The sequence below is a fragment of the Clarias gariepinus genome, chromosome 21, assembly GCF_024256425.1.
Source record: "Clarias gariepinus isolate MV-2021 ecotype Netherlands chromosome 21, CGAR_prim_01v2, whole genome shotgun sequence".
NCBI lineage: Eukaryota > Metazoa > Chordata > Actinopteri > Siluriformes > Clariidae > Clarias > Clarias gariepinus.
In genome coordinates this window covers 6,231,613-6,375,791 of record NC_071120.1, presented here as the reverse complement: position 1 = coordinate 6,375,791, position 144,179 = coordinate 6,231,613, and the positions used below count along the sequence as shown (strand labels likewise).

Here is a 144,179-nt window from a genome sequence, read left to right as displayed (position 1 = left end):
GTGTGTGTGTGAGAGAGAGAGAGAGAGAGAGAGAGAGAAAAGAGATTTCTCTTCTCTGAAAAAATCGTGTGTGTATTAAAGATTTACAGCTAGTGAATTTACAGCTAAAGATTTTCTAAAGGATGACAATTTCCACGATTTAAAAACCCATTTGTGGTTGCATTTAATGTTGTGGAAAATCCATGAGACAATACACAATTAGTTAAGAGCTTCTGACCAATCAGAATCCAGCGGCAGTGTGGCGCACTCACTGGCTGCAGCTCATTAGTGAACGAAGCTTATGAGGAAGGCTGGTCCACAACGATGATTAGGATCAGAAATCGGAAAGGTTTGTTGTGTTTGGCTTGGCTTCCATGGCGACCACACACAATTGTGCTACAGCAGCCATCAATTCTTCCTTGTGATCAGAGTAGACATACGCAAGACTTCCTGAAAGACTTCCTGTCAGAACGATGTTCTTTTACCCGTTCATGTCGACATCGAGACACGGGGCTGTAGATTGCCTCGGGGGGATTTGCACGCTGTTGAACATGAGCAGGGTCCGAAAAACAACGGGATTGTGTAAATGTTTCACTTTGAATACCGTTACAATAATACTGAATGTTGGTTGTTAAGTTTGAGTTGCACTCTATTTAATGGTTTGATTTTGATCCCAAATTGGAGACTCAATATATAATGGCAGCATTTTTAGTCAGGTTGTGTTGTCTCGATCTGAACATGACCCACAAGAGAATAAACAATTCTGCCTCCTGGGTTTCTGGTTTTTCTTCTTGAATCCCTATTTTTATTTTGTATAAAAATACTAGGAGTGTTCAAGTCAACCCGTGACTGTCATTTCATCATCAGAATAATGAAGGCGTGAAAGCGTTTGACATTTACAGAAGACTTCAAGCGCAGTAAGTTGATGAGAAACAGATGAGACACATCTCACTCAGCCTACTCTTATGTCAAGTAATGGACTTACTTGTTGGAGTTAAGAAAATATGCAAAATCTCCTAGCTAAACTGGAACCATAGCTTCTATACAATAAAGAACACAACAGCTTGTGGCAAATTTGATAAATGTTTTTTTGTGCGTCTTAATGCAATTAATTACATAACAAGCCACCAGCATGTTTGTTATATTATGTTAGTGAAAACATTTTAGATTCATCAATTACATTGCAAGAAAGCAAAAAAAAAAGACTTGACATCACACTACACTGTGGGTTAAATATTTAATTGTCCATGTCCATTTAGCTCTTTGTCCATCAAATTATTCATGCATGTTTGTTAAAAAAATGTTTAAGTCAAAGCAGAAAACAGTAAATAAAACCTGAAACAGGACGAAGCTACAGTAGAAGAATTCAGTCGATTCCTTTCATCCATCATTCTACATTAGAGCAAGTTTCTTAACCTTATTGTCCCTTCATCTGGCAATCGTGTGAGTCACTCAGGGGTAGTGTGTAATCTCTGTGACCTGATAATGAGCATTGGCGGAGATACAGTTGCAGACACACAGTCTGTGACGGTCTAGCTGTGCTGATTTCGGATGCATGTGCTCAGCTCCATCCAGGAGGTCTAACCTCGTTTCATGTGCTGCACTCGCCACAGTTTCCCTATCCACTTTATGACTCCTTCAGTCTAGCCCATGCTAAAAGCAGCTGATTCAATTTCAGACTCGCATTTTATTAAGTTTAGCTAACGAGGGCCGTTCAGGGCTATTTCAGTACACACTGGGTGGAGAGTTTAGGGTGGGAAATTTCTCCAACCGAGCACACTGGACATGTTTTAAAGCCTGGAAAAAGTCAGAAATGCAAGAATTCGACACCACCAATGTTAAAAGGGATGCTTCCACCGCCAACATGTCTAGTCTTCCTTATTATTAATTGGTATGCCAGAAATAGCTGTAAAACATGCTTTAGACAGAAAACAAGCCTTGCTGTGACCGTGATGCTGTTTGGAGCAATTCTAAAATCAAATAATTTTTTGGCTAAAATAACAATTCCATATAAATCCTACAATTGTAGTTTCTAGTGAACTCAGGCCAGTGAGAGCGTTGGACATACAGACAACGAAACATGATGCCTACACTGCCTAGTGAGGGAGGCAGGACAATACAAATGAACTGTCAGCACTTTCTTGATTTTTTTTTTATATATTTACCATTTATCTTGAATATTCAAATTTAAAATTTGATTATTTCAATATTTACATTCCCTTAAAACAGATACTGTAGCAGGAAAAAAGTTGATAACTAACAATGATTGGGGACTAACTGGTGGTGTGGTGTGGTGTGGTGTATCTCAAACTCAACTGACATATGTGTTACTCAGTTTTAATTATGGATTAAATATACTTTTAAAAATGACTGAAGGTACACAGACTGAGACTTAGACTATATGCAGCTTTGAAGATAAAATAAGGGTAGTAAAGGTACTGAAGGTGTACCACTTTGGGTGAAGCTAAAGTGTATTAAACTTTAAGAGCTAATAAATTAATAAGAAAATAATAGTGTTGATTTTACATTCTCTGAAATTCCTTATTTATTTATTTTTTTATTTGTTTGTTTATTTATTTGTGTAGTTGTGTAAATGAACTATGGGCACTATAATTCTCTATGAATGGAACACACTACTGTGTATTCATTCCAGCCTAGAGTTTGTCTCTCAGTGTGTTAGAGCAGCGCTGAAAGATCTTCCCTCAGCACTCAGGTAGAACTGAATCACCATTGATGGTGTGAACACACTCGAGAACGTTAATGCTGATGTTAATGCTGCAAACATCCTGATGCAAATCTCCAGGCGTGAGAGCGCGTGAGGAGTCCATTAACAGCGCGTGCGCTCGAGTTTGATACGAGCATCTACTTTACCTTAATCTCATCCGGTTGTGGCCTTCCCGCTCGCGCGCGCGTGCGTGTATGCATGCGAGCATGTGTGCGTGTGCGTGAGAGGGATGGGCGGGAGAGAGAGAGAGAGAGAGAGGCGCGTTCTGCGGTTCACTTAACTCGGGTCTTCTTCCCCTCAGCCTGTCTCTCACTCCGCCCGCGCGCGCGCTGCACCTGAGTCTCGCGCACTCACCTGTTGTCCCGCCTGCACAACTTCTCTTAAACTTCCGGAGCTTTTCAGAGTTCTTTTTTCCTCCACTTTCTTCTCTTTTTCCCCAGAGACATGCTTCATCACGAGTTGGCGGTGAGCGCGAGCCACGGTCCCGGTCCGGTTCCGGTGATCCTGAAGACGGAGTCGCGCGACAGCTGGGGTAAAAAGGGCGACTTTCTGCTCTCGGTCATCGGCTTTGCTGTGGATCTGGGCAACGTCTGGAGATTCCCCTACATCTGCTACCAGAACGGCGGTGGTAAAGAGTTTCATTTTTTTTTCCCATTTTATCCTTTTGTTTATTAAACTGAACTCTGCTGAATATTTTCATTTTCATTCAGAGATAGAAAGAGAAAAGAGACTAAGACAAGATTATCATTGTTATTATTTATATATATATTTTCCTAAGTAACCAAAAGAAAACTTAAAAAAAAAAAAAAAAACTTAAAATACAGTTAATAACAAAATTCTTAAATAGTTGTAGTTTTCTCCTGGTTCATAAACTTAAAGTAACCAAATAAAACAATCAACAATCTGTGCTCTCTCTCTCTCTCTCTCTCTCTCTCTCTCTCTCTAAATGAAAAAGGAATTAATCAGCACTATTCAGCGTCAATAATTAAATTATACAATAAGTTAAGTGAAAGTATAAATATTAATATTAATTATGAATCCGATCATTAACATTATTACCAGGCTTCAGTCTGGGCTGTTACAGTGGTTTCTTTTCTTTATTTATGGAAATAGTTAAGAAAGAAAGAACGAAAAAAGATAGAAAGAAAGAAAGAAGGAAGGGCGTCATTGCCCCTGTCCATGGTTCTGAATGTAGGGCAAAATGTTTCCGGGCAAAAACGATCTGAATGTAGTTTTATATTTTTATCAGTTACAATATTGCCTGCATGTATGAAAAAAATCCTGTTAAAATAATAATGATATTAATAGAAATAATAAAGAAATTAGAATAAGAATTTTAGAAATCTCTTTAAAATAACCTGTAAATTAAACATTGAATATGAAATGAAGCGATTAATTTTTATTCATAACATTAAAGTCAATTAAAATGAAATAAAGCAATACTCAAATTACAAATAAATACTTTTTACATTTGGATAATAATAATAATAATAATAATAATAATAATTATTATTATTATTATTATTATTATTATTATTATTATCCAAATTATATATAATTGTAAAGTAAATCAAAATCATTCATATCATGGTGCAGCAAAGATAATGTTGAGCTCCATCTTTCTCACCTTCTGGAAAAGAAAGAGAGAGGATATTTGATACTGTATTTGATAGAAAACATTTCGTTTGCATGAGGTCATGATGATGTGGTTCTCAACCATGTTAGCAACCTCTCAATCCTCATAGACTCAAAACCAACCAAGTATGCATTCTCTGGGAAAGAGTTTTAACTAATAGACTTTATGGTATACTTTAATCTACAATCTCCTGTGACAGGACCACCAATTTCCCTCTCAGCATTAGAAAGCATTGAATGGATCCAAAAGATTAGAAACAGATGAAACACTGACCCTTGCGTCGATGCCTTTCTTGGTCAAAGCAGTGGCAACCTAAGTGTGGCAACATCTTCTATCATTTTGTGTGGCACATTTCTAGCACTTTCTTTGGGATGGCTCTGGGTATAGCCTCTGAAACACCTCTCAGAATTGGACCAGAGATTTTCGATACGCTGTAAACAATAATGTCTTCCAGCTAGCATAGATTATAGCATTGGTAAAGCCACAGAATGCAACATTGATGCTGTTGATGCTGATGCATTTTGGGGTATTGGATCTGCCTTTTCAGATCTATACTGTAAACATGTATTAACATCAACCTGTCTTTTGTTCACTCTTATCCACATCTACCACTTCAGAAGTGCCCTCAGGGGTTATTACATCATATTTATCTCCAAGATCATTGTTAACTGATTGCCATCAGGACCTTGGAATCACTGAAAGATTGCTTGAAAGATTGAAAGATTGCAGATGTCTAGTGGTTTGACAGGATATCGATATCGGCAGTTCCTTGTGTTTGCTTGCAGGTGAGGAGCTTGGGTCCCAGCTCCACCTGTGAATTAGCCACAGCTGATAAAGCTGGCACAGGTTCAGTCTAATAGCAAACTGATGTATTAAGCTTGATGGTGCATGGACCCCAGCTTGTGCTAGGAGTCTCAAGCATGTAATGTGAGACTAATCTTTTTTCTACAGCTGCAAATTTTTGACCATTTTTTTAAAATAATGTAGTAACCCTCTGAACCTTCAGCTAAATTATTTTAGGAAAGGAAATAAACCCATGTCAACCTTGGGGAATTTGCAAATCTCAGTCACCACAACAGAGAACTGAAGATCCCATTTGCACATGTCCTTCAAATTTAAATAAAAAATGTCAAGCATTACCAAGACCCTAGCTTGTGCTTCCGTTGCTGTGAGTTGAATATTGCAGAAGTTCTACCAGTATTTTAAGGGTACAATAGGTGCTGGTCAGTCCCAGACCAGCATGACATTGGTTTAATCTTGGTAATCTCTGGAGGTATAATCTTGGTAAGACCTCCTTGACACCCATGACCCTGTTAATATTATGGAAGAGTGCACTGAATAAGCAAGTAAATGCTTGAATAAGAGCTCCTCTCTACCATGACTATGCATGTTAATTAGTCCACTGCCTGACCTCAATGTTAAAATAAACAATAGTACAGTTTTAACATATTACAGTAATAATGTATGGTCTGTGAATGGTCCACCAGGCATAATGTACACCCTGCATTTTTTTTTTTTTTGTCTTATTTTAGGAGCATTTCTCATCCCGTACACCCTCATGGCTATATTTGGAGGTGTACCACTCTTCTACATGGAGCTGGCTCTGGGACAGTTCCACCGCACAGGTGCCATCTCTCTATGGAAACACATTTGCCCAATTTTTAAAGGTAATGCATACTTCCATTTTCTACACCTGAACCTAAGTCAGGCTGGCAGACCAAATGCTTTTCCTTGGGTTTTCTCAGGTATTGGTTTTGCCATCTGCATCATCGCACTATACGTCTCGTTCTACTACAACACCATCATCGCGTGGGCATTGTTCTACTTCTACTCCTCGTTCAGTAGCACTCTGCCGTGGACGAACTGTGACAATGCATGGAACACAGAAAACTGCACCGACTACTTTGGCAAGGACAATGTGACATGGACTAACTACTCACGCTCACCGGCCGAGGAGTTTTATACGTAAGTGCATGTAAGTGACAAAGAATGAGATGACACGCAAGATTCTGAGTCAGCTGAAGCTTTTATTTCTGTTCTTTATTAATCAGAAGATTCAAATTCAATAAGACAAACACTAGCAACAAGGGAATTATTCCTAGTGGAGCACATGATGCCCAGAGTTAATAAAAAATAATTTTATACAGATGTCTAATACAGTTACTTGTAATTCCAACAACAAATATACAGTAGGTCTGTACTGTATATTTCTGCTAAATGAAGACTTTATTAAGAAGAGAACCAGGTTGATAAGAACACATACGTAGGTTGAATTTGAGTTGCTGTTTCCATCTTGAAGTTGATTATTTCTCTGTATAAACATGCCCTAAATTATTTTATTTCTATAATAAGACAATTATTAAATTGTTTTATTTATTAAAGGATGACACTAAATGTGTTGTTGTGAAAGAGCCTGTTACATTGTAGCAGTCAGGTATAAACCGAGAGGTATAATGGAGGAGTGCAGAAAGGTATAGATGTTGGAAGTGAGTGCTGGTTCTGTGTGAGAGCAGGAGGAACGTGTTGGAGCTACACGAGGCAGATGGTTTGGAGGACGTCGGAGTGATCCGCTGGCAGCTGATGCTCTGCCTGTTCCTCATCTTCACTATCGTCTATTTCAGCCTGTGGAAAGGAGTCAAAACGTCAGGCAAAGTAAACGCACATCAGATTTACATCTGCACCATATAGTAATTAATTTATGAATTAGAAATATGCCACAGCTCTCCCTCTCTCTCTCTTTCTCTCTCTCTCTCTCTCCCTCACTCGTTCTCTCTCAGGTGGTTTGGATCACAGCCACTCTTCCCTACGTGGTGTTGTTTATTTTGTTGATTCGAGGTGCAACATTACCTGGAGCCTGGAGGGGTGTCGTCTTCTACCTGCAGCCTAAATGGGAGAAACTTAAAGATACAAGTGTGAGTCTCTCACTCTCTATCTATCTATCTATCTATCTATCTATCTATCTATCTATCTATCTATCTATCTATCTATCTTTTTCTCACTTGGATATGAAGACAGTAAGTTTGTGACCAATTAGAAACACTATAAAACCTTTACTGTTGAAGTCAGCTCAGTACGATGAATTTACAGATAAGGTCACAGTCTGATTTTAAAGACTACTGTTTGTTTTCAGCTGCAGGGAATGCAGATGAGGTGTGTGAATAAAGCACGCCGCTAATCAGATGCGTAATTGGTTTTCCTTTATAAAAGACTCTCATAGATTCATCACACACTGAGACACATATACTTTTTTCAGATGATCCATTGTCAGTTTTTCAATGTGATTTTTGTAATATATATTTTATTTTAAAGCACAAGACAAAAGGGAGTATTATTTAATTTATTTGAGTATTACAGATGCAACCATGAAGGTAAAACAAACCTGGACTTTTGTTTGTGCAAAATAACAAAGCACATTTATGGGAACAAAAATATCTTTATCTCTCCATATAATCTCCTGTTACACTGATGCGCTGTAAACTGCAATCGATTTTATGTAAAAAAAAAAAAAAAAAAAAAAACTTGAACACCACCTGTAAAAAAAATAAATAAATAAAAGCATGGCATCCTAAATATAAACCAAAAAATAATGAAATTATTTGTTGAATGTACCTTACACCGCAGGTAAGAAAGTTAGAAAGCTCAGGTCAAAGCACAGGGTCAGCCAGGATACAGTGCCCGCTGGAGCAAATAGGGCCTTGTTCAGGGGATCAACAGAACCCCCGACCTTCTAAACAGGAGCCCGGTAACCCACAGCTTTAACTGATTGAGTCAATAATTTGTATTTCCCAAGAGTTAGTTTTAGCTGAGGAATCTGATTGGACAAGAACCATTAGACTGATGATGCTGATAATGGGCAGTAACAGCACTGGGTCTTTTAACTAACAATCATTAATTGCACTAACTGTCGGTCACAGCATGGGTGAAAGTAGGTCTGTACGGACTGCAGTACTGAGGAGAGAACAGCTGCCTGCCAAAACCCACATTCACAACCAGTTACAGAAACACTTTCAGCAAGAACACACATCTGATAACGTTATGTAATCTTAAACAACTCCTTAATAATTGCTTCCTAATCGTTCCAAATGGCCTCTTTTTTTTTAAACCAAGGTACAAAGCTAAGTAGCTTTTTAAAAAAGACTGAATTTAAAACTGCTGACTTTTGAGTGTGCAGTTGTTGATGTTGACAGCATTGCATTGGACCTCCAAAGTGCTACACACTTTGCTTGTAGCACTATAAGAAGTGTATGATGTTCTCCCATAAGAATCATCCTCAGAATTCAGAAAAACCAAAGAACACAAAAATGACAATACTCAATTGTAGAAACACAAAACCATATGAGTGTGTGTGTGTGTGTGTGTGTGTGTGTGTGTGTGTGTGTGTGTGTGTGTTGCAGGTTTGGGTGGACGCAGCGGCTCAGATCTTCTTCTCCCTTGGACCAGGGTTTGGTGTTCTGCTCGCTTTATCCAGCTACAACCCGTTCAACAACAACTGCTACAGGTACAGAGAACTTCCTCACTCCTTTTTACAAATTTAAAACTACATCTTAATCGCATAATCTTCTCTTCATCTTGTTAATTTCCTGGATATTTCTTTGGACACACACATTTATAAAAACAAATTTTTTCCTTCTTCACTTAAGTGAAATGAGATGAAGATGATGATGGAACATCAAACTGAATAGCTCTGTAGTGTGTGTGCGTGTGTGTGTGTGTGTGTGTGTGCGTGTGTGTGTGTGTGTGCTTATTGGGTCTGGTGTTAATTGGGACTGGAGTAGGAAAAGAACGGGGTGGAGCAGAAAGAGGAGACACGTCCCAATCGTTGGCGTCTAAAAGAACTGAGACATGGTTTCTAATTAGAGCTGATTAACTTAGCAGGGTTGTACAGAATGTATAGAGTGCAGCACACCAGAGTGTATACTGGTGTAATGGTAATGATGTTAGGGTTTACCACCACACCGCCGCTGCACAACTGAAAGATGTTATATCATCTGTGTCTTTCTTTCTCGGCAGAGACGCCATCGTGACGAGTTTGGTAAACTGCTTCACCAGCTTCATGTCTGGTTTTGTGATTTTTACTGTTCTGGGCTACATGGCCGAGCAGAGACACGTTACTGTGGAAGATGTAGCCAGAAACAAGGGTAAGAACACACTCATCTCATCAGGACTCATACTTTTCTATCATTTTTGTCTATTTTTCATCAACAATTTTTTTTTTGCTTAAAACACAACACAAAGACAACACACACTCTACATTAAGAAAACAAAGATAATCATGTTCTACATATGCATCACATAAATCAGAAAAAGTTAATTGTACCTTCTTTTTGACCCATTATAGGCCCGAGTCTTCTGTTCATCACTTACCCAGAAGCCATTGCCAACATGATGGGCTCTACATTTTTCTCCATCATCTTCTTTGCGATGATAATCACGCTGGGTTTGGACAGCACGGTGTGTTTATAGACACACACAAATATATATTATATATTTTAATATTTCAGTACATTATTTGAATATGTAATCTGTGTGTTTGTTCAGTTTGGAGGTCTGGAAGCCATCATTACTGCTATTATGGATGAGTACCCAGAGTTTCTGTCCCAAAGGAGAGAGGTGTTCGTGCTGGGCCTGGTGACCGTCTGCTTTTTGGGTTCTCTGGGCACACTTACTAAAGTGAGTTCCTGACAGTGCTTTTGCTCTTAATATGCAAGTATTCAAGTCCAAACCAGGGTGAAATTGATAGACTGTGCAGTCTTAATTAATTCTGGGTATTTTCCTTGTCTTTTTTGTCGATGCTCAGGAGTTCAGAGAGATTTCTTAGGGTGCTTTTACAAATGCAATGCTGGGTCTGCTTGATTTGAAACCTAGGGCCAGGGGTAGCTCAGTGGTTAGGGCATTGGACTATGGTTCGGAAGATCCCAGGTTCAAACCCCACAACCACCAAGTTGCCACTGTTGGGCCCTTGAGCAAGGCCCTTAACCCTTAACTGTGTAATGAGATAAAAAAAAAATGTAAGTCGCTCTGGATAAGAGCGTCTGCCAAATGCCTAAATGTAAATGTAGTGTGTTCATCCCCACGTAAATTCCTAATTTATCCAACATGCAGAGCATCATCTTCACTAAGATAGTGATTTGACTTTGAATTGTCTCACCTGTAGGAAATTTTAGTGTGAAAGTGATTTTTTCACTTTTGACTCAGCTGCAAGATGTGAGCATAAAATGCCCATAAGAAAGAAGTATGAAATTTCCATAAGAAATTAATTTGGCCCCTAATTTACTCACCTGCAAGAAATTTGAATTGACTAACTTGCAGGAAGTGAACTCTAGAGAATGTGATTTGACTCTTAACTGACTCACTTGCAGGAAGTAAACTTTAAAGATAAAGTGATTTGTTTATGAAGCGACTCATCTGCATGGATTAAATTCAAGAGACTAAGGGGTTTGGTGGTGTGCTGGCATAGTGGTTGCACCTCAGGTTTGATTCCTGTGTTGGATGTGTGTACATGGCGTTTGCATGTTCTCCCCGTGCTTGGTGGGTTTATTCCAGGTTCTCTGGACATGCAGATTAGGGTAATTGGTGGTCTAAAATTGCCCGTAGTGTATGAATGTGCGTTGGAATGTTGACTGGAAGTCCTATAACGGTTGTAAAAAAAAACAGGGAATAAATACTCGCATGGTCACAATTGGCCTCCACAGTCCCTGGTTGGACAATAGAGGTTCCTAAATGGATGGATGGATGGATGGATGGATGGATGGCTGGATGGACGGAGCAAGGGGTTTAAAGTTTAATAAATTGAAAGAACCTCCACAATGAATGTGATTCGTCTGTAAATTGACTGACCTGTAGAAAGTGAATCACCAGAGAGTGAATTAAACATACCTGGGTCAGGTGATCGGTGAAGAGTGTCACTGGGAAAAGGCTAACTTATAATCACTGAAAAGGCACACGGTTAATGATTAGAGTAGCAGTAAAGAAGAATAAGAGTGTTGCTTTACAGTTGAATGAATCAAGAATCCTTACATACTGTGTGGTGTAGACAGTTACTCTTAGATGATGGCAATCCAGGCTGAGATTTAGATTTGGAGTTCTCTAAAGCCATGTTTGGAGTTAGAGTTGTGGTCTCTAATTTGGAGTTGGGAATCAATGCAAGTGTGTTCCTCACTCTGGCTTCATGTTCTCCATGCTTGAGTAAGTTTAGTGATTTCTCTGCACATTTTGTACACATTTATTACTATGACATTTTTTATATTTTGTTTGATTTACTTATGTACAGTATGAAATCAAATCAAACCAAACAGTAAATGATTCAAAAGAATGAATTCCATTTTGATTCAGATGCAAATGAGCAGAACACATAAGTATGAAAGCCCGGTATAAGACACTGTCTGTGTGTGTGTGTGTGTGTGTGTGAGACGTGTACATCAGGTTCTACATTGCTCCAAAAGTGAGTGAACCTGAGTACATTTTCTTTATTCAGGTCTATTCAAGACAGGTTAAAAATGTCTAGTCAAGATGAATCATCCAGAAGAAGTTTATCCACAAATCTGAGGAACTGTTTACTGTGAAACTGAGTGAACTGAGCTTTAAGAAATACTGAGGAAGAAGTCAATTTCCAATTTCAAGCTTAGATTTGTATTTATTTATTTTTGTTACAGGGTGGTGCGTATGTAGTAAAACTACTTGAAGAGTATGGAGTCGGATCCTCCATCATAGCTATCGTGTTTTTGGAAGCTACCGCAGTCTCATGGTTTTATGGTAAGTAAACATCTTGCTGTGTGAAGTACGAGTTTGAAACAGATGAAAAGCTTCCACAGGTTAAGCATCTTTCAGCAACATACTTTTTCTTTCAGTAATATTAATTATTGCTTTATTTATTATTTTTGTAACATTGTTATCTAGTGTATAATATTGATGGTATCACTGTCTAATAATGCTATTTACAAGTAATGCGAAGGTGAGGATCAGGTTTAGGTTTCCATATAGTATCATACACTATTATCACACAAAGTTTTTGGATGAACCTTACAAAAAAAATTACATGATAAATGAGTTAAATTTTTTCCTACTTCCTTTCAGGCATCAACAGATTCAGCAATGATGTCAAAGCCATGCTAGGATTCATGCCCGGTCTCTTTTGGAGGTTTTGTTGGGTAGCCATCAGCCCGGCTTTTCTAGCGGTAAATACCGTTTCCTATCTTATACATACATATATACAGTATAATACATACAGTACATTCTGATTATATACTATAACATGATATTGATGTAATGACTTAATTTTTTGCTTCCACAGTATGCCACTTAGAAATCCATCACCAGTTGCTGACCTTTTTTTTTGCATGCCTTTAAAGTAAATAACGAGAACGCTTGAGAGCTTTCTAGACATTTAACTCTTACAGAAGGTCAAGCGTTTCCAGCTTACTTCTATCTCATTTAGAGATGCAGAAGTTGTTTCATTCCCTCTGGCTCCTGAAAGACACTTTAATCCCATTTCTGACCGCCGCCTCACTTTTGAAACTTCTTCATCCCAAATGTCAATCCCATTCACCTCGCTAACATGATCAGGCACGCGAGAGCTGACATTCACCTTCTTATTCCTTTTTTATTTATCCCTGAGTGTGATAAACGGCCGTCTCCATCTCAGCCTCAGGTGCTTAGAGATTATTTGAAGAGCTGAACATTTGTCACTGTTGTCACGAAAATGGCAATGTACAGTAAAGGCATCTTCTGCAGCAGCTTTCCTTGCTTGAGATGAAATACACCGGGTTTATTTGAATATACATGAAGGATTTTTATTACATAATTGATTAAAGCCAGTAAATACACTGATGGATGATGGACTGATGGATTAGCGTTCATGTCTTGATTTATACTAGTGTCAAGTTTTAAAAATGAAGGCCACAAAGAACAAGCAAAGACCTGAAAATCTCTTCTTTACTAAAACCCTGACTCATTGTGAGAGTCCTTTCATTGCATTTACAAATATTTGAAAACCTCTGTAACACCAGCACCAGATATTCTTTACTTCGATTGAGAAATCTGTTACTACGATTTAAATTCACAAATGTACAAATTTAAACGTAATCAAAATTTTTAAATAGCATCAAACTCAAATTCTGCTCCATGACTTCGATCCTGATTTGTGTGCAAAACCTTAAGCTTATAAAATTGCAATGTACATTTAAAAGAATATAAAATTCTTCAACTTCATTGAAGAAATGTTGTCGGAAAAAAATCAACGTGATCATAAATCACTTAAACACTTAAAGCTGCATTGTGAAGAATCAATAGTAGAAATCAGAGCTATGTTTAATAATGAAAGTAAGAGCATTTCCGCATCAATGGAGCTTTTCTTCCCTGATAGCATGGCAAAATTCCAGGACTCAAATTGTGAAATATTACTATGTGTGAGTTTATTTGTACGTTTTCATAGTGCGCAGCATGGTGGTGTAGGGGTTAGCTTTGTCACCTTGCACCTTTAGGGTTTGGGTTCAATTTCTCTCTCTGTGTACATGGAGTTTGCATATTCTCCTATGCTTGGTGGGTTTCCTCCCACAGTCCAAAGACCTGCAGATTATGCTAATTGGCATTCCCGAATTGCCCATAGTGTGTGAATGAGTGTGTGTATGTGTGTGTGCCCTGCGATGGATTGGCACCCTGTCCAGGGTGTACCCTGCCTCGTGCCCTAAGTCTTCTGGGATAGGCTCCACGCCCCCGCGACCCTGAATACAGGATACAGTGGTATAGACAGTGAGAGAGAGTTTTCATGAAGACTCAGAACGTAGTATGAGATTTCACTAAGGGAAAGTAAGTTGCAATGGAATAAAAATTACTCAATGGTTTAGTAAATATGAATAAACACAAAATATTAGAATTACTTTAACACTAAAATTTCTGGATTGTAGCTGATTAACACAGTTTAAATTTAATCAGTGAAGTAAAGTTTACATAAAATGATTAAAGACTTGAGCAGCCATAAGACTTTAACCTCCTACCTAATATTGAGTAGGTCCCTCCTTTTGCCACCACTAAAGCAACGCACTGTCTGGTGCACCTTTCTATCACAACCCATTCAGCAGTTTGACGTACAGTAACTGTTCTACTGGGTCACACTACACGGGCCAGCCTTCACTCCCCACATGCATTAGTCAGCATTGGCTGCCCAAGACCTTGTCATTGGTTCACCACCTTTGGAGTGGAGTTTGCAGGTTCTCCCAGGCCTTGATGGTTTCCTCTAGTTTCTTCAGTTTCCTCCCACAATCCAAAGACATTCAATTTAGACTAATTGGCGTCCCAAAATTACCTATAGTTTGTGAATGGGCGGGTGAATGTTGACTGGAAGTCCTACCACAGTCATTCATAAATGGGAATAAATACAATGGTCACATGGACATGACTACAGAGGTTCCTGGATGGATGAATGGAGTGTTCATAATGGTTATAATGTTATGGCTGATCAGTGTACTTTCTTTACATTTCTCAACAAGGTTCTAGCATTCGTGACTGATATAAAAGCTGGAAAAACGTGTTGGTATTGAGCGAAAGCAGAAAGGATACAATATCAGGCATCCATTTGCAACACAAATGTAATATTCAGATAGGATTTATTTAGAAAAAAATGGATTAATGTCATTTCTGAGTGTATTTTCTTGTTCAGTATATCATCATCAGCTCTCTGCTGAATCCGGGCTCGCTGGTGATGTTTGACTACAAGTTCCCTGACTGGAGCATCACGGTGGGTTACATCATCGGATTCTCGTCTTTCATGTGGATCCCTATCTACATGGTGTATAAGCTGGTGTGGACGCCTGGATCTCTCAAACAGGTGAGGACAGGGGACATATGTTTATACCTCGGTGCTGCTCTGATCAGGATTCTGATTCACCAGAAGGCATTGATTCAATCACAGCTTGTTCTTTTCATAGGTGCTTTTAAAAATGAAAATTGTGCTGTGAGCTCTGAGCGCTTGTTGTTGTTTCTGGTTTCAGCGTCTAGCTGTGTGCCTGCGGCCCGAACGGACACTGCCGGACATTCACGCGGACACACTGGGTTTGAGTCCGATACCCTAAATTCAGCCTGAAACTAAACAGAATCACACACACACACACTGGAACTAACACATACTGGCTTGATTAAAGAAGCAATAAGTAGCATCTTTTAGCTTATTTTCCAATTGCAATAAAATATAGTTTTCCTTTGAGTTATAGTAAATGACACAATTATGCAGCATTATTCTCCTTAACAGTTAGATATGACTATTAACTCATCAGAGTGTACCGTTATCACAACATTCATAGAAAGGCAGTGAATTAAATTCTTGGATTAGCATCTTTGAAACATAAATAAATAAGAAGTGTCTGATGCTACTTTGAAATTTGCCCAAATTTAAAGGCTTCCTGGATGATGCTGAAACACGAAAATTTTAATTAATGTTAAAGTTGAATGTTGATGTTCATACAGTAGTGTGTTAAAATTCTGGAATCTGACTGGTCAAAACTTGTGTATTTTTTAAATCATTAATATGGTAACATTACAGCAGGACATTTGACATAATCTGTTATTAATAATAAATAAAAACTTTTTTTTAACAATTGTTATTTAACAACGGGAGTGTGTAACTGTTGACCTGGTAAAGTTTTCGTGTTTATTTATGATTCATAGAAGGAGTCTCCAGTGTCAAAGCTGTAACTTTACGTTGCCCAGCATCATCAGGACAGAAGAGTTTATGCTTTATGGTTTCTTGGTAGCATGACGTACTAAGTTACCATAGCTAGTGAGGAAAAGAGAGACTGGTAAGGAAACGGCAGTTTATAACTGGTATATGTGAAAATATATATTTGAAAATGTGTGTTTTAGTTTCACAGTCGTTAACACACTTTTTTGACCAACCGCTTACCAGAGCACCATCATGAACATGACATGGGAAAAAAAAATGCTACTTATTGCTCCTTCTTGTTTTATAATTCATGAAGCTAAACTAAACTCACATAAAACATAACTAAAATTGGGTTAGTGTTTTAAAGTGCAGAAAATAAAATAAAAAAAAACATGTAGAACATGATCCATGAAAAAAACATGCACTGATTACAGATTGATGTTTCATATTCTTTATTAAATATTTACTAATTTTTATCTTTCTATCATCGAGGCAGGATGTGATGTCGCAAATTTTGAAAATGTTCATGCAAGTGATATGATGTTTACCTCGGGTTGAGTGCCAGAACATCTGGATCATGCTAGTCAATGTAAAAAAAAAAATTGAATCATATGGTATCAGTCATGTGACTCTAAGAAAGTTTGAACAATGAAAATAATAATAAGACTGTTGTTGAAGACTGTTTCAAATTATTTAATTTCTCTGCATTACAGTACAGTTTTTAAGACGGTTTCGTCGACTTCATATCAACACCTGCTGTATACGTTTCTTACACTCGCTCATCTTCATAAACCTTATTATCCTGAGGTATTTAGTCTCGACAACAAGGTTGCAGTTTTTACTTTTACCCCATGGCAGCAGACAATAAGCTGCTCGTGTCACTTACTGTAGTAGTTTGTGGGTGTGACACTGTGGGTGTGGCCTGTCCAGCAAAGCAAGTTCTTCAGTTCAAGCTCAGTTTTCTCATTAAGTCTCTACATCTATTTGATGAGAGGATGTATTGTTGTAGACCTGTTTTTTTTTTCCTAAATTAAAATCATTTACAGGTAGAAATTAAGATATGAGTGAGAAAATTAAGTAACGTCAGACTACAAGCATCATTGGATTGGTCCATGGAATCATCCAAGCCAGCTAATGTATATTTTAAAGGTGTGGCTATGAACCAAAATAAAATATTTATATACAGTATGGCTGTATTTATATACTCAAGACTCATCTCAGTGAATCATGTGGGAAATTCAAGTTCTAAATATTTAAAATCATTTGGGAATTAGTTAAAAAGTCTATCAAAAAATTTTTTAAATCAAGTTCCACAAACATTACTCCTACTGTGTCCCCAGCATGATACCGGACCACTTGTCTGAACATTTCATACTCCAAGTAAGACAGCAATGAGAAAGTACACACACTTAAAATCTCACAGAGCTGGCTTTGTCTTTCCTCATCTATCATCTTAAGTACCCTGGGCTCTTAATGGCATATCCATATCACTAAGTCTGTGAACCTGGTGTGTTTTCATGAATCATTCCAACTGTAATTAAATCAGTCCTCTCAGTACTTAGGTTCATGTGGACACAGCGGTTTAATGTAACTGACATCATTGTCTCAGTCATTTCAAAATAGACACTGAGGTTTCCTGAGAAATAGATCTTGAGGAATTTGTAGCCTTGATATATAAACTCGTGGCTACTCCGAAAACCTTCATGAGAAGTCATGTACACATGGAGTGGTCAGCTAGTGTACATACAACACAAACCTGTACACAGCTTCATCTGTCATTCCATTGTTGTTCTAAAGAACAGGCATGACAAACCACATCTGTGTAAATGATAGATATTCATGAGCTGTGAATCCTCCTCCAAAAGATCATCTAGTTTTTGAACCTGAGAAATGAATGTGAATTCGACAAGGACGTATTAAAATTGGGAAGGCAGTGTAAATCCCATAGGCAAGTTTTGCAATGTGTAATTCATATGTTTTGGTTTTATTTTTTAGAAAAAAAATTTGATTTCTAATTGCTGTGAGTGAGAAATGCGTTCCTTGTGATCATGTGTGCGTTATTGTAAATTGTTGCAGAGGGTCCTGCTTGTGTAAATGTCTGAATTAACAATAAAGGTCTATAATAAAAATAATTCGATCTCATGATTGTCTTGTGGGAGTGGTATTTTTGTTATGTAACACGTTACGCGAGGAAATGAGAGAGCAGCTCATGTTTTCCTGTTTTCTAATGAGACCTGCTCTGTTTATGCCGCTTTTTAATTAACAGCTTGATTTGCATTGTGAAACACAAGCACGATCAGAGGACGGCATTGTGGCGAACGTTTAAATGAGATGTTTTATTAAAGGCCACACTAATTCGAATCTGGGCAGCTCTGAAACGGAGGTATGAGGGTCCAGGGAAAATGAAAGAGAAGATGCTAATTCCATATTCAAGCACTTTTGCAAATGGATCAAAGGCCTGAGCGGTGTTGGTGGCTCTCAGAGCGGAGGAGAAAAAAAGACAAAAGAATAAGAGCTCAATGCACTTCCTATTAATGAACACAACAATTAGGTGGGTGAAGCGAAAAAGCAGCCATGGAATAGATGGCTTTAAAACTTTCTGAAAATTTGGGGCTGCTGTGAAATAAATTGCCAGACTCCTTGTCTATACAATAGTCTTAAACTTTCCATTTAATTCCAATGAAACTTGTCATGAGATTTAGTATTGATACCAGTATAAGCACTTCATAATAAATAAAATAACATTTATTAAGTGTGACAAAAATACAGAAATCTCGCACAGAAGAGAACTGTATTGCAAACTGCTACACGTATTTATTAAGATACCTATTAGGGGTGCCAACATTTTGCGGAGAAAAACAAGAGTGGTCAGTCAGCTCAGGATGTAAGAACGTAAACTGTCTGCTCAGACCCGAGGAGTTTCCTAAAGCTCATATCTTACTCATTATCGTTTACTTTTAAGATATCAAGTCATACCCACATAATTTATTCAATATTCATTTCCTTTGTCGATTAATGTTATTTTAGCATGCTACATGATAGCGTTTAAGATGAACGGGAGTACTACTTGGACATTGATGGATTGTGTGCGATAGTTTTGGATTGGGTTCACGCTTTCCATTAGCAATTTAATGGAACCATGAAGAACATTAGTTCAGACAGGATATACATACATTACCAAGGGTTATTTATACTGGCCATTTGTTAGAAGGCTATCTGACAATATGTTATCTTCCCATTCATAAACGTAATCATTATGTATAGCTATACCCAATAGGGAACATTTGGAATCAACATTATCTAACATAATATTTGTCAACTGTCATATTTGTTGCATAACTTTGGGTTTGTCATCCAATAAATAAAGCAAGAAAATTGTGTCTTTGCTTTGTTAGGGACAGATTATTTATGTGTGATTACTCTTACTGCAAGTCCCAAATTTTTGTTTGGGTCTTTTTGAACAAACGCACAGACAAATTGTAACAAAAGTATTTCAGTCGAGAGTGAGTTAGCTATATGAAAAGTATATACATGTTTAGCATCTTAAAATCATTTTACTTAGGATTCCAGTGGATCCAGTTTCATAACTTTACATTACTTCATAAGAAGTAATTAATATTGACTTCAGAGATCGCACAGAGTTTATTTCACACCTGATTGAACTATCTTAATAACCCTATGTAACAAAATCTTGCCATGAGAAAATCTTGGAGTGAGATCCTGAAATTAGGGCTATTTGGTCTGTGCATTCACGCAGATGACACCCATACTGTGCATGCTCAGCAATTTTACTTAACACTAACCATGCACCTTACTGTGCATGGTTCAGGTTCTGTTTGTTTTTTAGCTTCACAGTGTTAAAGTGGGCGGCATGGTGGTGTGGTGGTTAGCACTGTTGCCTTGAACATCCAGGGTCTGGGTTCGATTCCTGGTCAGGCTTGATTTCCGTCTCTGTGTGCATGGAGTTTGCATGTTCTCCCTGTGCTTGGTGGGTTTCCTCCGGATACTCCGGTTTCCCCCTACCTGTAGGTTATGTTGATTGGCGTTCCCAAATTGCCCATAGTGTGTGTGAGCGTGTTTGCCCTGCGATCGATTGCCACTCTGTCCAGGTGTACCCTGCCTCGTGCCCTTAGCCTCCTGGGATAAGCTCCAGGTCCCCGCGACCCTAAATACAGGATAATATACAATACAGCGGTATAGAAGATGAGTGAGAGTAAGGGAGTGTTAAAGTGTATAAAAAGTGTTTATTTCAGCTGGTACTGTACAATTCACATTTTAAATATTTGCCTAAGCAAATTCTGGGCCATAAACACATGATTTCAATGAGGCCTTTTCTTGCTTGATCCATTTTTCATTTAAGAATTACAAGAACGCTCCAGTCAGTGGGGACTTGGGAAGTCAGTCCCACTCCACCCCTCTATGATGCCTCGGAGGGAAGTTAATTAATTACACCATTGACAGAAAATTTTAATATTTGTATTAGGTTTAATCACTGTATCACTATTTATATTTAGAAGAACACTCAGAGGTAATACACATGATTAAGAGAGAACAAAACGCACACAATATGTGAAATGCAGCAGTCACGCAAGAGCTTTATAAGAGAGAGAGAGAAAGAGAGAGAGAGAGAGAGAGAGAGAGAGAGAGAGAAAGAGAGAAAAAGAAAATCAAAGATTCACGGGGTGTTTTTTTTTTTTGGTATGACAAATTCGGACATTTGTATTGCCAGAGCTCAGAAGTCACAAAATAAAACCACTAAAAAAAATCTAAAAAAAAAAAAAAAAAAGTAGAGTCAAAGAAGAATCATTATTCATACAAAAAAAGAGAAGAAGAAAAGAAAAAGTAAAGAATAAAGATACATAAAGCATAAGCATTGTGCTGCATGTATAAATATGAATCTCTCCGTCTTACTCTCACTTTTACATGCATGATTTTCTCTTAATCAGGTTTGTTAGCCTGAGTGTTTGTATGAATATAAAAAATGCTTCATTATTGAATATTTTAATGCCACTGTAAATATTCACATGCAGTTACCTTTTTGGATAATACCATGGCATTGCCCTCACACACTCTTTAATGCTTCAGCTGTGTGTAACTTTGCTGATGTCTGTAAAATTTAATGTCTCTTACTCACTCACTCATTCACTCAACGTCTTCTGCTTTATCTCTTTATCCCATATACAGGGTCGTGCGGGGCCTGGAGCCTCTGCCTGAAGAATTAGGGCATAAGATGGGGTGCCATCGCAGGGCACACACCTACACACACATACACACACCACGGGCAATTAAGGAACACCAATTAGCATAATATGTGGGAGGAAACCAGAGTACCCAGGGGGAACCCACCAAGCACGGGGAGAACATGCGAACTCCATGTACACAGACCCCGAGGCAGGAATTGAGCCCGGACCCTGGAGGTGCTAATAGTGCTAAACATAACACCAGCATGCTGCCACATTCGATTGCGTTTGTTTGCTGCCTGCACAATGCTGTAAATGTGTGTTAATTTCAACCTGATTACATGAACAGCAAGAAAAAACTGGCAATGCATTGTTCTGGTGCCTCCAGTAACATGGCACTTTTGAATGTGAGCGAGTGTCAAAATATATTTAAATTAAAAGCCATTTATAGCTTACTCAGCACAAAAATCTCAGTAATTTTATACTTGTCTTTTCAATTTTATTTGTTTTAAATATGTAAGCATGAGAAATTAGATGTGTAGCATGTGGGTGTGAAAAAATAAGTGATTGTGTGAGTGTCATGATCAGTGTATAAGAGATGGCAGCTTTTCATTAATTTTATAATAAATAAGATCAAACACTAGTAACATAACTGTTTAAAAAATTCCCAGCCTTGTTTTTAGCTTATTTGTGAATGCTTTCATAAATTGTACAAATTCCCAGCATGCTCACTCACTCACTCATCTTCTATACCGCTTTATACTGTATTAGGGTCACAGGGACCTGGAGCCTATCCCAGAAGGCTTAGGGCACGAGGTGGGGTACACCCTGGACAGGGTGCCAATCTATCACAGGGCACACACACATACTCACACACTATGGGCAAATTGGGAACGCCAATTAGCCTAACCTGTATATCTTTGGACTGTGGGAGGAAACCGGAGTACTCGGAGGAAACCCACCAAGCACGAGGAGAACATGCAAACTCCATGCACACAGAGACATGCTCACATAATTAATTAATTAATTAATTAGCTGAAATGGATTACAGTTTTTTGGGAGACTGCTTGTAAGTCTGAACAAAGTCAGTCTTATACACTTTTGACACAAATATGGTATACAACGTAAAGCATAAAACAACAAATCGCACAGGTGCAACCTACATAGTGTTTACTGCCCAGTCTCATTGAGGATTTTGCGAAAGAAGGATTATTTCCTATCGGAACAGCTTTACAGGACAGCCATTTTCTATCATCGTGCTCCCGGACTGAAACCGGTGAGGCCAACTAATTTCTCCCGCACCCCCACCCGCACAAACATACAATATACCAGACTTTTGACATTTTAAACATTTACTTACAGGCTGAAAATATTGTATATAATTGTAAATATTGGTATCTGCTGCACTGCATTGTCTATTTTTTGTACAATACACATGAGATACTTCCACGATTTGTTCGCATCTACGAATGTTCGTAGATCAGCAGTCTGTTCATAACTTGAATGTTGGTAGGTCCGGGCCTTACTGTACGCTAATATAATTTGTTGATTCAGAGATCAGAGATTTTTATTTATGACTCATTCGTTCTTAGTGATTTGATATTTCTACATTTTATTGTTTTTATCCTGAACTGTACTTAACTTAGCTTTAATTCCGTACACCTGGTCATATCTGAACAATATGCCAACTTTCCTTAGATACCTGAATTGACTAAAACGACACAAACCCAACAGGCTTTAGGACCTTGGATTCGTCTAAAATGCATACTACTGTACTAAACAGTATGTAAAGAGAGAGCTGGATAACTCCTATTCTAACACACTGTTTAGTACAGCAGTGTGTGTGTGTGTGTGTGAGAGAGAGAGAGAAAGGACCTAGCCATACAGATTGAACCTGTCTTAGACTACAATGATGCCTGGACTCCGGGTTTATTCGCTTGTCTTTTTCATATTAATCCTCGCTGGTGAGGCGAAGGCGAACGAAAGGCCGTATGCGGTGCTACAGAATCAAAATCTCGGTACGACGCCTTTAATGTTTTAAAGGTGAAGGTGTTTTAAAGGGAAGGTTATGACATGATGTAGGTGGCTAGTGGTCACTGCAAGGGACTGTTACATTTATCCCTCTTTTTGTTCACAGTGTTGCTCGTTAGTGTCCTGTCTGCTCTCCTGGTGGCTGTGATAGTCATGGCAGTGTGTGTGTACAAGCCGCTGAGAGCGCGGTGACTCAGGTAATTCACATTATTTACTCTTACAGTCGGTAACATGCTCACTGATGCGCCGCTGCTGAAACGCGCATGCGCAAGAGATTTAGGGCGAGTCCATTATGGGGGCCTTACAGATTCCACATTTTGTTATGTTACAACCACAAACGAAAGTGTATTTATTGGGATTTTATAGACAACACAAAGTGGAACATAATTGTGAAGCTTACAAAAAAATATATGTGAAAAGTGTGGGGCATTTGTATTCAGCTGTTCTGTGAAGCCCTCAGAGGTTTGTTAGAGATGGCGTGATGAAGCTCTGAAGCCTTCCAGCCAATTGGTTCACGAAAGGGTCCAATTCTCAATGCCTCGAAGCATGGTCACAGTACGTCCCATCACTAGTTAGAGAACGTTAGTAAACAAACTGCATCATGAAGCCCGAGGTAAAGTTGTGGAGAAGTTCAATGCAGGGTCAGGTTATCCCAAGCTTTGGCATCTCACAGTTTTGTTCGATCCTACCAAAACATGGCCGTCCTGCTCAAACCCCCAAAAGTTTGTGAGAAGAAGAACGAGGCTAGTTAAGCCCGTTATTAGACATTGTCAGCACACAAACTGTGTAAAAATGAGTGTTGTGTCTAATACATTAAGAAAATATTTTTAATGTTGAAAAGGTTTTACATTTTATATTAAACATAATTTTAGGTCCATTATTGTTAGGAAATCCTTTCATAATGTGGTTCCAATGAATTTCAAAGCCATAAGCAGAGTATTAGAGATTAGACGTCAGACATTAGAGATTCACCACCGTTTTCAACATGTAGAGGCCTTTTGTCCATCAAATATATTCGATTTGACTGTAATTCTTTTACTTCCTGTAAGGAACTTGTTTGATTCTGTTTTCCAAATTTACTTTTAAAGTTCTTAAAAAATAATCCTAAATATCGTTTGATAAAATCTTTATATATCTTAAATAATGAATCTTAAATGTCTAATCTCAATTTTCTATCCTATTTTTAATACTGAAGGAAAAAAACTGACTCTTCATGAATATAGCCGTAAATGCTGGCATGGCATTAAAAAAGAAAGATGAAAAGGTTTTCGATTCTTAGCTCCAGTAATAAAAATTTAAATATCATTGAGGGTCCCAATGAATAAAGTCATGTTGTGTATAATTATTATTATTATTATTATTATTATACTGTTTTATAGTAATTTGTGATCTCAATGTATATATCATTATATAAGAATTAATATGATTTTCACATTCAAAGCTGAAACTAATAACTGGTCTCTCTTTCTGTTTCAGTTGGTTCCTTTTAGTAATTTTTGATTTTATGTAGTTTATATTAAGTTCTGGAGAGTTCCTGTTATTTTTCTATGTTTAAGATGAAGTCTAAGTTAATTTTAAGTTAAGTTTTAGTTTATTCTAAAAGCCCTGATGGTGAGCAGATGATGAAGAAAGAAGACCTGTGAAGGACGACTCGGTTCTTCAGTATTGCATTCAGGAGCTGACATTACTCTTTTGAAAAATAGCTTTAACGTATAATCATGTGTAGTTTTAAGACGTAGACTTTTAGTTTTTTGTGAAATTAAATCAGGGAAACTATTTATGCATTCTCATGTGAAATCCTGTTTTAGTCGTTTCCCTTCTCTAACCCACTTGACCCAACTTTATCCATGTTTCTCCTGCTTTACATGTTGAACGTGTTTAAAAGTGTAAATTAGTTATACATGTAGCTTAAGTGATATGATCTGGAATTGCTTCATTTGGGCATTTCTTGGCATTTCAACAGCATTATGTGGCAATAAACTAAAGTCAGCTGATGACCTTAAGGTACTGAATAACCAGGTTCTCACATCTCGCATGGAGGTTTTTTTCCTTCCCTGTGAGTGAGTGGTTCTGGGAGCATGAAGAATCATTTTCACACATGATGGCAGGTTAAAAACGTTATTGTTTTATATATGATTTGTTTTATAAATTGGTATTCCACAACATTAAATGTAATTATCAATGAATAAACAGGTTGGTAAACCAATATCAGTGTTAAAGTACGGTTTCACAGTAACATTATAAGCCACGATAGAAGGTTAGAGAAGAATCTAATCTCTAATCTAATCTCATGATGAGAGTTTAGACGATGTGTAGCGCAGGAAAACTCTGACATTTTAGCATCACAGATGGACTGCAGAAATCTTATCGTATTATGATGAACCTTGATGTCATTACGATGTTTAATGTATATGGAGTCGAACATGAGCCTGTGTTCCGAGTCAGGGAAAAGGCGGAGGAGCTCCGTGCGTCTGATCACGTTTGTCTGAACTGCTGCTGTATTCTTTACATGTGCACTTTTTATTTTATATATTTATTTTCAGGCAGATTTTCTGTAAGATTTTATTTCTTTTTTTATTTGTGAAATAAAGCTCATGAAAAACTGAAAATGCAAGATCTACGTTTATGTGCTCTTCAAACAGGATGATATTTCTGTGGGTTGCATGAGTATTCACCCCCATTTAAACTTTTCCACATTTTGCCTTGCTACATCCAATAAGTAACTTCATTAGATTACACTGCTGTGAAAAAGTATTACGCAAAGATAATCCATTTATTAATGGGAAAAAGCTGTCCAAACCCGCCTGGGCCTATGTGAAACTGGTACAGTAGGAACTGTTGGTATGATGGTATTTTTATGAAATGCTGCGTTAGATTTACGCCAGATGTAATGGGATGCACACCTTTCCAAAAGTTTATCAGTCCACAGAATATTTGCTCAAAAATTCTTAAGGATAATCAAGATATTTTTGACAAATGTGAGATGAGTCTTTGTGTTCTTTTTGGTCAGCAGTGGCTTTCACCTAGGAACCCCCCTCCCCGTCTCTTTTTTATTTGTGAATCATGAACACTGGCCTTAACTGATGCAAGTGAGGTCTTCAATTATTTAGATGTTGTTCTGGGTTTCTTTATAAGCTCTTGGGTGATTCGTTGTGCTCTTGAAGTGATCTTGGCCGACCACTCGTGGGAAGGTTCAACACTGTACGAGTTGTATAGTAGCTAACTCGTCTCACTGAAATGGCTTTGGAACACTTTCCAAGCTGATACATGTCAATTATTTAGTTTCTATTCTTGAATTTCTTTAGATTGCAGCATGATGTGTTGCTTCCTGAGATCTTTGAACTTTGCCAGACAGGTTCTATTTAAGTGATTTCTTGATTCAACACATCTGGCATTAATCAGATCAATCATTAATTTAACTCAGCTTTCCACAAAATATAGCTAATCACAGCTCATTCATGATTAAGTCAGGGTGAATTTATTTTTTCATAATGGGCCAGGTAGATTTGGACAAGTTAACCTTATCCACCTTAACCTTACTGAATGAAATCATTATTTAAAAACTGCATTTTGTATTCACTCGTGTTATATTTGTGTAATATTCAAATGTGTTTGATGATCTCAATCATTTAAGTGTGACAAATATGCGAAATAATATTAACAAATCAGGAGGCGGCAAATACATTTTCACAGTACTGTATATAGCATCAATAGGTATACTTTTGGAAGTACAAATGAAAGCTTGATTCTAATTTTGATTGCATAAGTATTTACCCCTTTTTATTTTAATTCTGGTGCAGCCAGACACCATCAGAAATCACACGGTAAACATGTAATTAAAGGGTCACATGACCTTGAAGGACATAATCCTTCACACCTGCTCCTGGAAGAACTTATACATTTCGGATAAGTCTTGTGTAGCATGCGTTCTGTGTAACCACCTGACTGAGAAGAAATCAGCCCTAATCTCACTGCTCTGCTGTGCTCGGCTTCAAGCTTTCAAGACATTTACCAAAAAAACAAAAAATCTAATGTGGACGCAGAAATAAGCTCTTACACTCTTCATCTTTGGCCTCCCAGTGGTCAAGACTAAACCAAACCTCTTCCTTCTCAATCTCATAAGTTTCCCAATCAGTACTGACATAATGTAGCACATGTACGGTGCATGACGCATAATTGATCTAATTGAATCTGCATTTCTATTCTTGCCCCGTTCCCTTCTACATCCATCTTTCTCCTGCAGTCTGATCGGATTAGGGTGCGCAGCTCGAACCCCTGCGATCGCACACGCAGCTATGTTTAGAAGGTCATCAGCATCCAGGTTCTGCTTGGTAATAAGGTATCTGGTATTCATGTTAATCTGAGTTTATGAATGATCTTGCAAGAACATGAGCATCAGGATTGCTTGTGTGTTAGAATATCGCCATCTGCTGGTCAAGCATGAGAAGCTAAAACTTGAATTCTAACATGAAGAAAAAACATCTGGTATATCAATATACCTGATTTATGAAATAAGTGATACAAGGATGTTTTTATCAATGAACAATGTAGGCAAAACACATTTAGTGAAGTCATAGATATATATGTAAAGTGCTTTTTATTAAGTGAAAAGAGTTGTTGATGTTATCTCAGATCAAACTGTAGAGTTCAGCTCAAACAGATAATCAGCCATTAGATTGAGACCAAATAAACCCTGATATGGTCAAACTGAGCTTGTTTGGCAATTAGTTCCTTTAAAAAATTATAATAAAAACCCCAAGAGAACACCAGGAACAAAAGGTTCTTGAACACTGCTTGTACACTGTTCACAATCACAGTTGTCTTTTTTTTTTTTTTTTAGTTTCGGATAAAAAATAAACAATAATTAATCTGTTTTAGAAAATAAGGATACAGCTTACATTCACGCTGCTGAGGGTTCCTTCTGTTGTACTAACAATGTGCAGCGTGTGTGTGTGTGTGTGTGTGTGAGAGAGAGAGAGAGAGAGAGAGGGAGATAGAGAGAGAAAAAATGCTAGTCGTGTTTGCTACAATACCGGTAGAAAAGTTTGCGCTACAATCCGGCTACGTTCCAATGCACTTATCGTGACACCCTTGTTAGCTTCACCTTATTCTTTTTTTAATTGACTGAGATTTAATTGCACACAAAATGACTTGACTGATTTTGTTGTAATAATTAAAAGCAAGGCTACAAGGCGGTCACGCAGGAGTCGTCGCTTGAGCAACTAGTCTAATGTTTCCTTCTTCAGTCAGCATTTTCTATCCCTGATTTGTTTCTTTTCAGGTTTAAAGGCAGCATTACTTGCTATTAAATAAATTCTGTCTAAATTTTCTCTACATGTTTTCACCAATGTGAGTGTGAAGCAGAATCGAGTTAAGGGTGTGCGCAAGCAGACTCTAAATACCAGAACTTTTCAATCTGTGTCACTCAAGTTATAAACCATAAGTGCGGACAGAACCAAATTAAATAAATCTCTTGCTACATTCTTCCTCTTAACTCTCTCGTCTGTCTCTTGCACCACAAGCATCCAAATGCGAGTTGTGCAAGGGGAATCTACAGGCAGCACGGAGACACAAGCGAGAAGGTCAGACTCTTCCTCTACTCTTCATGTCACAGTGATGGATCTTTACACTTTAGACACTTTAGAGTCTCATAAGGCTGGATAACAGCTGGAAGGACGATGGAAAGTGGATGAAAATGTCACTTTTGTCAGACTGCAATAATGCACCAGAAAAAAATAAATCGAGCACTTCTACACCAGGTCTGAGCATACGCTCGAGCATTTTCATCTCAAGAGGCACGATGGTTTCAGTATTGCTCTTGGAGCCGAGGCGCTCGTGTCTCACAAGTAAGCGGATATTTTGAACACGTCCCGCATAATCTAAAAACGATCTTTCTTTAAGCTATATTAGCCGTGTTAGCCCCTGTGTCCCGAAATTACGGATCATATTAATATTCTAATCCTTACCTAGACTTTTATGATTTTTAACATAATCCTAATTTTCTGGAGAGGAAGGAATTGGATTACAGGATGCACTTCATTTTAGAAGTGTTAGAATAAAACACTGTGTCGTGCTGCTATAGTAAAATAATCAGCAGCAGCTGGAGCAGTGACCACGGTTCGAGTAACCACACTGTGGATGATTCTTTTCCTAAAACAGCATGCCCCCGAGTGTTTTGTTTCCATGCATCAGTTGGTCCTAGTTTAATTTTATTCATGAACTTTATCATATATTCTATCCTTTTATAGTGGCGCTTAGTTGTTCTAGCAGCTTGGATCATTAACCAACAACTATTAATTTCTAGCTAACAAAACATGAGGCTGGAACTCTTAAGTGCTCGTCCCTCAGGAGCTACCGGAACGTTCTCTGATCTCTAAACGTCCTCCGTGTTACCGTGTCACTAAAAAAAAAACGGAAGAACCCTGAGATAACGTAGAACTAAACAGAGCTTGCTTTTAAGGTTCTGTATACTTACTTATACAACACGCACACACCTAATGACTATCACACACACGCACACTCACACATACAATGTTTCTCTCTCACACACAGTCTCAGTGAAGCAGCTCGGAGTTTATCTCCGAGACGCAGCAGCATCGTCGTCTCAGGAAAAGCGGAGCAAGAACAACAGGAAGTGTTGTTGTTTAAAAGAGCTTTGTGGTCTTTAGCGAGTTAAAGTGTGTTTTTCAACGTTAGACTATGAGCGATGATTCTTGTCTTAGCGAATGGATCGTTCCATCATATAATAATAAAAAGGCGGAGCGGGAAGTGAAGGTCAAGTGCCGCTGAGGAAACAGACTTTCACATCTGTCCTTCCGTCATCTCCTGGTTTCTTTCTGATCCTCTTATCGTTATTTTTCCGTGAGCGAGAGTTGCAGGATCCTCGCCAGCTCCTCCTCCTCCTCTTTCCGTTTCTTTTCCTCTTCCTCCTGCGCTCGGGCCGACAGCTCCATGGCCAGTCGGAGGTCGGAGTCCAGACTGGAGGCGGAGTCCGTGCTGGTGGGTGTGGTCTCGCTGAGATCCACAAGGACGCCTTCGGAGACATTCCTGAGGTCAAGAGACATGATGCAGGATAGTGAGTGATCATGTCCTAATACACAAGTCTCACATCACACACGTACACACACACACACAGAGCTCATGATTTAAAAAAAAAGAAATCTCAGTTAGGATAAGGAACAACTGACTCACCCGTCGCTAGAGCTTTCTGCCATGCTGTGTGTCGAAACTCCATTCGAGTCGCTCCAAGGGTTCTAGAAATCAAAGAAGAGCAATAATAATGAGACAGACACACACACACACACACAATAAAAGGTCATAACACAGAGACACACACATACAGACCTGTGCGCTGTGGCTGCTGGACTCGAGCAGGCTCTGGTGGATGGCGTACTGCAGCAGCTCCTCGTCGTGGTTGGTGGGGTGGTGTGTGTGTGTGTGTCTGCTGCCACCACGTTGGTGATAATCAGAAGGAAACGTAAAAACAGAGGGGGACACCTGGAACGGTGTGACATCTGGAAAAAGAGGGGGAGAGAGAGAGAGAGAGAGAGAAAGAGAGAGATTTAAACCCCATCCAGATTTTAGAGTTTAGGACTACTGAGAGTCTACAGTCGGATAAAAGCTCCTGAATCCGCTACTGAAAACACTTAGTTAAGCAATAATGAGTTTCCTCGTTACTGCTGGAAATCGATTACATTTATTTTTACTTTAAAACGTATTCTGATTGTGTAGTACCTAAAGCTTCAGTGCTTTCGCCTTCCTTTTCCTCCGTTGGTGAAGGTGTAGTGGGGGACTGGCTCGCCTCGGCAGGCTCCTCCGTGCTGCACTTGTTCACATTCCCGAATGTGATGCGTGCATTGAGCACGTGGAACAGCGGGATTTCTGGTAAAAGATTGAAAATCAGCATCGGTCTTCAGGTTATCCAACAGAACAAACAATTTATTTCAGTACAATAAGTGCACTGGGGCATTACCGATCTTGACAGGGAAGCCCGGGGGGAAGCGGAGCTGGATGAAGTCCCGGAGCCGGGCGAAGTGTGTGCTGGTGCGAGCCATCAGGTTGATGATGGGGGTGACCTGCTCCACCAGAGAGAGGGGGTGCTCCTCGCTCATCCACAACGTCCCCTTAAACCTGACCAGCAACAACATACACCATCATTTACTCCACACGTGTTCCAGATGGACAGAATTTACTCTCTTTTTTTTTTAAAAAAGGAAATTAAACTGTAATTTATTCACCTTTGGGTTCTGATGGTGAGCTCAATGGGGCGGCCAATGTCTCGGTCCTGCAGGTCAAAGTCCGGGTTAAAATACTCCTCCGGCGTAATGGCGGTCGGGTTTGTCGCCGTCGCGTATTCCAGAGTTAAATCCTTAATTAATAAATAAATAAAGTCATTAATAATTTAAGAAAATGACATTTGGTTTTACACCCCATAAGCTGATGTCTTATTAGTTAGACTCCTTAAAAGAAAAATAAAATCCTGTTCGTTGACATTGTACTTAAAATCCTAATGCTGATTGATCAGAGGGAGTTGATTAATTACAGAGAAAGGCAGCTTCACACCACAGGCGTGTACAGCACTAACAGTACCACGGCTCTATTCCTTATACATCACCCAACACTGTTCACCTACCCCCTGAGCACTGATCTGCTGCTCTACGGTCCCGAGAAAACACTCCAGCACGTTCCTCTCACCTGAGGACACACACACAGACAAAAACCTTTATACCTCAGAACTGGATCCCAGGGACTATCTCAGACTAGTGCAGGTTATTATATTACTTTAAGTTAAAGCACTAATGTACGAGGGGCGTTCAAGTCTACAAAATGTACAAGAATCCACTTTTCCTAGTCTTCCACTTTTGCTCGGAAACCCTCACAGTAGAAAGTTTTCTCAGTACGCCGGAGCCATGATCAGCCTGCCTGCTTCACGTCTGAAACGCTGGCCTCCCAGGAACTCCTTTAATGGCCCAAACATGTAAAAATGGCTCGTATATGAATGTGGCAATAACTCTCAGCCGAGTTTCTGTAATGTTGCAGGTAGTGATGAGACGGCCTAGGGTCTCATCACCGTACTGTTAAGCACATAGTCTCGATTTGACTTGAACGCCCATCGTATCAGAACAGCCGTCATGATGAGTAAGTAGTTACTTTTGATCCTGGCTTTCTCTTCGTCGGTCAGGTGCTCCGTCCTCGTGCGAATCACCACGTTCACGTTGTTGACGGAGAACACCTAAACAACATCAACACAACCAACATCATCATCATCATCATCAAACAACATCCTGGTTTTGTAAATACAATCGTGCTGTTGCTCTAGAACACTATGTAGCACATGTTGAACTCTGTATTCTGATTGGACGGGACTGCATCACACAGACAAGTCTCATGAACTTGTGTTACATTCACCTTCGCTTCAAATCCGTTCACCATTTCGGTTCGGTCTGTTCTCCAGCCCCAGATCCCGGATTTACACCTGCATAAACGCGCGCACACACACACACACATCATCACCTCGTTTGGAACCAGCTTCTGATTCTGCAAGCCTCGAGACAACAGTGAGACGTGTTTAAGACATACATGAGACATGGTGAAGACTCACCTCTCGAACGAGATGTCCTTGGTGTCTAAGAAGGTGTTGACGATGGGCGTGGTCAGACGCTTGGCCACTTCCTGTTGGTCAGGCTGCATGGAGTCGAGCGTGACCTCATCCAGCTCACGCGTGATATCGAATCGCTCCGTGTCCACCACCTTGTCTTCATGATTCACCTCTATCAGCTCGGCGCAGTTCTCTAACCACACACACACACACACACACACACACACAAAAATCATTACTGAATCTTTGGAGCTTATTAAAAAAGAATAAAAATAAAAAAAGAGAGCGCAAGAGTTACAGTAAATGAATCAGTGTGTATAAGTGTGTGTGTGTGTGTGTGTGTGTGTGTGTGTGTGTGTGTGTGTGTGTATACCATCTCCCTTAAAGATGTAGCTCCGCCTCCCCCTGATCCAAGTCATGTTCTCAAATCCGAGCAGCGTGGCATCCACTCGCAGACTCGTGCCGCTCTTCCAGATACGACACACATCGCTCGGACACACACGCGACACTAATGGAACTGTCTCACACACACACACACACACACACATAAAAAAATAAAAATAATTAATTAAATTATAATATATTATTATAAATGTTACAACTGATTACGACAAGCGTCCCTGCGTTACTATGGAGACGGTAGAGTCTGTGGCCAGGTTTAGCTGCACTACTGTCACAGTGCAGTTCTGCATGAAACTAATCAACACCTTCTGACCAATCAGAACGGAGAATGTGATGACCACGAGTGTGTAGAAATTGGTGGACACACACACACACACACACACACACACACACTTACTCCAGCTGGTGAACTCCCACTTCATCTCCATGTAGAAATCTGGAGACTGCAGGAAGAGAGAGAGAGAGATAAAGAAGGTGATGTGTGTGTGTGTGTGTGTGTGTGTGTGTTCAGAGACAGAAGGAGTCTCGCTCACCTCCCGGATCTTGCAGAGTAACTCTGGCACGCCCGCCAGAGCCGTGGAGGCTTTCAGGTAATCTCGCCGCTGCAGGACCAGCTGCACCATCTCCGGATCCCCAGTACTGACCGCTTCCTGAAGCACTGTGTGCGTGCACGCACATGCACACACACACACACACACACACACACGCACACACGCACACGCGCGCGCGTGCGCGCGCACACACACAGACATGAAACATCAGTTATACACAACTGATAACATGATGTCTGGTTTGTGGTGTTCGGGGTTCAGAGAGTAGAGAGATCATTGAGTATTTAAAACACACACACACAGAATTCACTGTATTTCCTTTTTAGCGTGCTTTCCTTATCTGCGAGTGAAACTCTTGATGCATGAGCAGCCATGCGTGCCAACAAACGCACGCCCACACACACACGCCCACACACACGCGCACGTATTTAACTTTGGCTTTCTTTCAAAAGCCTTTAGTACTATATTGGTTTAATTATTGATGCGTTTCATGACTTTATGCTATAGATGAGAGTGAGATCTCTTTACAGTAACACACACACACCTATTCACACTCATACACAGTAATTGACCAACAGGAGTCATGGGGCAACAAGGCACTTCCTCAGCAAATTTTTAAATACATCACATAATACATCATGCTTTCTCTCTACTTCTTTTTCTCTCTTACACAAGATAAAGCAAAGGTTTTTTTATTTTTATCTTATCTTTTTTTTTAATTTAAAACCCTGACTATCGTGAGTCAGTATGTACACACACACACACACACACATGCACACACACACACACAAAGTGTGCGGTGTCTTTTATAAAGTTGCAAGAGATGTGAAAGCTGTGAAGTTTCAGTGGTATAAGTGGAATTAACCCCTCAGTGCACACACACACACACACACACAGTCTGAGTGCTGACCGTGACGCTGGGTTTGTACACCTGCAGACCCGTCACTGAGAGCTTCCACACTGAATATATATAATAAAAGTGGAATCCGAACATACAGGGGTGTGCATGTGTGTGTTCAAATCACACAATTGTCCAAGAGCCCCAGGGTCTGTGTGTGTGTGTGAGATGATTTGTCTGAGTATTGATGTGCGCATGATGATGTGTGTGTGTGCGTAAGACGATTTGTCTGTGTGATGACGGTGTGTGTGATCATGGTGTGTGTGTGTGTGTGTGTGTGTGATGACCTCACCGGTCCAGTTCTTGGAGTTCTCCTTGGTGACCTGGGCTCCGTGTCTCAGCAGCACTCGCACCGACTCCAGGTGACCCAGAGACACGGCCAAGTGCAGCGGCGTGCGTCCTCTCGGGTCCACCTCCTCCACGCCGTGCTGCTCATCATAAACAACAACAACAACATGAACAACAACACAACATATAACATTCACTATATGACACACACAGGTCACGTGACTGGCAGCGCACTTCCTCGTTACTCTGCGGCTCTGCGCAGCAGCGTCCCAATCCGCGTGCTGCTCAATCTTCACGCGCACTCCACAGGCGATGATGTTATGATATTCTAAACACTACCTAGTGCACTAGCGTGTTGTTCGGGACGCTGCCCGAGATACACCAGCTACAAAACACCCACATCAGCGAAACTGAGATTTTAATACGCTTGTCTTAGATTTATTAGCAAAATCCAAGACAATATTGTAATTACACAACAACAGAACACGATGTTAAGTGTATTAACTATTTAAATCCTTAATTTACGCGTGTTAGGTATTCAGTTAGCTAGCATGCTAACGTTGGAGTGAGTATGTAGCCTAGCTGCTCCACGGTGCAAAAACATAACTTTTAACAAAAAAGTTCCCGCTAAAGATATAAATATATACATATTAATTAAATGAGTATGTTTATACCGTTTGTATCTGTTTCTCCAGCTGCCTGTAGTCATTCTCCCAGACCAGCCAGTGCAGGGGAAACTTCTCCCTGAAGTCCATCTCACACTGATTTTATTAAAAAATAACACAAATATCAGAACAAAAAATAAACTAGTACCCAGAACCAACAGTTCCCATGAACGACATTGGTTTAAATATAAAACAAACTCATTTAATTCTAATTACTAAGCGAAAAGACATGGTAGAAAAAGCAGAGAATTTCCAAAATAAAACTTTTCCACAAAACCAGGAAGTGATCGGATCAGACCATTAGCGCCAAACACGCGGGGGGGGGTGACTCGAGATTCCTAAAATATCTATCTGTATTTATTAAATACCATGAGAGTGGCAGTTTCAGGTACATGTTGAAAATTGTTTTCGAAAGGTTTATAAGTAATTATTTTCTAAATGTTTAACAGAAAATATCTCATCTTCATAATGGTCACTTCCAAACGCAGGACGATTCCATTTCGAGAGGCGGGGTGTGTGTGTTTGTGTTTGTGTGTGTGTGTGTGTGTACTATGTTTTGTTAATACGAGTGTATTCATTATTCTTTTTTTTATCGTAGATATAAACGAAACATGAGAAAAGAGTTTGTAGAAATAGTGAAAATGTTAAAGTTATAAATCATCAGATCAGCTTTAATGTAATAATCAGTGATATTAATATTTCAGGTTGAAGCCCACATACATGTCTGTCTTTATGGCAGAACTTATTAAAACAAAGAAATAAAATGTTTTAAGGTCGAGTATCTTACAACTTGTTTACTAAGTTTACTTCTTTCATTGTCAGCCAAATACACTCCCTGTTCGGTAATCGAATCACAGATGAGTAATCGAAAAGTAGATCGGATAAAGATTAGATTTTATCTTTAAAAACTCCAGCACATTAAAATCCACTTATACCACTACAGCATTGTTACTTTAGTGGTAAACATATGAACTAATCCCAGTAAAAATATTCAGTTGAACTTTTCCTATTAATATCTATTGGTGTAGGTGATTGTTTACGCTGAACAAGTAGCTTATTAGTAGCTTATTTTTAAAAATCACCTTAATATTTTTATTTAACTCATGGTGCAGGTTAAACTTCGGGCAGATATCTAAGCTCAGTGGTTAGGGCATTGGACTACGGTTCGGAAGATCCCAGGTTAAAACCCCTCAACCACCAGGTTGCCACTGTTGGGCCCTTGAGCAAGGCCCTTAACCCTCAACTGCTCAGATGTGTAATGAGATAATAATGAGATAAAAATGGATAAGACATTTAGGCATTTGGCGGTAAATGTAAGTACTGCAAAAGTTTCTGTCCAGCCTATTTTGCGTAATGCTGTGACATAATTTCAGTAAGAAAATAAAATAGTAATAACTGCTTATAACTTCACTTTTACTCAACATTCAGTTTGGGTATTTTACACGCCCTCACTTCGGACTGCTGTGAATATGTTTGCTCTAACACCCCGTATTTTAATTCATAGTGGTACTTCACATTACTGCTTGATGTTAGGGCCATGGTTTTGGAACATATGAGACAAACAGGTTTTAAACTTCCCGCAGGAAAAATAAATATACATTCATCTTTCTGTTTATCTTTGAAGGTTTAGTGTTCATGGTGTACTTACCTTTTCTTTAGAGTAAGGCATGTTGTGCCCCGGTTTCGTTTGTGTTTGGTGAGGATTGTGGCAGCTTGTAGGTACATTATGATCGCTTCTGTGTCTTCTGCATACTATGTCTGTGCACTGTAAACTTGTTGACTGGCTCTGTTGAGTGACATGTATAATCACACCCACCTCAGGGAAAAAAAGATAATCTGGAATAAAAAAAGTGCTAGATGTTGTGATATAATTAGGCCCATAACTGCTTATGACGCCCCTTCTACATTGCATTTATGGTGCAGGTTAAATTTCCGGGACCGATGGCAATCATTGTATTTATTCTCATTTTAAAACAATGGTAAGACCTTCAGTCAACATGCACACATGCATTCACACACTTTGGGCAAATTAGGGAACACCAATTAACCTAATCTGTATGTCTTTGAACTGTGGGAGGACATACAAACTTCATGCACACAGACCCCCAAGCATGATTCAAACCTGGACCCAAGAGCTAACCACTAAGCCCTCATGCCAACTTTATTTATATAAATACCATATTAAATAATTTTTAAAATTAAAAATGCAATGGTTTCTGCATAGACAGCACAGTGTTGTAGTGGTTAGCACTGTCGCCTTGCACCTGCAGAATCCACGTTCGATTCCCGTCTCTGTGTGCATGGAGTTTGCAGTTCTCCCTGTGCTTAGGGGGTTTACCCTGGGTACTCCGGTTTCCTCCCACAGTCCAAAGTTAATTAGCCCCAAATTGCCTGAAGTGTGTGAATGAGTGTTTGAGTGCATGTATGTGTGTGTGTGCCCTGCGATAGATTGGCACCCTGTCCAGGGTGTGCCCGGCCTTGTGTCCTAAGTCTCAGATAGGCTCCAGGTCCTCCATGACGCTGAATACAGGATAAAGCGGTATAGACGATGAGTGAGTGAGTGAGTGGTTTCTCTATACATTTTTACCCCTAAGAGTAAATTGTTTTGTTACGGATAGTAGAATGTAGATGGGCCCTGTAGAAACAGATGAAAAAAAATGAAACTGTAAAATAAAAAAGTCCATTAAAGCGGATCAATTACTGGTCCTGAGAGAGAGAGAGAGAGAGAGAGAGTATCAAAGATTGGCATTGACAAAAATGAACATTAGTATTGCCAAAGATTCTGAGCATCTTTGCAATTTGATATAAGGCTGTTTTGAAATATGGATTTAACTTTGCAGTCAAAAATAGTGACACTAGTGATGAAATCTACTGAAAAAGAAGGAAAGCAAAAAGCAAAAATTAGAAGAATAAGAAAAAAGGAAAAGAAAAAAGAGACCGACTCTCTCTCTCTCTTTACATTGTTATAACCCGGTGTAACCCTGTCACTGCCCTCAGGATTCGAGCGCAAACTCTTACATTTAAGGGAAGAATTGTTGCGCGCGCACACCGGCATGGTTCTAGTTCGTCGTTTTTTCACAATCACCGACACAAACATTTTAATTTTAAAAGACGATCAAATGTTCTTTAAAACTATCTTTAAATTGATTTTTGACAGAAGACGATTATATAACGAGACAGCGAGAACCATACTTTTTACAGGATTTATGTTTTTTTTTTTTTTAACAAAACCGCCGAAAACAACGGAGCCAAAAAAAAAAAAAAAGATAATTCTCAAAATAGACACTTACTTTTTCATCCGAGAGTGAAGACCGGACGGAGTCCACTAACTGTCAGGTTTAAACCTCCCGAGAGCCGGACTCGCGCGGTATTTCCTCACGCAGGTCCTTCAGGTCATTCAAGCGCGTGTTTCCCGAACGCGCGCGCGTCCACTATTAAAACGCAGAGCGTGTCCCTCTGTGTGCGCGTGCTGGCGAGCAATTTTATTACGTCACAATCGACGACTTCCACGCTCGGGTTTGGGTTAGTGATTACTACGGGTGGGAGCTTCTTCGATTAAACTCGCTGGGAAAGCAGGAGTAAAAACTCTACTGGTCGATAACTTTAATATTCCAAGGTAACTGTTTTATCTACATTTTCCTCTGAGCTGAGAGTCTTACTGGGAAGTTAAGCTGAGTGTGTGTGGAATTTGTATATTCTCCTCCCATAGTAGTGTACAGTATGATTGAGGGTGTGTGCACCTGTAGGTTGCAATGTCAGAGTTCAGTGAGTGATTGAGCTGCAGTGTGCATGGTAATTGATATCCTGCATGAAATGTTTTCATAAAGTGACCCTTAGAAATAATACTGGATGTATCTCCTAAAGATTAAAGCTGTCAGTACAAATTAAGTTCTTGAAGCGCCATTGTGTAGTCAAGTCTAAACACACACACACACACTGCAGGAAAAATACATATAGACAAAAGACATTACATAAGCAAAAGCAGTGATAATTCTTGGCACGGTTGTTTCCTAATGTATTTGTTTCTGAACTTTTTTTATTATGTAGGAGATTCAAACATCATGGACATGGCCACTACATCTGCAGGTAAGTCAGAGTACACCATGTTCCTAAAACTATTATAAAAATACACTTCCAAAATCTAGCTAGATAACTTAAGCCAGTTTAAATGAACAGTAGAGAAACAGAGAGATGATGATGAGGCCATGATGTATTCAAGGGTACAACTGCTTATTATAGCACTGTATTATGTTAAAGTGTACCAGGTGCATGTAAAATAATCCTACAGTTTGGGGATATACAAGTAATTAATAGAAATAATAAAAGATTACGGAGCTGCACTCTGGATTGAGTAAACTGTAACACTGTAATGTATTACATCACAATAAAGAAAAAACATTGCTTATCACTTGATAAGCAATGTTAATAAAATGTTAATAACACACATCTCATCGCTGAAAGACTACAGCAGTAGAGCTAAAGAACACCTGGCTTTTTCATTCCTGACTGAGGAGGTAACATCACGATACGCCATAGGAGCTCTACTGGGACGCGGAGGTTTCGGTGCTGTTTTTGCAGGAGTTCGGAAAGCAGATGCCAGAGAGGTACAATGTTTGCACATATCCAGTTATTTATCATTAATTATAATTAAACTGAAAAAAGTATTATAAAACATTATGAATGACAGACCTCCCTATACAGATGTACCATGTACCTATAAGCCCCACCCAACTCCACACACCCAAACAAACATATTTACAGTATGTTGTGATCAAGTTTTAATGCATACTGTATCATGACTGAAAAAGCTTCCATAAAGTTTCAATTACTGACATCTAGTCACTGTGCGATTTTATTATTTATACCATTGTTAAATGCAAGCTTTTAAAATTTACAAATTTTTTTGTTTGTTTATGTCAACAGGTTGCTGTTAAATTTTTCAAAAAGGATTCATACTTTGGCATGATGACCATGGTAAGTAAATTTATTTTATGTCTGAGGATCAGTGAAGTAATAGAGTACAAATAACAAACATCCTTTAGATTAATATTTTTGTCCTTATTTTCCATATCCGGTCATTTGGCTTATAACATTCAGCGTTTATAAGGTATCAGGTAAAATAGATACCAGTGAAAGATGTCCATAGACTAGTTGTATTTACTTCAAACTGATGGTAACCCTGTCTCTTCTAATTTTAGCCCGGAGAGACAGGTGTCCTCCCTATAGAGGTGGGACTAATGGAGTTGGTATCCAAACCATTCCGCAGTCCATATGTTCTGGAGCTGCTGGAATGGTTTGAGATACCCAACTTTATTGTACTGATCCTGGAGCGACCCAGCCCCTGCGTGGACCTCCTAGGATTCTGTGATTTTTACAATGGTAAGCTGCCTGAAGCCCTGGCTCGAGACATCATGCTACAGTTGGTTCGGGCAGCTTATCATTGCTACAACTGTGGAGTGTTTCACAACGACATCAAGCCTGAGAATGTTCTTATAAACACTCTGACCATGCAAATTAAATTAATCGATTTTGGCTCTGGAAAACTGCTTAATGACGAACCCTATAACTATTGCACCAGTAAGTACATACAGTATGGGATGGATGAAAAATATGGGATGGATAAAAAAGAAAGCAGTGGAGAACCTGCTATTGTAATGCTGCTGATTGTTGTTGTTCATTCTTGTACACTTAGGCACTCCAGTCTACAGCCCTCCTGAATATTACACACAAAAACAGTACATGGGCTGCCATGCTACTATCTGGTTTTTGGGTGTTGTACTGTTTCAGATGGTCTGTGGAGACATACCCTTTAAGTCCTCAACTGAAATTATTCAAGGGCACCTGCACTTCCCTCCCGTAATTTCCAAAGGTAAGAAAATGCACAAACATCACATTTAGACCTGTATGTTAAAGCTGGCAATGTGTAGACTGTAGTCACTAAAATGTTAGATGATGATATGATCTTTCAGTTTCTTTTTCTCTATCATCTTAAACCTCCACTCTGCATACACAGATTGCTGCAAGCTGATATCATGGTGTCTAAAACAAAACCCCAAATCGAGGCCAAGTTTCAGGCAAATCCTCAGGCACAGGTGGTTTAGTGCAGGAAAGAGCCGTGTCCAGGTGAGCTGAAAGACAGAGAATAGATCTAATTAAAATAAGCTAAGACATAATATCGAGATTATACTCATTGCACTCGATCAGTATAAAAGGAAAATAAAGACCTATACAAAAGAATGCAAATATACAATTATAGTATAAACATGTAATATGAAATAAATGAAATAAAGAAATAACAGAAGAAAAAGAATACTGATTATTTTATAGCCTAGTGTAATTTTTTTGTCTAACACACACACACACATACTGTATATATATATATATATATATATATATATATATATATTTATATTTATTTTATTTTTTTGTAGAAATTTCCAGTCATCGGGGGCCTGGTAACCCGTATAACCCAAGTTTTTAGCAGTGCGTAAAAAGTACACATTCAGTTACTTAGTAAATCGGAATTTTAACAGAATCATGATTCTAAATGACCAGTGTAGTGGTTAAGGCCTCTGCAGAGGCAGGTGGTGCAGCGAAGCAGGAGGCGCACTAATGCCCTCTGAAAAGGGAGGAGGTAATCATCTAGGGGGAAAGTAGATAAAGTGAAGCCCTCTATGGAGAGAGGAGATGAAGTGAAGACCTATGCGGAGAGAGGAGACAAAGTGAAGGCCTCTAATGAGAGAGGAGTTGAAGTGAAGACCTATGCAGAGAGAGGAGACAAAGTGAAGCCCTCTAGGGAGAGAGGAGACACACTGAAGGCCTCTGAAAAGAGAGAAGACACAGTGAAGCCCTTTGAGGAGACAGGAGACACAGCGAAGGCCTCTGAGGAGAGAGGAGACACACTGAAGACCTCTGGGGAGAGAGGAGACACAGTGAAGGTTTCAGGGGAGAGAGGAGACACAATGAAGACCTCTGGGGAGAGAGGAGACAAAATGAAGGCCTCAGGGGAGAGAGGAGACACAATAAAGACCTCAGGGGAGAGAGGAGACACAGTGAAGGCCTCAGGGGAGAGAGGAGACACAGTGAAGGCCTCAGGGGAGAGAGGAGACACAGTGAAGGCCTCAGGGGAGAGAGGAGACACAGTAAAGGCCTCAGGGGAGAGAGGAGACACAGTGAAGGCCTCTACACACCCTGGGAGCAGCAGAGCTTGTATACTACTTGTATATGAACTGCTTGTATATAAAGATGAATTTTTTTTTATTATCAATTGATCTTAGTTACATTGTGAACAACATTCATGTCCAGCAAAGTGATTCATAAATAATGATGATTATTAAAATAACAAATACAATTGCAAAATGGTTAGCAAGCTTCAATTAGGATTCTTGTGTGAGGTTATGAAATCCTGCCTTCCGCACTACGATTTGGGTATAGAAAATCTGTCCTGTCTGTGGTTAGAGACCCTTAGCACGACTGCAGGACTTAAGTGTTGTGTTTTATTGCCCAGTTTGCAAACTTTAGCTAACATTGTTCAATGAAAGATTAAATGTTAGTGTGGGTCTAATTTAATTAACTTTTTTTATTTCTAAAGAAGATTGTTGTTAATGGTGAGGATTTTTTTCTATGTTTTTTTTTCTCATGATATGGCAGTGAAGATTTCTGTACTGAAGATGTACTGAAGTGAGATAAAGTTTGTAAACATGATACAAGTCTTTCAGTTACAGCAGTGAAGTTAGAACATTACCAAAATATGGCGGTAGGTGGCAGTGTATGATAAGTATCTCTTAAATAAATGATTTCTAAATTCAAGGTTCTGGGAATGTCTGTAAAGGTTAAGGCTGAGGTCACAGAAAGTGTGCAGAGTTCAGTACAAATATCTGTTTCTCTGAAACCACACAGTCTGTTTGACCTGAAACCTGAACCATTCCATCATTCTGCTGATCTGTAACTGAATTTTTTAATACTCATTGCTTCAAAATCTAAGCTGTCTTTAGTGAATCAAATGTTATCATGTATTTCACACAACTAGCATTGAGCTATCGTCACAAAATGTGAGGACTTGATGTGAGAACATCTGTTGGCAAAAACAGGCCCACGGGTGCGCTAGTTTAACTCAGCAAAATGTTTTTGTGGCTATAATTATGATGGTTTTTACCTGGAATGTGTTTTACAAATTAAATAAATATATTTAAAGTCTATATGCTACACTTGTAGCCAATCTTTGCTACAACCTAAAAAATACTGGGTTAAAAAGAACCCAGTTTGGGGTTGTGAATCTGTAAAAAAAAATAATAATAAATAAATACCCATGTCTATTAAACAGTTAAATTACTTTGATATACTAGTCTATTACAAAAAGCTTCCATATATGCAGTAAACAACATCCTAATAAATGTTCACAGAAAAAAACCATTTATTTTTCAAGCACAAGAGCAGATAATCAACAGCGACATCATTACTATACTATTACTATAACAAAACTATCCAGCCCTGGTCTCATTTTAACATACAAACACTGTCTATGACTTTTCGAGTAGGCCTCGCTATTTCATAGCAACATTACAAAAAGTCCTCTACTGTAGCACACTCCTTTGGATAGTTAATGTCAAAAATATTAAATGTTTTAAAGCACACATCAACCGCCCAAGTAGTGTGCATTGCTCCAGAGCCTGTCCCACCAGAATGACGAATGCCTGAGAGCAGCGCTGGTCATCATCTCCCAACGTCAGGATGTAGGGGTACGGCCTTGACACTTCAGCCTGCTGGAGGTATTCCACCATGTTGGTTCCAACCTTAAAAGGAAAAAAATTAAAGAAAGTAAACATTTTGTTGAATAGCAAAGATTAAACTGAATAAAACTATTAATTTAGTGTGTAATAGGATTGATACTAAATAAAAAATGACAAAGCTGTCCATAGGGTATAGGTAACTAGAAACAAACATGGAGACAGTTATTACCAAAAATAAAACAGCAAAATAAGCATGGCTTTTAGGATAAAGCTCTTTATGTCAAACTAGTTGATCTTGTGGTCTGCATTGATATTAAGCTAATTATTGGGGAAAAAAATGTCATAGCTAGTGTCATGCGGGCACATTACAATCACCAAAATATTAATACTTCCATCTAGTAGTTATCTGTTCTGCTGTGGTACTTTCTCCTGTAGTTGGCGCGTTGACTGATAGTTAATTTAGCCTGAGTCACAAGCAGCTTTGGTTAAAGAGGGCTACCTGGTTAGCTTACATGCAATTACTGGTGATATATTTGCATACTTGTCAAAGGGGGAAAGGAGTAAAATATTGTTATAAACGCAGGAGAAATTTGACCGCGGAATAAATTACTAGCTAGTAAAAAACGGGAGGGTTAGCCGGTCTGCATATTTGTGAGAGGGTCAGGTTTAGTTTTGTAACACCTCATCATTTTATTGTCTCAAGCAGTGAGATTAGTAAAGTTCTAACGCTAGCGACCTAACTAAATGCCTGCGTCATGCTAGCACTACACTTAGCAGTTTAGCGTTCATTCATCACATCACCATCTTTGTCACACTGCAAACATTTTACAGAGAAAGATAAAACACAGGTGGGGTTCTTTGGCTAACTAGCAGCTATTGTCAGGTAAATTATCATACTGTACCTCAGACCAGCCTGAAAATATGAGTGTAACATTAACACGGTAACAGTAATAAATGTTACATATAGTGATAATTTTTCAGTCATATGTGACTTAGGTGAGTGAATATGTGTATACAGACCTTGTATTTAAAGTCATTTTCCCTTAAATGTGCGAGGAGGATGAACCGTCATCAGCGCTCAAAAGAGTAAACACGAAGCTCTGACTGACAGCCGCTGAATCCACCGGTGAAATTTGGGGGAGGGGCCAAGCAAACTTCAAGCCAGCAGCTGGGTTACACAAAAACTACCCAACTCTCTGTAAATAACCCAGAAAATTTACCCAAAAAAACAACCCAGCGTTTTTAAGTGTGTAGCGGTTCCACAGCACTGTCTGCAGCTTTGTGGGCGCAAATCCATGTATTTTAATTTTGTTTATGCAAATCTACATCTTCCACACTGGGCTGGATCAGGTGCCAGTTATATATTGCGGTAAAGTCCGTTTGATGTTCGGCTTTTGCCGCCTCTCTACATGCAACAGGAAGGTTTGGAACGGATACCGAGTCTTGTGATATATTTACCTATTTGTTTTAAATGCGCTTTTAAAAGGAACTGTCATGTTTCGACATTTTTTAGGTTGTTGTTTAAAAAAAATATTCTGGGAGGCGCATAAACCCGTTAACGGCGGAGCTGCGCTGTGTGCGGCTTAGGGACCGTGTAAAAATTACATGCACTCTGTGAAACATTCAAAACTGAAAGTACAGATGTCCCTTACACAGCTGTGCTGCAGCTGAAGTGCATGCATAATCAATTTGTTTTTAAAATGATTAATTAAAGAAGAAATCCATTCCACCTTTCCCCATAATTCCTCTTGTGATATGCCTCACTCTATCCAATCTGCATGTCACAAGAGCTTTTCCCCAGTTAAACCCCATCTATTTACAGTTATATTAATTTATTGCCATTATAATTAATTATTGGCACAATAATCAATTAAACAAATCTGTGGGTCTGTTTCCCATAATTCCTTTTGTGATATGCCTCACTCTATCCCAGCTGCATGTCACAGGAGCTTTTTCCTCAGTTAAACCCCTCCATTTACAGTTATATTTATTTATTTTCGTTTTAATCGATTATTAAACCTCCAGGAAGTAATGTATAATACTGCGGTAAATAATCAATTAAACAGCCAATCTGTTTGTCTGTTTCCCACAATTCCTCTTGTGATATGCAGCTGGGATAGGGAGAGACATATCACTAGAAGAATTATATGTAAAAGTGCAACAGAATTGTTGTTTAATTGATTATTGTGGCAATAATTAATTAAAATGAAAATAAATTGTGAGGCATATCACAAGAGGAATGATGAGGAAAAGTGGAACGGATTTCTTCTTTAATTGATTATTGTAAAAAAAAATATCATGCATATACTTCAGTACAGCTGTGTAAGTGACATCTGCCAATATCCCTTAATGACTGACTGTACTTACAGTTTTCTACATTTTTACAGAGTGCATGTAATTTGTACACGGTCCCTAAGCCGCACATAGCGCAGCTCCGCTCCGTGGTTATGCGCCTCCCAGAATACATATTTTTGTTTATATCGACTTCAAACATATTGAAATGTGAAAGTTCCTACTTGAAGCACATTTAGGGGAAATAGGTGAACATATCACAAGACACAATATTCGTTTCAAACCTTCCTGTTGCATGTGAGAGGCGGCAAAAGCTGAATATCAAACGAACCTCGAACATCAAACGGACTTTACCGCAGTATTATACATTACTTCCTAGAGGTTTATGTTTCGCTTTCTGTGACGCACACCTGAATTCATCCACCACATACAATATGACTAAAGAGTGTTCTGGGTGCTTTGGTCCCCATTTTTATTTCCTCTTCTATTGTGTTGAAGTTTTAAAGAATACCTGATGAAGGTAAGTACAAACTTAAGTGGGAACTAAAGGTATTTCTATTTCATAATGTAGTGCATTACTGAGCAAAACAGTGCACAGTAATGCATGGTAAACTATCCACCCTTTGAAAAAACATGTCATTGAAATACATGTAAAATTTAAAGTTTATTCTTTTAGACCATTAAAAAGCATAATTTTACTATGGGGGTTTAAAACTAAGGTAATTTAAAGTTACAGGATCAGGAAATTAAATTCATTTTATTATAACAACTATATACTCTACCTCCAGATGACTGTTTATGGTTGTGTTGGTATATCTTAGAAATGTATAAATTCTACTTAAAATCTACAGTTAATGGACTTCTGTTCTGTGCTGAAGAAACTCTGCTTCATCCTCATGATTATTTGTCCTCATGCATTGGCAGGTGAGTGAGATTTTTAAATTTTTCAATCTTGTTTAGATATATTTTGTCAGGCAGAAGAGTCAGATGCAAGTGTAGTGAACTTTATAAAAGCGCAATCCAAGTCACAAAAACCACAAAAAAAGGCCAGGACCAGTTTATCTAAAGAACTTTATTTATTTTGGGATTAAAAAGCTGTCATGTTAATTTCTGTGTAACATTAAGAAGCAATATACAAATAAAATGTAAACAATGGGTTTCGAACCAGTTCAGCAGGTAGTTTATTATTTGTCCACTCTATAGATCTGTAGCTGAAATGCTGTAAAACTCCATAATCTAGTTTTTATGCTTTTTATTTTTACAGTCACACACTCTGTACAGTACCTCTACACTGTAATCACACCAGAAATACATTTTACTGCTGTTGGTCTGCTAGATGCAGAGCAGTTTGTTTACTATGACACAAACACCACAAAGATGATCCCAAAGACAGAGTGGATGCGGAAGATTGATGCTGATTATCCAGATTACTTCAACAACCAGACACAGCGTATGCAGAGTGATCAGGAGAATCTCAAACAGCTCTTAGATACAGTAATGAAAAGCTTTAATCACACTGGAGGTAAAGCTATAAAGCTTTTATGGTTAGTTTGCCCAAAATTAAAACCTCTATTGCAGTTTTGTATGTAGTGTGGTGTTTGAATGAACAGGCTGGAATGACATGGTGTTTGTGTGTGTGTCTGTTTATGTTCTGGGAGGAGTTCATACACTACAAAGGAAATACGGCTGCGAGCTTAATGACAACAACAATGATGATGATGATAATGGCACTGTGAGAGGATATGACCAGCTTTGTTATAATGGAGAAGATTTGATCAAACTGGATCTAAAAAGAGGAAGCTGGATTGCAGCTAATGATAAAGATCTTACCATTAAAGAGAAGTGGGAGTCTGCAGGAGCCGAGGCTAACATCCAAAAGAGCTACCTGGAGAAAGAGTGTATTGAGTGGATAAAGAGGTTTGTGTATTACAGCGAAGAGATTGTGGAGAGGAAAGGTAACTTGCATAATTTTTCTGTTACTGTAACACACATAAACAAACAACGAGAGAGAGATAAACTAGAGACATAGAGAGTGAAACCTGATTTCTTGCTGCAGTGGATGATAAAGACTCTGTGCTGATTTGACAGATGGAGGATTAAGTGGATGGCAGATTGCACTCATCACTGTTGCACTCATGGCTCTTGTTATTCTCGTTGCCGGACTTTTCTTCTGTAACAAATCCAAATCTGGTAAGAGAGGAATTATGTTTGTGACTAATGTAAAGTTTATCGACCACATAAGCATTAATTAGTTTTTTTTTTTGTCTTTTCATGTTTTTTTTATGCCAGGTCACAGAGACTATGTTGCAAGGGCGGATATTTTAGAGTTATAAAATCAACTAAACTGCAAACTAAGAGCAAATGATAAAAAGACTAACACACCCACCTGCTGTTCATGGAGAGGGAAACAAAGAATAAGGATCAGAAAGCTTGAGACAAAGTATTCTTTCTCCACCATGAACTGAAAACACTTAATCTATCTACAGTATATAAATAAAAGAAGGGTTTTGTCTGAACATTGGTTCAGAACTCAGAGTGGTTGGAACTCACTCTTTCAATAATATCTTTACATTTCCTACATTGGACCCAAAACCAGTCTCAAACAACTGCATGTCTGTCTGTACAGTATATCCATACATCTGTATGTCACGCGACACACCATGACTTACTCCAAAAAAGATATGTAACCTTTGAATACTGAATCTTCAAAGATGTATCAACAGATCAATGTATGTATGTTTATTCTTCCTGTGGGACATTTACAACCGGTCTGTCTCATATGTTCCTAAGCCGTGGTGCTAATTAATGCAGTAATGTATAGCGCCACTATGATAAAACACGGGTCATTAGAGTAATGAGAATACACAAGCGGCCGTGTAAAATATCTGAACTGAGAGTCTTAGCCGCTTAAATCAAAATACTGAGTAAAAGTGATGTTGTGAACAGTCATGTGCTTGATTTAATAATCTACATTAAACAAGGAGTGAATTTGGCTGGTGACAAAAAGAAGTAGAACTTCTAAAACAAGGCATAAGATACTCAACCCTACAAAATTCATTGTATTAATAAGTTAGAGAGTTCTGCCATACAGAAAGACAGACAGACACGGACGTGGGCTTCAACCTAAAATAATAATATGACTGATTTCATTGTCAACATGTTGGGAACCTAAAGTGTCAGCCAAATGATGTGACTTATCAAATCAGTTCAGTATTACAGCTAACAATCCTGTTCATTATACCCACATTGCCCAGTATCCCCCCCCCCCCATGTCTCCTACTTTCCCACTGTCCACTGATTTACAACTGAATTGAAAAGGTTTAAATATGTCTGACGAGAGACAGTTGAAGGTAGACAGCATTTTATTCAGCAAAAAGTGTCGAGCTTTAGAAATAGGTATAATAAAAATAACACAATCTGTTATTATTATTATTATTAGTAGTAGTAGTAGTAGTAGTAGTATTTGCTGTAGAGGAGTATTTCTCCTTCAATTTTTCTATGGACAATTTTACTGAGTGCTGCTGTTTAATATTATTTCACCACAACTCAGGGAAGTGAACAAAGTTCCCCAAAACTCAGGGAAGTGATCAGACGACACACATGTGCACCAAAATCTCCTTAATGAGGAAGAGGTGTAGTACAGGCAGCTGATAAATCTAATCATAAATATATATCATGGTCCGACGCAGATGGGTCTAGCACTAAACATTATCTTGTGTGACATCACAATCGGCGACTTCACCGGCTGGCTTAGTGTTTGCTACAGGTGAGGCCTTCTCTGATCAAACTAGCTGTGAGTAAAAGAAACAAGAGAAAAACCTGAACTGAACCGATAACTGATTGATAACTTCAATAATTTACGGTAAGTGTTTAACCTAGATTTGATTTGGCAAAAAACAATGATTCTGATTCTGAGAGTAAAACCGAGTTTCCTGTGTGCTGAAGACATTTCCAGGAATTACGCGCTAAGATCTTATGATTAATTTTTTTTGTTTTATTGGGTCGGGGGTTCAAGTCTCACCTCCTGTCGGTGTGTATGTGGAGTTTGTATATTCTCCTCCCACATCCCGGAGACATGGGCTGACTGACATTAACTCAATGTCCGTAGTGTATGATTAAGTGTGTGTGCACCTGTAGGTTGCCAAAAGGTTGGGAGCCTCAGCAACACAACGTCTCCCTAGAGCAATGATCATTGGTGTGAAGGGTCACTGCAGCCGCCAGCCAGTGTTCAGTGACTTTTAAAAGGGTGAGTGAGTTTCAGTACATATATAAATTAATATCGTGTTTTCATGAAGTGACCCGTATAGAGTAAAAAATAGTACTGAATGTATCTCCTAAAGACTAAAACTGTCAATACAATGATGTTCTTGAAGTGCCATTGTGTAGTCAAGTCAAAACACAGGCACTGTAGAGAAAATAAATATAGACAACAGACATTACATGAACAAAAGCAGTGATAATTTGTGGCACGGTTGTTTCCTAATGTATTTGTTTCTGAATGATATCCTGTAGGGGAGTCAAACATCATGGACATGGTCTCTACATCTGAGGGTAAGTCAAAATACAGTACACCATGTGCCTAAAATTATTATAAATATACACTTCCAAAATCTAGCTAGATAACTTAAGCCAGTTAAAATGAACAGTGGAGATGATGATAATGATGATGATGATGATGAAGCTGTGATGAATTTAACTGTGCTTGACTATTCATCATAACACTTTATTATGTTAAAGTGAGACAGGTGCATGTGAAATAATCTATATAAGTTATATAAATATATAATAACAAGTTTAAAGTTTCCACATCTAGTCTGTGAGTAATTAATAGAAATAATCAATGATAGGGGCCCTGCAAACATCACACTGTATTAAGTATTAAATCATAATAAAGTTACTTGTGTAAACGTTCAGAGACAGTATGAGGTAACACTGTACTTCCACTGTATTAAAATGTTGTTAATAACACACATCTCATTGCTGACAGACTACAGCAATAGAGCTAAAGAACACCTGGCTTTTTCATTCCTGACTGAGGAGGTAACATCACGATACGCCATAGGAGCTCTACTGGGACGTGGAGGTTTTGGTGCTGTTTTTGCAGGAGTTCGGAAAGCAGATGCCAGAGAGGTACAATGTTTGCACATATCCAGTTGTTTATTATTTATTATAATAATACTAAAAAAAGTATTATGGAACATTATAAATAACAGACTTCTCTGTACAAATGTACTATGTACCTCACTGGCACCCACTGGCTCTAGGATTTTATTAATTACACTGTATATTGTGCTGTATTAAACTTTATATTATACTGTGTAATGTATTGTACTGTATTATAGTAAAATGGAAGCTTTTACATGCACTAATTTTTATTAGCTTGTTTATGTCAACAGGTCTCTGTAAAATTTTTCAAAAACGATCCGTACTTTGGCATGATGACCATGGTAAGTTATTTTACATCTAAAGTTCAGGGAGACAATACAGCACAAATAACAAACACCCTTTTAAACAGATATTGTTCAAGATTTTTTGTCCTTGTCCTCATAAATGTTCATTTAAAACACTGTATTTCTCCCAATCATGTTTCAGATTCAGCTTTTATAAGTTATCAGGCAGAATAGGTACCAGTGACAGATGGCCATAGACTAGTTGTATTCTCTCCAAACTGATGGTAACCCTGTCTTTTTTTTTTTATTTTAGCCCGGAGAGACAGGTGTCCTCCCTATAGAGGTGGGACTAATGGAGTTGGTATCCAAACCATTTCCCAGTCCATATGTTCTGGAGCTGCTGGAATGGTTTGAGATACCCAACTTCATTGTCCTGATCCTGGAGCGACCCAGCCCCTGCGTGGACCTTGCAGACTTCTGTGATTTTTACAATGGTAAGCTGCCTGAAGCCCTGGCTCGAGACATCATGCTACAGTTGGTTCAGGCAGCTTATCATTGCTCCAACTGTGGAGTGTTTCACAACGACATCAAGCCCGGGAATGTTCTCATAAACATAGAGACTATGCAAATTAAATTATTCGATTTTGGCTCTGGAAAACTGCTTAAGGATGAACCCTATAACTATAGCACTAGTAAGTACATATGGAATAGATAAAAAAGAAAGCAGGGAAGAACCTGTTCTTGTGATGGTGCTGATGGTTGTTGCTCATTCTTGTACACTTAGGCACTCCAGTCTACAGCCCTCCTGAATATTTTAAACATAACCAGTACAGAGGTTGTCCTGCTACCATCTGGTCTCTCGGTCTAGTACTATACATACTCGTCTTTGGAGACATACCCTTTAAGTCATGGGAGGAAATTATTCAAGGGCACCTGCACTTCCCTTCTGGTATTTCTAAAGGTGGGAAATGCAGGAACATCACATTTAGACTTGTGTGTTAAAGCTGAAAACTTGCAAATCATAATGAATTTAAACATAAGTAACTTTTTTAAAAAACATTTTGGGGAAAATTTTAGATGATGACGTTATCTTTCAGTTTCTTTTTCTCTATCATCTTAAACCTCCACTCTGCATACACAGATTGCTGCAAGCTGATATCATGGTGTCTAAAACAAAACCCCAAATCGAGGCCAAGTTTCAGGCAAATCCTCAGGCACAGGTGGTTTAGTGCAGGAAAGAGCCGTGTCCAGGTGAGCTGAAAGACAGAGAATAGATCTAATTAAAATAAGCTAAGACATAAAAAAAAGATTTAGATTACACTGGTTGTACTCGATCAGTATTAAAACCTATAAACAATGCAATATAGTATAAATACAATCATGTGGAAAAAAGGCATACGAAAATACTTTTTGTTATAATCTAGTGTAGTTTTTAGGTCTCACAGATTTTTTTTTCTTTTTTATTTGCAGAAACTTCCCGTCATTGGGAGCCTGGTAACCCGTATAACCCAGGTTTTTAGCAATACATAAAAATATAGACATTCAGTTACTCAGCATGTTGAACCACTCTGCGGAACCTGAAGGGAAAGTGAAGATATATTATAAATTTGTGGAGCCAGAATTACATCGATTGCACTGATCTCAGATGCTTTGGTGAGGCTAGCTATCATAGCACAGTTTTCAATCACCGGTGCTATCAGTGTCGATTATATCAGCTTTAGCTAACTTACCTACGAAAAGGATAAAAAAGAACACTTTAAGGTTAATGTGAAGTGAATAAAACATATTTAGAGGAATTTGCACAGGAGTGAATTGCTAGCACGACTGCTTAGACTGCCAGCTTGCCATCTACAGTAAGTGGCATGCTCTTTAACTACAGCAAAGAATTAGAGCGTAGTTAATCGCGTTATCAATATCGTATTGTAGTCAATATCGTACACAGAACTGGGAGGAATTGGGACAATAAAAACAGATACCATCATCCTGTTTACTCAAAAACGGGTGAAGGAGAAAATCTGGAGACAGAGACTCCACTTTGCAAGAATAAAGGTGTTGCAGAAGTGCTACTGTACCCCATGAAAATTTAGAGAAAAGGAGATTGTGGCCCCAGATTAAGCAGGCAAGGAAAGCTGGGAAAATCTACTGATGTGAATGAAACTTTTTGGACTAATCATTGAGGCGACAGGATTCTTTTCAGCCACAACTTAAACTGTTCTGGAGGTGTGACTGTATGCTTCAACAAATGCCCAGGTGAAATTATCACATCAATACTGGCTTACTGTGGTGTTGAAGGTTGAAAGTCTGTTTTTATTATTAGTAATATCTATGGTTATAATAATGATGCAAAAAGCAAACAATTGTTGGAAAGTCTAATAAATTTTCTCTTCTGTGATCTTAAAATCTTAAAACCAGTACATCTGTCTTGTCAGAATTAAGTAAGAGGACGTCTAATGTCCTTCGCACATTCTCCAACTTTATTTAGCTAGCATCTAAATCATCTGGCTTCACTTCACTTTAGTACAGGTACAATAATCACATTTACATCTATCTATAAATTGATAGCGATTAGTCAAATAAGACCTGAGCCAGGAGAGAGCTGTTCCTTTAACTCCTGCAACATTTTCTAATCTATTAATGAGAACAGTATGATCAATGGAGTCAAAAGCTGCACTGAGGTCAAGCAACACAAGCAAGGAAACACAACCCTGATCCGAGGTCATTTACCGCTTTAACCAGTGCTGTCGCTGATCTATGATGACAATCCTGACAAATACATTTTATGAATGTTAATTCGTGTGTAGGTGTATGAACATAACTGCTGTGCCTTAACCTTTTTCAGGAACTTTGGGATAAAAGAGTGGTTTGATATTTGGTATATTATTATTTTTCTTTAATTAGAGCTACGTTATCTAGAGTATGATGGAACGCTGACTGTAAACATTCGGTCACCTGATCGAGTTCTGTGGGTCGGACAGTGATCCAGTCATAGGTGATAACTCTGAGAGATTACTGTTAAAACTCTGCAATAGTTAATGTGAATTGAATGTGGTTGTGTGGTAATGTGCATACATTATTACTAAAACACTTTAAATGAGATGAGATAATGATCTAAGATAACTTCAGACTGTGGAAATATCACTATATTTTCTACATTTATGTATGTACATATGTGTGTGTCCTGATACACATTAATTTACTCCTACTGAGTCCAAAATGTTCCTTTTTGTGATTTATTCTACATTCTACAATACAAAACTATGGAATAAAATATGGAATTAGGTAATTAAGTAACAACAACATCAACAACAATCAGTTGTTATTTAAGGGAAGGAAAAAAGGGGCACTGAGAGCTTCAGCTGTGAGTAATAATTGATAAAGGTTTTGTAGTTTCTCAATGCAGAAAGTGTAGCAGATAACGTTGCCCAGTTCTTACTGTAGTTTTTTGCACATTCTGCACATTCTGCACTTCAAATTAACCTTTAAATAAATAAAAAAAACAAAGGATTATTTAAAAGTCACAATCAGGCTGACTGGCTGTTAAAGATTATTATATTATATTATATTATATTATATTATATTATATTATATTATATTATATTATATTATATTATATCAGATCAGATGAGATTAGATTAGCTTGTCACTGCACATGTAGGTACAAGGCACAAGGAAATACAGCATTAATTAGCATGTAACCAGTAGTGCATTTTCACAATGCAGAATAATTTGTATATATAAACAGTATATGGTCAGAAAGATAAATACAATGGGTATGGAGTACGAATGAGCAAATGTTTATAGGTGGCACAATAAGGAAGGTATTTGCATGTAAACAGTATACAGAGAAATAGTTTTAGATGTATGCAATGAAATGTAAAACCCAAAAAGGGTTATACACAGATACTGTAGGGTTATATAAGTGCAGTGAAGGAAGATATATAGCATGATAAAATAATATGCATAAATACACAGGGAAGAGTTATGTAAAATGAGTCCAATGGTTATACTGTAGATGAAGGAACATATTGTATACCATGGTTATGGTAGTGCGGTTGCGAAGGTTATATACATGTGTGTAATGTATTATTTATACAGCACCCGGACTCTTCTACTACGGAGCCAATCTGTTGTAAAAGCTTTAGTATGTGCTTTTGCATTGTCCTGCTGAAATACACAAGGCCTTCTCTTCTATACCTTTCGGCATTTATAGTGCCTTCCAAAACACCCAAGCTGCCCACAATCATGCCGATGAGTGATGCAGTGTCGTCTGAGGGCCCGAAGACTACAGGCATCCAAAAATGTCTTCGCCTTGTCCCTTACGCACAGAGATTTCTCCTGTTTCTCACAATTTTGACAATGTTAAAATGCACAGTACATGATAAAATCTGCAAACCATTTGTAATTCGACGTTGAGGACCTGTGGTTTTAAAGTATTCCACAATCTTTTTAACCACTCTTTCACAGAATGAAGAGACTCTGCCTCTTAAAGACATACAGTACATCCCTTTTTATAGCTAATCATCACAGACCTGATGCTAGATATTCTCACAGCTGAATCATTTCATCTTGCTTTTCAGCCGTTTGTTAACCTGTGCCACCTTTAGCAGACCTGTAGCAGGCATCAAATTCGAAATGAGCTAATTTCGTGGATTAAAGTGTCAAATTTCTCCATTTAAACAATTATGTTCTCTATGAATAAAATATTGGCTCATGTGATTTAAAAGTCTTTTAGTTTTCATTTTGTTCAAATTTAAAAAACATTCCAATACTTCAGGAATTCAGTCAGATAGTTGGCAGGGGTTAAGATTAGGTTTTCTTAATCGCGTGGGTAAACTGCTAGTGTAGTTAAAAGATTTAGGAACCTAACTATTGTTAAGTGAAGAATTGACTATTTTTAAATGTTGTTAAGGTATTTCTGGTATTATCTTTTTGAGTAAACATTGTTTATTAAAAGCCTGTTTAAAGACTGAACTTTTCTTTTAGGAACAAAAATCATGAGGTCCTCACTACTACATGTTATTGGTGTGCATGTGTCTATTGAAGGACAACAGGGGTACTGAGAGATTCAGCTACGCAAAAAGTGCAGATAAATCTACTGAGCTCTTCCAGGACGGTGACGAGTGTGCATACAGAAGTCAGGTCGGGCAGCTGGCTGTCTGGTGCAGTCACAACAACCTGGAGCTGAACACGCTTAAAACAGTGGAGATGATTGCAGCCTGGGCACGACCATTTCTCAGGACCTGAAGTGGGACATTCACATTGACTCTATTGTTAAAAAGGCCCACCAGAGGTTGTATTTCCTTCGCCAGCTGAGGAAGTTCAACCTGCCACAGGAGCTGCTCACACAGTTCTACTCAGCCGTTACTGAATCTGTCCTGTGCTCTTCAATAACTGTCTGCTTTGGCTCAGCTACAAAAGCAGACATCAGAAGACTACAAAGGACGGTTCAAACTGCTGAAAGAATTATTGGCACTCCCCTGCCCACGTTACAAGGACTGTATACATCCAGAGTGAGGAAAAGGGCTCGGAATATCACTTTGAACCCCTCACACCCAGGCCACCTTCTATTTAAACTTCTGCCATCAGGTCGACGCTATAGAGCACCAAACACTAGGACAGTCAGGCACGAAAACAGTTTTTTTCCCCAGGCAATCTACCTCATGAACAGTAAAACATCATTCTGTCAATAAATATATGTCCAATATCGTGTAGAGTACCACAGTGCAATATACTGTATAATACCACAGATTTCAGATATTTATGTAACTTATTTAAAAGTATCTCACACCCTACTCCATTTGATGTCAACCTTTTTTTTTTGTGTCGTGCTGTTTTGTCTTGTCATTTGTTTTTTGTCCTGGAAGCTCTGTCACTAAAACAAATTCCTTGTACGTGCAAGCGTACTTGGCATTAAAACTCTTTCTGATTCTGATTCTAAATACTGTTGCTGTTGTTCGCACATTGAGACAACTGTGCACTGATATATACAAATTATCTTTTAAATATAATATTTTAATTCATATCATCTTTCCATTTAAATCCTTTCAATATATTAATTAAGAGTAAAAATGATTTAAAAAGTATTAGATGAATGAAAATCAGAAAAATGTTGATTCAGATGTGATCAGTCTCAGTCACCACGATCACTTGGATCTTGTTCATCTCTGATGTCTTCCTGTGAAAATACAAAATACATTTGGGGCAAATCATGAATAAGGCTTGACTATTACTTATACATGTTTATAAGTAGAAGAACCCATGAAAAATCCATAAAAAAAATCCATAAAACCCTCCTTCAGTTTTATGTCTTTGTTTATCAAAGCACAAATGCTTGAGGCACTTCATTTAATGTGGACTAATGGTTTAACAGTCTTAAAGGTCTGATGGCAGACTGACTTTTTTATGAAGCTGTGGACGAACAAGAGTCAGAACTGGCCCACATATTGTAGACCTACATGATCCAGATCTTACTCTGTGGTCTGGTTTGGAACCAATCACCACCTAAACACAGCAAGCTTTCTCTACAATATTGTTTAAGTTTACATTTATAGATTCCTCGTAAACCATTACACTTTATGTGACAGAAAATGTTACAGGAAAACAGCAAAGATCCTATGTACAGAAAACCTAATTATTGTACCATGATAAAGATTTGTGCTTCAGCTCTAGTGTTATTATGAAACATTTCGCAATTACATTACCTGAATGATGAACAATTCTGTCTATTTGTCCTTCGATCGCATTTAGAGTGTTGTTGATGGTCTCAATGCGATCCATAAATTCTCGTTCTAAATACAAAAAAAAAAAAAAAGAAATCACCTGAATATTAATAAAATAAAGTCTATGCATTATACAATCTAAATATTTTGTGCAAATTCTTCAAACTGGGTTCTATATCATCCCGAGACCCGGACTCTACTGTTGTGTACATGCACTTTCTACTGGCTGCCTTCAGTTTGATCAATGTCTTTTACCAGGAATAAGTTTGGCAAAAGGGTTATTATACCCAACAGTCCTGATACAAGGATAAATAGATAATCAAGTTGGAAGAAAATGTCATGTTCTTATACGAGGACATTCAGGTCTCAAGAGGATACAGTATATCTTGGCAAGAACTGACCACCGGAGGCGCTATTTGCAAGAAGTAGTAACCATCACAGAGAGAGCATAATGGTGCAGCAGGTGGGTTTATAAACCTTTACTAATTCACCTGTTGGCGACATGGTGGCTTAGGGGTTACACTGTCACCTTACAGTGTGTTGGTGTGTGTGTGTGTGCTGTGTGCCTGCGATGGATTAGCACCTTGTCCAGGGTATACTATGCCTCAAGCCCTAAACCACCTGGGATAGGCTCCAGGCCCTGCGACCCTGTACAGGGTAAGCAGTATGGAAGGATGCATGAATGAGAATATTTTTTTTATTAATATGATATATGAATCCCTAGTCACATGCTAAGCATGCTTTTTAAAAACCTTTTGAAATGTTTGTGAAAAAAAATCAAGTAACTTTAAAAAAACATTTGCTTGTTATATAAACTGTTATTTAAAAAAAAAGTCTTAACCATCATCACCAGTGGTGGAATGTAACGAAGTATTTGTCCTTGTTACTGTACTTGTACTTAAATTTTTACGTATCTATACTTTACTTAAGTAAAAAAAATAATGCACTTATACTTTTATAATGCACGTTGAAACAGATCAGAGATCTGATTGGTCAAAGAACTCACGTCGAAAATAGTGAGCACTTGCTATGACATGGTGTTATGACTGTTATAGAAAAATGGATGTCAACATAAGAATACCACACCAGTATAATATATATATATATATATATTTTTTTTACTGCTCTTAAAAGTATAGTAAAAATCAAATAAATTGTATGTCATAATTGGCTTAGCTTAATTATTATTTAATTTAACTTTTACTTAAGTAAGATGTTGATGTAGTAATTATACTTTTACTTAAGTATATATTTTGCAGGGTACAGTAGTTGTACTTTTACTTAAGTACTAAACTTAAGTACTTCCTCCACCACTGACCATTACCTAAACATTTAGCAATTACAATCTTGCTTCATTTATCATAATTTATTACAATCAAAATATTTGATAGACAAATACATCTATGAAAGAAATTTTAAAAAATGCCCTAGTATTTAGTATTTTGATGAAACATTAGATCAATAAACAGTGTGCCTTGTGGCAGCAGTCCAGACTGGTGGAGGAGGTGTAATGATGTGAGCAGGTGTACAGGTGTACCTATTAAACCTAAAAAAGCAGTTTATAAATAAAGTCTTAGTCTAACTGGTAGGACATACAGACCCTCTGAAAGTCTGATATTGTCTCGTATTGATCTGTTCAACACAAACCAAATCCCTTTAGTGTATAACAAAATTTATTTAAAAAAGACTTGTCGTTCCAATACTATCGGACATTTAATTTATGTTTTACTGCTTTATACTGACTTGATTGTTATTTCTAATGATGCACTGTACAATAATCATTGCACTGCATGTACTGTCAATACTTAATTCTGTTTATAGATACAAATTAATACTGGTACAGCCAGAGTAAATGTTATTGATCTACCACTTTAATAGGAACACCTGGACACCAGTTCATTCTTAGAACTATTCACCACGCGGCAACTTTGCATTGCACAATATTATGCAGATGCAGGTTAAGATTATCTGTTAATGTTCACATAAATAATGGCGAAAATGTGGATCAACTGGGATTTTCACAAACATTGTGCAGAGTTTACACATGCAAAATAAATGAATCAATAAATTAATTAATTAATGAAATGAATAAATAAATAAATAAAATATTTTGTGTGGTACAGACCTATAAGTGGAAATGCTTTGCTGAAGGTCAGAGGAGAAAAGCATCACTTAACGTGATATCACAGAAAGTTATTAACCACCTTTCGACAAAAGTGTAAGGCATCATCACAGCTGACCTGTTTGAGTTATCAAAAATCCTTCCGCATTTTTGCATCCTTAATGTCACATAAATCCGGTATAAATTCTCTAGGAGAAGTAGCTATATTAAATTCCATTGGGTGCTTTTTGCAAACGACCCAAAATAACTAATTTCCTGTTGAGTGGAGCCCATGACAGGCAATTTTAAAGTTGTTTAGCTCAATAAGCTCTAAATGTGTACCGGGTTTTACATACATAAGTGACAGTGTGTATGAGCTATGCGGCAAAAACTTGTGTGAGGGCCCCGTGCCGCGCCTGGAGCCCAGATACTCAGGCATCCTAATAGCAGCAGATTTTAACCTCTCTGGCAATTATTTTTAACTTTTTGAACATGTTAGGACCTTTAAAGAGCTGAGGATAGTGGGGAAAAAATCCTTAGAAAAACAAGAGGGCCCTTCACAAACAATGGACATCAGCACTTTCAGACATCAGCACCATCATAGTAATGGTGATGTCATAGTGCTTGGGCCATAATAATCCTTAGAAGAACAAGCCCTATGATGTAATAGAGCTGATGTCATAGTGTTTGGGTTTAACAAGTTTAATGTTTTAACTAAGGAACGTTCAGAAATATGGCACAGATGAAAAAAAAAAAAGCCTTTGTCTTGTCATTTCCCTGGGTTTGTCTTCAAAATGTCAATTAAGCTGCAGATTTCCTTTAATTGCAATTAATTTGTAACATCATAATGTGATGCTTTTTTTCCAGCATCCAGGGCTTTTTGGAGGTCTTAACATGCTCAATAAGCACACAGGTTGTACGGTTTGCCCGGGTGGCGATAGCGCAGGTGCTTGGGCACGATCTGCATTGCTTTGCAACTATATTTGAACTTTGATGATTTAATTATATCATACTTTGCACTCAGAATAGAATATATCAAGGTGCATTTGCCTTCATACATAACTTTACAATTAAAAATTTGCTGAGTTTTATTGGCCCAGAAAGTGTCTATGTGTAGTCACTCATTTACAAAATGTATATTAAAATAATAATGAAAAACAAAATAATAATCTAATACTGTAGCCTAACACTGCAGTATGTTTGATATGCTGCGAGGTTTCCTTCTCTAACCTTAGTAGAATCTTAAACGGTTGTCTATGTTGTGCACTGGAATGCGCATGCGCAGAAAGCTTGGGTAGGAAAAAGAAAGAATTTATAGAACACAACTGTAACCTGCAGTGTTTCAGCAGGCTTTAAATGGAGATGTACAAATTCTCTGTCCAATTCAGAGTACGAAAGCTTTGCACGTTTATAAATGCAACTTTCCCGTTGTATGTGTGTGTGTGTGTGTGTGTGGGTAAAAGACGTTTTTTTTTTTTTTACAGTGCAGGTTCATCTATTGCAAGGAATATTTTTTTTTTCCTATCATAAATCAACAGCCTACTTAGTCAAAGCTCGAAAGAAATTAAGGTGGTGATATTACTTACTTTCAGTAGAAATATAATAATACACTGCGTAAGCCGCGGCTGCAGTTCCTGCCGCATACAGCAGAGAGCGCAGTGCTGCACCGTCTGTTAAAGACATCACCGTCTTCTCGCCGAGGAATTAAACACCTCCGTCTGGCGAAGTTTCGAGAAGCAAATAAAGCCCAGGCTTCTACCGGCGCATTTTTTTTTACCTACGCAGCGTCAACTGTGACATGGCTCCTTGTCCAGATACATCATGACCTCTCTGGTGATCTCAGATCAATCAAAACTATGATCTCATGACCAGAGGTGTGTGGCAACAGTCCAACAAGGATGTTTTTTGGATACTGATTTTCACATGCCGAATGCTTTGAAAACTTAAATATCCAAAATTACACAATGTCCCACTTTTCCTGAACTCACTCTACTCTGTGTGGTAGATGTGATAAACTGCTCTGCACAAATAGACATAGGTTTGGAGTTCAGGGCTCGGTCTCTAGAGTTAAACATTACAAGTTCATTATCAGTTCCTGTAGCTTAATAGAACCACATGGGTCATGAAGACACAGCAGAAGGGGGCATATTTTCTCATTATTTTGCACAGGGTTTTGATTAGTTCAATTTTTCTAATTTTATTTTTGTAAATCTATTTTATGCCAATGTCTGATTATTTATTTATTGTCATTTTCCTTTACAAATTGTAGTCAATTCTATTAGAATTGAAGGGGCATTGTAAGGTATTATAATATTGTAAGGTATGATTCCTGTGACCTGAGGACAGACCCCTCACTGTGTTTCCGGACTCCTTATGTGGTAACACCTTCTACAGTACAGTATATCCTCTATCCAGAGGCCAGGCCCGGAGTGGCTAATCGGGAGGACCGGGACAATTCCTGGTGGGCCGGTCTGATGTTTGGGCCGCAAGGGCCGGTGTCTAATTTTTTTCTTCTTCTTCTTTTTTTTTTTTTTTTTATTAAATTTTTTTCGTGGGCCAGCCCATTGCTCAGTCATGGCATTAGGTTGATCATACGCTGCTACCGCTGTCCCTCTGCCGCCTCCAATGGTGGCTCTTTTGTTTATAAAAAAGAAAAAAAAATGCCTGTATTATTGGCAAACGCACCCTGACGTAACGCGTCGGTGCACTGGGTCAGCGCCAGGTCAGCGCAGCAGAGTTCTCCTGGCCGGATCAGCTGTTAAAAGATGGAAAGTAGAAAGAGCAAAGGTGGCGCGGAGAAAGCAGGAATTAAAAAGAGGAAAGCTCTGGAAACAGACGCAGCTAAATGTGCCAAAATTGGCACCTTTTTTACTAAAACGAGCTCGCAGTTTCTAGCACCACATGAGGACGATGAAACGGGTAAGAAAAGATGTTGAACTTTAACTTCAAACCACAGTTCAACTTAAAGGTTGGATATGGTATATGAAAAATATTTCCAGCCGCTGGGTTGTCAGGTTTTCTGCTGATACGTCCAGTGATGAATTTATTGTAGAGGAGTTTAACTGACAGCTAACGTTAGCAAGTGAGTTAGCTTACAGATCCAGGAGGAAAGTAACATGAGCCGTTTCTCAATGACAGATAAAGCCGTTTCTACGTGTGTTTTGATGCCGTGAAAGTTTTCTATGTGGGTCCATCTAGTGTAGCAGACACATCACTGCCCCCCCCACACATTATTTAATTCCAGAGTATTCTTTTATTTCTTAGTTTTACAAATAATTATAATTATAAAGTCAATGAATTGTGTGTTGTTGTGGCATATAACAAAACGTTATACCATTTAAACGATAGTGGCCTATAATGTGACGCCACATAACAGGGAAACTTTGTCTTTTAGCTCCTCAGAAGCTAGATCCAGCACCATGCACCAGCCATGAGCCTGCAAATCCAGAGTGGAAAGGTAGGAATAGGCTACGCACTGAGTGAATAACTGAATATTATTAGAATTAATATAATATATATATGGTGTATGGTGTAGACCTGCCATATATGAAATGTGCCCTGAAATGCTAGATGATTCAGCACTACATTAACGAAACTGACCTAAATTGATCAGAAAACTTTGTAAAAGGGAGAGATTTGTGCTGAGAATCATGACCATTGTCATATTATGATTTGGTGTCAGAATCAGAGCCAGGAGCCAGTCGTGATGAGAGGGTTGCTTCTGTCAGTATGGAAGAAAGAGGTGAGCTGCTGTAACAGGATGTGTGAACAAGCAAGCATTAGTTCCAGTATAACCACTTACTATGCCCAAACAAAAGTTGTGAATTGGAAATGTTTTAGAAATATACACTGAATTACAAGGCTTTACAGAACAATTTGCACTATTGTAGACTTAACGTGTAAGCTTAAAATTACATGATTTTAATAATAATAGGTTGTGATCTAAAGTGGGCCGGTCTGAGGCATGAAACTCCAGGGCTGAAAATGAGTCCCACTCCGGCCCTGCCAGAGGCATATACGTCCAAACAGCTCTTGTCTGCTAGAACCCATTTGTTTAACCAGGAGAATGCTAATGTAGCAGGAAGCAGGTGTTAACTTCTCAACAACAGTTTTTTAATGAAAGCTTCGGTTTAGAAATAAAGTATGCAGTTATTTGAGAAGTACGGTACATGCAGGGAAGACATAGGTTAAAGGAATACAGGTGAAGGTCGCAGTCGTATCAGCAGAGGTGCACAGATGTGTGCAGAACAGATGAGACCAGCGGTGCAGGCACGCATGCAGGCAGCTTTCTCCTAGGCGAACAGGACTCGGAAGCACTCAAGTCTAAGGGAACAGGAGATGCTTGTAAGTTCATCTTTCTTTAAGCTCTACTCACCGGGAACAGACGAGGGAGCTTCCATGGGCCTGCCCCCTTGTTACGGGGGTGCTTATGCTGTGTGCGCAGTGTGTTTGTGCGGGAAACGCCTGCACTGAGTGGCCCGGCGTCACAGAGTTATATAAGTTATAATCAAGTTTGATTCTGTGTTTTGGGCATTTTGGTGCACTCAGACATGTTTCAGTGTCCTGCCAAGATGAAAGGTGATTGGCAATGACCAAAGAGACAAAATTGTTGCTTCTCTCAGTCTGGGAAAGAAGAGAACAACATTTCAAGCAATTTGAACTTAAGCATTTTACAGTTAGAAGGACTTTTTGCAAAGTCTTCCCAGGAGTGTGGGTAACACTAAACTCTACTTTGAAGTCATCATTTTCTGAGACATAAAGGAAAACAAGAGCCACATCATGTAACCTAAAGTTCTGTCTAAGCACATTCAATGTTTATGTTCATGACTGTACAATCAGGACAAGGGATTGTGTGGCTTTCATAGAAGAGTGACTAAGAAAAAGCTCATTCACTCCAAAACAAGACTTAGTTTATAGAAGTTGGTGAGGACTGCACAAATGTCCTTTAAGCCCTGACAAATACAAACACTGAGAATTGAAGTAGAGGATTTATGTGATATTTTGTCTCCCATGACTGTACAGTACATTGCTTTTATGTAACTTTACCAGGCTTTACTATATAAACAGAAAAATTTGCTTAAACATAGTCCATAATACAATTACATCATACAAACATCGGTCCTGTTGTCCATGTCTCGCTTACCTGCTTGTTGCCTCACTTGTCTGCCTCACAGTTCTGTTCTGAAGTAGCAAATTCCGTGTCAGAGGGATCTATATTAAGAACTAACAAGAGAAATACTTATTGGAAATGTAATGCTGGTTTAATGTTTGAGATCGAATTTCTCCGTTGCAAATTCCTCTTAATACGTTTATTTGCTTCACATCCCTACCTCGACTTTGTCCTGTATAAGATGCAAATGATTCGCTTTTGGGTCATTATCACACTTCTGTTGCCACTGTTGTTTTGCCTTTCTCTAGTGTCTTACACTATACCTTTCCCCTCTGACTTTGATATTTGATATTGACCTCAACATTAACTTATTTGGTTGCTTCTTTTGCCAGCTTGTCCACGCTTTCATTTCCCTGGATACACAAATAGCTCGGCTGAGATGTTTTTTCCTTGTCTAATTATGTTTGAGTTAGCTAAAAAGATTTCATACACCAGCTCCTGGTGACTTCACTAACCACTAATGTTTGCAAGTGCTGCTGCTGAGTCACTATAGATTAATTGTATTTCGGTGACTAAATTTCTCGACCCATTTAAATGCCATTAATAATGCATACAGCTCCACAGTACAGTACACTCTGACGTTCTCTTGCTACTCCATTTGAAACTGGGTACAGTGCTTGCAGCTCCAGTTTTTTTCTGATTCCTGGTCCTTAGACCCATCAGTTAAGAATGGAACACTATCTTTATACTTCTGTTCTTTACAGTGGGGTAAAAAAGTATTTAGTCAGCCACCAATTTTGCAAGTTCTCCCACTTAAAAAGATGAGAGGCCTGTAATTTTTATCATAGGTATACTGTACCTCTACTATGAGAGACAAAATAAGAAAAAATCCAGAAAATCATAATTTGCAAAATCAAAATTTTTTTTTGCAAAGTATGATGGAAAATAAGTATTTGGTCAATAACAAAATTGTATCTCAATACTTTGTTATATACCTTTTGTTGGCAATGACAGAGGTCAAACGTTTTCTGTAAGTCTTCACAAATTTTTTACATCCTGTTGCTGGTATTTTGTCCCAGTCCTCCATGCAGATCTCCTCTAAAGCAGTGATGTTTTGGGGTTGTCGCTGGGCAACACGGACTTTTAACTACCTCCAAAGATTTTCTATGGGGTTGAGATCTGAAGACTGGCTAGGCCACTCCAGGAAATGTTCCTTACGAAGCCACTCCTTTGTTGCCCAGGCATTGTGTTCGGGATCATTGTCATGCTGAAAGACCCAGCAACGTTTCATCTTCAATGCCCTTGCAGATGAAAAAAGATTTTCACCCACACTGTTCCTTTACCTTACACTTTTTCCATTTGCAGAAAAACATCAAAGCATGATGTTTCCACCCCATGCTTCACAGGATGTATGGTGTTCTTTGGATGCAACTCAGCATTCTTTTTCCTCCAAACACAAACTTCTATTTTGGTTTCATCTGACCATATGACATTCTTCCAATCCTCTTTTGGATCATCCAAATGCTTCAGATTGACCTGGACATGTACTGGCTTTAGCAGGGGGACACGTCTGGCACTGCAGGATTTGACTCCCTGGCAGCGCAGTGTGTTACTGATTGGTGGCTGACAAAATTATTTTTTGCCCCACTGTATATTTACAGTATACATTAGCTAGGTCAGTTGTCTCATCAACATGTTTGACCATTAATAATTTCAAACCAACTTTTGGTGTTTCTAATATCCAGGGGGATCTAACAGACCACACTACAGTTGTGTAATGTCTTAATTAAAGTAAATTAAATTATGCAACTATAATATACATTATATGTTCACTTCATCAACATAGATAATGAAAAAGAAAATACTAAATGAATGAAAAGCATGGTACTGGAGGGTAAGAAAATGGAAAAGTTATTTGTGCAGAAGTAAGGTTTAGAGAAATATAAAGATAAGTACTATACTGTAGTAATATGATAGTCTTTACAACAACTAACATGACTTATTACTAATAAAGTAATTAATAATAACATTAGTATTAATAATAGTAATAATAATTTATTGAAAAATTGATAAAGAAAAATAGGAAAAACACATTTGAGACTTAATGCTGACACAAAAGGGAATTTTAATCAGACATGATGTAATTACAGCAGAAAGAAAGTTCTTATATTAACCCATTAGAATGTTTTGCTATTTCCTGTCCGGTTCAGATTTTTGGTCCTAACATTTTGGGGTTTTGCATTTATTTTTGGTCCTATAGTGTTAAAATGTGGTTGCTACAATAAAAAAAATAATTAAACTTTTTTCAACCCAATGTGTACATAGTGATTTTTTCTGTTAAGTTTTTTGGGTTAAATGATGAAAGTTGGAAGCACACACAAAAAAGTCCGGAGAAGAAAAGGTGAGCGCTACCATCAGTCCTGTCATGCCAACAGTAAAGCATCCTGAGACCATTCATATGTGGGGTTGCTTCTCATCCAAGGGAGTGGGCTCACTCACAATTTTGCCCCAAAACACAGTCATGAATGGTACCAAAACACCCTTCAACAGCAACTTTTTCCAACAATCCAACAGTTTGGTGAAGAACGATGCATTTTCCAGCACGATGGAGCACCATCGCTCATGGCCTGAAAACTCCCCAGATCTTAATCCCATTGAGAACTTGTGGATCCTCAAGAGGCGGGTGGACAAACAAATACCCACTAATTCTGACAAACTCCAAGAAGTGATTATGAAAGAATGGGTTGCTATCAGTCAGGATTTGCCCCAGAAGTTGATTGAGAGCCCAGACGAATTGCAGAGGTCCTGAAAAAGAAGGGCCAACACTGCAAATACTGACTCTTTGCATAAATGTCATGTAATTGTCGATAAAAGCCTTTGAAACGTATGAAGTGCTTGTAATTATATTTCAGTACATCACAGAAGCAACTGAAACAAAGATCAAAAAGCAGTTTAGCAGCAAACTTTGTGAAAACTAATATTTGTGTCATTCTCAATATAAATAATTGAGGCAGAAAACATACAATAATTCAGTGCTAAGCACCATACTCCACATGCTTAAGTGCAGGAGTAATCAGAGAGAAATGGGGATGAGCGCATGCGGAAAGTGACAGCGTGGGAAAATAAAATGACAGGTGATGGACCGGCTGTGAAACATGACAAATACAAATAAATCTTCTTAGTGATTTGAGAAGCCTAGTGTAGAGTGTACTGACTGGCACATGTCATCCAAACTTCTTCTATTACCGGTGCTATCAGCGTCTATTAGATCCGCTTTAGCGTAGTCATCTTTCACTCGAGTGAAGAGTCTGGTTTAAACTTTTTGGGAGACATTTTACTGTCGCTCTTAAAACTTCACTAAAATCACTAAAAGCATAAAAAGAACATTTCAGTGGGGACTTGAAGTGAATAAACGTATCTAGAGCATATTCATTACACTAATGTAATACAAAAGTCCAATCGCTATTACAGGTTAATTCACCATAGACGTATAGTATATAGTTTATAAAACATTACATACACACGGGCCATCAGGAAAACATTTATTTATTAAGCCACTTACTGAAAGTGGTACTTGTGATTCATTTTAATAACCAAAGACATTTTGCTCTTGTAGAACAATGTACAACTTTATACAGTATAAAGAAATATATATAGAGAAAAAATATAGAGGGTATCTGACACGAGCGGGCAGAACATCAACAACAGAATCAAGCGGGATGAGGAAAGCGCCCACAAACTTCTACACTCAGCTTTATAGTGCAGAGACCTGTGACCTATGACGAGTTTCCAAAACTATCTCTGGAGCGAGGTACAGGGCTGGACGCAGAACTCGAGCTGCAAGAAATAACTGATGATATTTAGCAGCCTACAACATGATGCTCACCAGGTATGGATGGACTCCTCAGTGAATCTTATAAACACTTCCGGAAGCTCATAGGAGCTGATCTGTATAAGGTATTTAAATGTGCTGTTAACAGTGGGAAGCTACCAGTGAGCTCTACAAGGACTGTTTTATCACTGAGCCCAAAAAAAGGAGACTTGGCACAACTGATGAACTGGAGCCCAGAGTCACTACTATGCAGTGACTACAAAATTCTTTCAGAATGCTCCGCAAACAGACTGAAACAGTGCATGCACTCTGTAGTCCACAACAATCAAGCCTACTGCATACCTCACCGCACCATAATGTACAACCTCTTTCTAATGAGAGACTTAATTGATCTTTGCAAAACAAAATCATATGAACTAGGTCTAATAACAAGAGAAAAAAAAGAAAAACTTTCGACTAAGTTGACCATAAATAACTTTTTTAGACACTAGAATTATTCTTTTATTGTGGTTAAAAAACGTTAAATTTGACGTTTAAAACACCTAAAATTGGAGGTGATCTTAGCTGACCTTTTCCAATGAAATGGGAAATTAGACAGGGCTGCCCACTGACTGGACAACTCTATAGCCTCGCTATAGACCTATTGCTGGGAAATGGGCAAGAGCTGAGCTACAGGGTTTTCATCATCAAAAAACAGGATGATGTTCAACGTTGCTGTTTCTTTGTAATTCTACAGGAGGCGCACTTTGAACTACTCCAACATTGGCATCCCGTGTGGTAGGAGAAAATTATTGGCCAAGTTTGTTTAGAAATAATAATTATGGCAGATGACAGAGATACGTGCTGCTCAGTTAAATGTTAAACTCGGGTATTTGTAAATGTTAAACTCTTGATACAAAGATCATGATTTAAACATCAACAACTGATTAAGTAATTGTAAATACAGTTGAAACCAGATATTTATATCAAAAAATACATAAAAATTCTCCCAAATTGCATTTGTAAATTGACATTTAACAAATGCAAAAAATTTTAATATTTATTGATCTAAAACAGATAAAGTTTACTCTGATTTAATGTTTGACAGTAAAGAATAAAAATTTATCAGCCCACCAGCGTGTGGGTGTATTGATTAATTTTCCCATTACGGCATGTCTCTTACTCCACAGCAGTTCACCCGGAACCACAATTGACTTTTATTCTTCTTATTAATAACTCCTCATTAATTCAGAAACACAAGTGTATCTGTCCATCACTCCTTCCTGTACTGTACATACTTACAGTAGTCTGGGCATTTTATGAAAGGTATCATCGTCTTTGGTGTCATCTTTCCAGACGCATAGGCATTCTGTAAAATCTCCTGGCACGATACTGACAGATTTAGACTAAAGTCGCAAATGTATATGTGTATAGATGCACATGTACTGTATATACAGTAAACACCTTCAGAACACAGTGTGTAATAAAACACAGTGTGAGCACGCCCTGATTATAGTGTCTGAGAGTTCAGTGTGTGTAGTGCTAATGAGTGTACAGTATGTAGTGATGGTGGCTGTGTTTAAAAAAATAAATCACTAGGGTGTATTGTTTGATTATTAATTATGGAAATCTGCCTAGGTATTTTTTGTCAGTGTGCATGTAAGGGTTACCCCGTTATATGTGTGCCTCATTTCTGAATGAAAAACCTACAGTACAGAACACACAAATTATATTTCTGCTTACTAAGTTCGCCACCGCATTACAGACATGCCACAAAACTATCAGGTTAGATGCTAGGAGAAGGTCAACTCTGATTGGCAAAATGTGTTTTTAAAGTGTTTTTAACTTTTCATTTTCCATTAAAAAAAAAAACACTGATGAGGACGTCATTAACTGTTGAATCAAATGACAACACCACCAACAAAATGGGAAAACCAAACAAAAAAGGTGGATGATAATGGATGGTGTTACCATAGATCATTTTACTAAGAAATATGGAGATAGAGTTGAAGTAAAAAACATGAGATTTATTTCAAATTTGAAATCTAATTTATTTGAACCAGAAGAACAGCATTAACCAAAAGCAGAACGTCTAAAACAACTGAGGAGTCGACTTGTGTGTGTGTGTGTGTGTGTGTGTATATATATATATATATATATATATATATATATTGAGAGAGACAGACAGAGAGAGAGAGAGAGAGAGAAAATCCAGGTGATGTTGGGGTGGATGAGGAGAGTGTAATGGAATGAAGAGATGGTCTGTAGAAGCCGCATCCTTTTCCAGGGGAAGGTCTCTCAGCTGGTCGATTTCAGGAAGGAGGACGAGTCCTGTTCTTTGGGTTGCGTCACCACAGTGAGAGACGAGGACACGGAGAGCAGACACAGGAGGAGAACCTGCAAAGCCATCATCTAAGGGGGCGGCTGAGAACCAGGAAGTGGAAATGAAAGAAACATTTAAAACAGCCTTATCTTGGAGTCTAAGCATGATACACCATGAATATCTCTTGGTTTTACATTAGTCATGTTTAGCATTTATTCCCCTGATTTCTGAAGGAAATTCTGATTCAGGGAAAGCCCTGGCTGTACACTGACACACACATAACACTGCAAAATATCCTCTAATAAAATAATAAAAACAGCCTAAATTTCCTGGTTTACAAGTTATAAAAATTATTATCTAAGTTTTTTATATTTCCATCATTAACATTGGCTCTTCTCTGATTAATGCTCTCCTTGCCCTGTCTGTCCCTTTAAGTGTCATGTCTTGGTAGGTTTGCAGTGCCATACTGTACTCTTTCCATTTTCGGATGATGGATTGAACAGCGCTCTGTGAGATGTTTAAAGCTTGGACTTTTTTTTTAATAACCTAACCCTGCTTTAAACCTCGCCACAACTTTATCCCTGACCTGTCTTGTCTGTTCCTTGGACTTCATGTTCTCTAACAAACCTCTGAGGGCTTCACAGAACAGCTGCATTTATACTAAAATGAAATTACACACAGCTGGAATCTATTTACTAAATTAGGTGACTTTGAAAGGTAATTGGTTCCACTGGATTTTAGTTAGGGGTTAAGGGGTCTGCAAAAAACATTTTAATAATTATTTATTATTTTCCTTCCAATTCACAATTATGTGCCATGCTGTGTTGGTCTATTACATAAAAACCCAATAAATACATTTACGTTTAAAGCTGTAACGTGACCCAAGGGGTATAAATACTTTTGCCAGACACTCTATGTACAGAAAAACTAATATACAGTCAAAGATTTGTGCTTTAGTCTAGTTTTAATATGAAACATTTGTCACTTACATTTTGTTGACGTGATTTTCGTAGCTTTTCTTCAATCGTTTCAAGTTTTCTATTGAGTTCAGTGAGATGGGCTTGTGATAAATGCAAAAACAAAACAAAACCAAAAAAAATTATAAATCACATGAGCTGAAATGCATCTGAATACTAATTAAATTCAGCATATACATTAAAACGATTTTGGGCAAATTCTGCAAACTGAGTTCTATGAGCTCGGCTCCTTGACCACTAGAGGCGCTATTTGTAAAGTAGTAACCACCACAGAGAGCACATGATGGAGCAGTGCATGTGTGCCCTGTGATGGATTGGCACCATGTCCAGGGTATACCCCACCTCGTGTCCTAAGCTTGCAAAAATAGGCTCCAGGCCACCGTCTATAGACGATGAATTAACTAATGAATTTCTGCTACCTTATGAGAAGGGCATAAAGACCTTGTGATCATCACATTATTATTATGGTCACATGGTAAGCATGTTTTTCAGAAACCTTCGGAAATGTTTGTGGGGAAAAAAATTATCAAATCACTACACAAATGTTTACCAACATTAACATAAGTGTTCATTTATTATAGTTAATTTATTACAAACAAACTATTAGTGTTTTAATAAAAAATGAGATAATTAACGGCGCTTTTACACTGGGGTCCCGGAAACATTTGCGATAACACTTGGCTCCGCAACCAGCGTTTTTTTGACTGTGTAAATGCAATCGTTCTAAACTCGGGGAAATGATCCCTGGACCGATTGCAGTGGAGGTCAGGTGGTCGAGTGCATACACATGTCCCGCCTACTGTGCTCGGGAACGCATAAATCGTTGGCGGGACATGTGTATGCACTCGTGCTCAAAAAAGGATGTAATCACTACTATATTTACTATAGATGTCTAAAGTAATGCTGAAGTACAGTCTTGTCGAAATTTGTGCAGACTGCTTATACTCCAATACATCTTAGAGACATTTATGAAAAGTGAGATGCTGATGATCCACATAAGCTTCACACATAGTTACAGGTTACCTGTGCTTACTGTGACAAAATCTGGATGCTGGAAGAATTTCATTTGTGCAAGCATTCTCTCAACAATGTTATTTTGGTTGTAACCTTAAGTTAATTTCTTGCTTATTCCTTTCTAACAGACAAGCAGTTTGAAGGAGACAGGCTGAGACCTTTGACAGCAGCACAAGACCAACTTACAACTGAGGAAAGAGGCAAAACGTGATGTGTAAGAGCAGGAGAGTCTTGACGCCTGGATGAAAGGAAAATTATTTCCCTCATGGGATCAATAAAGTATATCTTCCTATCTAAATCTTAAATAGAGATAGACGATCTTACATGTAGATAGACGATCTTACATGGAGATAGGCGAGCACTGACTACAGATGCAGAGAAAGGAACATCAAGAGATCGAATCAAATGTTGATGCAGATGACAAACAGACTGTTTAACTTCATGGTGGTGTCATCTTCATTTTAGTAACACACACCCTCTTGCTATACAAGTAAATATAGAAATAACAATTAATAATATAATTAATTTTATATATTGTTATATGTTTTTCTTGTATTTGACTGCTACTTTTCTGTTACAACACTTACTTCAATTATATTTTACATGAATCGTTTTTTAATAAAACATTTTGCACTCTTTAACTACAGCAAAATGATTAATTTCTCAGAGTTTAATTTTATAGGTGTGTGTGTTTGGGTAACATGAACAGTGTTATTCTACAAACTGCTAAGAACATTTCTCGCAAATTCCTATTAAACTATTGTTATTTAGAGGATTTATTTTAAGTTACCAAAAGCATATGCAAAAATAACAACAAAAAATGCAGTGTTTTAGATCCTAAAATAAACACGTTTACATTTATTTTTAAACAATATGGTATAATGTTCTAACTAACGAATGTTCAGAAATTAGTATTTGAGTTTAAGTCTAAACTGCAATCACAGCTTTTATGCAGTTTGACATGCTCTCCAGTCGTCTGTACTATAGTCTAGTCTATTACTGCTTCTAACTACAACCATTAGATTTATACAATTCTGTTTATTTGTTTAATTTGTTTGCAAAAAAACATATATCATTAGATTTCAATAGCTTTTTAATTATGTGAGGTACACATTTGAAACCAATTTTACTATAATGTTATTTTTCTTTCGGCTGCTCTCTTCAAGGGGTCGACAGAGGAGACCTTCCGACCTGCACACAACTTTGGCACAGGTTTTAGTACAGTGCAGTCTATAATTGATACTAACTACAATCATTAGATTTTTTTTTATTCAATTTAAAAAAAAATTATGAATTAAAAAAAAGAAAAAATAAGCTTGTTGTAAATGTGAGATATACATGTAAAACTAATTGTACTATAAACATATATTGAATATAAACTATAAACATATATTGAAACATAAATTATAGTACAACTTTCTCAATTTTATTTTGTATAATTTACGAATTATAAGAAAAATCTACCAAACTGAATTTTAATTCCACACGGGGTTGTTTGTGTGAAGGGCCCTATTGTTATTCTAAGGATTATTAGAGCCCAAGCACTATGACATAAGCACTATGTTGTCATCATCTTCGCTGTGATAGTGCTGATGTCTGACACTGCTGATGTCAGAGTGTGAGGGCCCCAGTGTTTTTCTAAGCATTTTAAGGGCCCATGCACTATGACATCAACACGATGATGTCATAGCTATGACGTTGTCATCATCATCATCATCATGATAATGTCTGATAGTGCTGATGTCAGTGTGCCAGGGCCCAATTTATTTCTAAAGATTTTTTTCAATCATCTGGGTCTTTTTGGATGTCTTATTATGCAACAAATAGGTTGTGAGGTGTATAAAATAATTTGTTATATAAAAATTAGCTGGCTTTTGCTAATTGGCACTTATTGGAAGAGTGTCTATGTGAAATCACTCATTTAAAATGTAAGCAAACAAATAAACAGATAATCCATACTGTAGCCTAACACTGCAGTATGTTTGATAGGCTGCGAGGATTCCTTCTCTAACCTTAGTAGAACCTTAAACCGGTTGTCTTAGTCGTGCATTGGAATGCGCATGCGCATTGAGTAGGATGGATTTATAGGACACCTGTAACCTGCGTTCCTCAAAGACCTAGTGTAAGGCTTTATTCTGTCCACTCCGGAGTAAGAAAACGCGCTTGTTTTGAGTTTAGTACATTTATAATCAAACCAGCTTTCCCGCGGTGTGTGTGTGTGTGTTTGCGTAAAAACGTTTAAACAGCCCCGGCGATTATTTTTATTTATAATAGTTTATTATTTATTTATTTTTTTACAGTGCAGGTTCATCTATTGCTAGGAGTGATTTTTTTTCTTATCATAATTCAACAGCCTACTTAGTCAACAAAATTCTAGAAATAAAGAAACGGAAAATAAGTGATATTACTTACATTCAGTGGAAAGATAATAATACACTGCGTATGCCACGAATGCAATTCCTGCCCAACCCAGCAGAGAGTCCGGACCTGCACAATCTGCCTCTGCCATCTCGAACTAAATACTTTAAAAAACCGTCTTCTTACCGACGAATTAAACACCTCCGTCTGGCGAAGTTTCGATGAGCAAATAAAGCCCAGGTTTCTACCAGCACGTGTTTTCTACGCAGCGTCACTGTGACGTACAACCAGGGCTGCGTTATTCCACCACAGGGTACTTAAGCGGTACTCGGGAGCAGCAAAGACGACTAGAGACTCTCTACTAGAGAGGTACATTTCCTGAAGAAATGTGAGTGGTGCTTGCCATGTCATAGATATAGCTGATGTCATAGCTGATGTTGCTCATAGATACAGCTGATGTCATAGCTGATGTTGGTCTCAATGTTAAGTCTAAGGGACTTCTCAAGCACCACTAATAACTTAATAGCGATGGGTCGTTCTTGAACGAATCTTAAGAGTGACTCTGGAAGAACGAGTCGTCTCGGGGAATGATTCGTTCAGTCGCCAGTGTGGAAAATATCATAGGTTGTGTACGGGAATCATTTTGGTGACTCGGTTCTTTGAATCTCGTTCATCAAAATGAACGGATCTTTTTATTGTCATTTAGTTCATTTCGTTCTTTTGATAAGAAATAGAATAAAATGTTGCATTTTCAATAGAAAACACCCCCAACACGTTTACATACAAAAATTTTGGCTATAGTTCCAGTAATGAAAATATTACAATGAAGCTAAAGACCTATTATAATAAACAGAATGAGTAGCTCATCTCTCATATCTTCCAGTCTGACTCGACTCTTCGTTCTTTTGAATCTATTGCACTGCGTAGCGTCTATGGGAGTCACATGACAAAGGAACGAACGACTCGGGACTTGAAGACACATTGAAAAAGAACCGCACAATTATCTTTCCTGTGTACTAAACTGCATAGGGTCTATGGGAGTCACTTGACAAAAGAACGAACAACTCGGAGTAGAAGAGTCATTGAGAACGAATCGCTCACACACTAACACCGAAAGTGCTCGTCGACATGCGCTCACAGCCACTTAACACATGCATGCTCAAGTTTTGAGGAAGTAAAAGTTGCTGTTTCTTTCTAATCCTACAGGTGGCACACTCTGAACTATTCCCATATTGGCATCCCATGTGATAGAGAGGAATTATTGGCTAAGTTGGTTTAGAAATAATACTTATATCGGAGGTAAATAGAGACTCACCTTCACACAAGTACGCGAGTGAGTTACTCTATTCAGTAAACACACACATACAAACACAAAAAAAAGATGCTTTAAGCGTACATACATGGTCACAGTGTTATAGTAAACAGTACACGCGTGCTCAGTTCCCAAGCATGGGAGACGATTACCCACAATTCCGCAACACGTGAGAGAGAAATGAGCCATTGTCTCAGTTGTGATGAAGCTTCTTATCAAAACGGGGCCTCCGAGTGGCGCAGTGGTAAAGTGCTTGCCCTATTATCTGGAGATCGCTGGTTCGATTCCCAGGTGATGCTGCAACCTCTCGCAGCCGGAGGTCTAGAGAGAGCTGATTGGCCGAGCTCTCTCAGAGGGGAGGGATAAGAGGTACTTGGTGCTAACACATTAATCACGGCTCTACAGCCAATCAGGGACATCTGTGAGCTCATGCAAGTGGAAAGAGCAGATAGCGCTGTCCTCCGAGTGTGTTACGCTGCCCCCAACGGAGCGAGTTCAAAAAGATGTGGACGGCTGGCGGCACATGGTTTGGAGGAAAATCCCCACTGAATGGTAGTAGTAGCTTAATGTGGGAGCCCCCTAATGACGGGTAGGAATTGGACACAAATAAATTAGGGAGAAATCGGGAATAAATCCCCCCAAAAAAAGGTTCTTATCAAAACAAGAAGTGCAGGTGTGCCACATGATACTCAATGATACTCTTTTTGGGTAATCCTGTTACGAAAATAGAGTGGACCCTTAGCATACAAATTTATTAATACCCTTAAGGTCTGCAGGAGTTTTGAAGCCCTGAAGAATTGTAATTTGGAGAAAATAACAGTTATGCATGGTTTTTTGAAAACACCAACAACAAAGAAAACAAGTCACTCAAATAAGGTCACAAACCACATTCATAACATTTGTGTAAAGGACTTTTGTGAACTGAATCATGTAGTCTAGAGTTTTTACTTCAAAATTATGTGATAATCATCCTGCTCACTCATTCTCAGAAAACAATATCTTCATTAAAATTTTTAAAGACTCTCTTTATTTAGAAAGGCCATGTGTGAAAAGGTGTGAATGGTCATGAATAATAGAAAGAAAGAAAAGTATTTTAATAGTAAAAGACCTATGCATAGTTCACTAAGCTCAGCGTACAGTATGTGTGCTTACCCAGCATAACAACTTGAACAGCATAACGACTTCTTTTCTTCCCTGAAAACAAATCTGACCCGAAAGTTACTTGACAGTCCCCAATATTGAATATTTTTATGCTCTAAAAATGTTTCAAATCTAGCCAAAGTAGATATTTTTATTGCCATCAGGGAGAATATGTGTCTGTGTGTGCGTGTGCGCTACACATTTGACCACATGACACCCAGACAATTAATGGCCTTTAATATTTGACCTTGCTGTCAATTAAAAAATTAGTTATGCAGATTTTGACAGCTTTTTCCCTTAATAAAGAAAAACATCATTTAAAAACTGTTTTGTATTTAAAATTTTTTTTAAATAAGATAAAAATTACTTTGATGATCTGAATCATTTCAGTGTGACAAATATGCAACAAAAAAAAAATCAGGAAAAGACTTTTTCACCATGTTGTATACAGTGCTAAACACGAAGTGCAAACTTCCAGTAGGTGGCAGTAACTGTATGATTTTTGTGTGTGTTCACCTGTCATACACTCTATACAGTGAGTTGGATAAACCTTCAGCACTTTGTTGCACACTTTGTAAAAGAGAATTAAAGCAGCATTCACTGAAATCCTTATGTGAAATGTAGGTATAGACTTTATCCCAAATACTTTAGAATCCCTGTAGGAATAATAAGCCTACTTAGTGCACTAGACGCCCAATAAGGAACATTTGGTATTGAACCGCTGTAGTCCTGCTTCATTTCAGTCAGTATTAAAAGGAGGCTGAGCCAGTTTACTCACCAGCTCTAATTCATTGTTGGTTACATGGACTGAAGGTCTGCAAAGGTTAAGGCCAGGTCTCTTAAAGCGGGCAGAGTTCAGTACAAATCTCTGTTTCACAGAAACCCCACAGTCTGCTAGTCTCACAGTTCTGCTAATCTGTAACTGGATTTTCACTTAATTTTCTATATATCCTGTCAAGAACTTCCAAGAAGATTATTATTATCTGGACAGTTATGATGTAAATGATCAAACTTTAATTAAAAATAAATATTAGCGTTTATTCATTACAGACAGGAGCTTTAGTACAGTAACATGAAGCCTAATGTTAGCTAAGCTCACCTCACATAATGCTACCTGTTTAAAATAACCTGTAAGCTAACTGAAACATATAGAGTTTCTTTCTTTCTTTCTTTCTTTCTTTCTTTCTTTTTTACAATATTAATTCATTCAACAGTTGTCTAGTTGGAGTTTTTACAGTGTATGCTATTTTGTCAGCACAGGTCTATGCCACTTGGGTTTAAAGGTCCATTCAGGGCTTTTTATGATTAAAACTAATGAAAATGTAGGACTATTCAAAATTTTAACCTTGATTTTTCTGATTACTCACCTAACTAAATGAAAATTTGCCAATACTGTCTTCTTTTAAATAATAGTTATATATATATATATATATATATATATATATATATATATATATATATATATATATATATACTACCATTCAAAAGTTTTAGAACACTTTCTAACTCCATGATTGCTCCTGATTTTTATTTCTTTCTACATTGTAAAGGAATGCTGAAGGCGTCCAAAAAATGCATTAATCTCCTTTAAACAGTTAATGGTGAGATGTGTCTGCTACTTTTGCTCTGTAAAGACTTCATAACGCCTCTAATCTGAGGTGCTGTTAAATGGTTATTTTTCTGGCTGATAACTCTAAATGAACTTCTCGTCTGCGGCAGAGGTAGGTTTTGGTCTCTCTCTCTCTCTCTCTCTCTCTCTCTCTCTATATATATATATATATATATATATATATTTATTTATTAAAGAGCAAAATTGATCATAGGAAATTGTTATAAATGAGCACAAACCTACTAGGTAATTTGGTGTGTCACAGAATTGTAGTGATCTAAAAATTGCTGACATGTTACTAAAAGTGTATTTTAAATACTAAATGTGTTTGCTTACTGATATAGAAAATTAAATTGTGGTATTTGCTGGTGATGAGTATACAGTAATCCCCATGCCCAATTCTTCTTTCTAAAGACCTACAACCATGCGACTCATGCAAGTTACAAATAAATTATATTATGTGAAATAGTTATTTCACACTGTAAACCCTGTCTCAAAATGCCGCAGGTGCAAATTTGATCTACCATTGCAATGTACCTTTCACTGTAAATCACAAAATACAAGTATAAATATGATGTATCATTCATTCTTAAGAACTGAGACAAAACATGTTTTTAATAATAATAATAAAAAACTATTTTTTAAAAAGTAATATACTGTATAGTGTTAAACAATGAGGTGTGTGTGTCATCAAGCACTGTTTTGGAACAACATTACAGTTTTTTTCCAACATTTTTGTAACAAATGACAACCATTTTAGTGCGTTACAGAATTTTTGTCAATATGGTTAGACCTTAAAAGATGTATTTACATTATGTTTTTTTTTCTTGAAGCTGTCATATAATTATTTCAAAATTCAATGTAGCGCCTGTTAATAGCATTTAATTAGGATAAAAACTGACTTCCTCTAAGTTATTAGAAGAGACCCATCTTTGCTTTTTACCTAAATACAGTAAAGTAGTAATCCTGTTAATAAAATGTTCCTTAATGTTATGAAATGTAATATTTCATTAGAAATACAATATTGTGGGAACAATTTACTATAAATAAATAAATAAATAAACACTACAATTCCTACATGACAGACTCGTGTTGACGGACATTTCAGTTAGTTTGGGCGGCGGGCGGAACAAGGCCAAAGTATGGAAGTAGAACAGGGACAAAATTCCCCCAAAGCGAAATAGCATGTTGAACTACATGAACTAAAAAAAAAAAAAAAAAAACATTGTTGCAATATTTTTATTTCATTTTATGTACTGTCTATTGCTGCTGGATATCTGGAATTTCATTCGGGATATTTACAACCACAATAAATTGCAGTGCCAAAAATTGTAAGTATTGTAAATGTTTATTGCACAAAGTTTTTTTTTTTGTTTTTTTTCAGTTCATGTAATTCAGCATGCTAGTTTGCTTTGGGGGATTTTGGCTCTGTTACACTCCATATTTTACGTTCACCTCCCCGCTGTTACGTCACAGTTGACGCTGCGTAGGTAAAAAAAAATATATGCGCCGGTAGAAGCCTGGGCTTTATTTGCTTCTCGAAACTTCGCCAGACGGAGGTGTTTAATTCCTCGGTGAGAAGACGGTGATGTCTTTAACAGACGGTGCAGCACTGCGCTCTCTGCTGTATGCGGCAGGAACTGCAGCCGCGGCTTACGGACTGTATTATTATATTTCCACCATGTCCACTGAAGGTAAGTTATATCACTTATTTTCTTTCTTTCTAGCTGTGACCAAGTAGGCTGTACCGCGGTGAAGTTAGTATGAAGTTAGTATAACTTAGTAAGGAGTTAGTATGAAGTTGGCCGTTATCGCGCTCTGGGCTCCAGGTTCTGATTAGTGGCGGATGTTCGCTACCAGAGTCAGGTGCTGTGTCGAAGTTGGTTCCCCCATCAAGATGCGTTTTTTTTTAGCCCCACCCCCGTGAAATCGGCACATGGAACGCGCATTTAAGAGAAGGGTCGCCCGCAAAAGGTTATGCGCGGACCACTGAGATTCTACGGAGCGCGGTAAAGGCCAAAAAGGAAATTGTTAGCGTTTTTTAATCCCCTGACGAGCTCTAGCCATCAGGATGTGTTTCCCTTGTTATCTTGGACATATTTAGAATGATGAACCTCGGCTGAGTCACTTGTAGGCTGTAAACATGTCAGTACATGCGTTGTATTGTTTATATTTAATCACTGGTATACACTACCCATGATTTGTTTATGCTATAAAAAAAAATAGAGTATATATTTAATATAAAGAAATGGACCACTACGAGTGTTGATTTCTTTCATATGCAGTTTGGGTTTATTCAAATAGATGTGACCTAGTAAATTGACATCACGCGGATAAAATGCTTATTATCTCGCATAATAATAATAATAATAATAATAATAATAATTATTATTATTACTATTATTATTATTATTATTATTATTAATGTCTTGAGACTGTATCTGACGGGTCTCTATTTTGGCATTATGGTTTTGCTGAAAAGGCATATTTGATATGAAATATCAGACAAAATACTGACACGTTTACAGCCTACAAGTGACTCCGAGGTTCATCATTCTAAATATGTCCAAGATAACAAGGGAAACACATCCTGTTGGCTAGAGTTCGTCAGGGATTAAAAAACACTAACTGTCCTTTTTATTCTTTACCACGCTCTGTAGAATCTCAGTGGTCCGCGCATAATCCTCCGCGGGCGAGCCCTCTCCTAAATGCGCGTTCCCTGTGCCCTTTTTACGGGGGTGGGGCTAAAAAAACGCATCCTGATGGGGAAACAACTTCGACACAGCACCGGCGGCAGCAACGCGCCTACTAGAGTTAGGGACTGTCTAAATGTCCGATAAAAACACGGATAATGTTCTTATAAATAAAGAAATAAAAAAAAATGCTGTTACTGTTAGTGTCAATGTCATGCTTGGTGGTGTATAATGACTGTGCATATTATCAATTTGCATATTTATTAACAGCGACGTGCACAGACATTTTGAGTGAAATAAAGGGCACTTCTCATTATTACGTTTTTTTTTCTTTTTTTAAACAAAAAAGTATATATATTAACGCAACACTGACTTCCTTTTTAAAAAAAATAATTTAAAAAGTAAATTTTATCTTCCTCAAACTCATTTTGCAATGCAATTGTTTAATTTTCAAAAGATGTCTACAAAAGAATCAGTTCACACAGAAACCATGGTCTCCTTAGTATCCACTAGGTATATAGAGCAGCAAAGAAAACCATTCCACAATGTGCATGTTTTGAAAAACATTTTCTATGCTACTAGTTTCAAGTATATATTTAGATTAGAATAACCAAAATAACTGCATTAAGCAGAGGGGAGGGGTGTGCTTTACTAATAATTTGTTTATTTTTTGCACAAGGCACTACATCATTTAAATTATTTTGGTGTTATCAGAACACATAACACTTTTAAATCAATACAAATATTCACGCTAAACTGAAGAGGGTTGTTGCTGGTATTTTGTTAACTTTACTGAAAAAAAAATCACTGCAAAAATGATTGAAAAAATACAGCAACTTAATGAAATTATTACAAAAAAAAGGTCTTCTACTTCAAAATAAAATCTGTTACTTCCATTCCCTGGTTGTCTCTCCTTCCTCCCTTCCAGAGGCAACCTTCTGGGGGCCATGTCCCTGTAGATGTTTATTACTTCACTGAGGTTTACAGGAAAGTCTTTTCAATAGCCAAGAGGAGGAGATCAGAAAGCCTCTCTTCGGTGCAGAGGCTTCTGAGTGTGTCTTTAACCAGTTTGAGCTTGGAAAATGACCTCTCCACTGTTGCTGTTGACACTGGAATTGTTGCATAAGTTCTTATCATTTCCACCAGTGTTGGAAAGATATCCTGTCCACTGTTGTCTCTCAGTGTTTTCAACATCTCCTTCATGGTGGATGTGTTTGGGAAAGATGCATGAAAAACCCTGAGCTCTGTTTTCAACTTCTGCTCAAATTCACCAATTAATGCTATGATATATGCTTTATTAAGCTTATTTAGTAAGCTTATTACTAACTTATTTTATTACATGATGGCTTGGTTGAATTCCAGTGTAGAATGCGGTCTGTTGTTTCTTGATAAAAGACCGCTGTGCGGAGTATAACAGAACATGAAGAACAGAGCGTTGCTATGGACTCACAGGATTCTAACCGTAGAGACGGAGTGGACTATTTTCTTTAGCGGAAGCAATACAATTGGGCTTAAATCAATAAACTCCCTTTTAATATTTTGTGTCAAAATAAATATTTATTTGGTAGGTAGCCATGTAATAAGCGGGATAATATATAGCGATTATCCCTTACACATTAGCTAGTCTAGTAGCTCATGAGGCATGCATGCTAGCAAAACACAGGTTAACTATATATTTGTCTTTGGCTAATCAGCAGTAAATTCGAGCCTTATTCGAGGCACTGGTAGTTTAATCTTTTGTTCATCACCAGCTCCACTCACCTCAGCACAAACCAAGAAAAACACTGCTGGGAGGGGCTGCTGCTGCCTGCAGGTGTGTGTGTGTGTGTATATGATGTGCGGGGGTGGGAGGGGGGGAGGGTGTTCGCTTCAAAACTCCTGACCTGATATTTAGATATACTATTCTTCAATAAATATATTTGTTTGACAGGGAAGCTGTGCGCAAACAGAAATATATATTATTTAAAAAAAAAAAAAAAAAAAGCACCCCAGAAAAAAGGGCACTTTCTCTCCAGGAATAAAAAGGGCAGGTGCTCAAGCCCCCTTTGATCTCTATGTGTGCACGTGCCTGTTTATTAATAATTTTTATAGATTTTTATCGAGTTTATTTTAATAACGTCCAGGTCAAAATCTATGCTTAAATGTATGACCACATGTCATGCAGACGGCACAAACCTTTTTATTTAATATTATCACTTTGCATGTTTATTGAAATTTTATTGGTACCAATATCGTTATGACATATGATTTTAGAATGGCGGGGGGGATTTTATGTCAAGACCTTCAAAAAGCCCCGGATGCTGGAGAAAAGCATCACACAATAATGTCACTCAATGTGATGTCACTCAATATAATGTCACACAGAAGGTTATTAACCACTTTAGGTTTAAGGCATCATCACGACTGAGCCGTTTGAGATGTCAAAAATCCCTCCGCAATTTTGCGTCCTCTGTCCTGAGTTCACATAGGCTCTGTTTGGTGGCGATCATATAAATCCTCTCAGGAGTACAGTGGAACCTCGGATCGCGAGTAAGACGGTTAGCGAGTGTTCCGCAAGACGAGCAAAGATTTTTAATACATTTTGACTTGTTTACGAATGCCGAGTATTATGTATCACGCGTGCGCTTCTTGTTTTGATGCCGAGCATCACGTGATCACACCTGAGTCAACGGTTTTTCTCTCTCTTGCGCTGCGGAATTGTGGGTAATCGTCTCCCCTTCTCTCTCTTAGTGCGCGTCTCTCACTGGTATAAACAACAGTCGTGCACACTCACACTGTCTCTGCTCTACACAGAAACACTGCTCTGTTGCGATTATTTTCAAAGGTAAATGCAGGTTACTTTGTTTTATTTTTACTTTACAGCAGTGATTCACTCACTTGAGTGTCATTAGAGAAATTTCTTTTGTTTATTTTCCCGATATAACAGTGTTTCCGTTGTGTGTGAAGCTCAAATAAGAGAGGAGGAAGGGTTACTGTGGTTGCTTTAGGAATGAATTATGATCGTAATCCAAGATTCCACCGTATATCAAATTCCAAAATAACTGACTTCCTGTAGAGTAGAGCCTAGAAACGCAATGCTAAAGTTAATAGTATATAGATGCAAGTGTGCATGAGCTATGCAGAAAAATCTCGTGTAAGGACCACGGGCGTGGCATCCTAATGGCAGCAGGTTCCAACCTGTCTGCCGATTTTCATGACATTTAGAGCATGTTAAGAAAGCCACAAATCCCTGGATGCTGGAAAAAAAATCCTTTGAAAAACAAGAGGGCCCTTCATACACTATGATGTAATAGGGCTGATGTCATAGTGCTCGGTCTCAAAAAAATAATAATCCTTATACTAATAATTCGTTCCGGAAGTGGGCTTGTATTTCAAAACACTTGTAAACTAAATTAAAATTTCCCATAAGAAATAATGGAAACTCAAATTATTTGTTCCACAGCCCAAAAAATTAAATACATAAAAATAATTAACACAAAATATTAAGTAAAAATAAAACAAATTAAAAAGATTCGTCCTACACAGCAGGACGAATCCCTAGTCTGCAAGCAAGTGTCCGTGTGTGTGTGTGTGTTAAGTGAGAGTCTTTGTCGGTAAACTGGTGTGTGCGCGTGTGTGTGCGCGTGTGTGTGCGCACGTGTAAAAGTCATCCTACATAGAGCCCCCTTCCCCCTCTTTCTCCTCTCTCTGGTCAGGGAGTCGCACACACCTGGCACAGCGCCCCCTAGAAAATCTTGGCTCATAGCTCATACACACTTGCACGTATACTTATATAAACCCTGTGTACATTTAGATCTCATCGAGCTGAACAAGATTTGCGCTGCATGTCATCAGGTCTAATCCGCAGGAAGTGAGTTATTTTGAATTGTTTGCAAAATGCACTTCTACGGAATTAATACAACTGGCACCAACCAGAAGGAATTTTTGATATCTCAAACGGTTCAGCCGTGGGGATGCTTTAAAATTATGGTGAATAAAAAGGAACAGGAAGTGGCGAATAACTTCTGTGTACATTAATATATCTTCAAGGAACCATAGGATTATGTTAAGAGTAGAAAGCTGATCACATCATATGAGAACCATGAGTCTATGTCATAGCGCCACCAACTGGCAGCAGGAAGTGTGTCACTTTTGGAAATCACTAATATTTTGTCCTTTACTTTCACCTGATTTGGTTTAAAATCAGTCAGAATAATCTAAAGACATGGGTGATTTAAAACCATAAAGGAGTTTTTAAATAATTTAAATCGTGTCGCTATGGCGAGGACTTAACTAAAGACAAAATAGAAAAAAAAGATTCTACTCATATCTTACGAGTGGAAAGACCTACGGTTCCAACATTTTATGGGTATAGACTGAAACTGATTATGAGGAAGGCTTGAGTGCCTGGACACCGGGCGTGGTACAGGGCCTTTACAGCGCCCCCTGGAACTTTGTCAAAATTTAGCTGCATAACTCATATTCACTTGCACATATACGCATAAGGCCTGGTAGACATTTAGATCTCACTGAGGTGAACAACTAGCATACCCCATGTCATGGAATCTGCTGAACAGGAAGTCAAGTTATTTTGTGTTGTATGAAAAACGCACCCACTGGAATGTGAAATACTACTCTTACGGGATTCATCTGATTGTGATCGAACAGGGTCCAATATAATCTTAAGACATTGAGGATCTAGCATTGTGAAGGGCTGTTTGATATCTTAAACGCATCAGCTTTGGCGAGCCCTTAAACCTACGGCGAATAATAGGAAACAGGAAGTGGCTAATAACTTCTGTGTAAATTGAGTGATGTACATCACACCTCAGTTTGTTTATAAAGAGAAGAAAGCTGCTCACAAAGACATGGGTACAGTGAGTCTCAGTCATAGCGCCACCAACTGGCAGCAGAAAGTGTCTAATTTTTTAAATCTTCAAGTTCAAGTAGGCTTTATTGTCACTTCAACCATATACAGTTAGTACACAGTGAAACGAAACAACGTTCCTCCAGGACCAAGGTGCTACATGCAACATAAACTTACAACATAAATTAACAGAGAAGCTAAACTAGCTAACTAAGAGGCCTAGTTAGCTGGCTAGCAGAGACAAGACAGATAGTCCTAACATAAATTACAACATAAATTAACAAAAACTAACTAGCTAAGCAAGACTATCTACAGGTTTTGCAGACAACATAAAGTGCACGTGCAAATGTGCAAACGAGCAACAACAAATCTCAAATATTTTGACTACTTTTCAGCTAATTGGCTTCAAAATGAGGCACAATAATTTGAAGACAGCTGATTTGAAACTGTAAAGGACTTTTTGATATGCTGAATTATGTTTAAGGAAAAATAAGGTACTTATTTCTAACAAGTGGAAAGTCCTAATGTTTCAAAACATTTTATGTAGAAAGAACAGCTGGTTGTGAATAAGTTTGTTTAGTTTTATGATTTTGTGATGCTCATATGGCTCACAACAATATTTTACATTTATGAGTCCATTTCCTAGACATGGTTTTGGCCTGACTCCTGCAGTACTAAACTATGTCCACTAGATGACACAAGCATTTCCCCGCTTTATTTTAATATGGCTTCACGTTTAAAATTTAAACATATGCAGAAATAAAAAATATAAACATTACAAACATTCAATCTGGTGTACAAGGGCGGCGTTATACACACCACACCACACCACACCACACTACACACCCTACACACATATTACACATCTTACACACACACACAGACACTACACACACTACACATTCTACACATCGTTAACACACTACACACATTACACATCCTATACACACACACTGCACATCCTACACACACTACACATCCCGCAAAAACAGTGAGCGGCCCAAGCACCTGCATCATTATCATCTTCACCAAACCGAGCCCATATAATCTCAAAACATTGAGGATGCAAAATTGCAATGGGATTTATAATATCTCAAACAGTTTAGCCATGGCGATGCCTCATGCTGAAAAGTGGCTGTTAATGTCATACAAAAACACACACACACACACACACACACACACACTGTCCGAATCTGCCCACCTCCAGTTTGTATACACACAGACTAGTGTATATACAAAGAGTTTACTAGTATCAGAGTTTAGATACTGTGTCTCTTTTAACATTAGTGGACATTGTTATAATCTGTTTCATTAGACCAAACTGTCACGTTTGTCCTTTAGGCATTCCACTTTAAGTGCACGTGCACTCTTTGCCCACCGTCTTACTGCTGTGCCCGGGTGGCGGTGGCGCCTAGCTTGGGCCCGTCATCATTGCTTGCAACTATATTTTGTTTTATTTTTACTTTATATTTTGTATTAATTATTTTTATATTAATATTTTTGGTTTGTGGAACGAATCATCAGTGTTTCCATTATTTCAAATGGGGAAACTCACTTTGATATATGAGTGTTTTGATATACAAGCACACTTCTGGAACAAATTATGCTCGCAATCCAAGGTTCCACTGTATTTAATTACAAACTACCTAAAAAAAAACATGAAATTTACCTCATGCCGATTAATAAAATAACGATATGAACTAACACACGCAATGATGCAGCTTACAGCTCTGAATTCAAACTTGAAGCGGAGGACTGGGAAGCCAATCAGCCCGAATCTGCCCCCTTCCATTTTAGTCTAGTTGGCTGGAATAGTGGAAGAGTTCTAACGCTGTTACAGTTCAAGCAAGTGTTGCTTTATGATATTGAGCGCACGGAAAAGACAGAGTTCAAACACATAAATGAGTTTGAACACGCAAAAGTAAGTTTCAGCACGTGTAAAAAAGAGGTTGTGAGAGTGTCCGCGAGAGAGAAACTCAGCATGCAAAAACGAGTTTGAAAGAGCATGACAGCATGAATAAGAAAATGATGTTACTTATTAGTATTTCAAATGTTGTTATTAATCAAAATCTACGTAAGATTCAAATAAAATATAATTAATAATAAAATACTATTGCTATTAGAGGGTGAGAGACACCAATAACTACCTGGACCAACAAACCTTTACACTTTCACAATACAAACAATAACAAACAATACACTTTCTTCACCTGCTTCTTTATTGCACTTTAAACCTCCATAACCCCCAGACAGTCCAGGAATAGGCCGCTTTCAGCATTTTGCCCAAAGGCATGCATCCACTTGCCCCAACTTCACAATTTCAGTGCATTCTAAAGTGTGGGAGATACAGCCACCTAGTCCTGAATCAGAGAAACCAGAATGTGGGAAGTCAGTCCGATTCCTTAGAAAAGTAATAGCACACCATTCCTGGTGGGGAGGAGAGATTGGGCCCCACCCACATTATGTGACAAGGTTTTTCGTGTTTAGAAAAATACAATAATAATAGTAGGGGGCACCCTTTGTGTAGGGAAATTTGCCCAGTACAATAAGGTGAGTTTCTGGTTGGATTGTTTCTAATGCTAACATTTTTAAAGAGTGTATAATATTTATATGCTTCATTTTTAAGCATTTATACTCAGATTAATGTCAGCTCATTATGATTTTTTTTTCATTTAGACCCAGTGCAGAGAGTTTCTGAAACCATTTCTTCGATTGAGGATGCTCTTCAGGATCAGGTCAGGGAACCTGCTTATGTTTACTTGAATGTTACTGGAGTAAAACTAAACACATTTCTTACGCTCCTAACTCTAACCCTATAGTGTACATTTACTGTACCTTACTGGCAGCGGAGTTCCTGGTTATTTCATATCAGTTAATGCACAGTGTACTGTATTTTAAAATACTCTAAATATCATGAGTTACAGTTTTGCTGCTTTTATTGCCAAATAGAAATAAGAGTCAAATAATCTGGAAACAATTATCCATATGCATTTTTCTGGATTACGGTTTAGGTGCAGTTTGTAACATGACTTTAGCTCATTATAATTCAGAGCAATATAATTTAATTTGCGTTAATATAGCGCCTGATTGGCATTTTTCTCCAAACGGTGTGAGCCTGGCAGCTCCATCTCAAACATTCTCCTCCCTTATTCTCCTCATCCTTCCTCTGCGTATGTCCAAGCCATCTTAATCTGGCCTTTCTTACTTTGTCCCCAAACCGTCCTACCTGCATTGTCCCTATAATATACTCATTCCTAATCCTGTCACTCACAAAGCAACTCGCAGCATCTTCAGCTCTGCCACCTCCAGCACTAGCTCCCACTTACTTCTTCACTTTTCTGTCCCATTGCTTTGGACAGTTGATGCTAAATATTTAAACCCCTCTACATTCTCTTAATATACTGCAGAATGTCTCATACCATTGCCTGATAGTGTTTGAGTGTTGGAAACTAACATTATAACCAATGTTATAATATGTGATATAACCATCACATAGTTTGGTAAATAATTTTGAATCAGTCTCACCTCATTGTCAGGGATGAGATCCCTGTAAAAGGTGTAAGAAGGTAAGGCGATGCCATGAAATACCATAAATACGTGGAAATCCAAGTTTGCACACCATGCTCTGAAATCCTAGCACACAAAGCAGTTCCCTATCTGTTGGTCTGCCACATCGACAGAAGCTCTGTGGCCAATGCCGTTTCGAAAACCCATTTAGTCCATGTAGTGTTCCTTTAGAAGCTCTGCCCCAAAATTCATATATTCACATGTCAGATATGACCAATATTTTCTTTGACCATCATCATATGAATGACATGCAACCACAAAACCACTTTATACTTTCCTGCACCTTTCTCAAACTTAACAGCAAAAAGTCAAATGTTCTCCTAATCGAGTCAAAATCCACTTTATCCTAAAACAACAGTTTCTCACGCTGCATCAATGGTTTCTCAGTTTCACCCTTTCCTCAGGACAAAAACCTAGGATGTTCATCTTTGATAGCACTCTGTCCTTTAAGTCCCATGTTAACAATGTCTGCAGATCATGTTACAAATCACTTCCACCTTTCAACAATTCCACTGGCTCTGTATGAAATGCAAGTTTAAAATTCTCTTGCCTACTTTTACGGCTCTTTTCAATCTCGCTCCTCCTTATTTATCAGAGCTCCTAAAGTTCTACACACCCTCTCACAGTTTTCACTTTTCCTTATCGAGGCTCCTTACACCCCTCTGCCCGTCTGACAACCATGAGCTCTTTAGCTTCACTGTCTCTCATCTCTGGAATACCCTTCCTGAAAAATACCTATAATATAGACTCTCCACCCACTTTCAAATCTCAAATCATCTCACACCCTCCGATGTATGAACCGTAAAGATATCATTAAAAGAGGAATGATAAACTGGTGTTACGCCTTCTTTCAAAGTCCCAGTTTGACTTGAACACCCCTCGTATATTATTTTCTCATTATATAGTTTATCAGCCTTTTGGACTTGTAAGATATCTATGAAAGTTGTATGTAGCATGTATGGGTCGCCATAGCGGACGACCCGATCACAATTTATTTGTTTTTAAAGCGATCAAGGGGGTAGCGCCTCAATATATGAATGATTTGATTCACCCATACTGTCCACAGAGAGCACTTAGATCATCTGATCAACTTCTGCTTACAATTCCGAAAAGTCGATTAAGAAGGAGAGGCGACCGTGCTTTTTCTCAGCAAACATAATATCCCTGAGCCCCTGGACTTGGGTGGGTCAGGTGGCATCCTTCCATTTAAATAAAAGAGAACGCCGGGCCAGAAGGGATGCAAAGGACAGTAATCGATGTTTAGCTGGAGTTAGGTGCTTATCTTCCTCTTCAATAATGCCAAAAAGAGCAATCAGGGGGTCTGGTTCAAGGTTGCAATTCAATATGTGAGACAGGGTTTGAAAAGACATTCCCCCAGAATTTTTCCAAGTTAGGGCATGTACATATACATATGAATAAGAGAAGCCTTTACCCTTTTACATCTAACACAACAAAGATCGACATCTGGGTAGAAGCGAGAAAGCTTATGAGCCCTGTGTACAACCTTAAATTGTAATAAAGAGTGGCAGGCGCATAAGGACGTCGAGTTGACAAGCTTGAGAACTGAGTTCCAAGTATCATCTGACAGTATTAAATTTAGGTCTTTCTCCCAAGCAATTTAAATTTTACTTAAAGTGGTGTGACTCCAACCCATTAATTCACCACAAATAAACCCATTAATCCACCAAAATAAATATCAGGCCTTTATGTAGCGGGGATAAACAGAGGAAATTATCTATAATATTTGCATCAGAAGCCTTAGGGAAATTTAGTATCGAAGAGCTAATGAAGTGTCTTACCTGCAAATATCTAAAAAAAAAAAAAAAAAAAAGGGGACATTTTGATAGTTTAAACCTTTCACACAACTGTTTAAATGATACAAACTTATGATCAATAAAAAGAGCTTTGCAAAGCTTGATACACTTACTGTACAACATTCCTGAAATACTGAACCATGTAAAGAAGGTTGGAATAGATGGTTAGAATCAATCGGACTAGAGAGAGTAAAGCCTAAACAACTACTGTACTTTCTGTACTGAGCCCATACCAAAGTATGCCTAATGACTGAATTATTGATTGATTTAATTGTGGGGATGGGAAGTGCAGGTCCAGGAAGTGCAGAAACAAAGAGGTTTTTAACAGAGTTTATCTCCATTTCCACCCAGGCAAGCCGATTAGATTGGTTATGGAAATTTGTCGAAAAGGCGAGACATTGAAAGTTTGTTCCAAGTAGTAAGACTATGATGTAATTGAATCCAATCCATCAAGGTAAGATTTGGAAATAAAAACAGGTATGGCGTGTAAAGATATAAAAATTTAGGAATAATATTAATTTATTATTAATTTATTTATATATTTTTTGTCGCATTTCTGGGGGAGTATGTCTGCAGTTTTATCGATAAATCTGCTCATGTATGCGCGCGAGTTTGTCAGCCTTTTGATCGACGGCACTCACTTTCACTTTGCAAAAGGCAGTGTATATTTAAGTGTTCACATGATGAATGTGTGTGTGTATGTGGTGTATATTTAAACCGCATACACACACACATTCATCATGGGAGCATCTCATCATGAGATTTTGTGAACTTGAGCGCGTGAAAAAATGAACCGAAACTCTGTGTATACTCGCCTCACAGACGTGAAAAATATATATTTATAGAACGCGGAATGTCTGCTTTAACATAAACTAATGGAAAACAAATTTCAGATGATGTAATTCGCATGAAACGTGAATACACTGTAGGCGCATCCTCTGCAGTGGAGATTTCAGTCTTTTTGCAAAAAGTTCCTTTGCGCCACCTGGCGGTCATTTCAGTGATGACTTTGAAAGGAGACTGATTTAAATCTCCCGCTGTCATGCTGCTGTGGCGGTGAATGTGACAGTAGAGCACACTCTGGTCTCCTACATACTGTAGGTAAATTTAGCAGAAAAAAGTTCGCTTTTATGCAAATTCAATTTACATCCTGAAAAATGGCTGAACGGCGGCAGGGAGGTGACTGGATCCGATATGAAAGTAAAAGATCATCTGCACAAAGGGAGACTTTGTTCTACTCCCTGCCTCCAAATCCCAAATATATCTCTGTAGTTACGAAATGCACTAAAGCTAGTTGTGGTGCGAGTAATGAGGAGAATGCTTGAAAAAATTCTGCAGGGAACCCGTCAGGAAATAATTTTCCCTTGTGATATGGGCTCTTCTAATCTTTAATCTACTGTAGTATCAGGGGAAAGTATTGAGATATTCAGTTGAGTCAGGAAGTTCTCCAGCATGGTCCTCTGGAAACTCAGTGGTATATAATCTAGAGTAAGAATTTTTAAATGCCTCATTAATATTGAAATAATCAGTAGCGATGGCACCATCCTCCATTCGAATCTTTGTGTTGCTGTGCTCTAAATCCTCTTAACTGATTAGCTTTTCTGGATTTGTCACCATGAATGTAAAATTGGCTTCTACTGTTTAATAATTGCTGTGTAATTATATTTGTTGAGATGAGTTCAAATTAAGTTTGCAATTCTACACGTTTTTTTTTATACAAATCAGGATTTTTTTTTCTATTTTTTTATTTGGTCAGCCAATTCTTTTTGCGCTTTGCTGTTTTAGTTTTTTAGCGTCCAGCTTTTAAGCATGCATCAGACTTCTGGCTGCTCTTGCCTCCACTTCCCTCTTCAGGGTTGCCAGTCCACACTGACAAAATCCCCACTAAGCAATGCTGAAACCCAGCCGAATAGAACACCTGTAGCTCAATTACATAGGCACATTTTCCAGCAGGGTCAAAGGTCCCCTCTCTTCCCCACGCACTTTACAGTTGTCCCTTCAGCACCGTCAGGGCTTTTAATTATTTTAGCAAGGATCTTTTTCAGCCCACACAAAGAACATACAGCTGATGCAATGTGAGGAGATATTTGTTGAATTTGACAAAACTCCCTTTTAACATCATGTATTTCCAAGTCCCGTGTTTCAACTTTAACAGACTTCTTTGTTTTTTTTTATGTTAATTCTTTGTCATTTAAATGAGGTTAAACGATATTTCCACCTTGGCTACTGTATGTTTTAGGATATTGAGGCATGCAGTGGACTTGACCGTAAACTGATATCTGAATTCAAGTCCCTCAAAAATACTTATGAAAGAATGTTGGTAAGCTTTTGCTCTCATGAATCATAACTGCTGTTGTGAAGTGTTTGTCCTTGTGTGTATACGTGTGTACGTGTGCGTGTGTGTGTGTGTGTGTGTGTGTGTGTGTGTTTTAGTCATGTTTTATGCTACATTTTCTCCCTGAAACATTTTAGATTGTTCTAACGAAAAATTAGTTGAGCTCACAAAAGTATTTGAATGTGTGTAGAAGTAGGTAAAACCAACAAACTTTTTTCAACTTCTAGGAATATGAAGAGCGTTGTGAAAGGGAACTGTTCACAGCTCAAAGTCTGGAGCGCGAAAAGTCTCACCTCAATTCCATGTTTGTCTCCTTGCGAGAAAGAGAACATCAGCTGAACAATCAGATCACTCAGAATCATATGATGTATGATAATGAAATTAGGGTAAGCAAGAAAATGTGCACTTAATAGATTTTTTTTTTCTTTATCCAAAGATCATTGGAGTAATCAAACTGATGGCTGAAAGTTCAGCTTGTCCTGTGTTTAACATACTGTAGCTTTGCCCATTTGTAGTCATTTGCCCGAAAAGTTTTGAAATGCTTAACCCAAATATTTTATTAAATGTTTTTAAATCAATGGCTTTGTTTTAGGAGAAAATGCAAAAAAAACAAGAGGTCCTCAACTTCGAGGATAAGGTCAAGTTGAGAGTGGAGCCTATTGCAAAGGTAAGCTTTCAGTTTTCTGAAACAACTAGGCAAAAAGAGAAAAAGAGAAATCACTCAATTCTTTACTCTTCAACTAAGTCTAACTGTGACACTGTGTTGATTTTCCATCTACAGTTGAAGTTGGACATTTACAGTTAAAATCAGATATTTACATACACTTCAGAAAAAAACACAAAAACCTTTTTTCCTTTACTGTCAAACATTTAACCAGAGTAAACTTTTTTTGTTATGGACCAAAAAATATTAACATATTAACATATTTTTTGCATTTGTGAAATCGAAAAAGTGAGGGAGACTTTTTATGTTTTTTTTTTTATCACTTAAAGAAATAAAATCTGTAATAAATCTTTCTCTGTACTGTTGTTCTGACATGAGGAATGTTTACTAGGATTAAATGTCAGCAATTGTGAAAAACTTGTGAGTTTAAATGTGTTTGGCTAAGGTGCATGCAGACATCTGATTTCAACTGTACGTAATATCGCTTAAATAAGATGTGCTTTGTCCTTTTAGGCCACAGGGAGGATTACTTATTCCTTTGTGTCCTCCTGTTTATGCTTACTGTTATACCTAATTTACTTGCCTTGGTCAAGGATCGGCCTCTTATATAAAGACTAGACTTAAGGATCACAGTAGTTCGGTAAACACCTCTCTCGACTGGCTGGCAGTGACATTTTTGTTTGCCAGCCTGTCTGTCGTTTTTTTTTTTTAGTTTATGTTTGAATAATTAACTCTAAAGCAATTTACAGAAGGTGGCATGGTGGTGTAGTGGTTAGCACTGTCGCCTTGCACCTCCAGGGGCCGGGTTTGATTCCCGTCTCTGTGTGCATGGAGTTTGCATGTTCTCTCCGTGCTGGGTGGGTTTCCTCCGGGTACTCCGGTTTCCTCCCACAGTCCAAAGACATGTAGGTTGGGTTAATTGGCGTTCCCAAATTGGCCGTATTTGCGTGAATGAGTGAGTGTATGTGTGTGCCCTGCAACGGATTGGCACCCTGTCCAGGGTGTACCCTGTTTTGTGCCCTAAGTCTCCTGGGCTAGGCCAACAAGTGGATCCAGGCCCCACCGTGACCCTGAATACAGGATTAAGTGGTATTGATGATGAGTGAGTGAGTGACATATTTACTTAGTAGTGAAGCAGCACATTTAACTTTAAATTTTAATGCTTTGTTTTATTGTGTTTTAGTTGTATGAGAAAGAGAATGAGACTCACAAAACCCTGAAGGAGTATTATGAGAAGGTAATGGAGTCCAATATTCAGCAGGAGCTTGAGAGGACTGAGCTACAGAATCAACTGTACGCACTGCATGGCTTAGTGCAGCAGCTAAAAGAACAGAACTGTGAGGCAGATGAGTGAGGCGACAAGCAGGTAAGTGAGAAAACACATGGACAACAGGACTGATGTTTGTATGATGTGATTGTATTATGGACTATGTTTAAGTTATGTTTCTCAGGTCTTGTCTCAAAACAAAGCCTGAGTCATCATCTCTCCACCACCATGTTTGACCATTGTTATTATGAGGTGCTAGTGATGATATGCTGTGCTGGATTTTGTAGCATATAGCAGCAGTCCAAAGGATATTGTTCCAGAATGTTGCTGGTTGATTCAAATATAATCTTGCAAACTAAAAATCTTGCTCCAGTATTTGTTTTGGAGCAAAGGAGCTTCTCTTAGTCACCTTTCCATGAAAGCCACACTTGTTGTTCTGATGAACATAAACATTTAATGTGCTTAAACAGAACTGTTGTGTTTTCCTTTTCACTCTTAGATAATAATGGTTTTAAAGTGAGTTTACTGTTACACACACTCCAGGGAAGATCTTTAAGACTGTCCATTTGTGGAAAAACCCTGTCAAATGCTGAAGTTCAAATTGCTTGTAATTGTGTAATCTCCTTTTCCAGACTGAGAGAAGCAATAAAATATTGTCTTTGTGGTCATGGCCAATGACTTTTCTTTTTGGCATGACACTGGCACATCTGAGAACGCCCAAACTGCCAAAAGGTCTGGTTTTATACACAGAATCAAACTTCTTGATTATAATCCATCTTGTGCATTTCATTATAACACCTATCTGCTAATTTATTCTCCTAATAACCATGTTTTAGTTGTTCTTTTAGTTGTCACTTGAGTTTAACTGTTTGCTTATTGAAGTTGTTGGGGACCAAACATTTGTTATTTAGATAACAATGGATTGAAAGGGTATACTTTCTTCTTCCCATCACTGTGGGTGCTTCATTGTTGGGGTGGGTGAGGTCCTTCACTATCTTTTTGGCCTTGGACCAGCACAGCTTGGTGTAGACGTAGAGCAGGTCAGGGAGCTCCATGCAGATGATCAGCACTCAGCTGATCACACCACCCTCTGTAGAGCTCGTCTGTCTTGCTTGGTGCTGTTCCCAAACCAGGGTGTGATATTTCCCGTCAGGATGGTCTCCATGGTGCATGAGTAAAATATTCCTTAGCACCGTGGATGGCAGTCTAAAGACTTTCAGACATCTAAGGAGGTAGAGACACTGCCAGGCCTTCTTCACCACTCTGATAATGTGCCAGGACATTGACAAGTCCTGCGTGATGTGAACACTAAGGTACAAGAAGTTGTAGGAGATGTAAATTGGCTCGTCGGGTTTGATTGATCGACAGTATGCAAAGTGTAATGGGTCCAGGGAATCAGGTAGGCGAGGAGATGATGAAGTCTCTGACCAGCCTTTCAAAGCACTTCATCACAACTGATGTCTGGGCTACAGTGCGATAGTCACTGAGGCAGGCAGGATGGGATTTTTTTTGTACAGGAGCAATAATGGACTGTTTGAAGAACGTGGCGATTACAAGGAGAGGTTGAATATTATCGTGATCACTGTTGCCAACTGGTCAGCAAAGGCTCTGAGGACTCGACCTGAGATGTTGTCTGGTCCTGCTGTTCATCCGCCTGAAGGCTCCCTTTGTCTTGTACAAGTCCATGTTACCAGAGGCAAGTCCCATGATGTAGGCAGCAGCGAGAGCTTTCACAGCGTAATGGTTTTATCCTTCTATTGCTTCTGATTGGGAAACTTCTGGTAGTTTATTGGAATGTATCATCTGCTAGCTTCCCTATAAATCCAAAAACCACTTCTGTAAACATGTTGATGTCATCAATGCTGCGCCAGAACACAATAACAGCAGCCATGCAGTCTATATCATTCATTGCATCTTGTAGAATGGTGACCGATTGGTAGGTCTAGTGCCTTTGTTTATATCTCTCTCAAGATGCCGTGTTGGCGCCACCCGTGGCCTATGAAAAGGCCATGTGTAATCGGACCAGTGAGTAGGTGTTATCTGTGCATTTTCTCACACGCCGTCTCCTGTCTCACAGGCTCCACGCTCCAAGCCTACTATGGCAAGAAGGAAGCTGATGGCCTCTCTCTGCTATCTCTGAACGCCTCACGCCACCTGCTCTGCGCTGCTTATCTCACCTGCTTGGTCCACCTCACCATGACCCAGAGAACTCTGTGCCTACTAAGCTTCAACCCGTGGACCCGCACCTGTCACCTAGGTGCCCCGAAACCACAGTGCTTTTAATGAGTGTATCTTCACTAAGACTGCATGCCTTTGAACTTGAACAAGGCTGTGTTTAATAAATATATTTCTGTTTGTGACCCGTGGTGGTTTGTGGTGTTTGGAGCACTTGCAATAGGTCTGCACTTGAGATAAAAGAGTTTTGTACAATAACACAACTTTTTATTTTTACAAAGTCCTGTTCAATTTCTAGCTCCTGATTTTAGTCCAGTTCCAGTATTGAGACTGTCAGACACAATTTGAAAGGGGCTTAGGTTTGCTCTCTCCTCACTCTAGTTCTCATGTATATTAACACTATGTGTAGTGCCTTGGTCCATGATATTCCCATTTCATTACAACATTTTGTTTTTAGGTAATGCTTTCACCCATTTGGAAAACATATCAAATAATAACAAAAATATTTTTCCCTTCACGCAATGAAAGCCATTTGTAAATCTGTGTGATTGGAGGTGCACATTTTGAGTCATCTTGACTCCTCTTCCTATGTTGTTAGTAGGACAAATGACACATTAACATAAATTTAGAACTTTACACCTTTTCACTGTGAGGTTTGGCATGCCAAGCAATATGACATTCTACCTTAGCCACTCTACTGCAGATAAATGAGATGAATTCTGTTCAAATAAAAGCACTGAAACTGCATGAGGACCTCGTGTAAAATTCCTGACACTATGTGCAAGGCTATACAGTGGTGTGAAAAACTATTTGCCCCCTTCCTGATTTCTTATTCTTTTGCATGTTTGTCACACAAAATGTTTCTGATCATCAAACACATTTAACTATTAGTCAAAGATAACACAAGTAAACACAAAATGCAGTTTTTAAATGATGGTTTTTATTATTTAGGGAGAAAAAAAATCCAAACCTACATGGCCCTGTGTGAAAAAGTGATCCGACCAAAATTACCCCAAGAGCGCAGAGACAACTCATCCGAGAGGCCACAAAAGACCCCAGGATAACATTTAAAGAACTGCAGGCCTCACTTGCCTCAATTAAGGGCAGTGTTCACGACTCCACCATAAGAAAGAGACGCAAACCACTTTTAAGCAAAAAGAACGTTAAGGCTCGTCTCAATTTTGCTAAAAAACATCTCAATGATTGCCAAGACTTTTGGGAAAATACCTAGTGGACCTACGAGACAAAAGTTTAACTTTTTGGAAGGTGCGTGTCCCGTTACATCTGGCGTAAAAGTAACACAGCATTTCAGAAAAAGAACATCATACCAACAGTAAAATATGGTGGTGGTAGTGTGATGGTCTGGGGTTGTTTTGCTGCTTCAGGACCTGGAAGGCTTGCTGTGATAGATGGAACCATGAATTTTACTGTCTACCAAAAAAATCCTGAAGGAGAATGTCCAGCCATCTGTTCGTCAACTCAAGCTGAAGCGATCTTGGGTGCTGCAGCAGGACAATGACCCAAAACACACCAGCAAATCCACCTCTGAATGGCTGAAGAAAAACAAAATGAAGACTTCGAAATGGCCTGGTCAAAGTCCTGACCTGAATCCTACTGAGATGTTGTGGCATGACCTTGAAAAGGCAGTTCATGCTAGAAAACCCTCAAATTAAGCTGAATTACAACAATTCTGCAAAGATGAGTGGGCCAAAATTCCTCCAGAGCGCTGTAAAAGACTTGTTGCAAGTTATTGCAAACGCTTGATTGCAGTTATTGCCGCTAAGGGTGGCCCAACCAGTTATTAGGTTCAGGGGGCAATTACTTTTTCACACAGGGCCATGTAGGTTTGGATTTTTTTTCTCCCTAAATAATAAAAACCATCATTATAAAACTGCATTTTGTGTTTACTTGTGTTATCTTTGACTAATAGTTAAATGTGTTTGATGATCAGAAACATTTTGTGTGACAAACATGCAAAAGAATAAGAAATCAGGAAGGGGGCAAATAGTTTTTCACACCACTGTATATAGTACAGTACAGGCCAAAAGTTTGGACACACCTTCACTCATTCAATGTGTTTTCTTTATTTTTATGACCATTTACATTGGTAGATTCTCACTGAAGGCATCAAAACTACGAATGAACACATGTGGAGTTATGTACTTAACAAAAAATAGGTGAAATAGCTGAAAACATGTTTTATATTCTAGTTTCTTTAAAGTAGCCACCCTTTGCTCTGATTACTGCTTTGCACACTCTTGGCATTCTCTTGGAATTTTTAATGATATAAAATAAAACCCCCCTCATGGTGTGTCCTGACTCCTTATGTGGTAACACTTCCTATGGCCTGTATCCAGATGAATCTACATCCACACAGCAGAGAATAAACAAAGCTCTTCAGACATCATGCCTGTGTGTTTGTGTGTGTGGTCTCTCAGGGACCGGATCGCAAGTGTATCGAGTGTATTTAAAAGAACTATCCCACCCGGACACATGGACATTGATCTCATATTACTGTAAGATAGCAATGTTTATTAACGTAGAATATATACAAATATAATGATACAGAATATACATTTTTATAAAAATTCAAAACATTCGCAGGTCTCCACCATCATTTACAAACACTTGTTTTTACACAGGAAGACAATGTAGAGCAACAAAAAAAAAAGGCCTGGGGACAGGACAAGATGCTGGAATGTGGAGTAGAACTTTCACCTTCAACTTGTTTTCTTACAACCTTCTAATTGCCATTTGATAAACTTTTCATTTTACTCAATTTTCTCTTGTTACACGAATTGATTATGGCCAATAATAACCGCGAATATTTATTAGTTGCTCTTATACAAATGTGTGAGAAAGACATTGAATGAATGGACGAGGATGAGGAAATTAGTAAAAACATAATTACTACTTCACAAACAGGTACACACCTTTATCACACTCTACTCAAAAGCCCAAACACAAAGAAGGTAAAGAAGTCTTCTCCGCTAAAAGATAATATTTTTATTATTGTCGTTCTTAATGCCACCCAGAGCCTTACACGTGAATTCGATTCCCAAAGCGAGTATGTCCAAGCTTTTAAGTAGCAGCTTTAGGAAAACACAGAAGTGGTGGTCAGCATTAAAGAATCGGGTGCCGCGAACACGCTAGCTTTGAAAGGAATAGCGGAGAACATTTCTACCTTAAAGAAGCAGGTGGACATGTTACAGAAAGAGACCACGGCGCTGCGGGGATCGTAGAGCAGGAAAGATTCAAGTGGAAATGCTCACTTCGGCTGAGCGGTGTCCCTGAAAAACCAGGAGAAAACACTAGAGAAGAAGTGAAAGATTTTCATTTTCATCTTGTCCACTATTCAACCAAACACTTACAAAACGTCATAGACCAATACTCCCAGACAAATCATTCAGTTTTTCATGAGAAATACACTGAAATCTGTTTGTCAAATGTCTGAAAATGCCCAGATTTGCAACAATTTCAGAATTAGTTTTAGAGAAGAGTTTTGTAAGGCAGCCCATGCTCGTCTTTGGTCATAGGTTGAGGAGGTGAGGAAGAGAGGACTTAAATCTGCGGGATGGCTAAGCTACCACATCTATGATCACTGTGTGGGTAATTAAAAGATTACCCCCCCCCCCTTCTTTTATCATGACTTTTTGTCATGACATTGTGTAACACACACAAATTTAAATATAAATATTTATTTATATATTAATATTGAGATTCTTCATGTGTTTTGGTTTCTGTGATCTGACACTGGACCCCAACACAGCTCATGGAACAGACTGGTGACGTACAGTGAGAGAGCAGCCGTACTCAGATCATCCAAAGAGATTTGACTCATAACATAACATTTACCAACATTCTGACATCATTTCTTTACAAATTATAATGTAAAATGTTAAAACAAAAGGTATGTAAAAGCAGATGGTGATCAGAAGCAGATGAACCATGGGTTCTTGGTACTTTCATTCTTTCATTTTTTAGCATTTAGATGTTGCTCACTCAGAATCATATTTCTCAAAGTATCACTATACCATCAGTGGACAGTGCTAACCACTTGGCCACTGTCCCTCCACTTTTTAAAAAATAAACAAATACTATATTTATTTCCATTCAAATACTGTACAAAAGCATAACAAAACATTGAGAGAATAGTGCCAGCTTTGGGGACACTTTAAGTTACTGCGCTTAGAATTAGTGACCAATATTGCTGTAATCTTATTGGTTAAAAGTAGGAGATGCCCAGGCACATACCAAAGCGGCTAACTTTCTGGATGGTTTTGTGGCAATGTGTGTGCAGTCCTGGTCCCATTTTCAGTCTACTTTATAATACTGTGTGCATACATTTTGAAGTAGGTAACTTAATATTGTTTCATATGTTTGTTGCTTAATTAAATTATTGTAAGGTTATACTACAATGCTTGTTATTGGATGTTCATTGGTGTGAAGTAATTAGTGTGTATGCCACAATCAACCGTGCATATCGTGCGTGATACAAGATACTTTAAATGCAGCAGTTACAATAATATAAGGCCATGATCAGTTTGTTTATCTAACAGTCAACTTAAAGTGAATATATTAATATAGAGAAATCTGAAGTGATTTGAATATTACTGTTACTGCTCTTAAGTGCACAGTTTGTATTTTCTGTATATTCATTCTTTGTTGTTATTGTTCATTTGTAGAAACCACACACACATATATGGATGTATGGTTACAGTAAAGTTTATTAATGGACATGGACCATGTGATTTATTGACTACAATCTGTATCGGGTGCCCCTCAGATTGATAACTGAACCGCAACATTCATACACATACGAAACCCAGTACACATTTAGAGCTCACATTGAGAATGCAAAATTGTGAAGGGATTTTTAATATCTCACACAGTCCAGGCATAGCAATGTCTTAAACTTGTCAAAAAATTGCTAAAGACTTCAAGAGTGATATCATTTTGAGTGACATCACATTATGTGACATCAGCGTCCAGGGCTTTTTGGAGGTCTTAACCTGCTCAAAGGGCATAGGGATTATGTTGTGTGCCCACAACATAATCCCTATGCCCTTTTGTTTTGACATATTGTCACATGACCGTTGCATTTGCATACTCATAAGTATTTATTTATTGGCCGGTACTCAGGATCTGACCTGTCTCTCTTCAATTATTTCAATGTTTATACAACACATTGCATTTGCTATAGTGACTTTATTTTATTCTTTTCATTTTTACATACATTCTTACACATGTAATATAAATTTTAAGAACCATGTATGATCTGTGTATGATACTGTATGATTCACACACCTGTGTTTCTTTGGGTCATGAGTAAATCTTTAAATAGTGTTCGCAATAAAACATTAGGATTCTGTAACACTTATAAAACTTGTCTAATCAAGAAAAGTAATTAAATTGTTTAAGAATTAGAGTTTTTTTTTCTCAATGTATAATAGTTTCGTTTTGAAATTCACAATAATTTCGCTAAAGATTATGCTTAAATACAAGTAATATTACACATGTGATGCAGATAATAAATATAATAATACATGTACAAACTGTAAAAGCTCCTGTGTTACCTGTATGTTATAAATGATGTGAGTTTTTTCTGTGTTGCAGGTTTGCTCTTAGAGACTCTTTAACTTTGCTCTTTAACTTTAAAGGCAGAGGTTGGAGATAAAGGCACTATTTTGTGCCAACATGACCAACATATCTGGATAACATCTTTTGGTTTAAACACACAAGTGATTCAGTTCCACTTCTTCTCTTCTTGGCTCCGTCAGAGAATTGCAAGTTCTTTACTGTAACAGAGAGAATAGTGATGATTGTTTATGGCATAAACATGTCTCTCACCTCTAGGACTCTATTATACCCAGGGATGAAATTATCTTTAGCAACTCAGTCACTTTACAAGTAAAAGGTAACAAAAGGTTTCTTTTTTCAAGACGATAGTACAAAAGCTCTCAATGTAAAGGTATAGGGAAGTTTTAAGACCAAATTTGAGGGAGTTATTATTGCTTGATCAACATGATTTTTTCCAGAGTAGTAGAGATTTTCTGTTTCTCATTTTCTGTTTAAACTTAAAATTCTTGACCTACAGCCCTCGGAAAAACTGCCTTAAGAAAAAAAATTACATTTCAGGATAACCATCAATTGATCACCAATGTAGAAAATATGGAGTGTGTGGAAGTGACAGATAAAAGCAGGTGAGTTGAGATCAAGATAAGATCAGAGGAGGAAACACTTGACTTTTTTTTTTTTTGAGTTGTGGGACAAAATCAAGATGACCATCAGGACGACCATCAACAGGACATCCCATACCTGGCAAACCTGTCCAATAGATTTATAATGAAACCATCAACATAAATTCAAATTCAAATTTTATTTGTCACATACACAGTACGATATGCAGTGAAATGCTTGAAGAAGCAGACAGAAGAAGAAAGCCAAAGACAGCAGGGGCCAATGATGAAATAAGGAGGAGGAACACACTGTTCCAGAGCGCAGCTACAGAGCGATATTGAAATTATTAGTGTGTCAAGATGGAGGAAGACAACAGAAAAGGATATACAGTGGAACCTTGGATTACGAGCATAATTCGTTCCAAGAGCGGGCTCATATTCCAAAACACTCATAAACCAAATCGAATTTTCCCATGATAAATAATAGAAACTCAAATTATTCGTTCCACAGTCCCCCAAAAATATTACGTTAAAATAATGTGCTGTGTGGCACTGTGTGTGTGTGTGCGTGTGTGTGTGTGAATCTAAAGTAAGCTCCCCCTCCCCCTTTTCGTCTTACACAGTTACCCTCTGTCCATTTTTTTAACACACGCATGTGCACACAACAGAAATACTGTTTTATCAGAAAAATAAACAAGAAATCTTTCTAATGACATAAATCGCGACAGCAGTGTTTCTGTGTAGAGCAGTGAAAAAGTTTGTGTGTGTATGTGTCCGTCTTGTGTGTCTGTGAAGGCGAAAGTAGGAGGGGTTTGTGTGTGTGTGTGTGTGTGTGTGTGCCACGTTGTCCAATGATGCGCGCGCGCACACAGATAAAGAGCAGGTGGAGTCTTGAGCAGAGAGAGAACATGGATTTTTTAACCTCTCTAATGAGACATGCTTTTGCTTTACACGCATGCTGTACACACATACATACAGACACAAAATAAAATATGTTTTACACACACACACACGCACACACACACACGTGTTCACAGTGTTATGATAAACAGTACACATGTGCACGGATGTTGATTATACCAGTAAAAGACGCGCACTAAGACCCAGCAGGGGAGACGATTACCCACAATTCCGCAGCGCAAGAGAGAGAAAAACCATTAGCTTAGTTATGCTCACGTGACGCTCGCATCAAAACAAGAAGTGTATGCCAGATACATGATACTCGGTACTTGTAAACCAAGACTTGTTCATTTTCCAAGTCAAAGTTTTAAACATTCACAAACCGCGTTACTCGCAATCCGAATTACTTGCAATCCGAGGTTTCACTGCACAAAAGAACTGTGTACCCAAGTAAAGAAGGCCAGACCACCCTTCATGGCTCTCAAGGCCTCTCATATGCCAAGACGATGGGAAGAAACTGTATGCCCGACAAGCAAGAAAAGATAAGAATGCCACACCTACATAGAGCAACTACTGTATACACAAGTGAAGATCAAGGTCATTATCACTACAGGAAACTAATTCGAGCTGGAACCTTACATTCTTGGTGATGAGTTTTGTATGGGTCATAAAGCAGCTGGCTAAACGAAAAGCACTGGGATTTGAGGGCATCCCAGCAGAGCTCCTAAACCAGTACCAACTGCAGCACTAACGTGCTATGTCACCGCAGGCGGAGAACATGTCTGTTTAGACAGCTAAAATTCCATGCTCCCATGCTATGTTCTGCGCCAATTCCATACAGGCTTTTATGCCATGCTCCGGCCATGAACCTCTATGAACTGACATGACTTCTGGGAAAAGCCTTTAGAAGCTGCAGTATATTCAGAATAGAGCTGCTAGTATCCTGATGAGACCATATCACGCCCATTCTTAAATCCTGCATTGGCTCCCTGTTTCATTTAGAATTGAATACAAGGTTGCCTTTCTCACCCGCCGGTGCATTTATGGGGATGCCTTTCCCCATCTCAAAGAACTCATTACCTCACATATAGCCACATGCAACAGCCACTCTGTATCACTACATCTTTTGAATGTTCTGGTCTTAAAACTTATCTTTTTATTAGAGCTTTTGGTTTGAAATAATTTGTAGCACTTTCAGATTTATTTCAAATAAATTTCTGCCATGAACCCTGTGCCAAATGAAATAAGTAGAACAGGTGATCCGCTGTGAGAAGCCTTGACTATTACTTCTTAATATGCATGTCTGAAATACTGTGAGAAAGAGAGTAGATTACCTGGAGGTACTGTATTTACATTTCTAGTCTATAACTGACATGTGGTTCACTGTAACAGTCATAAAGTTTACCTTTAGTAACTCATCAATGCGTAGTTTCTTTCATCTCAGCATACTCATTGCTGTCAGCCTCCTGTTCAGGTGCACTCTCCTGGCCATATAACAACAGAACGTCAAACTGAATGTTTAAATTTCATTCAATTACAAAAGCATAGATTACTTACATACATATTTTAGCCTGTAGTATAAGACACAAAATGGGATGATTTCCAATGGTACTGCTTAATGGAATTAATTTGTGATTATTTCCCTGATGTTTCGTGTAGCAGTCCCTGAGACTCCTGGATGAAGCCTTGTGCTTACTTGGAGCATTCATTCAGCCTTCTTTATTCTACAGAGCTACATTGCTTATACAGAGCATAACTTCTATATACAGACTGCGAGATTATAAATGGTTTATAAGTGCTTATTAAATAAGCTTGTTTTGTGTGACTTTAACATCTGCTTCCTGTGTGTTCCTTCAGTGTGCTAGACCTGTTACACAAACAAGAATGCAGGCACATGGATTGGAACCGGGCCCACAAAAGTCCTCTGAGGAATACTCGGGATACCTGCTCTACCTGCGTTCCAAATTATTACGCAAATGATATCTTTCTCTGATTTTCATAAATAGTAATGCAAATGACAGTCAGTATAATTTTCTAGTCATCAACTATTAGGGTATAATTAGAATTTTATTGAAAAAACCTCCTAATGATAACAATACAGGAAACTGATATGTATTTATTCTTCATTTTCTTCTCTTCTTTAGTGATTATTCTCCTTTGACCGTTCAGTATTAATATTATTATTATTATTAGCTGTAGTAGTAGTAGTAGTATAGTGCTGTGAATTTATTATTATTATTACTACTACTACTGTAACGCACCCACGTGTGTGCAAAAAGATAAAATACAACAAAGAATACAAAAGTGTTTGATAAGTTAGCCAAAAACAATAGTTTTATTGTGTACAGTATATGCACTTTAAATATACACTAAACAATAAAGACTGCCTTTTGCAAAGTGAAAGTGAGTTGATCAAAAGGCTGATAAACGCACACGCAGATATGAGCAGCTTTATCAATAAAACTGCAGACATACTTCCAAAAAATTTTCGCTGGTTTCAAAACAACATTTTCGGAGATTTGAGCTCCAGACATTCCCCAGGCGCTTTGAGCTCATGTACTCGCCCAACGCAGTCACACCTCCAAAAGGATTTCTAAAAACTACCGCTGGCTAACTATCTCTGAGGCAGTTAAAACAGCAGATTAATTTTATTTGGGGTATTTCTAACAGGCAATCTACTGTATTTAACATTATGTGAAGTTTGGGACTTTTTTGAAAATAAAATGGTTCTATCTACTAAATCAAATGGAATGGGTCAACCCAGCAAGAGTGTTCATTTACTCACTGGTTGGGTCAAATAAAATAACCCAGCACCTAAACATTTAACCCAGCAGTTTTTAGAGTGTAAAATAAAAAAAATATTCCATTTGTAAAATAGCGTAAAGAAATCATAGGTTGTGTATAGAGTTATTAAAAACAATGCAACAAAGGTTATGGTTGAAGGTTTAAGAAATTCTCAGACTCTTCCATTGCAGAAATAAAAAAAAAGTAACAATGTCAATTTTAGAATTTTATTTATGGACAGGTGTATTATGTTTAATCTGCATTATTGTGAGACGCGATGACTGATGAGAAATTTTTTATTCTCTTTTCCAGTAAAGAAAAGCCCTGTTGTTCAGTTGTTCCCTACACCGTTACAATTCCATTTGAACTGAGCAGTTTCACTCCCTGCAGTTTGGGATCACACTTAATATGGCTGAACACCCTGTGAAGTATACTGTGCAGGGTATTTCAGGCCGATCGGAATGCACCTTAAGTATCATGAACTATGTGTGCGCGCGCATCTCATAGGTGTATCTGCACCGAGTGTTTGTGTCTTTCTGCGTGTCTCGTAGGTGTGTGGGTGGGGAGTTTGTGTGTGCTTGTGCAAGCGTCTCATACAGTATGTGACATTTATATGAAATGCAATTCTTATGCACACAAAAAAAAATAAACTACACAGCAAAAATACGGTATATTACATTATGCCTTAAATAAAGCGGCTCACATCGGAGCGCGCAGTCGTGTTGGAAAAGACAGCGTTTATCGAGCGAGTAGCCTATATATTTGTTTGTTGCATTTCTGGGGGAGTATGTCTGCATTTTTAATTGATAAATCGCACGCGTTTATCAGCCTTTTGATCAAAACGCTGCCTTTTATAAAGTGAAAGTTTACGGACAAATCGGGGTTAACACACGCCAACAGCTTTCAGTCATAAATTCACAATCACATTCGAGCTATTATTTCCAGCCGTGGTTAAATATAATTATTCAATGCTGGAGACAAACAGTAAAATGCATAATGATTATTATCATAAAAAGCCTGAAGCACTTTGTGTGCATATAGAAATATTTACTTTATTTACTTTACTTTTTTTTTTTTTTTCATTCATGACTTCTGATGGTGCTCAATGTTGACACATTTTTACGTTGTAAAAAATATATGTTGACATTCACGAATTAGGACATTCACATAGTTAACACTATCAGATAGCCTCCTATCAGGAAATTTAATTAGTTTCAAGACCATTTAAACCGAGGCACATGTCTTTCATTGTTTTGTCCCTGTTAAGACAATAAGTTTGTTATATAGTTTTTGTAATATGAATTTTAAAGCACGATTTTGGGCATCTCATTTCATTATTATGAACATAATATGAAGCACATATAACACATTCATCACGAAAAATCTATTGTTTGCTTTAGCATTGGAAACAATATTGTTTTAGGCTAACTAATTATGTACAACTCTTCACTGACTTGGTCTGACTTTTAAATAAAGTCCTTTCATGCTCCATCTGGCGATTATTCAGTTAGACACAACTTGTTGAATTCCTCGGCACGGCGTGAGACGAATTGCACGCATTCTTAATAGCTACATCTGTATGCACCCCCATACCACCAGAGATGCCTGCTTTTGAACTAAACACTGATAACGCGCTGGAAGGTCTTCCTCCTCTGTAGCCCGGAGGACACACTATCCGACAAGAATGTCAAATTTCGACTTGTCAGACCATTGAACACTTTTCCACTTTGAAAAAGTCAAATTTAAATGAGCCTTAGCCCACAAGGACACAATGGCGCTTCTGGATCATGTTCACATATGGCTTCGATTTTGCATGATAGAGCATTAGTTGCCATCGGATTGTTTATCAATAGTGGTTTCTGGAAGTATTCCTTGGCCCATTTAGTAATGTCAATGACATAATCATGCCAATGAGTATGCAGTGTCTTTTGAGTGCCTGAAGACCATGGGCATCCAACAAAGGTCTTCAGCCTTGTACCTTGCGCACAGAGATTTCTCCAGTTTCTCTGACTTTTTTGTTCATGTTATGCACTGTAGGTGTTAAGATTTGCAATTTAATATTGAGGAACATTGTTCTTCAAAGTATTCTACATTCTTTTTATGCACTCTTTCACAGATTGGAGAACCTCTGCCCATCTTTACCTCTAAGAGACTCTGGCTTCCTGATGCTAGATGTTCTCCCAGCTAAATCTTTTCAAAATCAAATTTGAAATGAGCTCATTTAGTGGTAACATTAGTAAAGTCCTACGTCTTGTCCAACAACATATGCAGAACGTGCAAGGAGAGCAGAAGAGTGCCTATGACCGACCGGCACATCTGTGTGAGTTTCAGTTGGGCGACTGTGTGCTGCTCCTCCTGTCCAGTGCTACATATAAGTTTTAAGTGAACTATCAACTGCAACAGCCGGGTATGCGTAAATGCACTGAGCGGTACCATATAACTCTGTTGAAACAGTGGATAAAACCCACACCATGCGCACTTCAGCTCTTGCCTCTCTTTCCGCTACCGAATACAGCCACGATTTAATCCAGCGAGAAGAGGTTCTGACACCCACACAAAACCAACCACCGGACCGGGGCTCGGTTATCTCGTGCACCACGATATCAAGACAGTGGCCGGCGCGATCATTTGCTGACTGAGGCACAGTATCTTGAGTATTAAATTGGACGCGGCATGCTGAAGCCGCAGGAGCAGAATGTAGAGACCGTCCGATTCTTCTGCATCCTTTTGAGAATTTTGCGGAAATGTGACATTGCATTGTCGTTTAACAGATTAATCTCCGGCACTTCTACAGCTTTTTTAGGACTATTGTGGCAGTACGGTTACTAAAGAACAGTTGGTACGCTTGAAAACAAAATTTTCAAAATGCTTTACGTTCACACACAACCACACACACGTGGTCACAATGTTATAGTAAACTGTATACGCACGCACAGATGTTGACTATATGAGTGACACATCAGCACTAAGACAAAGCATGGAAGATGATTACCCAAAATCCGACAGCGAGAGAAAGAAGAAACTGTGATCAGTGGCTCAGTAGTGATCACTTGATGCTCGGCAGACAATGTGTATATGTCGTGCTCGTATTGCTTGTTTATCAAGTAAACAAATTTCTAAAAAACAATTTGCTCATCTTGCAAAATATTTGCAGACTAAGTCACTCACAATCCAAAAAACAATGTTATTTTGTATTGTATTGTAAATTTGTATTTTTTTGTTATCACCTGGGGTTATACTGTAGTTGATGTGTTAAAGAAATTGGTGAGAACCCAACAATCGTTTTAAGGGCCTAATAAATAAAAGATTTAAGCAATAAAAAAATCTTGCATTTCTTGTGTTTCCTGGATAATTTTACCACATTTTCCTGCACATATATCCTATAATACAGCTTATCATATGGTACAAACATTATCAATCTTATCGTTAGGAAGTACTACAGTACTTGGTAGAATGATCGTCTCACTCACCTGATTAATCGCATCACACTTTGTGTCTGCCTCACAGTTCTGTTCATTTAGCTCCTGCACTAAACATTGTAGTTTGGTGATTTGATTCTTCAGCTCAGAAATCTTTAGCTTCCCGTGAAAATTGGACTCCAATGCCCGCTCATAATTCTCCTTCAGTGTTTTGTTATCCTCACACTCTTTCTTATACAACTAAAACACAAAAGCAAAAGCAAGTTTACAAGGTGTTTGTAATGTGTTAAATGTTTGTCACACTTTAATGTTTCAGATCATCAAACAAATTAAAATATTAGTCAAAGATAACTCAAGTAAGCACATCATGCAGTTTTTAAAGCTGTAGCTTTAAAACAGAGCTGTAACAGACTCATTGCAAATTATCGAAAACCAGTTGTTAGGTTTAGGCGGAAAACACTTTTTCACACAGGGCTATGTAGTTTTGGATTTTGTTTTCCCTTAATAATAAAAACCTTAATTTAAAAACGGCATGATGTGTTTACTTGTCATCTTTGACTAATATGTAAATTTGTTTGATGATCTAAAACATTAAAGTGTGACAAACGCGATCATTGACAAAATGCAAAAACAGTGGTGCTTTTTCACACCACTGTAACTAAGTAAAACTTGAGTTATATAGCATTTTTGCACACATGACTGCCAACAACAGATAGAAATGATAAGTCCTGTCACCTGCATAATGCGCAAAAAAAATCATAAATATAATCAGGAGCATCACAATGTAAGAGCCTGAAAAATCCAGACAACTGAAAAATTCAGACAACGGTTTAGAAAAGTTTTAAAAATTACATAAATATTGGAAAAGTTGCTGCTTACGTTTTTATATTTTCAATTTGCATATACTCCAGAATAGTGCTGGGCGATATGGAAAAATCATATATCACGATATGGATTATTTTATATCACGATAACGATATATAACGATATACCACCCACAATAAAGTACGTTTTCAGTTAGTCTCTGAAAAGTTTGACAAAAATATCATTGCATACTTTTTTTTTGCAACTTTATTTTGAAGTGACATTTAACTGAACTGTCACAAATGAGAAAAATACACTTTAGTTTAGCAATATAAATGTATCCACTGACAGATGTGGTGGAGGTCGAGCTTCAGTAGCCTTCACATTTTTTTTTTTCCACATCATAGTTATTTAAATAGTGTTATCAAAATAAACTTTATAAAAAAAAAAAAATTTAAGTGCACAACCATTTCAAGTTTCGCGTCGGGCGCGGAAACAGTCTTTTGGCAGAGTTTGCACATGACTGTCTTCTGCTCCGTGTCAGAGCTCTTAAAGCCAAATCACTGACGTTGCGTCTCCTTCTTTAAGCACTCACGAGTTAATTAGCGTAAAGCATGTCGTAACGCATGTCTCTCTCCAAAAAAAACCCCATCAGGGACAAATTGATCTTCTGCAGAAAGTATGGTGAATGGACTGCTGAGGGGCAAAGTCATATTCTCTGATGAAGCCGCTTTCCGATTGTTTGGGGCATCTGGAAAAAGGCTTGTCCGGAGAAGAAAAGGTGAGGGCTACCATCAGTCCTGTGTCATTCCAACAGTAAAGCATACGGAGACCATTCGTGTGTGGGGTTGCTTCTCATCCAAAAGAGTGGGCTTACATACAATTTTGCCCAAAAACACAGCCATGAATAAAGAATGGTACCGAAACACCCTCCAACAGCAACTTCTTTCAACAATCCAACAACAGTTTGGTAAAGAACAATGCATTTTCCAGCACAATGGAGCACAGTGCCATAAGGTGATAACTAAGTGGCTCGGGGACCAAAACGTTGAAATTTTGGGTCCATGGCCTGGAAACACCCCAGATCTTAATCCCATTGAGAACTTGTGGTCAATCCTCAAGAGGCGGGTGACAAACAAAAACCCACTAATTCTGACAAACTCCAAGAAGTGATTATGAAATAATGAGTTGCTATCAGATAGGATTTGGCCCAAAAGTTGATCGAGAGCCCAGTTGAATTGCAGAGGTCCTGAAAAAGAAGGGCCAACACTGCAAATACTGACTCTTTGCATAAATGTCATGTAATTGTCGATAAACGCCTTTGAAGTGTATGAAGTGCTTGTAATTATATTTCAGTACATCACAGAAACCACTGAAACAAAGATCTAAAAGCAGTTTGGCAGCAAACTTTGTGAAAACTAATATTTGTGTCATTCTCTAAACTTTTGGCCACGACTGTGTATATATATTACACATATATTCATATATACACATACATACACATACACACACCATACTGTATGAGGGGAAATAATTAATATAAATCCAGTCATCAGATTACCAAGAGAAATTGGTCTTAACTCTTAGTTTACAAGGTTGTGGGGTTGTATAATTTACTGATGCTCACCAAGTCAATCAATAAAAAAAGGTCAAAGCAGTAAAAAAACAATTTGGAAAAACAGGCAGAGGATAAATAATGTGTAATTATGTTGTCTTTTCACCTATATTATATTATAATATGCTAGTATAAAACTTATGTTTCTTACATAGCTTACATACAGTGGCTATAGAACAGAATTAAACGCATGAAGACAGTTTTTGTTTTATTAAGCTATATTTACTCTATGCAACTTTTAACGTCCAAGTGAAAGACATAACACCAATGTTTTTCTTTGCCATCATCGCCCTCGGCTTGCTCTTCAGGGACTTACTAATCATTTTGATTCATACACATTTACATTTTATACAAACTTCCATAATTTTCTTTTGATTGTGTAAAGCTGATTTGCAACAATCACAGTTGTTAAAAGCGGGATACAAATAAAATGTAATTGAATTCAATTTAATGTTAGAAAAAATAGAAAAAAAAAACAGAACAGAAGAAAAAAAAAATCACTCCGTCCTAAAAATGACTTGTATGGAAAGATAATACCTTCTCTATGAAACACAAAGCTTCGCACATCTAGACTTTGAAATATTTGCCCACTCTTCCTTGCAGAACTGCTCTGGTTGAGTTAAATTTGATAATGACCGTTTGTGAACTTCAGTCTTCAAGTCATTTCACAAAATTATAATGGGGTTAAGTCCAAGCTCTGACTAGGACAAGCATTTTGTGGTGTGCTTAGGGTTATTGTCATATTGGAATGGAAACCTTCTTCCCATTAACAGCTTTCTGGTAGACGGCAGCAAATTTGACGATTCTTTGCTCCATCTATTTTTCCTTCTATCCTGGCAAGTGCTCCAGTGCAGAGAAACACCCCCATAACAGGATATTATCACCTCCACGCTTCACTGTAGGAATGGTGTTATTTGGATGGTAAGCTGTACTGGATTTCTGCCAGACATATTGTTGAGTGTTGTGGTCCAATAACTAAATTTTTTATAAAAAAATTTAATTTAGTTTAAAATAACTAAAGCCAGTTTGGAGCAACGTCCTGATCCAGGGAGGGTCTGAGCTGTACCAAATGCCTTCCATTTTCTTCTACTGCTTCTAGGCAGTAATAAGGACTTAGAATTTTTTGCATCCATCACCTGACTTGAACCTGTCCACAACTTAATCCCAGAGATCTTTCGACAGTGCCTTGCCACACATAATTGATTGTTTGCCTCAGTTGCACTACCAGGGACAGAAATGCTCCAGTTTTTCTTGCTGAGCTAATCAAAATGACCGCAGCTGATCACAGTTGAAAGTCAAATGGCTTTGTGTGCCATTAAGAAGGGAAATAGCTTCACCTGATTTACAAGTCACCTTTATGAGGGGGTGATCCTTTTCAAATCAGTGATTGTTTTTTTTTTTTCCTGACCTGTTTGTCTTATATCTCTTACTCAGATGTTAAATGTACCACTAAGTAAATACAGCTGGACAAAACAAAAAATGTCAATCTTCATTTTAACAAAATATCTTCAACAAAATATGATTATTTTTAAGGGGGCGATTCTTCTCTGGATATAATTTCACACAGTTTGACACACATGTGTATCCTGCAGCAAAACAATAAATGACCCAACTAGCACATTATTGGCGTGATAAACTTTCAGTGAGGTGACATCATAAAGGTTTTTTCTGTGATTGTATTGACAAGGTCCTGGGCTTAGGCAGGAAATGTTCCAATTTTGGCAACCAGAGAAACCAGGAAGAGCCTCAGTGGAACCATACTGAACAGGGGGATAAATCAAGAAGTCTCGAAGTAAGTCTGGGGACTGGGTATCCAGGTCTGTGTTCATTTTTTAAAAAGTCCACATGGTGTTAATATTTCATGTACTGTACATCCAGAGTCATGCAATGAGAAACTGCCAGATCAGTTCAGCCAGCAACTTTTTTAGCTTGCCAAGAGAGGTGACAAAAAAGGTTGCATTCAGGTCAGCACAACACTGACTAGCAAGGCTTTACTTTACAGTATGTCCCACTTTATCTAGGTGAATTTAGATGTGTAAATCTGTGCACCTTTTCTTAAATAAAACAAAGCAATAATTATTCAGTTACAAGATGAAGGAATCTTCATGATTTCTCTTTATGAACTGTGTTTGGACCAAGATCTTGTACCAGAAAAAACTTACCTCTGAAAAGACTTTCTCTTTCAACTTGATGTTGGCCTCCTGAATAAGCAGTTTTTGGTGATATTCCTTTTTCTCCTGAAACAAAGCAACTGATTAAATAACCTCACCTTAAATTTTATTTGAGTTAAGTTCATAAGGCTATAGTACAGAATCAAATTTTAAGGCCAGCTATCACAAACTGACAGTTATTGTGGTTAAAACATGGTTAAATTCTTCAGCTGACAGATTGTTTTAATGAGCTTTGTGTCACATTCAAAATTATAATCTGAAAAAAAATCCAGATTTTCTTACTTACACTTACAACACTTTTATGCCACTTAGAATATAGACAGTTCTCAGTGTTCAGGCGATTCACTGTTTCTTGAAGTCTGGAAATCTGGGAAATCAAGTCGGACGTCTCACGTTGGAGATCATTCATGTCTGACCTTGCTCTCAGATAATTAGGAATTTTTTTATCTTGAGACTTCTAAAAGTTCAAAACACAAAGTCTGTTATTTATTTCTACATTCGAGGACTCATCACTCAAGAACAAACTTCAATTCATAAAAGACAGTTAACTATCTAATTAGTTAAATCATGATTGCAGAGAGCTGAGAAAACAGTAAAATGTGCAGGGGTGCACAGGGTTCTTTAGGAAGAGGGTTGAGAACCACTGAAATGTTTGGAGACAGAATGTCCTCAAAACATAACTAAACATCAAACAAGCTAGCACATACACACTCCCACATACACACACTATAACAACAGTTAAGATTTCAAGAGAGCAAAAAAGTTTACCGATAGTACAGATTTTTGTTTTGATATGATGTTGTTTGCCATGTAGATCTTGAACCGCAGAGATAACGACAGGTTTTGTTTCTTGAACATCAAACTGGGGTCAGCCTGACACCTTGCCTCATTTTCCTAAAACACAGCCACAGAAGAGATTTTGTTTAAACTGTTTTAAATGAAACAAGAATGAACTTTAAAATACAAAGAACACTGTGGGAGGGATGCGTGGAAGAGGAGCATTGTTTCCTTGAGTTGTCTATTACATCAGCATCTATACAAGTTTGCTAACCATTCCATTCCAGTGTCTGTTGAATCTTAACATACACACACACACACACACACCCACACACACACACACATACATACATACATATCAACAAATCTCCACTGCGAAAAATGACCACATACTCATTCGAAAGTCACTCAAGAACTGTTGGATGACAGTTCCAAAAGTAACTCCGGAGGTAACCTTCAAACCCAGGAATAAACTGAATCTGGGATTGAGTGGTGAGAAACAGACTCACAGAGACAGCACTGATGTAACGCAAAGCCAGAAAAAAGCCCTTTATCAATGAGAAGCCAAGGAGAGCCAGGCTTAGATTTGCAAAGGACCACAGGAATTGTACCAAGTGCATCTTCTCTGATGAGTCCAAATTTCAGCTTTGGCCAACAACTGATCATCTTAAAAAAAAAAAAAAGAAAAAAAATGTGGAAGAGAATCTGTGATCATCTGGAGTGCTTCAGCAAGGTTTGAATCAGCCAAATTTGCCTTTATGGCAGACACATGAATCAAGTTTTGAGAGGAGAGGAGGCAAAGAAAAGTGTGAAGACTACAATGCAGATAGTGCGGGACACTGGATAGTGATTCTTATGTGTCCCTATGCTTTGCAATCATGCAATACAACAAAACTGTTTATTTTGCCAAAACACACATATAAGTGGTGAAACCTGATTATTTTGCATTGGTTTTCTCCACAGCTGTGTGTGTGTGTGCCTGGCACAAAAGCTGCCATTTCAGAAGAGTCAACTTATTAGGCTATGTCAAACAAACAAACAAAAAAAAACTATTAGAGAGCTTTGAAATTACTGGAGGTTAAGTAGCTTTCAACACATTATCAAAACCTGGAAGAATACTGCCGAACCATTAACTTTTAATAGGAACGTGGTTTGAAAATAAATCATGAAAGGAGATTACTTAAATACTAGTAGTGGTCAGTTCATATGTGAAAATAATACATGAGTGTGTGTATGTGTGTGCCCTGCAATGGATTGGCACCCTGTCCAAAGTGTACTTCACCTTGTCCTCGAAGTCTCCTGGGAAGATCTCCAGTCTCCCGTGATCCTGAATACAGGATTAAGCAGTATAGACAACAAGTGTTGTCTATAATTCTTTATATAATCTATAATTGTTGTTACAAAATTCTCCGCTGAGCATCAACGGCTCCTCTGTGGAGATCGTCGAAAGCACCAAATTCCTGAGTGTCCACCTGGAGAAAGACCTCACCTGATCCTTCAACACCAGCTCCCTGCACAAGAAAGCCCAACAGTGTCTCTTCTTTCTGAAAAGACTGAGGAAGGCCCAGATTCGACCACCAATCCCGACTACCTTCTATAGAGGAACTATCGAGAGCATCCTGAGCGGCTGCATCACTGTCCGGTTTGGGAATTATGCCACAGCGGATAGTGAGGACAGCAGAGAAGATCATCAGTGTCTCTCTCCCCTCTATTGAAGACATACACCACACGCTGCATCCGCAAAGCCACCAGTATTATGGCTGATCGGACACACCCCTCTCACACACACTTCACACTCCTGCCATCTGGAAAAAGATACCGAAGCATTCAGACACACATTCAGGCACACACATCCAGACTGTGCAACAGCTTCTTTTCACAAGCCATCTGTCTCCTCAACAAAAAGGGACTTGACTGACTAATCAACACAAGCGCAAACACACTGATCCACACTACCAAACTATTGTACACACCAACCTGTAAATGCTCTTTTGCACGATATTCTTTACTGAATTACCTTTGCACCAACTTCTTACTTCTTGCTGCTACGTTAAGGAACGCTTACTGTTTCACCACTACCTCAACACCACAGAGTATTATGTTATGTCGTGTTTGTTGCTCTTGTTTGCACATTTGCACATGCAATTTATGTTGTCGGTAAAAAAAACTGTATTCTTCCTCTCTGGGTTTTTGTTAATTTATGTTGTTAAATTTATGTTGTCAGGTCAATCTGTCTCGTCTCTGCTAGCCAGCTAACTAGGCTTCTTAGTTAGCTAGTTTAGTTTTTCTGTTAATTTATGTTGTAAAGTTATGTTGCATGTAGCACCTTGGTCCTGGAGGAACGTTGTTTCGTTTCACTGTGTACCAACTGTATATGGTTGAAGTGACAAAGTCTACTTGAACTTAAAAGTGAGTTAGTGAGAGTGAGTAATTTAAGTATCTCAACACAACTACAGTAATTATAGCAAGTGGTTTCTCCAAAGACAACACAAAATGCTACCTTAAAGGATTACTAGTTATCAAATTTATTCAACTGCTTAATTAGAAACATCTTCAGTACTTAGCAGAGCCCTCTTTCGTGCAAAGCGATGATCTCTTTTCTTAACTTTATAGACAACTGTCTTCGCTTAGTCATTTCTGACATGCAGTCAAGCATCTCCATCAACAAATCTCTTAGAAAGTCCAGGTATTTTATATGTTTTAAATCAAGTACACCTTAAGCATCTAATTAAAGTGGAACCTTAGATTACAAGCATAATTTCACTCCGGAAGCGGCCAACATCAGGAACAGGCTGAGAGCTTGTGTACATCGCAACCCTCTGCCTAGCATCCAGCTCCCCAACGTCCAGTCACTGGAGATTAAGCTTGATGACCCCAGTGCCATAGTTAAGTTACAAAAAGAGACATTCGGGACTGCAATCTCCTCTGCTCCTCTATACCGGACCACGTTATCCAGCAGGCAGAGTCCATCTCGGTTCGTCATATGGACAGAACACGAGACTTGGGGAAGTCAAGGGGAGGCGGCTTGTGTTTAATGGTGAACAATAGCTGGTCCAACAGCGCGGGCATTGTTTCTCTCTCACACTTCTGCACACCCAACCTGGAACTATTGACCAAACGTCTTTTGTTTTAACTTCTTCTGGAGTTTACATCATTCATAATTCCACCACAAGCGGACACGAACATTGCCTTATGCAAGCTGCATGAGGCACTCACACAGCACCAAACACAGCACAGGAGCGCTTTAACAACGCCAACCTCAAATGCGCAGTGCCAAACTTTTATCAGAACATCACGAAAGGACGCTGGACCATTGTTACACCATGATCAAAGACAGCTTCAAGGCACAATCTCGCCCCCCGCCGTCCACACCAATCGGTTGCCGCCTTCCGGGACACACTCGATGACACAGACTGGGGCATGTTCCAGCATAGCACTGATGGCATCAACATGTTAACGAAAGCGGTTGAGGGATTCATCAGGAAACTAGTGCATGATAACGTACCAAAAAACGACTATCAGAACATTTTCCCAATCTCAGAAGCCGTGCGGAAAACAGTAAAGGAGGCGAAGCATTGCTACGGGAGGAAACTAAAGTCACAGCTTTAACAGAGTGACTCTAGGAGCCTGTGGCAGGGACTAAGAACAATAACGGACTTGAAGCACCAACATCCGGTATGTCAAACACGGATGTGTCACTGGCAGATGAGGTGAACACCTTGTACACTTGCTTTGAGGCTGCAGCTAATGATGCTAGCAATGCTAACGCTAGCGGGACCGTGGACTGCAGACAGGAAGAGAATGCCAGCATCAAATGCACTCATCACCGAGCATGATGTGAGGACAGGGGATTGAACACCACATTTCATACACATTCACATTTCATACAAACTTAATTCTTTTGATTGTGTAAAGCTGCTTTGTGATGATGTAAATCGTTAAAAGCGCTATACAAATAAAATTGAATTGAATTGAATAAAATTGAACACCAGGAAAGCAGCAGGACCAGACAGCCTCTCAGGTCACCTGTGTTCGAAGTAATATTCAACCTCTTCTTATCCTAGTCGATAATCCCCACATGCTTTAAAGAATCCATCACTGTTCCTGTCCCAAAGAAACCCGATCCTGCTTCCCTCAATGATTATCGCCCTGCAGCCCTGACTTCAGTAGTAATGTGAAAGGAGCGCTTTGATGAAGTGGCTGGTCAGAGACTTCATCATCTCTTCCGGACACACTGGATCTATTACAGTTTGCTTACACGTCGAAACCTGTACATTGACGATGCTCTTTCTCACCTCCTTTATACATAACTCACCTGGACACTATGAGAGGGAATTATGTTAAAATGCTCTACATCGACTACAGTTCAGCATTTAACACCATAATTCCCTCCACACTCACCACCAAACTGAAGCACCTGGGACCCATCTCTGTGTTAGTGGATCTCTAATTTCCTGACTGGCAGACCACAGGCAAGAAGGATGGATGGACATGTCTCATCCCCTCCCTTAGCACTGGAGCCCCTCAGGGTTGTGTTCTGAGCCCCCTGCTGTACTCATACACCTATGACTGCATGGCCACTACCAACTCTGCCACCATCAAGTTTGCTGATGACACCCTCGTGGTGGGCCTGATCTACCTGGAGGAGACTGGGAATCTGGAGAACTGTTTCCAGAGGAACAACCTCCTTCTAAACATCAGCAAGACAAAGCAGTTGATTGTGGCACTAAGCAGGAGAGGAACTACTAGACTCACATGATCAACGATAGCCCTGTAAAGAGAGTAAACAGTCGCCGATACCTCGATGTTCACATCATGCAGGACCCGTCATGGTCCTGTCTAGGGCTGTAGCTATCGAATATTTTAGTAATTGAGTATTCTACCAAAAATTTTATCGATTAATCAAATAAAACGTTCTTTTGCTTAATTAAACAGCAAGGCAAAATATATAAGAGAACCAAAGATTTTTTTAGAAAAATCAACTTTTATCTTTTAAATGCATACAGCATTTTATCAAAAATAAACATTGTCATTATTCACAATACAGGGAATAGCTTAAAGTTGACACAGATGAATTAAGTGCATTACAGTGTCGGTACATTCTTATTTTAAAGTCTTTTCTCAGATGCAAAAACAAAAAAAAAGGGTTTTCAAATGACTTTAAGTATCAAAAAAACTAAGGCACACATTAAAATAAATAATTATACAAAAACACTTTTATACCTTTTTTTTAATACAACCTTTATACAAAAGTTGTGCAACTAAACTTTCAAAACTAAAAGTTTCAAAATCTACAGCTCAGACATAACATAAGCCTTTTGTTTTCTCTTGCTGGTTTCTTCATCTCATAATATTATTGCTCCCTTACATTTTGCAGCCGCAACAGAACGCTCCCTCAAATCAATACACAGCTAACTGTTTGCATCTCCTTCCGCTTTGTGGGTAACGTAAGCGCTTGTTCTTTATCTGTGTTTACTGACCGCTTACATCCGGAAGCGCGCTGTGTCAAAAGCGCGCTGTCAACAAATAATTGGCAAAAACATAATGCAAGCTTTTAAAATTAATAAACAGAAGCTTTGAGGCAGAAGATTTTGCCTCGATCATTTTTTGTAATCAAATTACTAGAGTTACTCGAGGAATCGTTTCAGCCCTAGTCCTGTCACATCAACACCATGGTGAAAAAGGCCCGGCAGCGTCTCTACCACCTCAGACACTTGAGAGACTTCAGACTGCCCTCCAGGGTGCTTGGGAACTTTTACTACTGCACTATAGAGAGCATCATGACGAGAAACATCACAACTTGGTTTAAGAACAGCACCATGCAGGACAGACGAGCTCTTCAGAGGGTGGTGCGATCAGCTGAACTGATCACCGAGCTCCGCACTGAGCTCCCTGACCTGCACTCTATCTACAGCAAGCGGTGCTGGACCAAAGCCAGGAAGATGGTGAAGAACTTTAGTCACCCCTGCAATGGACAGTTTTCTATGTTGCGGTCAGGAAGGTGCTTCCGCTCCCTGAAGGCCAATTTGCACATTTATGCACACTTGCACACACCCCGCACTTTTCCTTTTCCATTCACTTGTACGCATTGCAGACTTCGTTTCACACATGGTGTAAATGTAGAACAAAGTTTACAATCAAGCCAATAGGTTTCTATATTATTTATATTTGGATAGATAAGTTTTTTTATAAATATTTTTTAAATATTTTTATATTTTGTTCTATTTTCTATAACTATGTTTTCTATAGCTAAAGTCTTTCTATACTTATTCTTATTTTATTCCATTATTCATTTCTTGTTGTCAATTGTTCTCTCTCTTTTTTATTTATTTTTTATTTTAAAGGTTGTGGCCAGTCGTATAAGCATTTCACTGCACATCGTACTGTGTATGTGTCAAATAAAATTTTTATTTGAATTGGTTTCAATAATTCTGAGATGAAAGTAATCATTACCCCCTCTTTAATTCTCTGTTCTTTCTGGTAAAATTGAAATATAATAGAGTAGAAATAATAAAAAACACCTGATCATAGTAAGTCTTAGTATTAGTTAAATAGCATCATAAATGCCAAAAACTTTTTCACCTTGCAATTATTTATTTAACAAACATTAAGCCAAAAAGAAGGAAAAAAACATGTAGGCAATACCATGGACTCCCTTACTGCTTTCACAGTATTGAATTGAATGATTGATTAAGATGGCAGGTTGCATCCAGTGCTGCTAATCAGTCTTTGATTAATTGATCATCAGCAGGTGTGCAGACCTCTATAAAAGCAGATGTTTGGGCAGTTTGCTAGTTTGGAGCATTCAGGTGTGCGTTAACACAATACCAAAAGGGTAAGACAATGCAAAGCAATGGTCTGAGAGAAGCAATTGTTATTGCACATTAATCTGTAAAGAATTATAAAACAATTTTCAAACAATTTAGAGTTCAGCGGTCAGAAAGAAAGATTATTCACATGTGGAAAGCATTCAAGACAGTTTCTAATCTTCCTAGGAGTGGACAATTTGTTTGGAGGGTTTGCCAGGACAATGCCTCTTTGGTCTAAAATCTAAAATTGTGGTTCACAAAAGTGCATCTTATTAAACCACAAGGCATCTGGAAAAATGTCCTATGGATAGGTGAGACTAAAATGGAGTTATTTGGCCTTAATGACAATAAACAATGATCTAAAGGACACCAGTAAATCTACATCAGAATGAGATCCAGACCTTAACTCAACTTAAAATATTGTGGCAGGCCCTTAACAAAGCTGTGCATAAGCCAATGCCCGAAAACCTCAATGAACTGAAGCAATGTTGAAGCAAAGAAAAGTGAGTCAATATTCCAATATACAGGAAACAATTACTTTAAGTTACTGCAGCTGAAGGTGAATCTACAATTTATTGAATCATGTTTTTACACATTATTGCACACATTTTTCATTTTTTTTTGCTTCATTTTTTGTTAAATAAATAATAGCAAGGGGAAATAAGTTGTATGTTGTTTTTTATATGAGGTTGTATTTCCTGAATAGTAAGACCTGCAACAATCAGATGATTTTATTATGATTATTACGATTTGATCTCTGCACATTTTGTAGGTTTGCCCACTTATGATAGAAATTATAGACCATTAATTTCTTTGTAAGTATATTGTGAAGGATAGATGCAAAATATCAACCAAAAATTCAAAAAAAGGGCACACAACACAAAAGTCATAAATTGAGTTGGATTTCAATTATTTGATTCCCAAGCAAAAGTATTTAAATCCCCAAGCAAAACTTGGTGGGAAACACTTGTTCACAAGCACAGAGGTTAGGCCTTTCTTGTAGTTGGTTACCAGGTTTGCACACAGGAGGGGTCCACTATTCTTTACTTCTTCTCTAAATCCTTATGGTTTCCTGCCAGTCACTTGACAACTCTAAACTTTTAGCTCTCTTAATAAATTTTCTATAGGAGTAAGGTCTGGTTAGGGCACTACATGATTTATCTGCTTCTTCTTGAGACACTTCATGCTGGAAGACAAATCCATGACCGGTCTTCAGGAGGTTCTCATTCACGATTTTACTAATTTTTACTCAACACAGCAGAGTCAGCCTGTACATTTAACAGAGAAACAGCCCAAAAGCATGATATTTCCACCTCCATGCTTAACTGTCGGGATGGTGTTCTTAGGGTCACAGTCAGAACTTTTCTTCCTCTGAACTCAGCAAGTCAAGTTGATGCAAAGAGCTTGATTTTAGTCTCACCTGACCACAGCACCTTCTCCCAATCCTTCTCTATTCATTGGCGAACTTCAGACTGGCCTGTACAGTACTGTATATGTGCCTTCTTGAGGATTTCAATTCACGGCGGTGTATTGTGTTACCAATGGTTTGTTTGGTGACTGTGGTCCCAACTGTCTTGGGATCATTCACAAGCTCCTTCCATTCAGCTCTGGGCTGATCCCAACCTTTTTCATGATCATCCTTACCCCATGAGTTGAAGTCTTGAATCGAGCTCCAGACCGAGGGCGATTGGTGGTTATTTTTTTATTTCTTCCATCTGCAAATAATCAATCCAACAGTCACGTCCTTCTCACCAAGCTTGTGGCTAATAGTCTTGTAGCCCATTCCAGCCTTATGGAGGTCTACAGTCTTGTCCCTGACCTCCTTTGACAGCAGTTTGGTCTTGCCCATTGTGGTAAGATTTGAATGGAAGATAGAGATTCGGTGGCTTTTATACACGTATTGAGTTGTTAGGAGCACCTTCTTAAATTAATCTATGTGCCACATGAATCTATGGGAGCCAGATTATTGGTTGGTCTGAGTCAAATACTTATTTATTACTGAAATGCAACAGTTTTATAATGTGTTTTTTTCTAGACTTTAAATTCATATTCTGTCTCTTTCCTTTAAATAATACTATAATAAAACTTACAGGACAGACTCTTCATTTCTTTGTAAATCAGCAAAGAAACCTTTGTGTCTTTAAATTGACTCTTGTTCTTGTCACTTAAAGGGGTCATACAGGCCTACATGCACTTTTTTAAGCCGTTTGGACTGAACTGTGTGTTAGAAGAGTGCGTACACAACCACTCTACGATGATAAAGAGCCGCCCAGTGGTTTTCTTTTCATTTATTACATTAACATGCCCCTTCTGAAATCAGGCCAATCGCAAATGCCTGTCGATGTGACGCCACACCACAAGAGGCCGCTCCTACACTAGTTGATTGACACTGGTGTTTTAGCAAAGACCCGCCCCGAGTAAGAAGAAGCTGTCGGCCATTGTTTTTCGCCGCTGGAGCAAAATGGCGCCTAAGCGAGTGTTGTGTACAGTTGTTGGGTGTAATAGCAAACACAGCAGTCGTCATTCACTACCTAGGGTTAGTGACCTAGGGTACCTACCTAGGGTTAGGTATCTGAGCCACTGAGGACGCAGTGGCTGAATTTAGTTTTTGAAGCTAACGTCCCCGCCGATTTACCTAAATGCGTTCATGTTTGCGATGATCATTTTTCACCAGACTGCTTTATAAACGCGGGTCAATATAAAGCAGGTTTTACTAGATAGCTGCTCCTGAAAATCGGATCTGTACTAACGCTTCGTGTTCCTGCTTCATCTTCACCAGGCTTGGTGAGTGTAATTTCTTTTACTATGACTCTTTGCAGATCGCCTTTTCTAATAATCACGATGAATGCGGAGTGTAAGTTAACTTATACTCTCATACAACATGGTTATGGCTTCTTCTCTATGTACATCCGTCTCTATATAATCCCTAATCGCCCGTTTATAATAAACAATGTATTAAGGTGATTGTCTAGTTGCAAACTGTGTGGGTAGTCGGAAAACTATATTATGCTTACCTTTGTTACATTAGCTGGTTTATAACGATGTCTGTCGAAGATTAAGAAGTCATGTAAACACATCAGTAAACACATCGCGTCCGTATCTCTCTCGGTAAGTTTCTCCGCTTTTTGTTGTTGTTGCTCGCGGCAGCGCAACAGCCCGTTAATTCATGCCCATGCAGTGATGAGAAAGACAAATCGAGTCGATGCATGTCAATTCTTTTAGTTTCTGCGTTGTCAGGCGATATTACAAACTTCCGCGTAGGTTCCGTACTTAAATCAAACCAAAAACGACTGAAGAAAACAGGCTCAGGCTTCATAATCCAGCGTTTTCCAGTTTGGACTGCATTACCCACAAAGCACTGCGTTGAGCAGAGGTCATGAGCATTTAAATTAGCATGTACTGAAACAGGTTGCTAAGAACAGAGCTAGTTTTTACCAGGTAAAAGTAGTGTTTTTTTTACACAATAATTTTGAATTTTGAATTAACGTATAATACAAACTTTTCATTAGGACCCTAAAGATCATATTAACATTAAATGAAAAATGGGATGTGTAGGACCTTTAACTACATAATGCCATCTACTGTACAGTACACCCACTCACAAAAGTGAGTACAACCGGGTGAACCCATCATCAATGAGAACCCAGTGGAGAGAGTGGACAGCTTTCGATACCTCGGTGTTCACATCACGCAGAACCTGTCATGGTCCTGTCACATCAACATTAGGGCTGGGTATCGGGTTCGATACTTTTGAAGCACCGACCGAATCGTCTTGATACTATCGAGTATCGAAAAAATCATTTTCGTTCGGTGCCAAATTTCGATACCCAAAAGTATAATCTTGTCATCGTCAGTGAGCTACAAAAAGTGCGGCATCCTTAATGTGCCCGGATCAAATGCTGGTGATTGGCTGCTGCGAGACTGCCTTGAAAATCAATAGTTTACAGCGGTTACGCCCACTCGCCCAGAACTTGTCAAATGTGAGGCTGTAATGCACACTACACTTTAAACCGTAGCAAAAAATTTTACGCAAACGATGTTTAAGCGATCAAAAGTATGGCTACATTATGCCAAGATTGACGACAACAGCGTGCGATGCAATATTTGTAAAAAGGTTATCGCGTCCAAGACTGGCAACACGTCAAATATGATGAAACACTTGACAGTACACGGAATTAATTTAAAATTAACTCCGTGACTGATGAGGATAACGGCGCGATGACTGGGGCTCCGACAGGGGCTCCGACAGGTAAACCGACATACACAATCGGCTAACTTTTGGCGCTTCATGCTTGTGTACCGTTAAAGTTAAGTTTAAGTTTGTGCGGGGTCACTTTAATAAATCATTTTTACCTTATGCAACGTTATGTACTGTTTGATGGCTTTAAATACATTATCAGCCCAGAGCGGGCTTGTCTGTCTCCTGAAAAAGCAGACATGCTAATTTTTCTGAAGAAGAACTGTTGAGTGATTCTTAAAAGGTTAGTTCACTGAAAAAAATGAAAATTCTGTCTCTAATTACTCACCCTAATGTTGTTCCAAACCCATAAGACCTTTGTTTATCTTTAGAACAAAAATTTAAATAATTTGGATTTAATTCAAGAGCTTTCTGATCCTCTCATAGATTTACTGGATATGCATTTTTCAATGCCCAGAAAGGAACCAAAAACATCAAAATAAGTCCATGTGATATCATTGGTTCAATCAAAATTATAGGAAGCTGTGAGAATACTTCTGTGTACAAAAAACAAAAATAACTTTATTCAACGATTTATCTATGGGAGGATTAGAATGCTCTTGGATTAAGTCCAAAATATCTTCATTTATAGATAATTAATAAAAGAATTTTCATTTTTGGGTGAACTAAACCTTTAAGCGACAGTGAGCCTCACAAATACTTAAAACTGATTGAACTTTATTTAAACTGTTTACACTGATCTATTATGTTAATTACACTTTGTTCATTTTGTGCCTTTGTTTACTGGTCTTAGAGATAAGCCTGCTGTGAAAAGTGTCACAAACATCCTGAAAAATAAAACCAAAGTTTCTCAGAGATTATGTGTATTATGTAATCTTTTTTTTAATATTTTTCTTAAATAAAAGTATCGAAAAAAGTATCGTTCGGAACCGGTATCGAATTCAGGGTATCGGTATCGGTAATTTTGAAACGATACCCAGCCCTAATCAACACTGTGGTAAAAAAGGCCCGGCAGCGTCTCTACCACCTCAGACACTTGAAAGACTTTAGACTGCCCTCCAAGGTGCTCAGGAATTTCTACTCCTGTACCATAGAGAGCATCCTGACGGGAAACATTACGACCTGGTTTGGAAACAACACCATGCAGGACAGAAGAGTTCTACTGAGGGTGGTGCGATCAGTTGAGCGCATCATCCGCACCGAGCTCCCTGACCTGCACTTGATCTACAGCAAGTGGTGCTGGACCAAGGCCAGGAAGATTGTGAAGGACCTCAGCCATCCCAACAATGGACTGTTTTCTCTGTTGCGGTCTGGGAAGCGATTCCGCTCCCTGAAGGCCAACACAGAGAGACTGAGGAGGAGCTTCTTCCCGCAGGCGATAAGGTCTCTCAATCACATCACACCACACAGGAGTAATATCTTTTAAACATTGACACTAACTGGACAATTATGGACACATTCATGCAATACATATTTACATATCTGAAGCCATTGCACATGTCACTTTATACAATACATGTTTACCTGCCATTGCACACGACACTTTGCCACTCTGACACTTTAAGACATTTCAATGCCACTTTAAAACATTTTAAAAATGTATATATATATATATATTTCCACCCCATATTCCTATATTCTATTTTTGTGATATTTTTACATGCCCTTATTTGTACAGTTGTTAATTTTACTAGTTACATTTATTTTCCTTTGTAATTTATTTCTTAATTAATATTTATTCCTTATATATAGTTTTTTATTTTCTTTTTAAGGTCACCGGCGGTCGTATAAGCATTTCACTGCATATCGTACTGTGTATGACTGTGTATGTGACAAATAAAATTTGAATTTGAATTTGTAATTTCAGCAAACATTTTAGTATATTTTCTCTAAGGACAATATTATAGAAATGAAACTTGTATATATTTTTAAGTAGTCAATGTACAGCTTTTACAACATTATAGATTTACTGTCCTTTGAAAATAACTCAACATACACCCATTATTGTCAAAATAGCTGGCAACAAAAGTAAGTACACCCTAAGTGATAACAGCTGTACATCTTTAAGGGTGATTCCATCTCAAATGAACCAGTGGAAGAGAAATTTTCCACCATCACCTCTCAGATTTTGCTGATTTTTTCACCAATTGTTGATATTGCCATGAAAATAAAAACCCCCAATTTTTTTGTCCCAACTCCCACTCGTTAAAAAATGGCAGCCATCTTAAGTTTTGGCTTCAAAGTGCTTTAAGACATACCACGCCCCTTTTTGAAATCCTCTTTTCCTTGATAACTCACTTGCTGTATGTCATATGGAGATGAAACTGTGTATATTTATGTAATTTTTTATGTAGATTCAGATTCCGTAATCAGAATTTGTCTATCTCATGTGGTTATGGAGATATTTCTGAAAAACCATTTTTTGGGGGTACCCCTTTTCGACCCCCCAGAACCCAAGGTCTGCATGTATATATGTTACTCAAAAAAATAGGGGTTACTTCACATCACCTTATCTTGAAAATAAATAAAAACCAGAGGTGTGTTATGCCCTGTTTTATAGAAATCATCAAAAATGAATTGTCCAGGTTTTGCAAATGTTTTACGATTTGATACACATTTTATATACAGAGAATGTACATGGATCTACACAATAGGCCTTATATACCAGTAAATGTGTTATTTTATGGTGTTACATGTAAGATACATGTATCACTGTCAAACAGTATCCTGTAACTGAACCATTCAGGTTCATACTGATCAGAAAGTTGAATTATCTCCTACCAACTCCATGAGTGACCTCGCACTCAAGGAACTTGAGGATGATTGCATCATCTTTTTCTTCGTACTAATTGAGTGTGTTTCATTTATGTTAATTCTTTTACTGAATCTTTCCAATGTAGTTTGTTGTCTTAATCACAATCTGATTACAAAGACTTAATGGCAAAACTTGTCTGTTCTTTGGATTCTCGTGACTATATGTTGCACAGGCGTGAGCAGTGGCCCCCAATCAAAACTATCTGATTATCTTAATTAGGGAAGGGCAATATGGCCAAAAATATTTATCACGATATATATATTTGAACATTTGCGATAACGATATAATTGACGATATGATTGACACGAGACAAAATACTTTACAATTCCAAAACTTTATTAGTGCAAAAAAAAAACCATCAACTTATTTTCTATTAACTAGCAACTGTTTGTATAAAATTTTAACAGTGCAAATGCAAATTTCTTGCTGACAATTTAATCAAAAGGCATTTCCAGTGGAAATGGGCTGACATATCCTGAGCATAACCATGTATAATATACACAAAACTTAAAAAGAGTTGCTTTGCAACATAAAACTGCAGTGTGGTAAATAAATAGGTCAAATAATAAAACTCAAAACTCTTGAGTAAAAACAAAACAAGCAAACAAAAAACATGGATAAATTATGCTACGGCTCATGGAAGTTTTTCACGTACTTTAACAGCTTTGTTGTACTCAAACAAGTGCTTCTGCTTTAAATTATAAAAAAGGTTTGTGGTGTTTCCTCCCTTCGCCACGACGACCCGCTTGCATGTTATGTTCTACAAAAAATTGTGCTTTGTTGGGTATCTGACGGATGAAAACCAAACCAGTTCCACACTACTGAAGTTGCACCATTTTTACAAACCATTTCTGGTTCATCTGGTTAATAGATAATATTAATTAAGTATTGTGAATTAATTTGCAAGTATTATATATTTTTATTAAATACATCACTATTTCTTCAATAGCTTTTTGGTCATGTCACCTGGTGACCCCAAACTAGTACCAATATAATCTCATTAGAGCCCCACACAAGGTACACCTGATTTTATCCCAAGATATGTCTTCATTCATTTTTATTTTATTTTCTATTTAAAAAAAAGCTATTTCTTCAATAGCTTCTAGGTCATATGACCTGGTGACCCCAAACTGGTACCAAAGTAATCAGATCTGAGACCCCCAAAAGGTACACCTCAATTAGGTACAGAAATGTCCTCAATTATTTTAATTTAATTTTTTATAAAAAAATAAATAAATAAACGCTGTTTCTTCAAGCTACAGATGCGTTGAAATTAATGAGATCCCTCTTTTTCAACCCAGACATTCTGTAAATGCCACGACGACCCGCTTGCTTGTTATGTTCTACAAAAAATTTTGCTTTGTTGGGTATCTGACGGGCGAAAACCAAACCAGTTCCACACTACTGAAGTTGCACCATTTTTACAAACCAATTCTGGTTCATCAACGATCCACTTTCGCCCTTCTCATTCTCCGCCGCCGCCATGCTTTTCCCCCCATAAAAATGTATGAAAACAAAGGCACTGCGCATGCGCGTTTTACCTCTATTCAATCACGATATTTCATTTTCTTATTATTGCCTAACATTGTACTGGTATTATCGTGAAAGGTATAATATGGCCCAGCCCTAATCTTGATGGTATATTTGAAAATGCTGATTTGGACCCAGATGACACTGTTCAGTTCAAGCAGTGGAATCATGAAAGCCATGGCAAAATTTCTGACATGTCTTTGTGTCTGATTTTATTATGAGACTTTGTGAAAAATGTGACTCCTGCACAGCTCATCACTATACAGCCAAGGCCCAAGCTGTTTATTTAAAAGAACTCCAAGAGAAACAGTCTTTGACTAGATATGCATTACAGAAGAATTTAAGGTTACTTTTACTTTGAAAGGAGCAGATTTTATGAGTATGCATTAAGTATTCTACAGATATTGCAGTACATTTCTGTATGTCAAATCATAAAATGTTGCAAAACCTGGACAATTCATTTTTGATGATTTCTATAAAACAGGGCATAACACAACCCTGGTTTTTATTTATTTTTAAGATGAGGTGATGTGAAGTAACCCCTATTTTTTTGAGTGACATATATACATGCAGACCTTGGGTTCTGGGGGGTCGAAAAGGGGTACCCCCAAAAAATGGTTTTTCAGAAATATCTCCATAACCACAAGAGATAGCCAAATTCTGAATCTACATGAAAAATTACATAAATATACCCAGTTTCATCTCCATATGACATACAGCAAGTGAGTTATCTAGAAAAAGAGGATTTCAAAAAGGGGCGTGGCACGTCTTGAAGCGCGTCGAGGCCAAAAATCAAGATGGCTGCCATTCTTTAACGAGCAGGAGTTGGGACAAAAAAATTGGGGGTTTTTATTTTCATGCCAATACCAACAATTGGTGAAAAAATCAGCAAAATCTGTGACCATGTGGTGGAACCTACTGGTTGATTTGAGATGGAATCACCCTTAACCATGCAAATCACATGTCCTTTTCATAATGTTCATCTGTTTGTCAGTGGCCAAGTACGTCTCCAGACCTGAACCCTATTGAGCACCTGTGGGGCATCCTCAAGTGGACGGTGGCGAAGCGCCATGTGTCTAACATCCAACAGCTCTGTGATATCATTATGGAGGAGTGGAAGAGTATCCCAGCAACAACATGTGAAGCTCCACTGAATACCATGTCCAGGAGGATTAAGGCTGTGGTAGATACTGTAATAATGGTGCCCACAAAATAAAATCATCAATAAAACGTTATTGTTAGAGGACAATAAATCTATACTACTATACAAGCTCCACATTAACTACTATAAAGTATATCTAATTTCTACAGTATTGTCCCTTGAGAACATATAATAAAATGGCTGCTGAAATGTAAGGGGCGTACTCACTTTTGTGAGATACTGTATGTTATTACATAGTTTTGAAATCTCCAGAATTGTTCTAGAATGTAAAAAAAATAAAAGCCTTAGGCACCATATTATCAGTACCTTAAAAATTTATAAATATTATTACTGAAGAATATTTGCATGCCTGTATTGAAAGCAACATATTATATCACAGACCAGGATTCAGATGCAAACAAACAAACAAAAAAAAGTAGGCTCCTGAGCTTTGCTGGAAAATAGAAAGGAGCAAGTGTGACAAATTTACTAGAAGAACTCATATTCTTACATAGGAACCAGTGTTTTTGTGTTTGTGTACGTGTGTGTGTGTGTGTGTGTGTGTGTGTGTGTGAGAGAGAGAGAGTGAGTGTTAACATTTGCGATGTGTAAGTGTGTAGAATAGGGGGCATTTTATGTGTGTGTGCGTGTGTGTGTGCGTGTGTATGTGCTTGTAGGTGTTTTCTGTTGGTATTAGTGTGAGAGATGTGTGTGTAAGAAACGTGGGTGTGTCTGTCTGTGTGTAACAAGTTTATGTGTTTGTGTGCGTTTGTGAGTGTGAGTCTGTGTGTTAAAATTTTTGGTGTGTGTGTGTGTGTGTGTGTGTGTGTGTGTGTGTGTGTGTGTGAGAGAGAAAGAGATGCGAGTCTGTATAATAGGGGTCTTTTATGTTTCAAAAAGCATCACACTATGAGGTCACTAAATATGATGTCACTGAATATAATGTCACTGAATATGATGTCACTGAATATGATGTCACTGAATATGATGTCACTGAATATGATGTCACTGAATATGTTACACAAAGGTATTAATAACTTTTTGGCATGAGTTTTCGCGAGCATACGTGCAAGTATGTATGAGCTATGCAGCAAAATTGCCCCATGCCACGCCCAGAACGGTGGAAAAAATAAAAAAAACAATCCTTAGAAAAACACTAGGGCCCTTCACACCTACAGTGCTTGGCCCCAATTACATCCTTCTGAACCTCCAGCACTGCTTAACTGGTCCCATCATTTCTCATGGATCAAGAAGGATATCTACTGTATTTTTCTTTTCTAGCACCGAGGTGGTGGAATAAATCCTCTAGATGTCCGTACAGCTGAGTCACTGGCAATCCTTAAGCGACAATTAAAGACCTATCGGTTCCATAGATATTTGGAAAATTTTAAATGCAAACTATATTCAAATGTTTATTAAGAACTAAATGCTCTGAATTATAATGAGCTAAAGTCGTGTTACATACTGCACATAAACTGTAATCCAGCAAAATGCATAATTTTCTATAGATTATTTGACTCTTATTTTTCTATTTGGCAATATGAGTTTAAAAAAGCATCATACGTGTAACTAGTGATATTTAGAGTATTATAAACAGTACAGTGTGCATTTACTGTCATAAACTAATCAGGAACTCTGCTGTCTGTAACAGTAAAGTTACAAATTTACAGTGTTGAATCGACACCCAGCAGCGTGTATATGAGACCAACTGGTCTTAAACTCTAAAAGTGTTAAATTAACACTAGAGATTTTACTCTGCAGAGGTTAGAGTTAGGAGCATAAGAAATGTGATCAGTTTTACTCATTCAAGTAAACGTGAGCAGTTTCTCTAACCTGATCCTTAAGAGCAACCTCAATCGAAGAAACAGTTTTAGAGAATCTCTGCACTGGGTCTAAATAGGGGGGAAGAGACGAATCATCATGAGCTGACATTCATCAGAAATAAAGCATATGAATATTATACAACCCTTTAAAAATGTAGGAATAAAAACAATTTAACCCCAAAAATGATTGATATAGCACTTTACGCCCCCCTAATATTATCATTATTATTATAATATTTTAGCACAAACACTTAGTCTAATCAAATTATTTTTTGAAATTTTAATTTATTATTGACAAAATAATCAATTAAACAAGAAAATGATTTAACTTTATCACACAGTGCCTCTTGTGATGTCTCTCTCCAACAGTCCCCTAGTTACAGTTAGATTCATTTATTGAGAAATCGAATCAATTAAACAATAAATCCAGTGTCTTTTCCCCAAGAACATCGGACATTAAACGCACTTTACCGCAGTGATGGAGACGTGATGTCTCTTACCTTTAGTATAAAGATAATAAAACACTCCGCATATAACTCCTACACCACACAGCTCTTCCCTCCAGGAGCACGGGGTCACATCCTCTGCTAACATCTCTCTCTCTCTCTCTCTCTCTCACCGAGGACTTAAACACCTCCGTCTGGCAAAGTGCCGATAAAATGAAGCCCGGGCTCCTACTGGACCTTTTTTTTTTTTCTACGCAGCGTGTGACTGTGACGTAACAGCCGGGAGGTGAACGTAAAACCAGGGCTGCGTTATTCCACATGGGGACTTAAGCGGAAAACCAATCAGGCAATAATTATACACCAGGAAGGAAACCAGGAAAAGATGCCAGTGTACCAGGGAACTATAGACCAGTCGCTCTGACAGCTGACGTTATGGGCCGTAAAGTATATTTCAATTTTCAATTTGCACAGTATATTTCTATTTTGTACATCCTATTTCTATTTTTAGTTCTATTTTTTCATAGCACATTTCTATTTTTATTTTTAGTTCTATTTTTCCTAGTTTAATTTAATTTTGTAATTTAATTTCTATCGTATTTCTTTTATTCATATTTATTTCTTATTTGTAAAATTTAACTCTCTTCTAGGGTCAATGGCAGTCGTATAATACATTTCACTACATTTCGTACTGTGTATGTTTGTGTATGTGACAAATAAAATTTGAATTTGAATTTGAAATTTTGAATGAACGATTCGTTCTTTTTGAACGAGTCTTTAACATGACTCAGATGGACGAGTCGTCTCGGAAAGTGATTCGTTCATTTTCCACTGGGCGCGCATGCGCAAATCATCGCAAAACTCCGTAGGTTATGTACAGGAAACTGAACTGAGCGATTCTTTTTCAGTGACACTTTTACTCCGAGTCGTTTCTTCTGTTGTCACGTGACTTCCATAGACGCTGTGTGGTGCAGTAGATTCAAAAGCACGAACGACTCAGACTGGAGAATACGAGAGATGAGCTACTCATTCTGTTTTTATAATATGTATAATATTTTTTCATTACTGAAACTATATCCAAAATGTGTGTATGTATACGTATTGGGGGTCTTTTTATTGAAAGTACAACCACATATATTTTATTTCTGATAGAATAAAATAACGAAATTAACTAAATGACTCAAAAAAGATTCGTTCATTTTGATGAACGAGATTCAAAGAACCGAGTCATTAAAATGATTCAAATTTCCCATAGCTAATATACAATTTCTTCTTCATTTTCATATTAAACCGAGTCTCATCAAACGCCTAAGTCATACCGCCACCTAGTGGACTGATCAGTAGACAAGCCTTTCACTATTAAAACACTTAAAAATAAATATATATATATATATACACAATTCCTTCTTTATTTTCATATTAAAGCAGTTCACATCAAACGCCTAAGTCATACCGCCACCTAGTGGACTGAACTGTTGACAGGCCTTTCACTATTAAAATACTTTTTTTAAAATATACAATTCCTTCTTCATTTTCATATTAAGCAGTTCACATCAAACGCCGAAGTCATACCGCCACCTAGTGGACTGATTAGTGGACAAGCTTCACTATTAAAACAATTTTTTTTTTAAATATACAATTCCTTCTTTATTTTCATATTAAAGCAGTTCACATCAAACTCCTAAGTCATACCGCCGCCTAGTGGACTGATCAGTGGACAAGCCTTTTACTATTAAAACACTTTTTTATAAATATACAATTCCTTCTTCATTTTCATATTAAAGCGGTTACATCAAACGCCTAAGTCATTCTGCCACCTAGTGGACTGAACTGTTGACAGGCCTTTCACTATTTAAAGCCTTTTTTTTTTTTTTTTAAATATACAATTCCTTCTTCATTTTCATATTAAAGCGGTTCACGTCAAACGCCTAAGTCATACCGCCGCCTAGTGGACTAAACTGTTGACAGGCCTTTCACTATTAAAACACTTTTTTTTTTTTTTTTTTAATATACAATTCCTTCTTTATTTTCATATTAAACAGTTCACATCAAACCCCTAAGTCATACCGCCACCTACCGCCACCTAGTGGACTGATCAGTGGACAAGCCTTTCACTATTAAAACACTTTTTTTAATATATACAATTCCTTTTAATTTTCATATTAAAGCAGTTCACATCAAACGCCTAAGTCATACCGCCACCTAGTGGACTGAACTGTTGACAGGCCTTTCACTATTAAAACACTTTTTTTCTATCCACGAGTTCTTCTTCATTTTCAGATTAAAGTAGTTCACATCAAACGCCTAAATCATACCGCCACCCAGTGGACTGAACTGAACTGTAGACAATCGGCCAATCACAGCACAGAATGGGGCATTTGTTAGAATACGGGTGGGATAAAAACTCTATACATCTGTGCATCTTACAAAATATTCCGGGTAGAAACACGTTTGTTTTAAATAGATTTCTCCGTTGTCTTATTGTGAAGATTTATTAGAAGTTGTGTGCAAAATTTTTAACCTCTATTGTGTGCTGATAATCACAAGGAAACTAAAGACTAAATCACATGTATTCTGTCATACATTATGTATAGGAGACTTGTATTTTTATTTATATATATTTTTTTTCAAAAGTATTCGTAAGGCATAGTAAGTCTATGCCTATTTTTCACATAAGGTTTTTAGTGAATGATGCTTTAATTCTCTTTTACTGTGTGTAAAAGTTATAAATGTTTATGCAACTCGAGTATATCCGTATAGCAAATTAAGTATATCACTGGTGTGAACTTGCACACCACATCATATACTTACTACCTCCTACACGTCACTTTCCAGCCTTTTCTAATAATAATAATAATTATTATTATTATTATAATAAATAATGTTGCAACAACAAATGTAAATGTATTTTATTAGGATTTTATGCAATAGACCAACACAAAGTGGAACAGGAGGAAAGTGGAATTGAAAAGAAAATAATAAAAATAAAAAATTATTTACAAATATATATATATATATATATATATATATATATATATATATATATATATATATATATATATATAATTTGCTGTTACCCTTAACCCATAACTGAAATCCAGTGGCACCAATTGCCTTCAGAAGTCACCTAATCTGTAAGTCCAGCTAAGAATTTAGAAAACATAAGTGAACAAACAGCATCATGAATTTTAAAGAACACACAAGCAGATCAGACATAAAGTTTCAGGAGAAGTTTAAGGCAAGGTTAGGTTATGTGTATGTGCGTGAACGCGAGTGAGTGGAAAATGTCAGAAGTCTGTGTTTATTGTATGTGTGTTATCCAAGTATACCGAGTATGGTTCGGTCTCACTGGGGTTAATGAAGTCCAGGAGGTCGATGACGGAGGGTGAGAAGTCCGGGGAATATGTCCAGTCAAAGATAATCCGGTTATAAATCTTCGAAAGAAAATGATCCACAACAATCTCTCCTTCTCCAAATAATGCTGGTCCACTATTACTACTCATGCTTTTTTCTCCTCGGGGCCTGCCCTAGATAGGCATGCGCACTTCGCGAGTGTTAGAGTTCAGTTTTGGTGAATGGTGGAGACTAAACAGTTAAAAAGGATTTCGTGTGCTCTCGTTTTTATAGTTTTTTTTTATATTACAAAGTGTTTAAGCGAACCCGGCATGAATGCTCGGTCACATTAACAAGAGTGTGGTAACGTTAATTGTAACGTTGATGGCGGGCAAGTTGTTCGTGACGTAGAACGTGGGGGGACATTATGCAAATATGTTACGGAGTGGCGTGGATTCGTAAAGGAGTAAAAATAAATTTGCTAACGGCTCTTTTTTTTAAGAGACAAAAACTTCATTTACCGTGCACTGTCAGCGTCACAGATAGTGCAGATAGTTTATGTTCACATAGAGCTACATGACACACTGCATGAAAGATCATATTTGAAAAAGCATAATAGGTGCTGTTCAATAAGATTACTTAAGTTTTTCTAATTGCATTAACTTGTGATTTTTATTACTTTTACAAAATTTTATACATCATTGTACTAAATGCAGTTGTTTAGGTTTACTTTTTTTTTTTACTGACTTTTACACAATTCATGAAGTATATTTATATGATTTTGCAACTTTTATATTTACTCAATATTTTTAAGTTTTTAAAGTTTATTTTCACCAAAACAATTGAGTACAGCACAGTTTTATTTTTTAAAGTGCACAGTTCATTGAATAAAACAGAAAACCTGAACACTTTGTGATTATGTGTAATGTGATTTATTACCATAACCTACTGAGACCAGAATGTACAAAAAACATTTAATGCCGAAGGTCAAACATAAAGTATTTAATATTTTATTATTGCCTCACATTCGATTAAACCATACACAAAAATGTTTTAACATGTATGTTTCATTTCTAAAAGTCACAATTACATCCAAAATGATGGCCCAACATCCAAATAAACATAAGGGCAGAAGAAAGAAGAGAACAGTAGTAATGAAAACTTTAGGAAAGATTCATATAAAGAAGAAATCATGAGCATTTTATTCTGGATTTCATAATCTCACAGTAGATCCAGCGTACAGAGGCTGAGTGAATGTGGTGTGGACTTTGTGGAGGAGCTTCATCATGTCAGAGACGCTGTAGAAGGACAGAGTTCCTGCACTGTGATCCACATAAACTCCTATTCTGGAGGATGATGGGGCTCTGACATCTGTCTTAAAGTTGTGAAAGAAAGAGAAAGAAGAAGGAGAACGCTCCAGGCTCCAGGACTGATTGTTGGCTCCAAACAAACACTTAAAACCCCGTTTTTTCCTGCTGATGTCTTTATATGAAACTGATATGAACACACACTCTTTTTACTCAACATCTGCAAATAGGAGGAGTTGAATCTCTCTGGGTGATCAGCGTACGGCTGCACTGTCTTATTGTAAGTCACCACTTTGTTCCTCTCAGACAGAATGAGTTCATAAGTTAATGTGTTGGGATCCAGAGTCAGATTACAGAAATCTAAACACATAAAAAATCAGAACATGTTAGTTATTAATCACAGGATTTATATATACAGTGGGATGCGTAAGTTTGGGCAGTCTTGTTAATCTTCATGATTTTCCTGTATAAATTGTTAGTTGTTACGATAAAAAAATTCAGTTAAATATATCATATAGGAGACACAGTGATATTTGAGAAGTGAAAAAAAGTTTAAGGATTTACAGAAAGTGTGCAATAATTGTTTTTTTCTTTCTAATTTAATCTAACTCAATCTTAGGACGAATAAAAGTTTTATGTATTATGAGGAAATGAGCTCAGTGGGTGAATATTAACTGCAGATAAAGTAATAAAATTGACTAAGGGTTTTATGTAACGTTTTATTGTGCTGTTCTGCTTCTTTTTAATGTGTATTGTGTTTATTCATTAGGTGTCTTCTGGAGTCAGCCCCTCTGTAACTAACTGGGAGTCTCCCCCAGCGTTTTTCTCCCTAATTTAGTCGTAGCCAATTCCTCCCCATCACTAGGGGGTTCCCACATTAAGGCTTCTACTACCACTCAGAGCCGAAGACTATCATGTGTTTCCTCCGTACCACGTGACGCCAGTTGCATGAGCTTCGCAGGGTCAAAAATTTGCCCAGTTTCATTCAGAATTTCACATCTGATCTAACTTGCTGTCCATGATAAAATAGCAGACATGGAAACGCATGTGGTCAGAATAGCACCAGTTGCACAGCTTCCGATGTACACAGGATGATGTCTTTTGGCACACTGACTTATGAAGGTCGGTGCTCCCTGTAACTGTGCGTGCAGCCTTGTGCTGCCATCTGATGACGTGTTGCGAAACTAGTCTCAAAACTTTTTGATAACCCCTTGTATTCTGTTTTGTGTATGAATCAAAATGATCAGATTGTCAGATTGTCCCTGAAGAGCAAGCCAAGGGTGATAGTGACAAGGAAAATCTCCCTGAGAAGACAAAAGGAAAAAACCTTGAGAGAAACTAGACTTGACAGGGAACCCAACCTCATTTGGATGATATCAGATAGCAGGGATTGATCTGCAGTCACACTGTGTGTTAGGCTGATGGCAGTTCAATATTACAGATGATGCGTTTAAGTTAATAAGGAGTTAAAATAAGGCTCAAGTAGAAAACTGTAGGAAACAGTCCTGAACTATTGAGCAACAGCTTTAATTTAATAGGATCACTATTTTAGTTGGTCAGTTACTTAAACCCAATGATCAGTTATAACCCCATACAGAACATCTCTCTGCTTATTTCATTCCTGAATCTGCCATGATAATTTCTGTTGTACTCAATGCCATTTCTGCAGGTCTGGTTATGCTGTTGAGAGGTTTTTTTTCTGTTTCAGCTCCTCTTGTTCAGATATTCATCCCAGCAAAACAAATTAATCCCAGCCAAAATCTGTTTGTCAGTCGCCATAACAATAAAATAATCAGGGCATTTTTTTTTTCAGCAACGGACTGTCACTGTGCCTCATATGATGTCATACTGAGAAGTTTTTTTTTTTTTTCTCAATAATATACCTTGAAAAAAACTGGACTTTACCGTATAAATATATATTTTAATTAACAAGTCTCGTTTAAATTATTATATAATTATTATCCTGTCCAATCTTTCATTTCCTTGAGATTTAAAAAGGACCTTAACAACAGCTGCTTTTTCTGTAACTCTTGAAACCATGGCGCATTTGTTTTGGACGTGTAATTACACTGAAATATTTGGCCAGATATTCTTGTTTTTAATTCAAAGTTTTTTTCTTTTAAAGCCTTTTTTGACCACAAAAAAAGGAGGATAAATATTAAGATATAAGATAAGAGTTTTTATTAGTAAATGTAATAATAGTATACCCCTATTTAGTGTAATTAAAAATGATATTATAAAATGTAGAAAGTATTAAGTTTTCAAAAATCTCCAAAGCT

General features: G+C 38.0%; 9 protein-coding genes and 2 long non-coding RNA genes across 16 annotated transcripts; 8 read left to right on the top strand and 3 right to left on the bottom strand.

The window, feature by feature from the left end:
- The first annotated feature begins 3,148 nt into the window (after window positions 1-3,148).
- slc6a4b (solute carrier family 6 member 4b) lies at window positions 3,149-15,412 on the top strand. The gene is made up of 13 exons (XM_053480962.1): window positions 3,149-3,332; window positions 5,873-6,007; window positions 6,086-6,305; window positions 6,854-6,992; window positions 7,118-7,252; window positions 8,735-8,838; window positions 9,351-9,478; window positions 9,679-9,791; window positions 9,879-10,010; window positions 11,993-12,092; window positions 12,414-12,514; window positions 14,995-15,162; window positions 15,326-15,412. The coding sequence occupies exons 1-13, from the start codon at window positions 3,149-3,151 to the stop codon at window positions 15,404-15,406; spliced, it is 1,740 nt and encodes a 579-aa protein (XP_053336937.1). The 3' UTR covers window positions 15,407-15,412.
- A 7,639-nt stretch (window positions 15,413-23,051) lies between these two features.
- On the top strand, window positions 23,052-25,742 carry LOC128509793 (uncharacterized). Its single transcript, XR_008356072.1, has 3 exons — window positions 23,052-23,191; window positions 23,311-23,401; window positions 24,681-25,742. It is a non-coding gene; the product is annotated as an uncharacterized LOC128509793 (long non-coding RNA).
- A 2,042-nt stretch (window positions 25,743-27,784) lies between these two features.
- On the bottom strand, window positions 27,785-35,884 carry ankrd13a (ankyrin repeat domain 13A). The gene is made up of 15 exons (XM_053481321.1): window positions 35,616-35,884; window positions 34,946-35,081; window positions 33,738-33,862; window positions 33,602-33,647; window positions 33,176-33,319; window positions 32,806-32,995; window positions 32,613-32,679; window positions 32,355-32,436; window positions 31,837-31,898; window positions 31,442-31,572; window positions 31,177-31,334; window positions 30,939-31,085; window positions 30,549-30,718; window positions 30,396-30,457; window positions 27,785-30,251 (listed from the first exon to the last, which is right to left on the bottom strand). The coding sequence occupies exons 1-15, from the start codon at window positions 35,694-35,696 to the stop codon at window positions 30,056-30,058; spliced, it is 1,797 nt and encodes a 598-aa protein (XP_053337296.1). The 5' UTR covers window positions 35,697-35,884; the 3' UTR covers window positions 27,785-30,055.
- A 3,258-nt stretch (window positions 35,885-39,142) lies between these two features.
- On the top strand, window positions 39,143-40,655 carry LOC128509484 (serine/threonine-protein kinase pim-2-like). The gene is made up of 4 exons (XM_053481243.1): window positions 39,143-39,222; window positions 39,654-39,692; window positions 40,068-40,210; window positions 40,530-40,655. The coding sequence occupies exons 2-4, from the start codon at window positions 39,668-39,670 to the stop codon at window positions 40,632-40,634; spliced, it is 273 nt and encodes a 90-aa protein (XP_053337218.1). The 5' UTR covers window positions 39,143-39,222; window positions 39,654-39,667; the 3' UTR covers window positions 40,635-40,655.
- Window positions 40,656-40,804: 149 nt separating this feature from the next.
- On the top strand, window positions 40,805-41,511 carry LOC128509758 (serine/threonine-protein kinase pim-2-like; the record flags this gene model as incomplete). Its single annotated transcript, XM_053481592.1, has 2 exons — window positions 40,805-41,183; window positions 41,299-41,511. Coding segments are annotated over 2 exons (585 nt in total), but the record flags the coding sequence as incomplete, so codon positions are not given.
- Window positions 41,512-41,524: 13 nt separating this feature from the next.
- LOC128509757 (chloride intracellular channel protein 6-like) lies at window positions 41,525-42,877 on the top strand. The gene is made up of 2 exons (XM_053481591.1): window positions 41,525-41,729; window positions 42,038-42,877. The coding sequence occupies exon 2, from the start codon at window positions 42,281-42,283 to the stop codon at window positions 42,875-42,877; it is 597 nt and encodes a 198-aa protein (XP_053337566.1). The 5' UTR covers window positions 41,525-41,729; window positions 42,038-42,280.
- A 3,922-nt stretch (window positions 42,878-46,799) lies between these two features.
- On the top strand, window positions 46,800-50,819 carry LOC128509146 (H-2 class I histocompatibility antigen, K-D alpha chain-like). Of its 4 annotated transcripts, none has more exons than XR_008355997.1 (6): window positions 46,800-47,147; window positions 47,479-47,551; window positions 47,892-48,149; window positions 48,286-48,582; window positions 48,684-48,817; window positions 48,917-48,941. XR_008355997.1 is itself a non-coding variant. In XM_053480737.1 (6 exons), exons 1-5 carry the CDS (start codon window positions 47,142-47,144, stop codon window positions 48,801-48,803), a joined length of 684 nt encoding a protein of 227 aa, XP_053336712.1. In that variant the 5' UTR covers window positions 46,800-47,141; the 3' UTR covers window positions 48,804-48,817; window positions 50,765-50,819. The 4 variants fall into 4 exon arrangements, 3 of the variants coding, with proteins under 3 accessions (XP_053336712.1, XP_053336711.1, XP_053336710.1); XM_053480737.1 differs by lacking the exon at window positions 48,917-48,941 and adding an exon at window positions 50,765-50,819 and having other exon boundaries at window positions 48,286-48,544; window positions 48,716-48,817; XM_053480736.1 differs by having other exon boundaries at window positions 48,286-48,544; window positions 48,716-48,817; window positions 48,917-49,799.
- On the top strand, window positions 50,155-55,068 carry LOC128509141 (serine/threonine-protein kinase pim-1-like). Its single transcript, XM_053480729.1, has 8 exons — window positions 50,155-50,873; window positions 51,140-51,178; window positions 51,615-51,757; window positions 52,024-52,074; window positions 52,331-52,709; window positions 52,802-52,978; window positions 53,159-53,268; window positions 53,488-55,068. Exons 2-8 carry the CDS (start codon window positions 51,154-51,156, stop codon window positions 53,545-53,547), a joined length of 945 nt encoding a protein of 314 aa, XP_053336704.1. The 5' UTR covers window positions 50,155-50,873; window positions 51,140-51,153; the 3' UTR covers window positions 53,548-55,068.
- A 16,722-nt stretch (window positions 55,069-71,790) lies between these two features.
- Window positions 71,791-76,687, bottom strand: LOC128509149 (uncharacterized). Its single transcript, XR_008355999.1, has 3 exons — window positions 76,485-76,687; window positions 73,071-73,141; window positions 71,791-72,182 (listed from the first exon to the last, which is right to left on the bottom strand). It is a non-coding gene; the product is annotated as an uncharacterized LOC128509149 (long non-coding RNA).
- Window positions 76,688-81,995: 5,308 nt separating this feature from the next.
- On the top strand, window positions 81,996-100,037 carry LOC128509147 (uncharacterized). The gene is made up of 7 exons (XM_053480738.1): window positions 81,996-82,185; window positions 90,707-90,765; window positions 95,651-95,731; window positions 95,974-96,132; window positions 96,339-96,413; window positions 97,594-97,776; window positions 99,755-100,037. The coding sequence occupies exons 1-6, from the start codon at window positions 82,080-82,082 to the stop codon at window positions 97,762-97,764; spliced, it is 651 nt and encodes a 216-aa protein (XP_053336713.1). The 5' UTR covers window positions 81,996-82,079; the 3' UTR covers window positions 97,765-97,776; window positions 99,755-100,037.
- A 4,597-nt stretch (window positions 100,038-104,634) lies between these two features.
- Window positions 104,635-137,583, bottom strand: LOC128509144 (uncharacterized). Of its 3 annotated transcripts, none has more exons than XM_053480732.1 (8): window positions 137,318-137,583; window positions 136,828-136,886; window positions 118,493-118,618; window positions 118,011-118,181; window positions 117,716-117,790; window positions 113,186-113,374; window positions 108,337-108,415; window positions 104,635-105,650 (listed from the first exon to the last, which is right to left on the bottom strand). In XM_053480732.1, the coding sequence occupies exons 1-7, from the start codon at window positions 137,409-137,411 to the stop codon at window positions 108,350-108,352; spliced, it is 780 nt and encodes a 259-aa protein (XP_053336707.1). In that variant the 5' UTR covers window positions 137,412-137,583; the 3' UTR covers window positions 104,635-105,650; window positions 108,337-108,349. The 3 variants fall into 3 exon arrangements, with proteins under 3 accessions (XP_053336707.1, XP_053336709.1, XP_053336708.1); XM_053480734.1 differs by having other exon boundaries at window positions 118,011-118,091; XM_053480733.1 differs by lacking the exon at window positions 108,337-108,415.
- Window positions 137,584-144,179: the final 6,596 nt, after the last annotated feature.

What these genes read in the sequence shown, in the direction of transcription:
- slc6a4b (XM_053480962.1), top strand. Translation starts at nt 3,149, where the DNA reads ATGCTTCATCACGAGTTGGCGGTGAGCGCGAGCCACGGTCCCGGTCCG. An exon ending in AGAAACTTAAAGATACAAGT is followed by an intron (nt 7,253 to 8,734) that starts GTGAGTCTCTCA and finishes TGTGTGTTGCAG; the next exon opens with GTTTGGGTGGACGCAGCGGC. An exon ending in TTCAACAACAACTGCTACAG is followed by an intron (nt 8,839 to 9,350) that starts GTACAGAGAACT and finishes CTTTCTCGGCAG; the next exon opens with AGACGCCATCGTGACGAGTT.
- ankrd13a (XM_053481321.1), bottom strand. Translation starts at nt 35,696, where the DNA reads ATGGACTTCAGGGAGAAGTTTCCCCTGCACTGGCTGGTCTGGGAGAAT. An exon ending in GAACTCCAAGAACTGGACCG is followed by an intron (nt 33,863 to 34,945) that starts GTGAGGTCATCA and finishes GCACGCACACAG; the next exon opens with TGCTTCAGGAAGCGGTCAGT. An exon ending in TACTCTGCAAGATCCGGGAG is followed by an intron (nt 33,648 to 33,737) that starts GTGAGCGAGACT and finishes CTCTTCCTGCAG; the next exon opens with TCTCCAGATTTCTACATGGA.
- LOC128509484 (XM_053481243.1), top strand. Translation starts at nt 39,668, where the DNA reads ATGGACATGGCCACTACATCTGCAG. An exon ending in CATGGCCACTACATCTGCAG is followed by an intron (nt 39,693 to 40,067) that starts GTAAGTCAGAGT and finishes CATCGCTGAAAG; the next exon opens with ACTACAGCAGTAGAGCTAAA. An exon ending in GGAAAGCAGATGCCAGAGAG is followed by an intron (nt 40,211 to 40,529) that starts GTACAATGTTTG and finishes TTATGTCAACAG; the next exon opens with GTTGCTGTTAAATTTTTCAA.
- LOC128509757 (XM_053481591.1), top strand. Translation starts at nt 42,281, where the DNA reads ATGGAGAGAGGAGATGAAGTGAAGACCTATGCGGAGAGAGGAGACAAA.
- LOC128509146 (XM_053480735.1), top strand. An exon ending in AAGCTTTAATCACACTGGAG is followed by an intron (nt 48,150 to 48,285) that starts GTAAAGCTATAA and finishes ATGTTCTGGGAG; the next exon opens with GAGTTCATACACTACAAAGG. An exon ending in AGAGATTGTGGAGAGGAAAG is followed by an intron (nt 48,583 to 48,715) that starts GTAACTTGCATA and finishes CTGATTTGACAG; the next exon opens with ATGGAGGATTAAGTGGATGG.
- LOC128509141 (XM_053480729.1), top strand. Translation starts at nt 51,154, where the DNA reads ATGGACATGGTCTCTACATCTGAGG. An exon ending in ACTTTGGCATGATGACCATG is followed by an intron (nt 52,075 to 52,330) that starts GTAAGTTATTTT and finishes TTTTTATTTTAG; the next exon opens with CCCGGAGAGACAGGTGTCCT. An exon ending in ACCCTATAACTATAGCACTA is followed by an intron (nt 52,710 to 52,801) that starts GTAAGTACATAT and finishes TTGTACACTTAG; the next exon opens with GCACTCCAGTCTACAGCCCT.
- LOC128509147 (XM_053480738.1), top strand. Translation starts at nt 82,080, where the DNA reads ATGTCTTTAACAGACGGTGCAGCACTGCGCTCTCTGCTGTATGCGGCA. An exon ending in TTCCACCATGTCCACTGAAG is followed by an intron (nt 82,186 to 90,706) that starts GTAAGTTATATC and finishes TTTTTCATTTAG; the next exon opens with ACCCAGTGCAGAGAGTTTCT. An exon ending in TGTATGATAATGAAATTAGG is followed by an intron (nt 96,133 to 96,338) that starts GTAAGCAAGAAA and finishes GCTTTGTTTTAG; the next exon opens with GAGAAAATGCAAAAAAAACA.
- LOC128509144 (XM_053480732.1), bottom strand. Translation starts at nt 137,411, where the DNA reads ATGTTAGCAGAGGATGTGACCCCGTGCTCCTGGAGGGAAGAGCTGTGT. An exon ending in AACAAAAATCTGTACTATCG is followed by an intron (nt 118,182 to 118,492) that starts GTAAACTTTTTT and finishes TTGAACTTTTAG; the next exon opens with AAGTCTCAAGATAAAAAAAT. An exon ending in AGTGTGATGCGATTAATCAG is followed by an intron (nt 108,416 to 113,185) that starts GTGAGTGAGACG and finishes TTATATGGCCAG; the next exon opens with GAGAGTGCACCTGAACAGGA.